The sequence below is a fragment of the Ochotona curzoniae genome, unplaced genomic scaffold, assembly GCF_017591425.1.
Source record: "Ochotona curzoniae isolate NIBS_2020 unplaced genomic scaffold, NIBS_Ocur_1.0 scaffold_1852, whole genome shotgun sequence".
Lineage (NCBI taxonomy): Eukaryota > Metazoa > Chordata > Mammalia > Lagomorpha > Ochotonidae > Ochotona > Ochotona curzoniae.
The window spans coordinates 35,144,704-35,288,882 of record NW_024467087.1 but is presented as its reverse complement, the minus strand read 5'-3'; the positions used below and the strand labels follow the sequence as shown (position 1 = coordinate 35,288,882).

Below are 144,179 nucleotides of genomic sequence, written 5' to 3'. Positions count from 1 at the left end.
CAAGCCTTTGCATTATAGGAGGCAGGCATTGAGCAGCAGCATTCAATGCTGCTTCCCACCGCAAAGGCCATTTAAAGAAGCATTCCATGGTGATTCAGGCAAGCAAACCTATGCTACTGTAGTTACACACTAGGCAAGAACTTAGTAATTAGATCATAGAGTAGTTTGTCTTGGGAAATTCTTATCATCCCATTTTATTTGCCATGCAGAGGAGCTTTTATGACCAGAACACTCTGGTCTCATTATATAGGGGAAATCATTTAAATTTTTTAAAAAGATTCAAAATATTTTTTGGATAATAGGGTGCTGGACTCTCTGTCATTGTGCATACCTGAAATGAGAGGATACTCTTAAATAGCAGAATGATGGACTTATAACTGTTTATGAAGAACTGTCTTATTTTAATTATATAGGGGAAATCATTGGGGTTGGAGGGGGGAATAGGAAGTTCCAGAACCTATGGGATTGTATCACAAAATAATAAAGTAAATTTTTGAAAAACAAAATGAAAATTGCAGTCTTAAAAAAATAAAGGAAAATGGCCCTTATTGGCCCTCAAGCTTGTGAGGCTAGCTGGGCGCACAGACTTGGGGCAGGGGCAGAACAGAGGGGTTTGGTGCTGGGCCAAACGCTTGGGATGCCTGGCACCTGCTATGGAGACTTCGGGGTGCATGCATGTGCAAATCTTAGAGCTCACACCTAGGTGAGGAAGGACTGTTGAGGGAATACCATCGATAAGGCCGCTCTTCTTGATGGTAAGCAAGGAGGCTGAGACTGAGTAGTTTGGAAGAGGAAACAGTTGGAACTTTAAGGGCAGCCCAAAGCACCAGCACACATGGGAGATCTGAACTGGTATAGTTAGTGTCAACCATCACCTAGCACCACCCACTTGCACACACTAAAGCTTGTGCTAGGGGCCTACCTGGCAGGGCTAGGTCACAGTACCCACCCAGTGAGAGTCTCACCGCTGTGGAACCTGAGATCTTCACTGGCAAGGGAAAGAACTGTGACTGAGAACAGGCCTGGTTGGGAAGCTAAGGGGACACCCCAACTGGGTTGGGGTTCCCACTAGTGAGCACAAGAGGTGGAATGGGGACTGTGGGCTAGGCTGGACATGGCTACAATCTCCCTCAGCATAGGTGTGGACTGGGCCTGGGGAGTACCTAACTGGGCTAGACATTAGCACCCACTGGTACTAGGGAGAGCCAGGGTGGGTGTAGAATGGGCTGGGCTAGGTCTCAGCTTCCAGTGAATCATGTGTGAGCTGTGTCTAGGAATGGACCAGGTCTGGCTGGGCTGTAGCATACAATAGTAAGAACCCAAATGAGTGTGAGCCAATTGGGCAAGAACACTGCTCCTATCAGGACAAGGCCTGGATTAAGTCAATTTCAGCCAAGGACCTACTGCTGTGCACGAGAACTGATAGAGGGGCTTGGGGAACTACTTTGTCAGGACAAAGTCCCAGCAGATATGCACAAGTACCAAAGCAAGGAGCAGCCCAGACAAGGCTTGGTTATAGTACCACCAGCACACATATGGGTCAGGTCTGGGGTTAAGCTAGGCTGAACTAGTTCATAACATCCACTGGAAGATCTGAGAATGAGGATGGGGTGCAGGACAGGCTGGATCAGGCCATGGCACCAGGATGTTCACATCAGGGCCACAATCAGCAGGGGGGTGAAAGGGGAACTGGCTGTGCAGGACTAGGCTGTAGCACCCATCAGCAGGAGCTAGAACTGGTAGCAGGCACTGATGGATGCCAAGGTGAGGCAAACTATGCCAGTCTGGAGGCAGTGTATGCTGGGTCTGTGAGCCCTAGGGGTGAGGGATCCAACAAGGCCCTTGTCCTTGGGTCTAATGACAAGGTGGGTGCCAGATTCGTGAAACCCTGGAGCAAGCGTTCTGCCAGGGCCTGATCCCCTGGTCCAGGTACCTGGGCCTACCTGTGAGGTAGGTGCCAGGTCCGTGAGAACTGGGGCAGGGAGTTCCAGGGGAGCCCAGGTCACCTGGCATGCATACTTGGACCCACCTGCACATGGTGGGTGATGTGTCCATAAGCCCTGGGGGCAGAAAGCCCAGCAGGACCCAAGTTTCCTGGCCTGGTCCCTGGTCCTGCTAGCACAGCGGGTGCCAGATCCATGAGCCTTGAGGCTTTCAACAGGGCCTGGCTCACCTGGCCCAGGTCCCTGGGCCCACCTGCATGGTGGATGCTGGGTCTGTGAGCCTCAGGTGCAGGGTACCCTGCAGGGATCTTGTCAGATGGTACAGTGTGCCAATGGCACTGGGTTATTGCACTGGCCACCCAGGGGCATGCTTATTGGGGACTTGGTGCATGGGCTTTCAGGGGTTTGGCGATGGCACAGGTGGGGGTATGTGGGGGCCTGAGATCTCATGTTCAAGATTAGTGGTCTGAATTGTGGAGTTCATGTGTCCTAGCTGGGCCTCCTCAGTGGAAAAGACGGAGCTGTGGACGGCTGGCCCCTATGCATATGAAGGATATCGCAGCCCAGTGGGGCCTGCAGAGGACATCTGGTTCTATAGTAGAGGAAGGAGGACAACTACTCTAGCGGGACAATGACATCAAGTATTTGAGTGACTGAAGACTCTAAGGTCGACTATTTCAGCCAGTGGGCATTGGAAGGTGTTCCTCACCCTTGGATTGGTGAGATGGATAGAATTTCAGAACAATCCAAACAACTTGGGCAGAACACTTGGAACATGAACACACCAGGACCCTGGATTGACATTGAGTTCCCCAACCCTGGGACATTTGGAAAGCCCAGTGTGGCTTCCCTGTTTATCACTCCCCTTACCAGGGAAACAAGAAGAAATACCAAACTTGGAAATAATGATTTCACCCACTTTTCCCTAGTTCTGCATCCTTCCCACCGTGATCAACTATGTAACCATCATCAACAATACAAGAAATATTTAAAAAGGAAAATCTATATGCTGAATAGTGTGATGCCTACAGTGTAGAAATAAATGACTACAGTTTAAAAAAAAGATAATATTTGCACACAACGTGCTTGTTTATTAAAAAAAAAACATGTTGGAATGGTGCATAATGTTACAGAATAAAAAGAAGAAGTGAAGGAGATAGGACACGAACTGGCACCCACATGGGATGCCATTACCACAGGCAAAAGATCAGCTTACTACACCACAGCACTGGCTTCATTAACTTGTAGTTCTGCAAGTTTGTAGTGGCATTGTCTTGTGGGTACCTTCTTGCCAGGTTCCCTTGCTTTGATGAAGCTGATGGTGCAGATGAAATACCAGCTCAAGGTCCTGTAGCAGGCAGTGAGTGAATGGCTTGTGACTTCTGCTGGCTGCCTCTTTACCTGCACTTTATCCTCCTTTGGGACTCAGTGGAGAAAATGCTTTTCCAATATAAGTCTGTGATATCCCATAAGGGGATGCAAAATCTCAAATTAAGGAAATGGTTGCGCAGTTGTCTTTCCAGTTCCCTCCATCGCTCTGCCAACTCATCACACATCACAGGAATGGGCCCAAAGTCCTACTCATTATCTGTGTGAATGTGTTCTGTGTTCACTGCTACATTTGCAGAGGGTCTTGGCTGCAGCCTTGGTGTTTAAGTAACAGGCATCACTTTTCTGGAAGGGAAGAGAAAGATGGGCAAAGGAGAACATGCACTGAAGTTCCATTTCAAGCTGCCCACATGCATTAACCGCATTTCCCACTGGCTCCTTACTGTGATGCAAAGTAGGTAACAGGAGGCCCTTACACAGACCACCAAGGGCAGCCTAGCAGAAGCCAAGTATTCTGCATCCTGGGAAAGAATGAAGTTTAAACTTATCCTCTCATCACCATAGACCATACAATGGCAACAGAAGCAATATCACAGATGAAGAACTGAAAACTGGTTCTTTTAAGTGGGGGCTGTGGTGAGGGGGGAGACTTGACACTGGTTCATGGTCTTCCAAAAGCCTGTGATAGTCAACAGATATACATTACATATGTAGTATGAAAGTTTCATGTTCTGGCCAGAAAGCAATAAATGCAGAAAGATGAATGCATTATAAAGAGACTGTTTGGGGGACTGACATGGTGGTATCATGAGCTGACCCTCTGCCTGCAGGGCCAGCATTCCTATAGGCATCGGTTCATGTTTCAGCTGTTGACCATGCACTCAATGCCTGTAATAGCCCAAGCTGAGCAGATCCAAATCCAGCAGGTTAGAGCATCCTTTGGCCTCCCACCTGGGTGCAGGGGCCCCAGGGTTTGGGCTTTCCTCTGCTGCTTTCCCAGGCCACAATCCTGGAGTTGATCCGAAGCAGAGCAGTGGGGACTAGAACTGGCACCCATATGAGCTGCTGCTGCCACAGGTGGAAGATTAACCTACAAAGCCACCAGTCCAAGTAGCTTACTCTTTCAATCAATTCCCAAGTATTTTCTCTTTTAAATACTTTAGCTACATACTTTTTCGCAAATATAAACATTCAAACAAGACACAACTACATATTTGTGGATTGGAAATTAATCTGTATCTCTCCCTGCCCTGACTCCATCCCTGGATGGGTCCCAGTAGGTGATGGCATACAAGCAAACACACACACACGCACACACTCACTCACAACCTTTTTCAAAAATGTGATTGCCATACTAGTCTTCCTTAACAATTTACCTACTCTGTTTAAAAGTTTTGTAAAACATATGTAAATGGAAAAATGTCTTTTCTATCTAGCGTAAATTCTCAAGCTTTTATACACTTGAATTTCATTACTTTTTATAACTTTAACATATTTAACATGGTTATTCTTTGAGTATATTTATGCTAGTTCTCATTTGAAATCATCTTTTAATTTCTTTATTTTATTATATTTCATAAATCACAGAATTTAGCCAACTATCTGAGGTGTAGTTTTCTAATGTTTTCTCCAAAATTTTCATCGACCTTAGTGTTAGGTTTTAAGTTGGAATTTTTCCTTTTCTTTTTTTTTTTTTTTTTTGGTATTTTGTGTGTAAAAAACCTCAAAGATCATACTTTCTGACCATAGCGTTTTACTTTATTGATACACAGAGAACAGATTTCATGAATTTCAAAGACTTAATGCGAGGAATGCAACGACTCTTCCATTCTCCCCATGCCCGTTCCTCTCACTGTCCCTCCCTCCTCCTTCCTTCCTTCCTATCAATGTGTGTGGTAACATATTTACAGATTATTTTATACTCACAGATCATATTGTAATAACCGAATGTCCCGGGGTGATGGAGGAGCCCCAGGAAGTATAGATCATTAGGAACCCAGCTGGTAGGGATGCCCCTCCTCCATCATCCATCACCCAGAGGGCTGTGCGGGGAAGGGTGGGGCCACGCTAGCAGGGTGAGTCCTCTGAGCACATCTCAAGCCTCTTCTTCTCAAAGGGAGGCTGCTCAGGGGCCTCTGGGGAGGGTGGAGGATGAACCTCATTCCACTCCTGCATCCACCTGCCTGCATGGGAGACCAAGGTGCTGTGAGCCTGAGTCAGGTCATCTGTGAAGTGGAACTGAACTCACAGTCTGACAGAGCTGTTCCAGGCCTAAGGGAGGAACCTGGGCAGAGCACAGGGCATGGAGTGGGGCTTCTCCTGTTCTTTCACATGTGAGGCACAGCAGGAGGGGCTGTCTGAGCCCAGGACAAAGGCAGGCACTGAGGGAGTCCTTTCTCTCCATTTCCCTGATGGGAGCACACGTGTTGGGTGAGGGAGGCAAACACCTCAGTGATGGGCCCTGGGTGCAAAGTTTGAAAGACGGGAAGGTATCCACATTGTTGGATGTTTCCTAATCTCACAATGTCTGTTTACCCTCTCACCTGTAACAAACCCAAATCCAGGGCCCAGAACTGGGATCACAGATGTGTGTGTACGTGTGTGTGTGTTTATATACCTATATCTCTCCTTGTAAGTGTGAACTCACCTGGTGAGCTCTATGATTTCCAGAGAAGCCAGGGCAGTGTCCTCAGGGACAACACCTACATTGTTCAATGCAGTTTTCAGTGCTGGGTCCTTGGTTCATGCACTGTGGCCACATCACACCATTTCAGCAACCTGATGCCAGTGGAAAGGCCAAAATCCAAACATTACAAGCATTCACTGCCACTGAATTAATCATCTTTATGTTTGTCAGTAGCTAAATATTTTTCAGTGTGAATCTTAAACTGTTCCAAAGGAGGTTTCCCCCTTGCTCTAATGTGGAAACAAAAGGGTAATGAGTGTTGTGAATATTTGACCAAGCATACAGCTTAAATTTAAGATGCAAGGTCTTCCGAACATCAACCTTAAAAGTTGTTCAACTTTCAACAGTTTGTAGATTTTTTTTTAATACAAGCCTTGAACTCCTCTCCATAAAGTGCACTCTCTCTCTCTGACTCTATCTAACTATCTGTTTATCTATCTTCTTTCTTTAAAGAAAGATTAGAGGAGCAGCTACAGTGACATACCAGGTTAAGCCTCTGCCTGCTCTGCTGGCATCCCATAAGGGCACAGGTTCAAGTCCTGGCTGCTTCATGTCCAATCCAGGCCCTGCTAATGTGTCTGGGCAAACAGCAGAAGATGGCTCCTGCATCTCCATGGGAGAAACAGATGAGCCCCCTGGCTCCCAGCTTCAATTATTATGGAGAGTGAACCAGTGAGTAAAAAATATCCCTCTGTCTCTCCTTCTCCCACTGTAACTCCGCATTTCAAATAACAATTAGATCTTCTAAAAGGCAAAGAAAAAAAGAGTTTTGTACACCCCTTATTAACAGTCTTTTATTTCTCACTGTTTATCCCAATGATTCTGTCCCTAACACAGCAATGAATGCACTCTCACCCAGGACTAAAATTACATTTTGCCATGAGAACTGCTTATATTTTATAGATACATTAATAAGTAAATCTGAGTTTAAATGGGTTCATTTCCTAACTGGCCGATGAAGGTGCCAACACCTGAACTCAACATTGAGTCTCAGCAGAAACAGTAAGTCACGTTGTAACACCTGTAGCAAAGGAAGTACAGGTCTCTGACACTGGGTGAGCTTATCTGCAGGAGTGCTGGGACACCTCCCCACTCCCTCAATAACTAAAGCCAACCAGACTCCTGACAACAGGACATGCTTTGTCCTCACCACCTGGGCAGAGTTCCTCCAGTGGCCTGCCTCCCAGCCTGCTTTCTCTAATTACTTCCTCAGGTGGCCTAAGAGTGAAGCTGTTTGCTTTCACATAAAGGCCCTGCAGTCATTTCCGCTGTGCAGGACCAGACTGTGCCTCACGGTTGCCATGGAAACCTGACGTTGTGAGAAGCTTGTTGACCAGGATGGCATTTCCTGCCTTTTCTGATGTGGTTTTAAAACATTTCAAATAATACAGGAACATATAAAGGGTTCAATAAGGTCACAGCAATGCGAAATTTTTAACATTTTGACAAGTTCAATTCATAAGTCAAATAATGTATAAACACATACATACTACTATATTTCTTGGAAACAGGAATATTAATGTCACATCACGTGGAATGTGTGACAAGCATCAACATTAGGAATATGCATGTGCTATATAGGAGAGAGGTGTCTCAAGCAGGTTAACCCTGGGAGCCACATCTCCGGCCCAGCCCATTCTTAAGCGAAACATTAACTATCTTCTTGCTGACTAATTTGAGAACACGAGTTGATTCTTCATTTCCATGTCAGAAATGCAGAGACAGGGAGAGAGAGATCTTCCACCTCCTGGTTCACTCCCCATGCGTCTGCTACACGCTAGGCTAGACCCAGCCTAATGCGAGCACCTGGACCACCTTCTGGGTCTCCCTCGTGGGTGACTGGGACCCACACACTGGCACTGACTTCTGCTCTGGCACACGCATTAGCGGGAATGAGGTGGGAAGTGGATTGTCAGGAGTCCACTAACGGCTCCTGTGCGATACTGTTCTCACAGGAAGTGACTTAAAGTACTATGTCACAATGCCAGCCTCTGTGCATGACTTCTGCGAGGTTCTTCTCTTTTGCTGTTCAAAGCATTCCTCTGGGACCTGATGTAAAAGCATTTTCTGCTTCCCAAGGACTGTCTTACCATTCTGCTGACCGTGTTGGGAAGAGCTGAGAAAGTCCCATTTACTCCTTTTTTGCTTTATGGATTCTAGTTTTGGCATCTCCTTTCTGTATCTTGACCCAGCCTGTGATCACAAGGCATTTGTCCTGTCCATGCCATGAGTTGGTGTGCTTCCCAGTTGGTAACCAGCTGTGGGATAGGGCCCTAGGCCATGAGCCTAAGGGATGCGTAGACAAGGTGTTTTCTTTTGCCCAGTGTCATTGGGATGGACGCTGACTTCCACCGCTCTGGCACCTGTGACTGAGTGCAGTTTCTGAGCATGTGCGTGTCCATCTGAGGGACACTGCCCAGCAGGTGACCAAAAGGTGTCTGCCTTCTGTGTGCCTGTAATGAGTGACAATGGCCCTGGCATCTTCCATCTTTTTCATATTGTTCTGCTGGGAGTGCTGGTGTGTCATTGTGGTTTTACTGTGCCTTTCTGGGTTTAGTTCCTCTCACATTGACTTGCTCTCAAGTGCTCAGTCTCTCAATCAACATATGATGCAGTAAGTTTTATAGCTTCCCGGTTGGTTGTTTAAACATTTCTTTTAGAGTCAGTGCTGCTGGGATGCGAGTTATGCTGTTGCTGGCTGTATTGGCATCCCTTGTAAGTGCCAGATCAAATTCTGGCTGCTCCACCTCTGATCCAGCTCCTACCTGATGTGACTGAGAAAATAGATGATGTCTTAAGTGCTTTGGACCCTCCACCCATGCATGACAGAGATAATAAATTCCTTCTATTTGCTGGTTCCTGCTACAGATGCCAAGTGCTGCTTTAGCAGAAAAAGGAGTCATGGTCCCCAGCTGGTGAACCACCCTCAGCTGCTTTCCCAGGGTATTTGAATGCATGGGGCTAGATTGGCAAAAGAGCAGCAGGGCCTGAAACCAGCAACAGTGTGGGATGCTTGCATCTCACCCAGCAGCTTTATCTGTTAAGCCTTGCTTGAGGGATGGTGACAGCTGGGCGCGTGGGTGTGTGCAAGGAATATGTTTACACGCTGAATATTGTTATGCGAATGAACACTGCAGGAAAGGTTACAGGGTTACACAGTGGTCATGTGCCAAATATGCATTTCTCAGCTGGAATCTGCAAATAAACCTCCCTCATCAGGTATGGGCTCACTGAGAGCTGGACTGTATGGAACGGAGGGAGAGTGCTGTGCTTTGTTGCTGGTTTCCACTCCTAAAACCATGAGCTATTGACCCAGGATCCTCCACAGGTGAGCAAAGGTCCAGTTTGGATTGTGTTAGGTTTGAGCAGATTGTCAATGGGTCTCGAAGAGGCTTTTGTGTCTGATGTGATTTAATCCATTGCAGGATTCCATGTTCAAAGTGTAGGGCTTGTCCAGGGGCAATTCCTTGGGTGGGATTCTGAGGCCTTGGACTCTGGTGTGGTAGTCAGATTTGCTGCCACCCGAACCCCAGTCCTGAACCACGTCATTTCTCCCAGGGAGCCTGCCTTCTGCTACTGGAGTGGTTTTGTGGAGTGTCCATTGCTCCTGCACTGGGCACAGTGGTCATTTTCAGTGCATGGGGCCATAAAACATGTAGTGTATATATTAAGCACACACACATCCTTCTCTGTCTTGGGCTGCTCCTGAATCCCCTTATGGGAATTATGTTCATCAATTTATCTGAGATGGAGGGTAACAGAAGGGGCAGGGGAGAGAGAGAGAGCTCTTCCCTCAGGTGTTTCCTCCCCAAGTGCCCACAGCAGCCATGGCTGCACAGGCCAAAGCTGGTAGCTAGAAACTCAGAGGTTTCCCACGTGGGTGGGATGAGCACTTGGACCAGCCTCTGATGCCTCCCAGGGTTCACAACAACAGGAAGCTGGAATGGAGTGCAGAGCCCTGGGACAGGAACCCAGGCCAGGTCCCTGATCTAGGACACAGGCATCTCAAGCAGCCTTTAACTGTGTAACAAATTGACCATGTTTAGTATAGATTGATCTTGTCTTTCCCCTGTTCATAGATCATACAGGTGGAATATGGCACCCCACACTGTCTCAGAGAAATGTGTTCAGACCTTGAGGTGTTCTCTCCCTGCAACCTCTGCCACTGTCTGCCTGGACTGTACAGTACGTGGTACGTGGTGAGACAGAGGGACATGGGAAAACACTGAATGTGGTGTTTTGGTGTTTCGGCACTGTGTGTAGCTGCTGCATGCCATGTGGAACAGCCCCAGCTGACACTCTCCTCTGTGCCTTGTTCCCCACCTCACAGCAGGTTCTGGAGTCACTGCACAGCAGCCCAGGGTGAGTCCTCATGGCCTCTCTTGCCTGCAGAGTGCCCTGCCTTGGAGCCGTCTTAGGTGGCTCCCATAGTGCTGTGCAAGTGTGTCATTTCTGCTGTTACGGGGCTCCTGTGCTTAGGCCTTCTTAACTGTTTGCATTCTTTTGGGGATAGAGTCTTAGAGACTGCTGGTTCCAGATGGCATGCCTTTGTAACTCTGGGGGGGGGGACCTCAAGTCTCCTCCATAGTGGTTTCACTGTGTGACATTCCTTCCATCCAGGCATGAGGAGGGCCTGGGTCAGGAGGAAGGCTGGGATGGGAGACACCACAGGGACCTATGAAAACCATTTCACTGCACCAGGGAAATGAGGTATTTGGCAGAAGTTTTACCCCTGTGCTGCTCCTGGAGAAATCAGTCTACACTCTTTCCCTCTGTCTGGGGCTGGCTCCACAGCTCCCTACCTGGGAAAGCTGGTATCACTTGAGGCAAAATCTGCCCTTTTCTATGGAGAAAACAACCTGTAGATGTAACCTGTATTTTCTAGGGAGAAAACAACCTGTAGACGTGGATAACCCTGCCACCTGGTGCTCAGTGTCAGAACTGCAAGAGTGAGATCTGAACCAGGGGGGCTAAGGCAGGGCTAGGAGACTCCATGGTATAGACCCAAGTTTTCCGTACTCTTTCTGCACTTGTCATGATCCTGTTATATCCATGCCACGCTGGGGCCTCTAATACCTGGGACTGCAAATCCAGTCCATTTGTGAAATGAACAAAAAGTGCTGGATCTGGTGTTTGTGAATAGCTATTGTAGAAAGAAGTGTAGAAAAACATACATACCCTGTAAATTAACTTGTTTTCATCTGCCTATTTTACACAGAAAATAGTAAAGATTTTATTAATTTAAAAGACAGAGTTCTAAACAGAAATCACCCATTCCATGATTCTCTCCCCAAATAGTTGCAACTGCAAGGACTGGGCCAGCAGCCAAACCAAGGAGCTTCGTTGAGGTCTCCCACGTAGGTACGGACTGAAGCCCAGAATTTTTCCCATTCTCTGCTGGTTTTCCCAAGCCATTGCAGGGATCTGGACATGGTGCCTCATCAAGCTATTCCTATACCTGTTGGAAGCATTATCCCTTAAGGGCACCAGTTCATGTCCAGTATGCTCTACTTCCCATGCAGGTTCCTACTTGTGACCTGGGAAAGCAGTAGAGGAAGGTCCAAAGCCTTGGGACCCTGCACTTACATGGGAGACCAGGAAAAATTTCTTGGCTGTAGCTGTTGCAGCCATTTGAGGTCTAAACCAGCAATGCGAATACCTCTCTCTGTCTCTTGTCATCACTATAAACATATCTTTCAAATAAAAATAAATAAATCTTTTTTAAAAATCCAACTAGAGAAGCATCACAATTTATGAAAAAATTTTTGAAGATGTATTCCATTTTGTTAGCTTCAAAAGCAGAGTTACAGAGAAGGAAGGGAGAAAGAGAAAGAATCTTCCAGATGCTGATTGACTTGATTAATGCCTGCAGTGGTGAGAGATGTGCAAGTCCTAGCCAGGAGCTTCTTTCTGCATCTCCTACAAAGGTATGGGTTCTTAAGGATTCATACCCTCCCTCACGGCCTTCCCAGGCCATCAGCAGAGAGCTGATCGGAAGCTGACCAGCCGGGACTTGAATGGGCGCCAAAGGGAATGCTGGCAATTCAGGCACAGGCTTAGTCAACTACACACCATGGTACTTTCTCCCTAATTATAATTCAAAACCAATCCAACCACACATGTATAGAACATGTCCACCTATCACCAGGATACTGCTGGGAGAATGAAAGAAAGCCTCATAGGCTAGTGTGGCAGGATGTTGGATGAAGCTACAGCCTGAGATGCTGGGATCCCATTAAAGGGCACAAGAAGAAACTGCAGATGCTCTGGGTCTGATGTAGCTCCCTTGTATTGTGCCCACAAAATTAACAGAAGATGGTCAAAGTACATGGGACCCGCATGCCCACACAAGAGACCCAGATGGACTTACAGGCTTCTGGCTCTGGTAGGAAACACTGGATGGAAAATCTCTGTATCATTCTCACTCATTCACTCACTCTCCTCCTTTGACATAAACACGTGGGCAGCATTGTGGCACACCAGACTAAGCTGCCACCTGGGACCTGGCATCCCACACAAGTACCAGTTCAAGCTGCAGAATTCTCCAAGTTCTTTTACCAGGGCTACTCCAAGCCCTGGATCTCACACCTGCTGGAGAGTATCACAGCCCTGCTTGGCTTGGTCTGCCCTCAGTCCCAGCCTTTGCATGTACGCCGAGTGTTGCATGCTGGCTCAACCTGGACCTCCACCCAGACCTGGTACCTGCGTCAGCTGAGTTCCTGTCAGGGAATTCCTCAGTGCAGCCTGACTCAACCTATCACCAAACCTGCTCTAGTGCAAACCGGCAGTTCTGAAGTCCCTCAAAGGTGAGCAATCAACTCTGCCCTCAGAACTGGTTCTTCTGAGGACCAATGGGTGCTGAAACCCAGCCTATGTTCACTACTGGCTACTCCAAAGCGCACAGGTTGGGTACTGTGGTCTAGCCCAGGCAAACATGCCAACCAGCCCCTAGCTTCTGAAGATGCTGGTGGATGGTGGGTCATGTTACTAAATTCATCACAGATCTCACACTTAGGAAGGTGCCTTCCTCTGACCTGCACATGACCTTCAATTTCTCCCTCTAAGCTACCCCATCTCAGCTCCCTCATCGACCTTTGAGTGAAGTATCCTAGTCTGTGGAAACACTCAGAAATCATTTGGCCCATGTCAGGCATACTCTTGGCCACTCCCATTCCAAAGCATCTATGGACTCCCTTCCCTGGGAAATCTATAGCACCTGCTTCTAGTGGCCAGCTGGCATGTCCTCACTTGGCATTCACTGTCTTCCCTGCATCTATAAAAACATCAGAATAGACAACTATGCTGGCACATCAGTATATTAACACAAATGGAACGTTAACCAAGCCCAGAATGACTGCCAGCTATTGGCTCCTTTTCTCCCAGCAGTGTGAACTCTTTTCTAGGTACAGGGCAACAGTGGCATTTGCCTATAGCTGAGGATCTCTCCTACAGTTTTTCCAGCATTATCACCACCTCTGTGGCTCACAGGAGGTGAAAGTTGGTCAAACAAAAGTCAACAGACTGAACACAATCCAGACCTTTCATTTCTGGGCAGGGAGCACATTATTTGATACATCACCTGCTGCCTCCCAGTGTGGGCATTAGCAGAAGTCTTGATTGAGGGAAAAAAATGAGTTCCCCCTGTCTATACTCGTCCTCAAGTGTGCCCTCCTCTAGGTGTGTTCCTGGAAGCAGGTTTTAACATCCTGACCAGAGTAACAGATGCTCAGCCTTGAGCTGGATGCCTGAGATTCACAGTGAGTGGGATCCTCAAGTATGAGCTTGTGTAATCCTGGGGAAGGGATGAAGTTGTCTTCTCTCACATGTCATTACAAGGGGCATGCTCCTCATGTTGGTGTCTGTTCAAGTCCTGCATTCTTCACTTCCTTTTTTACATTATTATTTATTATTATACATATCATCATTAATATCATTATTATTACTATTTTATGATATATTTCCATAGTGCTGGGATTTCCCATCACCCTTACTTAACCCCCTACTCTCCACTGATTTCCTGTTTAGTATTATAATAGATAGTTCTTCATAAACAGTCATAAGTACATCATTCCGCTATTGAAGTGTTACCCAACACTGTGGGCATGAATAATAGATTCCAGCATCCCATTGTCAGGATGTATTCAACAGTTTCACCAGGAGTCCATCCTTGATCTGCATGCAAAGATGTGTATTGCACTATATCTCCAGATCTGGACATGTCAGTCTGTGCTACACATCTATTATACAACCCCTTAAATACAGAGTCAGAAAACACAGCCCACAAGAGGGAGAAAACCAGACAATTTACATCAACAGGAAGTTAAACAACATGCAACATAGTGACCACCGCATCGCTAAAGTGATGAAGAAGAAAATCAAAAAATTCTTGAAGGAAATGAAGCTACTGAATGACCCATTTGGCACTGAAGAAATTAATAAAAGAAAAAAACTTGTAAAGAAACAACAACAACAAAAGTTTCAATGCCCATGAGATGTAGCTAAAACAATATTGAAATGGATATTTAAAAGATCTGGTGCTTACAAACAAAATGTTTCATGAATGTTCTATTAACAAATCTCAAGGATTTATTGAAAAAGAAAAAACAGAAAGTGTGAAAAAGCAAAATTCACAGAAAAAAAATTAATTTGAAACCCCAAAAAGCTATACACTGAAACAAGAAAAAGCCATTCCCTATAAAGATGAGCAAAATAACCCCTCAGCCAGATTAACAAAGAGCATCATGAGGGAGCAACCACCTAAAACTAGAGATGAAAGAGAAATGACTCCAACTTTCTGCTCCTTACATGGGTCATGACACTGTTAGCATAGGCAATTGTAGAAATTCTAATTTTTGCTGTCTAGGTGTTTTCAGAAGTTTCATTGGGTGTCTGCCTTCATTCCACAGTAGAGAGGCATTCTGTCAATTCTCTTTGATTTCTGGCACCTGATCTCCATATAATTTCCATCATTTGTAACATTACATGTATGAGGTTATTCACCTTTGTTTTGTTGTGTCATATTTTAAATGGGGGGGGGTGTCTTATATAAGAGCGAACATATGATATTTGTCCTTTGGGGATTGGCCAGTTTCACAAGTATAATGGTCTCCAGTTGGGCCCATTTCGATGCAACCGAAGAATTTAATAGCTGAGTAGAATTCCGTAGAGTTGAAGTACCATAGTTTTTTATTCAGTTCTTTTTGAATGGGCATCTAGATTGTTTCCATGTTTCTGCAATTGTTGATTGTGCTGCAATGAATACAGGGATGTACATTGCTTTCTCATGAGTATGTGTCAGGTCTTTTGGATATATACCCAGGATTGAGATGCTGGGTCATTGTGGTACGTGAATTTTCAGTTGCCTAAGTATTCTCCATACTGATTTCCATAGTAGCTGCACCATCCTGTGATCCCACCACAGTGGAGTTGGAACAGGATAACTTTTTTCCCCTATCTTCGCTAGCAGTGTTGTTGGTATTTTTCTACATGTAGGCCATTCTCACTGTAGTTAAGTGGAGCCTAAGTCTGGTTTTGCTTAATTTTCCTTGTTGCTAGGGAGCTTGAGCATTTTTTCATATGTCTGTGAGCCATCAGGATTTTATTTTAATTTTACTTCTATTATTATTGCTATTATTATTATTATCACCATCATCATTTTATGATAGAGTTCCATAGGCCCTGGGATTTCCCATATTCCCTCCCCAATTCCTTTCCCCCTACCTGAGTTCCCCTATATCATTACTAAAGTGTAGTTATTCATGCACAGTCATATGTCCATCATTGCAGGCATGGACAATAGCAGAGATCCCAGCATCCTATTGTCAAGATACAGTAAACAGTTTCATTTGGAGTCCATCTTTGCCTGGAAGTAGAGATGCATACTGCATTGGATCCTCACATCTGGATATCATAGTCTCCATCACACAGTTACTATACATCCGCTTAAATGAAAAGGCACAAAACAAAATCAACAACAGGAATAAAAAAGAAATTAACAACACCACTAAGTTAAATAACATGCTACTGAATGACTAATGTGTTGCTGAAGAAATGAAAATCAAGAACATTCTTGAAGAAAATGATGCTACTGTATGATCACTGAAGAATTTAATCAGAAGCAAGTGTTTTGAAGAGATGAAACTAAAAAAAAAAAATCCATGAGATATAGTTTCCACTGATCTTAGTTGGTGAAACATGTCTCCTCTAGGCAACCAATAGATGGGGTTTGTTTTTTAATCCAGTCTATTCTATGACGTTTAAGTTCAATTCATTTACATTCAGGGCTAATATGTATGGGTGGTACTTCGGTCCTGTCATTTTAGCAATGGGTTGTTCATGGATTTAGTCTTATGTTGTGTCATTTTACTGGGATGTTCTTTGTGTTTGCCTTTGGGTTTTGGTGGGCGCTATTCCTTTCCTCTATCAGGAGAACATCTTGAAGTATCATTTGTAGGACAGGTTTGGAAGAGGCATTTTTTGACATGCACATTAAGGATCTTTTCTTTATGTTCAACTGAAGAGAGCTTGATTATCATGTGTCATGGTGAAGACCACTTTTGGTCAATCCTTTTGGCAGTTCTGTGCCCCTCCTGGATGTTGTTTCCCAATTCGTTCTCTGGATTAGGGAAATTTTCCCTTATTATTTCATCAAATACATTTGTAAACCCAACTTCTCTTTCTGCACCTTCTGAAACTCCCATAACTCTTTGAATAGTGTGTTTCAGTTCTTGAGTAATTTTTTTTAACTTAATCCAGTTATGCTTCCAGCTTTTTGTTTCCCCTAGTAACAAGAAATATCTTCTAACACTGCATGATCTTGCATGTGCAATCGAAAACTTTCAAACTTGTGAAAACAGCGCTGATGCCTTGACCATAACAAGCTAAGCCTCTACCTGCAGTGCCAGTATCTCCTATGGGCAGCGGTTGTCATTCTTGCTTCTCCATTTCTGATTCAGCTTCCTGTCTATGACCTTGGAAACAGCAGAGGATGGCTCTTACACTTGAGTCCCTACATCCACAGGAGGAAATCTGGAAAAAAAAAACCCTGGCACCCAGCTTTGGACCAGCTCAACTCTGGCCGTTGTGGTCATTGTGGAGGAGTAAACTAGTAGATAGAAACTCTCTTCCCCTCTCTCTTTAAATCTGTCTTAGAACATAAAATAAGTAAGTCTCAACTAAATTCATAGAAACAGAGCAGAGTTTATCCTTGAAAGACAGTATTTCAAGTTAGGAATTCATTGCCACTCCAATTTTGTCCCCTTCAATACCACTATAAATTTAAGGCTTTAAATTTGAACATCTTGGGCCCGGCGCGATGGCACAATGGTTAAGGTCCTCGCCTTGCCTGGGATCCCATATGGGCGCCGGTTCTAATCCCGGCAGCCCCACTTCGCATCCAGCTCCCTGCCTGTGGCCTGGGAAGGCAGTTGAGGACGGCCCAAGACTTTGGGACCCTGCACCCACGTGGGAGACCCGGAAGAGGCTCCTGGCTTCGGAGCGGCATAGCATCAGGGCCATTGCGCTCACTTGGGGAGTGAATCATCAGACGGAAGATCTTCCTCTCTGTATCTCCTCTTTGTATATCTACCTTTCCAATAAAAATAAAATAAATCTTTAAAAAATTTAAAAAAATAAATTTGAACATCTTTTCATTTCGTTATTGTGTGTTGTACTGTCCTGTTTTTCTACCTTTTACTTTGTATCAGTTGAAATACTAATTTGCAAAGCCATTAGGTTTTTTTCAAAATCAAATACGCTATCTCAAAAAATAAGATATTAACTTGAAGATTTAAAAAAACAGTGTAGAATGGTGGATGCCCGGGGATGATGGGTGAGGGGAAGAGGGAAATCTTGATCACAGGAAACAGGTTTCCAGTTATAAGATGAACAAGTTCTGTTGATCTGATATACGTCACAGTGTAAACATGTCAAATCATCATCACACTGTAGAATTTGAACATGTGCAGCCTTCATTTGTGAACTAACTTTGTTGAAAATAAAGCTCAATAATCTTGTGCAAAGATTCTGTCTGATAGCCATGCTAACAAGTTCATGGCAGAAGCACTGGCAACAACAGAATGAAGAAGCAACCCTGGAAACGAGAACTAACATTTGTTGAGGACCTACCCAATGTTACATGTAGGTTGCTGTTTGCAGAAGTAAACTGCACACCATTACTTCTGTTGTACAGACAGGACGCTGTTCAGGCTCAGGGAACAAAGCACAGGCTCAGTGAATTCTGGGAAGATGTCAAATGGACACTGAAGACTATCTGCAGGACCTTCCAGAGGCCAATCCTGGGATTGCTTGAGAATCAAGTAAATCAAATAGCAGGGCCTGGTGCAATGGCTCAGTTAGCTAACCCTCTCCTCATAAGCACCAAGATCGCATATGGGAGCCAGTTCATATCCCATCTCATATCAGTCTGCTCCACTTCCCATCCAGATCCCTGCTTGTGGCCTGGTAAAGTAACACAGGAAGGCCCAACACTTGAGACGCTGCACCCATGTGGGAGATCTAGAAGAAGATCCTGGATCCTGGCTGTGGGTCAGAGAAGGTCCAGTCATTGTGTCAATTTGGGAAGGAACCAGAGGATGGAAGCTCTTTCTCTCTGTCTCTCCTTCTCTCTGTAAATTCGCCTTTCAAATAAAAATAAATGAATAATGTTTTTTTAAATTGTAGTATATAGACACAATGGATAAATCTGAAAAAAAAAACACTTGAGTAGAACAGGGACCTATATGCAACTCTATAGAACAAATATCAACTATCCTGGAAAGGGAGCTGGTGCTGTGGATTACCAAATTAAGCTGCCACTAATAGCAACCATATCCCATAAGGGTGCCAATTTGAAACCCGGCTGTTCCACTTCCTACCCACCTGCCTGCTAATGTGTCTAGGAAAGCAGTGAAAGATGGTCCAGGTGGTTAGGGCCTGTGGCAGTCCCAGCCCCAGCTATTGCATTCATTTGAGGAGTGAGCTTGTAGATAGAACTACCTCTCTCTGTCTCTCCATCACTCTCCCTCTTGCTCTGTAACTCTGCCTTTCACAAAACAAAATAGATCTTTAAAAAAAACTCAAGGAGGAATCACAGAATTATGAAAACAAACTTTAGCAGTAATAAGTAATTCAAGAAATAATAAGTGAATGGCTCTATATGTATCAAATTTCGTAACAGTTACTGAATCATCATGGTAACCATGTTGACCACAGAAGACAAGAATATCAGATTATCCCCATCCAAACTTACTATATAATATGTGTTGTGTCCTGAATATGACTGAAAATGAACAGTAATTAACCTTATTTTTCACAACAAACACTGCTCACTGCTTCAGTTATATATATAAACACACACTTAAATATATATCCAGGCCTTCACACATACATGCTCATTCCCTCTTTCTCACTGTACAAAACCCATGAATTAATGAGGAGGGTTTGTTTTGGAAAAACTGCAAGGTAGTGCTGAGACTCAAGAACTATTAAACTACTTTATTTTAGTAATGAATTATCCTAGACATGAATTTTGGATCTGTCAGGGATTTTGTAAGCAAAATAAGGCTGTGATGGTATTGTAACATAGCAACTTAAGCCTCTGTTTGTAATGTCAATAACCCATAAGAACATCAGTTGTGTCCTGGATATTCCACTTGCAATCCAGCTCCTTGTTATATACCTGAGAAAGCAGCAGAGGACAGCCAAAATTCTTGGGATCCTACACCCACACAAGATACCCAGAAGACATTCCAGACCCCTGGTTTTGCCCTATTCCAGTCCCAGCCATTGTAGCAATTTGGGAAGTGAACCAGCAGGTGTAAAATCTTTCCCCTGCCACTCTCGAACTCTGGAACTCTGAAATGCAAATATATATATATATGTATATATATATATATATATATATATATATTTTACAAAATAGGAAAATAAATTGGGCCAGAGGCATGGCATAATGAATTTAACCTCCACTTCTGGTGCCAGCATCCCATATGGGTGCTGCTGGCAGCCCCACTTCCTATTCAGCTTCCTGCTAATGTGCATGAGAGGTCAGTGGGGGGTTCAATTCTTTTGGTTCCTGGACCCATGTGGGAGATCCAGAAGAAGCTCTAGGTTCCTGATTAGGACCAGTCAATATCTGGCCATTGCAGTCTTTGGGGAGTGACCTAGCAGATCGCAGATACTTCTCTCTCACTCTGCTTTTCTCTCTGTAAATTTGTGTTTCAAATTAAAAAATGAATTTAAAAACAATGCAGTGATAACATTATTCTGGAGGTTCCTGTGAAACTGTTTTTGTGTAAGATTTTCATTTGAGCTGACAGACGTGCTTAGTCTTATTTCCTTCCCAATATTTGCTAGCCTGATCAAAGTTGGAGACATGAGCAGAATGTCAACCAAAGTAGGAGTTCTACTGGTTTACTCTTTACATTTCATCAGCAATACTGGCCCTTCCCAATTTTGGAATCTCTTCTTCAACTCTTTCCTCAATCTGAACTCCCTGGTCACGTCCATTAGATTTTAGACCCACCATACCTCCACAATTTCACAAACCAATTTCTTAAAATGAAATGCTGTCTATATAAATATCTTATTGGTTTAATTACTCTGAAGAATCTTGACTCAGTCATGTTTCTTGTCTATACTTTCAAATGACCTAAACACACACACACAGACTGCTCAGGCTCACTAACCATCAGGGAAATACTCATAAAATCCACAATAAGGTTTCACCTCACCTCAGTTAGAACACTACCATCTAAAAACCCAAAACTAGCAAGTGCTGGCAAGGATATGGAGGAAAACGTAAAATAATTCACCGTTGATGGGAATGTAAACCTGTACAACCATCACAAAGGACAGTTTGGACATTCCTCAGACATCGGAAAGCACATCTGCCACATGATTCAGCCATTGCAGAATACAAAAGATTCAGCATACGAGAGAGATATTTGCATACCCAGGTTCCTTGTGGCTTAGTTCATAATAACTAAGATATGGATCCAACCCAGTGCCTATCAACAGATTACTGCATTAAGAAAATGCAGTATATATATATATGTGTGTGTGTGTGTGTGTATGCACTGTGAAGTACTACCCAGCTATAAAAAGCAATGAAATTCTACATTTTGCAACAAATTGGGTGTAACTGAAAATTATGTCCAGTGAAATAATCAGTCCCCAAAAGACAAATATGGTTTCCCTGATCTGTGGTAACTAATACACAGAATGCAAACATATACAATGTATATGAGTGACATTGGCCTCTTGAGATTTGATTATTCTTACAGATTGTCCATGCTCTTGAAAAATAGTACATTTTTTCTTCTACTTGTCACTAAGCCTATGCTGCAAAGAGAGCTGAATGTGTGCCATTGTAGAAGTTAAAAAGAGAGCCGGACATGCAGGCTCAGTGGGTAAATACTGGCCTTAAATGTGCTGCGATTCCCATATGAGTGCTGTCTCATGTCCCAGTTGCTCCAGCTTCCTGCTTATGGCCTGGGAAAGCAGCAGAAGATGGTCCAGGTCCTTGTTCTGCATCCCTGTGGGAGATATGGAACAAGCTGAAGTCTCCTGGATCGGCTCAGCTCTGGGCATTGCAATAATTTAAGGAGTAAACCAGCACATGGAAGATCATACTCTTGATTCTTTCTCTCCTTCTCTCTTTGTAACGCTGCCATTCAAATCAAATTTTAAATATCATTTAAAATATTTTTAATGGAACCCGGCATGGTAGCTTAGTGCCTGAAGTCATTGCATTGCAAATGCCAGAATCCCATATGGGTGCCGGTTTGTATCCTGGCTGCTCCACTTCCCTTCCAGCTCCCTGATTGTGGCCTGGAAAAGCAGTAGAAGATGACCCAAAGTCTTGAGATGATGCACAAGCATCGGTAACCCAGAAAAAGCCCCTGGCACCTGGTTTCAGATGGACTCGGATCCAGCCATTACAGCCACTTAGAAAATGAATCAGCAGATGGAAGAGCTTCCTCTTTGTCTCTCCTTCTCTCTGTAAATCTGTCTATCCAGTAAAAATAAAATATTTTTATTGCAATACAATAACCAAATAAAATGCTTCGTAGTAATAGCCCACATTTTCAATCAAAAAGATCTCCTATTAGCTACCATTAAACATTTGGCTTCTAACTGTTTAGTAAAATGCAATACATAGAAAGTATAATTTTAATGTCTGGCACGGTGTCTTAGCAAGCTAATCCTATATCCTGTAGCATAGGCATCGCTTTTGGGTGCCAGATATAGATGCAGCTGCTTCACCTCTGATCTTGTTTCCTGCTGATGTACTGGGAAAGCAGTGGAGGATGGCCCAAGTCCTTGGGACCCTGCACTCACATGGGAGACTCAAAACAAGCTCCTGGCTCCTAGCTTCTGAACAGTTCAGCTCTGGCCATTGAAGCCATTTCGGGAGAGAACTAACCAATAAAGGATATTTCTCTCCACCTCTCCCTTTCCTTCTATGTAACTCTGACATTAAAGTAAAATAAACAAATCTTTTAAAAATAATTTTAGGGGACAGTGTGGTGGTTCAACAGGCTAATCCTCCAACTACAGCACCAGAACCCTATATTAGTACAGGTTGTGCCTTGGCTGCGCCAATTCTAATTCAGCTCTCTGCTTATGGCCTGAGAAAGCAACCAAGGATGGCTCAAGTCCTTAGGGCTCTGCACCCATATATGAGACCCAGCAGAAACTCCTGGCTCCTGACTTCAGATCGGCTCACCTTCAGCCATTGCAGCTATTTGCGGAATGAACCAGCAGATGGAAGATCTCTCTTTCCCTGACTCTCTTCTCTATAAATCTGTCTTTGAAATAAAAAAATAAATAAAATATATGATTGATTATGTCATCATTTATAATGGCATCAAAAGTATGACATGAGGCAACCAAGTGTCCATGTGTGTACAAGTCTTATATATTGAGCATGACATCGTAGGGGGAAGTTACAGACCACCTAAATAAAAAGTGACACACCATCATCAACAAGGTGACAACATTCACGGTTGCTAAGATGGTTGTTCAGCTCAAATAGATATACAAATATAGTATAGCCCCAATAAATATTAGCATACTTTTTTATAGATGAAATGGACAAGCCTATTCTAAAATTCATGTGGAAATGCAAAGAGCCCTGAATATAGAAAATAACTTTAAAAAAGAACAAAGTTGGAGGACAAACCCAGTTTCTACATTTTGTATAAACCTAGAGTAATCAGAACAATATGGTACTGGCAGTCAGAGTAGAAAGCAGTATCAAAACAACAGAAACCAAATGTAGCCCCACACAAAGGACAACGGATTTTTTACAAGTACAAACTTCTCTTGGCTTCTCCATACAGCATTTCTTCCACCCCGGTATGAGGCAGGACCCTTTATGAAACAGTGGTCTCCACACACGTTAAGACAAGATAGGTCAAGTAATCTCCATATGGCCAAGTCCAAGAGCAATTCTAGCTTTACAGCCTGCCTTGGGGAAAGTTAGGCGCCAGGAACCATGCAAGAAAATCAAAAGGCATATATATATATATATATATAGGCATATATAAAGGCATATATATATATATATATATATAGTAACACATGACACATGCCAATCATTGCTATTTTCATAGTCACAAAAATACATCAACTTATTACAAATGAAGGTTGAACATCAACTTGCTTCCTTACCTGAACTATTCATCACTTAGATCACTTTGTGACAAAGAAAAGCATCCCCCTAAGCTGGTTGGAAAGGGCCAATACAAAGCATGTAGCTGCTGATGGAACCAACTTCCACCTGCCAAATCTGTTTTCCAAGGAAGAGATCAAAGTAGCATTTCTGCTTTCAGGCAGTTCTGTGACTGTCACAGGCAACACTACACAATTAATATTTTCAGGTGTATAAACTCACTTGAGCCAGGAGTCATATCCTATACAGGACACAAGTGCTGTGGTCTCCTTCAAATCAGTCGCAGCTTCAGTAGCCATGTCCCCCTGCCTCCTTCACATATGAGCTCCATCACCGGCATGAAGAGCTGCCCAGGGAGAAACAGAATGAAGACATCATTATGCAGTAGAGCGTATCTCTGTGCCCAGGGCATGCTAAGCACTAACCAGGTCAGTCACTGGCCCTGACACAAGGGGTAGTGAGCGCAGATTATTTATTTTATACTCACAGATCATATTGTAATAACCGAATGTCCCGGGGTGATGGAGGAGCCCCAGGAAGTATAGATCATTAGGAACCCAGCTGGTAGGGATGCCCCTCCTCCATCATCCATCACCCAGAGGGCTGTGCGGGGAAGGGTGGGGCCACGCTAGCAGGGTGAGTCCTCTGAGCACATCTCAAGCCTCTTCTTCTCAAAGGGAGGCTGCTCAGGGGCCTCTGGGGAGGGTGGAGGATGAACCTCATTCACTCCTGCATCCACCTGCCTGCATGGGAGACCAAGGTGCTGTGAGCCTGAGCCAGGTCATCTGTGAAGTGGAACTGAACTCACAGTCTGACAGAGCTGTTCCAGGCCTAAGGGAGGAACCTGGGCAGAGCACAGGGCATGGAGTGGGGCTTCTCCTGTTCTTTCACATGTGAGGCACAGCAGGAGGGGCTGTCTGAGCCTAGGACAAAGGCAGGCACTGAGGGAGTCCTTTCTCTCCATTTCCCTGATGGGAGCACACGTGTTGGGTGAGGGAGGTAAATGCCTCAGCAATGAGCCTTGAGTGTAAAATTTGAAAAATGGGAAGTTATCCATATTGTTGGATGTTTCCTAATCTCACAGTGTCTGTTTACCCTCTCACCTCTGAGCAAACCCAAATCCAGGGCTCAGGACTGGGATGATAGGTCTGTGTGTACATGTGTGTGTGTGTGTTTATATATCTATATCTCTCTGTGTAAGTGTGAACTCACCTGGTGAGCTCTATGATTCAGAGAAGCCAGGTCAGCGGCCCCAGGGACAACACCTGTACTGTGCAATGAGATTCCCATTGCTGGGTCTTTGGAATGTTATGCCCTGATTTTTAGATCCCCAGAAATCACCAGGATTCTGAAGGTGATGCAAGAGCATAAGGGCAGTTTATTCATGCTCAAGCTAAGACCTCCAACTGTCACCAACACAGTGGTTCTTGGTTGAGAGCAGACAACAGACTGACTGACTGACCGGCCAGCCAACTGGCCAGCACGCACCAACACTCCTTATCCTTATCGGAGTGTGGCTGGAACAGCACATTCATAGGGTTTTTAAGGTCATCCACAATAGCTTGAAAGGGGGCAATCCACAATAGCCTGCAAGGTGAGGGGGAAATATCACACATCCCCAATCTATCTCAGCCTGACAGCCCATGCCAGGCTCTCCTCCAGTCCAGCAATTAAGGTAACCACCCACTTAAGTACTTGGAACCACCTGTGAGATAAGCAGACTTGGGCCTTGATTCATGAGAATTGGAGCCCATCGGTGTTAAAGGTCACATAGGCCGTTTGGCTTGCAAGCTCCCACAGTTTCTTAGTAACAATGAGTCATGAACAAATGGTTGGGATTTTGATTCTGAGGTTCCTCAGGCTCATGCATTGTGGCTACATCACACCATTTCAACAACTTGATGCCCATTGGAAAGGCCAAAACCCAAGTATGACTAGCCTTCATTGACTATTAACCATCTTTACATTTGTCAGTAGCTACAGATTTTTGAGTCTTATACCATTCCGTGGGAGGTGTCTCATTTGCTCTAATGTGGAAACAAAAGGGTAACAAGTATTATGAATATCTGGGAAAGTTGAAGAATTAAATTCATAACATGCTATTGAATGACTAATGTGTCGCTGAAGAAATGAAAAAGAAAATCAAGAACCTTCTTGAAGAAAAAGCTACTGTATCATCTATGAGTCATTGAAGAATTTAATCAGAAGAAACTGCTTTGAAGAGATGAAACTAACAAAAAAAATCAAAATCCATGAGATATAGTTTCTGCTGATTTTTGTTGGTGAAATGTGTCACCTGTAGGCAACAAATAGATGGGTTTTTTAAATCCAGTCTACTAATCTATGTCTGATTGAGCTTAAGCCATTTACATTCAGGGTTAATATATATGGGTAGCATGTTATTTAACTTCATGGTGGTGTTAATTTCTTTCTTCCTGTTGTTGATTTTGTTTTGTGTCTTTTCATTTAAGGGGATGTATAGTAGATGTGTAATGGAGACTGTCATATCTAGTAACATGTTATTTAACTTCATGGCATTGTAAATTTCTATTTTTCTTCTATTGTTGATTTTGTACTGACTTTTCATTTGAGGGGATGTACAGTACCTGTGAAATGGAGACTAACATATCCAGATGTGAGGATACAATGCAGTATGCATCTCTACTTCCAGACAAAGATGGACTTACAATGAAACTGTTTACTATATCTTGACAATAGGATGCTGGACTCTCTGTCCATGCGCACAATGATGGACAAATGACTATGTATGAAGAACTATACTTCAGTAATGACAGGGGAACTAGGTGGCGGGGAACTGGGGAGAGGATAAGGGAAATCCCAGGAGCCTTTTTAACTGTATCATAAAATGATAATAATAAAAATAAATAACGATCTTAAAAAGAATTAAATTCATGATGCAAGGTTTTAATATCAACTTTAAATGTTCTTCAACTTTCAAGAGATTGAAGATTTATATATCTCCACTTACAATTCACTTCCTTATTAATATGTCTGGGCAAGCAACAGAGGACAGCTCAAATGTTTAGAACCTGCACACACACAGGAAACCCAGATGAACCTGCTGGCTCCCGGTTTCAACCGTTATGGGGGGGTGAAACAACAGATGAAAAAGACACCCTCTGTCTATGCTTCTCCATAACTTTGCACTTCAAAGAACAATTAGATCTTCTAAAAGGCAAAAAAAAAAACCCTAGTTTTGTACACCCCTTATTAGCAGTCTTATTTCTCACTGTTTATCCCAATGATTCTGTCCCTAACACAGCAATGAATGCACTCTCACCCAGGACTAAAATTACATTTTGCCATGAGAACTGCTTATATTTTATAGATACGTTAATAAGTAAATCTGAGTTTAAATGGGTTCATTTCCTAACTGGCCGATGAAGGTGCCAACACCTGAACTCAACATTGAGTCTCAGCAGAAACAGTAAGTCACGTTGTAACACCTGTAGCAAAGGAAGTACAGGTCTCTGACACTGGGTGAGCTTATCTGCAGGAGTGCTGGGACACCTTCCCACTCCCTCAATAACTAAAGCCAACCAGACTCCTGACAACAGGACATGCTTTGTCCTCACCACCTGGGCAGAGTTCCTCCAGTGGCCTGCCTCCCAGCCTGCTTTCTCTAATTACTTCCTCAGGTGGCCTAAGAGTGAAGCTGTTTGCTTTCACATAAAGGCCCTGCAGTCATTTCCGCTGTGCAGGACCAGACTGTGCCTCACGGTTGCCATGGAAACCTGACGTTGTGAGAAGCTTGTTGACCAGGATGGCATTTCCTGCCTTTTCTGATGTGGTTTTAAAACATTTCAAATAATACAGGAACGTATAAAGGGTTCAATAAGGTCACAGCAATGCGAAATTTTTAACATTTTGACAAGTTCAATTCATAAGTCAAATAATGTATAAACACATACATACTACTATATTTCTTGGAAACAGGAATATTAATGTCACATCATGTGGAATGTGTGACAAGCATCAACATTAGGAATATGCATGTGCTATATAGGAGAGAGGTGTCTCAAGCAGGTTAACCCTGGGAGCCACATCTCTGGCCCAGCCCATTCTTAAGCGAAACATTAACTATCTTCTTGCTGACTAATTTGAGAACACGAGTTGATTCTTCATTTCCATGTCAGAAATGCAGAGACAGGGAGAGAGAGATCTTCCACCTCCTGGTTCACTCCCCATGCGTCTGCTACACGCTAGGCTGGACCCAGCCTAATGCGAGCACCTGGACCACCTTCTGGGTCTCCCTCGTGGGTGACTGGGACCCACACACTGGCACTGACTTCTGCTCTGGCACACGCATTAGCGGGAATGAGGTGGGAAGTGGATTGTCAGGAGTCCACTAACGGCTCCTGTGCGATACTGTTCTCACAGGAAGTGACTTAAAGTACTATGTCACAATGCCAGCCTCTGTGCATGACTTCTGCGAGGTTCTTCTCTTTTGCTGTTCAAAGCATTCCTCTGGGACCTGATGTAAAAGCATTTTCTGCTTCCCAAGGACTGTCTTACCATTCTGTTGACCGTGTTGGGAAGAGCTGAGAAAGTCCCATTTACTCCTTTTTTGCTTTATGGATTCTAGTTTTGGCATCTCCTTTCTGTATCTTGACCCAGCCTGTGATCACAAGGCATTTGTCCTGTCCATGCCATGAGTTGGTGTGCTTCCCAGTTGGTAACCAGCTGTGGGATAGGGCCCTAGGCCATGAGCCTAAGGGATGTGTAGACAAGGTGTTTTCTTTTGCCCAGTGTCATTGGGATGGATGCTGACTTCCACTGCTCAGGCACCTGTGACTGAGTGCAGTTTCTGAGCATGTGCGTGTCCACCTGAGGGACACTGCCCACCAGGTGACCAAAAGGTGTCTGCCTTCTGTGTGCCTGTAATGAGTGACAATGGCCCTGGCATCTTTCATCTTTTTCATATTGTTCTGCTGGGAGTGCTGGTGTGTCATTGTGGTTTTACTGTGTTTTCTGGGTTTAGTTCCTCTCACATTGACTTGCTCTCAAGTGCTCAGTCTCTCAATCAACATATGATGCAGTAAGTTTTATAGCTTCCCGGTTGGTTGTTTAAACATTTCTTTTAGAGTCAGTGCTGCTGGGAAGCGAGTTGTGCTGTTGCTGGCTGTATTGGCATCCCTTGTAAGTGCCAGATCAAATTCTGGCTGCTCCACCTCTGATCCAGCTCCTACCTGATGTGACTGGGAAAATAGCTGATGTCGTAAGAGCTTTGGACCCTCCACCTGCAAGGGAAACTAGGATGGGAAATCTGTCTCTCATTCTTTATTTCAGTATGCTTTTCAAACTACATATTTATTTGAAATTTATAGATATGAGAGACATGCAGAGAGCATAAAGCCCTTTCATTTACTGGTTCCTACTTCAGATGCCACTAATCTCAGTGCTGCTCCAGGCAGAAAAAGAAGCCAGGTTCTTTGTGGCCTCCCAAATGACCACAGAGGCCTGAGCTGCTGGGCCATCCTCTGCAGCATTCCCAGGGCATTCAAATGCACCCAGCTAGATAGGTAGAGGAGCAGCAGGGCCTGAAACCAGCAGCAGTGTGGGATGCTTGCATCTCATCCAGCAGCTTGATCTGTTAAGCCTTGCTTGAGAGAGGGTGACAGCCAGGCAGGTGGGTGCATGCAAGGAATATGTTCACACTGTGAATATTGCTATGTGAATGAACACTGCAGGAAAGATTACAGGGTTACAAATGGTCATGTGCCAATTATGCACTGAGGAACTCCCTGACAGGAACTCATCTGAAACTTTCAGGTACCAGGTCTGGGAGGAGGTCCAGGTTTGCCAGGATGCAACACTCACAGCATATGCAAAGGCCGGGACTGAGGGCAGATTATGCCAAGCAAGACTGTGGCACTCTCCAACAGGCATGAGAGCCAAGGCTTGGAGTAGCCTTGGGAGGAGAACTTGGAGAATTCTCCTACTAGGCTGTAGATCCTGCTGAGGAATACAGGAGCGAGCTGTGAGGGCAGGAGAGGCCAGGCAAGCCAGTAGTAACTGTCAGGTTTGTGTGTTCCAGGTCTGAGAGAAGACAGAGTTGAGCCAGTCTGCAGCACCTGCTGGCATGCACAAGAGCCAGAACAGGGTGTGGACCACACTCAACTGGGGTAAACTGCAACCCTGACCAGCAAGAGCTGAGACTGCAGGCAGGCCATGCCAGGCAGAGTCACAGCCCCCATCAGCACATGGCAGATCCAGGGATGGGCAAAGGCCTAGTAGGAGAAATGTTTGGACTGCCCTACTAAGCAGCAGGTCCCACCGGTGAGTGTGAGAGGCTGGGCTGTGGTCAGATCACACCAGTAATTTCTAAAGCATCCTTCAGGATACCCGAGGTCTTGGTCAGAGGGCAGGACTGACTGACCAAGGCTTCTCTGCCTGTTGACACTACCGAGAGCCCAAATGAGTTTGGGAAAGACTGTGATAGGCCATGGCATTATGCTGGTCAGTTGAGACCGAGGTTGGAATTGTGCCAGCTGGGCTGGGCCAAAGCACCCACCAATAATATCCGGGATGCAAGCAGGCCAATCAGGCTAGACTGCAGTACCCATTGCTAAGTGCTAGAACTGGGGACTTGACATATCAGGCTGGTGTGCAACATTTGGGAGGCACTTATGAGATCTGGGGCTGGGTGTGGGCCTTATGGCAGAACTTGGAGAACTCTCCTGCTAAGTTTCAGGTTCCACTTGTGAGTGGGAGAGTAGGAGCTGGGTATAGGCCAGGCATGGTCTTGAGAGGGCCACAACACTCATGAGACACATGTTTGCCATTCGGGTTCAGGGTTGAGGGAGGGAGCAAGAATGGGCCAGTACACCAACATCCAATTGCAGGAGCATGGGTAAGGATCAGTTTCGGCCAGACCACATTGGATTGCAAGACCTGCCAGTTCACTTGAGGCCTGGGTTGTGAGTGAGCAGGCTGGGCTACGTTATTGAATCCACTGGACAATGCTGGGAAGGGGCAGGTCAGGCTGAGCCAGGCTGCAACAACTGCAACTGAATCCTACAACATGGTGCAGGCCATCTCTGATTGGGCTACAACACTTACTGGCCTACACATCTCATCCTGGTCCTGCTTGCACATAGCTTGGACTGAAGAAGAAATATAGAGAACACACAACATGCACATGCCATGTCATGCCATCCCACACCATGCTTTTATATTAATTGAAACAGCAATGTTTAGGGAGGGATAAGAAAGACTATTCAACCTATTATAGTGTGGTAATTACCGCATCTACAGGAAATGATGTTTCAGAAGCCCAGGTCTACAAACCCAATAATGAACAACACCTGATATTCGGCAAAAGAGAAAGTCATGGCTAACATGCCGAGCAGAGCTTGAGATTCTTTCAGGTGCTTTTCTTGAACGCCTCCTTTGGAATGACACCCTGGTCCTGGAGGGAAGGAATCAGGACATCAGAAGAGCCAGGGGTCCTGAGTTCAACCCCCAAGCTAACCCCTTCCATAATGCTGAAGGCCCAGACACACCCGTCTTTACCCGCTTGCTTCCCAGGCCTCACCTGGAGCGTGTAGAAGGCCTGCACCGCACTGGTAAAGTTCCACTCATTGTCCTCAAGGCATCTGCATTGGGAGAAGAACACGTGACCTCCACAGAGCACACGCACACCAATCGCTTCAGGCCACCCCATCAATGGTGCCACTCATCCTCTGGTACACGTATGCCAAAATGATTATTGCTCTGACCATGAATGAAAGCTTTTCAACAGCCACAATGTCTTTCCCTAACATTCACACCCTGGATGCCACAGCAGAGAAACAGTGATGCTCAAAAAAAGAGCAGGGGGATCTTGTACATAATACTGCTTTACAAGGGTATGTTGGAGCCTGACAAAAGCAGTGGATAATACCAGCGATTTTGCTGCTGGCGTCTCATATGGGCACCAGTTCCATACCGGGCTTCTACACATGTGACCACATCCCTGCTGAGGGGCTGGGGAAAGCAGCAGGAGATACCCAGTGCTTGAGGCCCTGCTGTTCATGTGGGAGACCTGAGAGAAGTTCAAGATCCTGTCTACAACATGACCCAGAGCAGATCATTGTGGACATCCTGGCAGTGTTCCATCATGTGATGAACTCTCTTCTTTCTCTCTGTGTGTGTGTGTGTCTGTGTGTGTGTGTGTGTGTGTGTGTGTGTGTCCTCTCTGGAACTTTTACTTTGACATTTAAAAAAAGGACTTCATTATGTTAAATCAATAGAACATTGAGAAATTTCACATATAAACTCAAATGACTTCCAAGCATTGTAAAATTGGGGTATCAGCCAAGCAATGCAGAAAATACCCTCACAAGTGTATAATTCATGATTTGCTAGTGTTCTCACAAGGCTGTGCAACTATCCCAACTAAGGCTAAGGTCGTATTCTTGTTTAGAAAAGAAACTCCTTAACGGCTAGTGATGACTTTTCACTCTAGCTCTTTCTCCCAGTCCCAGGCAAGCATGTCTCTGCTCACAGTCTCCATGGATTTCCCAGTCCTAGGTGTCTGTTACAAGCAGAATCACATGGCATGTGATGCTTTGTGACAGCCTATGTCAGAATTATGATGCTTAGGAGAGCAGGATGTGGGTAGCCACACTTAGTGATCCACTTTTCAGCTAAGGGGAAATGGAGTTGCTTCCACTTGAGGCTAGTATGGAAAATGCTGCTACGAATACTCCTGTGCTAGTCTTTCAAACGGCACACATTTTCATTTCTCTTGGTGGTCACCTAGGAAAGGAGTAGCCAGGAATTGAACCAGCACTTGTATGTGCACTGTGTATTGCAGGCAGCAAAATAAATGTGCATCAAATACCACCTGAAAAACAAGTTGAAAAAATCTCTATATGCATCCCTATTAAAGCTTCTCTCTTTCATATGCACAATATTTTCATACAGAAGCAAAGTACTCAGAGACCCTTCTCCACATCACATGCATTTTCATGTGCCACACTCTTGTTGTCCTACTGCCCCCATTCCCATGGTCAACCAGCACTCACTTTTGGCTCCATGAAAGTTTCATCCCAGACTGCAGAGAGAATGCATGCACCATTTCTTCCTGCAGCAGGGAGAGGGTGGGTGGACAGTGGGAGCACGGTATGGCCCCCACGATCGAAAAGCTGTTCCGGACCTTTACAGGGTTGGTGTTGCTCACAAAGAGATGGTCATTCAGGATGCACACACTGTCGGGGAAATGGGTCCTCAGCCAGCTGCACAGAGAACAGTCCCAGCTCCCAACAGGCTCTTCCATAACCACTACCACACACCTACCAGATTCTCACATGTTCCCCCTTCTCTTGCCTCCCAAGGTTCATAACTGTGTCCTCTAACCCTACCTTGAGCTCATGCTGGAGAAGACTGTCTCATATTTTAAGTCAGTCTGTGCACTTCACCTCTGCACTTTTCCTGTGTGACAGTGCAAAGGAGTGGACACAGTTATCCCCACCTTCAGTGAGGGCAGTGAATCATGGTGTCATAAAGTAATGTGACCAACTTCCCATACGTACAAAGTGGTGGGATCAGCAGGAGGAACCACGAACTGGCTCCAGAAACATCTCTTTTAACCTCCAGGACACATTGTCCCTCAGCTCTACCTACGGCTAGTCCCACTGACTGAGCACATCACGAGTGCCACATTATCGCATTCCCTCACCAGTGGTCCTAGGCAGGAATGGCTGTTCCATGAACAGCGCAGCACTTACTTTGAAGTGTCAGTCAGGAACCCAATGAATGTCCGGATAAAACCAAGCAACGAATTTTCAGATCTACTCTCTGTTTCAAGGACAAAACACAGCACCACTTGGAATGTACATTCTTTACCCACTCACACTGCTTTCTCAGTCCGGGTCTAATAGTGGAGAAGATCAGACTGGTCAAATTGTCCACTTGGGTTCAAGACAGCCTGGTGCCAATGAGGATGATAACAATAGGAACAATCCACTATTGGCAAGAGGACTCCAATGTGACAAATCACCTCCTAATTTTAATTCTTAGGGGCCAAGACAAGGATGCTGGTGCTGTACATTGCACTGGTCAGAGGTGAGGAGTGAAAAGATGGGCCTACATCACAAGAAAGCATATATGTGGGCTGCAAGCCAACTGCACAGCCTGTGTCCCAGGTGCTGAAATATATGCAGTAGACAGGCATGGGCCAATAGGGATGAAGAAACAGTTTGGACAGACAAGGAGAAGGAGAACACCAGAGGAATAAGCAGAAGGAAGGAAACAGATTTGGGAGAAGCTGGGAGAGTTCTGAGGGGTATGCCAGGGAGAAGAAGGGTGTAGTGGGGGCTCTGAGGAGGTGACTATGGAGAGCACTCACCTCCCCTGAAAATCCCCTTGACAGTGGCAGTGAAGGACTTCTCCTGAAAGGGAAGAAGAACTCGGGTTCTCAGGATGCCCCTGCACCTCTGGTCTAGCTCTAATTACTTCAAGCCTGCCAGAGGGAGGAAGCAGGTGCTCACTGTGTAGAAGCAGGTGTCTATTGAGAAGGAGCTGAAGTAATGTCGAGTTTTAGGCAACGTGTTGAGGGTGTCCACGATGGCATGGTTTGTGTGCTTCAGCAGTTGCCTCCTCAGGTCTATGTGAGAGAGGAAGAGACCTGTGCTGCCACACCCATCCCTTGGATCTTAAACTGTCTCTTTTCTTCGACCTCACCCGGACTGCCCCATCAAATGCTTACTTGCTTCTGTGATGTTCTTGATATTCCTGCTGATCTTGGCATATTCACACAATTCGGTCCTAGGGGACAACAAAGAACAGTAAGCAGTGTTCCAGGCAGAAGAGCTGATTGCAGGAGCTGACCTGTGTCTGCCTGGGAACTACCTGGCCCCAGATGAGATGTGAATACAGTACTTACGGGACCGGGTCTGTGGAGTTGAAGACAGTGCTCAGAGAGAAATAAGCCTTCTCGTGGTAAACATTAATAAGAGTATGGCGATCTCCATAGTCATAGATGAAGTAATAGCTGTGGGGAAGCAATGAAGATGGGCTATGTCTGTGCCCAGACACAACTGACACTTGAAAACTCCTGTGAGCAGGCCTATGCACATTTGCCTTCCTCATAGTCCCTGGCATACTTACTGGTGAAGGAAATTGAGGATCAAATTTTTTATCATTTCGATTTCTCGAGACCTTTTCTGGAATGAAAAGAGAACCATTTTAGATGTAAATGATGTAGCCCCTGTCCCCACCCCGAGCTGCTACACCATTACTAAAGTCTCCTTAGTTCCTCCTCACCTCACTTGGTTTTGTTGTCTTCTGTCCATGCATTTCTGCAACTGGTGGGGATAAGTCTTTGCCATCCTTGGGAAGAGAGCAGCACAATGAACACGTGGTTTGTGCAAGGTCATGTACAACCACATGTCTGTGTGTGTACTTAAGGATATGTTTTGCACTGGGAATATGCATGGCCTTCATTAGAAGTCATCTCTCTAGTGAAAGATTTTGCGATGCCAACTTGTTACCCAAATCCACCCAAATGCTGTGAGCAGTTATTGACATAGTGTACGTCCAAAGAAGAGAGAGTGATGAGTACAGGTACTCACCAGGCGTGACAAATTGGGGAAGCAATCCAAAATCCCTCTGTTGGATTAAAAAGAGAGAGAGAGTGATAGATAGTAGTGGTTGACATTTGGGATTGCACACCATTTTTTCTCTTTTGCATCTGTTCTTCCTCTAAACTCCTTTCCTGTTTCTTCTGCATCACATGTTCTGTCCTCACTAAATAATCCAGGACCCATAAGAAATCCACTGCCATCCCAGACCTCAGCCAGCTCCCAATCTCCCTCAGTTTTTGTGGTATGATGTTAGGAATCTCCACATGCTACTGGGATGGGGTTGGAGACCAAGCCTGTGCTGCTTCTCAGACTATGAGTTACTCTGCTAGCACCAGCTGGGAAAGACCAACTCAACCCCTTAGCAACGGCCAGGGTGGAAACGGGACAAACAGGAGAGTGATATGTGAATCCAGACACAGGGTAAAGTCAGTATGGCATGATGAGAGAAGGCAACTGGTGGTAGGCCACAGAGAGATGAGGGAGAAAAAAGAGAGCACAAAGAAGGAATAGCAAACAAAAGGAAGGGGAAGAGACTCAACCACTGTGTTGAGATCAAGAAGGAAGGGGGCAGGGAAGTGGGTATTCTGCTGCAACCCTTCTCATCAGGGGCCATTGGCCGGACCAGATGGACCCAGGGCAGTGTGAGAAGAGGCTGGACTTGTGAGAGGCAACGGGAGGCAGGTTGAGCCTTTGTCACCTGTGTGATGTTGGTTGAGTGAGGTTGGGCACTGAGCAGCCCCAGAGATGGGAGCAGTTTCCCTGAAGGAGCAATGGATCAAGGATTCTGGCCCCTGCTATCATCACTGTGTTCTCTTCTCCAGATCCACAGGCAGCAGTGCCTAGTTGTCAGAGCGTTAAGCAAGGAATCAGATGCATCAAGGGCCTTTGGGTCTCCTCTGGAGGATGTAGTTGAGGATGAATGGAGAAGTGGTGCCCATGAGAGGCATGCCCTTGTATCTCGCCCATCTCCTCTACCCTTGACCTTCCAGTCTTGGCTCAAGAATCCCTCTTTCTGACAGTTGCCAGCAGTTAGCCACATGAATCAGGGAACATGGGTTTCTCCTCAGGTAAGTCCCAGCTCCCGGAAATGAAACAAAGGGTTTGATGTCATGTTGGCAGGCATGCAGCTACCAGCTCTACAAAATGGGGCAGGAAAAGAACATTTAAACCTCAGGCAGGTTCTGGGAGCAGTTTGGAGCAGAGGAAGAGCTCCTCTCAGCATTGAGTCAGCCTGAGAAGGTGGGATGCAAGAGCTTGCTAAGTTGAGAGCTACACCATCTGGCTTGGGGCTAAACATTGCTGTCCCTTGTGAAGACACGGAACCTTGCTTCTTGGAGCAAACCTAATGGGAGGTCACCTGGGAGTCCAACACAGTGAGGAGGGATAACACTCTAATCATTTGGAAAGGAGATGATGTCAGAAGGAGGAAAGGAGACCGCAAAGAACAGCTGAAGGACAAAGTGGAGAGGCAGGGTCCAGGTGTTCCTAGAGGACCAGGGTTACATCCTCCTACAGGTGCCACTCAGGGCCAACTTGAGCCCCTGGCAGATGAATGTCCACAGACAGATCACAGGCACTACCACTGACCTTACATAGGCTGCGTGGTCAGGGAAGATCTTGCGCAGCGGGTTCCCTTTCAGCCACAGCTCTTCCAGCTTCAGCTCTTTTACCTTCTCCAGTTCTAGTATAGTCCAAAGCTGAGACAAACAACAAGACAAGAGCAATATGATGTACAAGGAGACATGACCATGGCCCTGCACCCACAGTCCTGACCCTTACCCACAGGTATATCATCTGCATGTTGTCACCTGATATGCACCCACCCACTCATCCTCAACCCCACTTACTTGTGGCTCCCCCTTCTCACCTCGTTATCACACAGGTTCAAGGACCTGACTTTGGGGGCCTTGTCTAAAATGTCAGACAGGCCATCCAGATGGTGCAGTTTGTTGTTGCACAAATTCAGAGCCGAGAGCTTTGGAGAAGGAGGGGTTGGAGTGATAGTTCACATCTGTGGCTTGGGAGATATGCTTGCTCTCCAGGCCACCCTGTGACACTCTGTCCCATATGGGAGTCCCAGTCCTAGGACCATACCTCAGGGAATTCTGTTCCAATGATCTGTAGGGTTGCAGCCATGCATTGTCTTTGATTCAGTATCATGTCAATATGATGGTGCATCAAGTCTACAGGAAACCAGGAGAAGGGAAGCAGAAGGAGATGGGTTGACAAGAGCCAACACCAACACCTTCCAAGTGGTCATCACTTTGTGTACTTCCAGGTTATTCTCACCCCCTACACCCTGCCTTCTCTCTCCATGCAACTGCAGCTCACAGCTATACCTGGGTCAAGGCGTAGACTTTGTAGGTCAAGGCGCTTTGTGTTGGCATCATACCGTTTGTACAAAGTGCGCTGTAAAGACACATATGGAGAGCAGGGCTCTGAGGCTCAGCCAGAGGGGCTGGTGACAGGGACGTGTAGGAGTGCGGGGAGAAGAGGCAGGTGTGTGGAGTGTGCACTGCACAACATTCTTTAACCTCATTACCTTCAGCAGTTGCATTTCTTCTGGTTTCAGTTGATTCTGCACAGAGTAGGGTGCAGCAGAGCGATGGATGAACACAGCTATCTGTGAAAGAAGGGGCAGCCTGAGCACCAGGATCTCTGCTCCCAAGCAGGAACACCACCAGCCCCTGGCCCTGGGAATCGGTTTTGCAGTGTCCTCTGCGCACACCTTTCTGTTGTCATCATCCCGAATCTTTCCACTCACATCCCTCAGGGCGGATGCTGCAATCTCATCTTGAATAAAGAAACAGGCCTGGTTCCTGATGTAATGGAACTATGGGGAAGCAACAGCAACAGTCTGACAGCTTATCTGTCCCTGCTGAGCCAGGCTCCTCTCTCCCCTCTCCCACCCCTCTGCCTTCACCATCCTGTCTTACGTCCACAGCAACGAAAGGAAGCGTGCAGTAACTCTGAATTGATTTCATCAGTTTTGTCTTGTTACACTTTCGTGCATGTGGAATCTAAGTGTAAAGAGGAAAACTCAATGATATGATCAGTAATACAGAATTCAGAGTGACAAACTCAGTGCTCCCCCTCAGACTTTCCAACTGCAATTAGTGTTTCCTGAAGAAAGAGTGCTCACAGAATTTCTTCTGTGCTCAATATTTGAGTTTTCAGAGCCCTGTTTTCTCTATTTTTCGCTCCCCCCGGAATCACCTGGGCTCACGCAGCCTTACTTCTATGAGATTTCAGAGTATTCTATCTCACGCAGATCTTAGCAAGACACTCACTGTGACCTTAAACCAGCATGACGCCGATCCATCCTGTGTTTTTCCCCTCATGTCTTTCCTTGGATATTTGCTATATCGGCACAAAGGCATGTGGATTTGGCCATGATGAGAAGCTTTTACCATCCTCTTCTTGTACTGTGTAGTATAAGAAGTGCTTGGAAAGAAGTAAGAGCAGGTTTCTGTAAGTGGTAGGACAACCTTCCCAACCCAGCTCCTTTTTCTGATGACTGGAGGTAGAAATTCCCAGCCACCCACCATTTCTAGCGCACACACACACACACACACACACACACACACACACACACACAGAAAAGAAGACCCGGAAATGGAAGAGTCCCATGCTTCAAGAGGTTGCTTCGTTTAGACCCAGTAGTCAATTCACTTACCACTCTAACTGTATTTCTTCCTGGGTGTCTACCATTGCCTGGGCTCCATTTGCCTCCTGGTGGTGTGAAGGTGGAGGCTCAGGCACACCATGTTCATACTGAAGGTTTTCCTGGCATAAACGGCGACGGAACAAAGCCCAGTCTTTCTTCATCCGTTCATGGTGGGTGGTACCATCATAGAATTCTGAAATTTAAAGCAAATACATTACGTTGAAGACACACAAGTTTCTGAGGTACTACCTTATGGTCTATAGCCATATTAATGCAAGAAATGTAATAACCTGCCCCCATGAAAACAATCCTAGGAAGCTTAGAAAGAGGACTCCAATCCCTGTCCAGATATCCCACAAATACACCTATACGAAGAAAAATCTTGAATAAGAAGCACTTCAGTCAAATCACTTTTTAAATGGGGATTTGTAGTAAACAGAAATGTGTCTTGTGCACAGAAATCTGTTTCAATCTTGCCTTCTTCTCTCAGATTCTTTCACAATAGCACCGATACCTGGGAGACAACCTCCTCCACACCCTCAAATCCTACCAGCCACCAGACTGATCATATGAAAACTTCCATTTCACAGGTAATTCAAGCTTTAAGGACAGGTGACACTGTGGCAGCACCTACCAAAAATGTCCCAATGCTCCTATCACTGCCCTCAATTATAATTTTCTGGAAATACCCAGAGCAAATATCTTGGCCCAATCTGACATGTTTTCAATACCAGATTCAACATTACATATATTCAACTCTTGTATAATGAATGTCTGAATGGAAAACAGGTATTTTGTTGTAATGTCATGCCCCACTTCTCATCACTCGGATTTTATTTGCCACGGCATGTGATTTAATATCACTGAGAATAAAAGTATAAATATGAGCTCCCTGACAGCCACCTTACAACCCGAATGAAGACAATGAATCAGGACAGCACACAAGTGACTCAGAGCAGCAGGGAGACCAGAGGAACAGACGTTTCTTAAACAGAAGACATACTGGAGCGTTGACTTACTGGACTCTTGCTTCTCAGCACAGTCCCTGTTCTGCATTGGTCCTACAGGAATCAGGGGTGCGAGCAACAGGCTGAGAAAGCAGCCAGTGCTGCTCCTCTAAACTGCCTTAATGCTCCCTCAGGGTCGAGGATGCCTTGTTGATCCTCCCTCCTGGAAACTGTAGTGAGGGAGGATTCTTTATGACATCATCAGTGTGTGACCAGTACTTCCTGGTTCACTCTGGAATTCTGCCTACAGCACGGCCATGATGCTGGGTGTATGGTAGTGAAAGCATGGAAAGAGGAACCAGTCTTTCCCAGTACCATCCAGCATTGGCTCAGGGTTGGGAACACTGCCGGGGATCCTGCAGCCTTCCTCACAGAAATCTCATGGGAACTGACTCCACACAACATTTTCAGATCACAAAGTTTGAGTCCACACAAATCACGTACATCTCCTGGGCTGTTTCATCCAACAATGTAGCAGAACTGAAATTGGATTCTATTTTTTTGAAAGATTTTTTTATTTTTATTACAAAGTCAGATATACAGAGAGGAAGAGAGACAGAGAGGAGGATCTTTCGTCTGTTGATTCACTCCCCAAGTGGCCACAATGTCTGGATCTGCGCTGATCCGTAGCCAGGAGCCTGATGCTTCATCTGGGTCTCCCACACATGGGCAGGGTCCCAAGTCTTCGAACTGTCCTTCGAACTGTCCTTGATTCCCCAGGCCGCAAGCAGGGACCTAGATGGAAAGTGGTGCTGCCTGGTTTAGAACCAGTGCCCATATGGGATCCTGGAGTATTCAAGTAGAGAACCTTAGCCACTAGGCTATTGAGCCAGACCTGAGATTGGTTTATTAAGGTTTTTTTTTTATGATTTACTTATTTATTTAATTTATTGTAAAATCAGATACACAGAGAGGAGGATAGGCCGAGAGGAGGATCTTCCATGTGCTGACTCACTTCCCAAGCGGCCAGAGAGGCCCGAGCTGAGACGATTCAGAGCCTGAAGCCCAGAAACTCCTCTGGGTCTCCTATGTGGGTGCAGGTCCCCAACGTGTTGGGATGTCCTCGACTGCTTTCCCAGGCCACAAGCAAGGACCTGGATGGGAAGCAGGGTAGCTGGGATTCGAACCGGCTCCCATATGGGTTCCCGGTACATGCAAGGAGAGAACTTTTACCACTAGGCAAGTGTGCTGGGCCCTGAAAGTGTTTTTCGAATTTACTTTTAGGCCTTCTTATTTAGTATTATTTTATTTATTAGTTTGTAATGGGTTTTGCTTAGTATTAGTTTCCAGTTGATTCAATTTGCTTCACTGACGTAATTTTAATAATGTTTCGAATACCGTTCCTCCCTCCCTCCTTTTTGTCCCTTTCAACCTTCATCTCTCTTCCTTTCCCCTTTCTCTCCTTCACTGATGAGATCATTTATCTGTTATTCACATGACAATTAACAGCTTTATATTCAGGTAAGTAAAGTGTTCCTTAGGAAAAATGGCTGCCTTTGTCACTTTGTGCAGCCTCGTCCATGATATCTTGGGTAGTAAATGTCTGCTACTGGGAAGGTTGCACTCCTGAAGCTTCCCTGAGCCCATGGAAGCTGAGATCCAGTCCAGACATTGTGCAGGCCTGGACAGAGGTCTAGGTTCCTCTCAGACTCAACTTGCAGTGGCTCCATGCTTCTAAACTGTTCCCACTCCCCTCTTCTTCTGCAAAGATATGCTTCCACATTTCATATACAAGAAGTTTTTAGATTCTTTATTGTAGCGGTTCATTTATCATTACTGAAATGTTATTTATTGCAGAATCATAATTGCAAACTAAAAAGGATGTAAAACGTTTGTATTTTTTTACATAGCTCTCCACTAAGATTACTCAGGAGAGCTACTTAGAAAAGAAATTGCACGTATCAGACTCAGCCAGGGAAAATAGGGAACTTTGAAGAGCACCAGGGAACCACATTTTTCTTCACCTCTTCATGTGAATACTGTCTGCACCCAAGGTTGTAAACCATTTTGATAGAGCCTCTACTTCGGTTTCTGCTTCCTAGAATTCTGCTTCCCAGTCATTGCAATGACTGCCACATTTTTTGCTGACTATTTCAGCTTTATTTGCATGTTTGTACATCGTATTTGTTATAAATGAATATCATTGACAATTTGTAGTTGTTTATTAAATGAAGCAATGCAACCTTAGATAGTGTTCAGATGCCTCCTGATACAGGGAGTTCTCTGATCATCTAGCCGCTTCAGAGATCGCTATAGGTCAAAGCATTATGAGTACTATTCCAACTTTGATGTCCAAGAACATAAGCAGTACTCACTTCAACCATGGAGGTCAAATGCTTCCACTTGCCCTCTAGTTCACGATTCTACAAGTATAATTAAATGAAGGTGACTGTGCCAATGGCAGAATCTCATTGCTCACCTAGGGTCTACAGCAATTGGTTGCTTCAGAACACTTGAGCAAACACAAATGGTTTTCCACTAGCTTTCTCAGTGCTGGGAGGAAAGGAGTGTCCTCAGAGTCCTGAATGGCAGCTGCTTCTTCCATCAGAGTATTCACTTCCAATGGCTTTTTTTTTTTTTTGTGTGGACAATACCCATGATTACTCCTACAACTGTTTCAACCATGCCTACCATGGAATAACAGCATTTTCCATCTGTTGTAACTGGATCCTTGTTGCCTTTGGACCCAGAGAGATCAGACAACTTTTTCAGATCCCATTTTCCACGAGGGCCCTTTTCTTTAAGCCAACACTGATGCCAAGCACTCTATTATGCTTCGTCAAAGCTGCCTATACCAGGATTCACTTTATTTATCTTACGATGATCATACATATGTAATAACACATGCTGTGCAGTTTACACATTTCTGGGGAGGGTGGGGCAGAAAATGTGTCAGGATGCTGCCTTGCCAGGGGAAGCTCACTTAAACTTAGGGACTGACCCAGCTAAAATATCCTTAGAGAATGGGAGCGAACTGACCTGGTCATCAGAGGCAGAATTGTGGAAACCACAATGGCAGTTCTACAAGAATCACAAGTCCTTGCTGAGGTTAACAGACCATGGCTTTACTTTTCATCTTCTCTTGCTTCTCCTGACTCAATTTCTTCTTCTAGTTCAGATATTTGCTAGGCATGTGCCCTGCCTTGAGCACCTATATTGTGCCCGATTCCCTGTTGCCCAGTAGCCTTTCATAGCATTACTTTATATCATGGCTCCTATAAATGCCACCTTCCGTAGTAACAGCCACTTGTCCATTGTTTTGATCTTCTATAGCCATTACAGGATCTATCTGAAGATAAATTGGCTTTCTTTGAACCCTTTGATGGATGCTCACTGTGGAAAGCAGGTATCAGTTGTACTTGCCACCCATCCATATGCTGTTCCTTGTGAGTAGACCACTTCTCTTTCTGCAGGTGTTCATTGAAGTAGACCACGAAAGTGGCCTTTAGGGTGTCACCCAAGGAGTGGTCAGTCCCATGCTGACTTGTGGAACCCAGCTTCCAAATCTGGAGTGGTCTGAGCCACAAATCTATGGTCTTAGGCCTGTTCAGACACTGTTTGTCTTTCTTTGTCATTTAATATAGTGTCCATGAGGATAAAAATGTTCTTCCATGTGAAATTAAACATGCCTGTCACATTACACCATCCATTCTTCCGTTTATGAGAGACCCAGGAAAACTACTTCTATCCCTGCGTTTAATTGTTTCAAGAAGACTTTTGAAGGAAAGGAGGGAATGTGGGAATGGTGATCTCACCCACCTTCCTGTAGCCCTTGACTCTAATTACCCTATTCAACTACATAATACACATCAAACATAAAAATGATTAATAATTTTAAAAAGACTTTCACAGTGGAGCCTGTGGTTTATGGGTGATGGATTCCTGAATTTATTTTTTAATTTGTTCTTTCCATGTAACTCAGGAAATCTGACCTATAGTAGCACTACTTAAACCAAATTTCAGGATTTGGGGCTAATGTAGTGTTAGTGTTAATGACATAGCCTCATCTCAATGATCTCTCTTTGTGAACTGGACTGCCCACTTTTGATCGTTGTTTTGATCTGGCAACGCCTGACCACTCAATATTTAGCTAGCCTGAAGCTTTGTCAGTACAACTATAAAGAACCGTTCCATCCCACTTACTGAGTCTACCATCCTTGGTAGAGCAAAAGCATCCATTTACTCTTGTTCAAAATCACTGCTCTTTACTATTCAAATGTATGTGCCTTGCTGCATCTGTATGGATGCCAAGTAACATCCCATTCACAGAATTAATCTTCTCCCTGAGACAAAGGAGTCCCAATATTTAACTCTTATGTAACAAACAACATTGTTCCTCATTGAGTATTTAGCCCTTACTGTCAGGTTACGCCAAGCACCTCAAAGGAGCAGGGTATGGTAAGCAAGGATGGAAGTGCTGCAGAGTAGTGCAGGCGCTTTCACATTTTCAATGCTAACCTGGCAATATCAGATCACAGAGACCAGGAAGAGACCATTATACCCACACAATCCTCCACCATTGTGCAAACTAACATGAAGGACCAATCATGTTTAGTATACAACCATAGGGGAAGGGTTCTACTCTGAAATTACATCCCACCAGCAGTGATTGATCCATGTACACAATGAAACTTGAGACTTTTATCAGCATAACATAAGTATGGCATTGTTTTGTAATTCATAAATGTATTTTAGATAGTGTAAGGTGAGTTATGGTGGTTCCTGATTGAGTCACATCTTTGAAATTTCCAAACAGAAGTCTCAAACTCAAAATAGTCATCTTTAAATTTTAAATCTAAAGAATTGTTAAGGTGGGGCCCGGGATGATAGCCTAGCGGCTATGTCTTTGCCTTGCACAGGCCAGGAGCCCATATGGGCACTGGTTCTAATCCCAGTGGTCCTGATTCTCATCCAGCTGCCTGCTTGTGGCCTGGGGGAGCAGTCGAGGATGGCCAAGGCCTGGGGATCCTGCACCTGCATGGGAGACCCAGCAGAGGCTCCAAGTTCCTGGTTTTGGATCAGCTCAACTCCGACTGCTGCATCCACCTGGAGAGTGAATCATTATACAGAAGATCTTCCTCTGTCTCTCCTCCTTTCTGTATATCTGACTGTGGAATAAAAATAAATAAATAAATCGTTGATTTTAAATAAAGCATTGTCTGAGGTGAACATCATTTGGTCGGAGCTCTCATTTGGAAAAAGCCCACTTGATAAATACCCATTTAACCTGTGGTTTTGACAGCAGCCTAGGTTGCCTTGCACCTAGGCAAGTGTTACACTGCTGGGAGAAAAGCAGTCAACAGCTGGCGGGCATTCTGTGCCTCATCAATGGCAACTCTGTTTTGGCTGTATCAGCGTGCCAGCATAGATGCTATTTTTTTCCTTAAATTTCTGGGGAGAAGCAGAGTGCCCACCATACAACTGTGGGTGCACACTAGCCTGGGCCATCACACAGCTGTCATGGCCACTACATGTATGGAGGGGACCGTGCATTTCTAGGGGTCAGGGGACTTGGGACAGATCAGTGTGGTGGCCACTGAGGGCTTGCTTGGCATATATGGGGTGGTTTCTGGGGGCTTCCACAGGCTAGGGCACTGCACCCATGCTGCCTATCTGTCGTATTCTCTTCTTGCATTTTCATTTCACAAATTAGGGCTTTCAGAATATATCCCTCCAAAGTAAGCCAATATGCCTTACAGATTGCTTCAAATGAAGATACTTGCCTAAAAGCAGCTTGACTGAACATATCTCACCTAATGACAAACTTTACAGAATAAATGTGATTGTCATAAATAATCTGCCAGGGATTTCATCAACCAGGGAACACTGGCCAGAAGATCACAGAAGAGATTGGAAGCCAAGACAAACTGTAAAGACTGCTCCCGGGTAACATCTGAGAGACATTATCTTCATTACAGGACCACATCAACCAACATTAAATTCTTCTCTTTGCACTCTCATAAGAAGTGTGGCTATTGCTAACTCATAAACACAAAGCTCCGTTTTTCTTCCGAGGTCAGGACACTAGGTAAGCTTCAACCAGCTGATTCTTCCTGGAGTCTCCCATCTGTGGGACTTCTCTGCATAAGTTCAGAATTCAACATGTTTATCAAACCTTCAGAAAGCAGAGTGCAAATTTCCCTCCCAACAGTCACTTTCTCAGAGGACCTTTCCTTGATTGCCCCATCTAATGTGCTGTCTCTACTTGAAACTGAGACCTCAAGGGGTTACCTGATGTAGATGCTATCTAGAATAAGGCCCCATTCTGCTAGTTACCTTCCTTAGCTTAACTCACTGAATTGCGGCAGTGGTGAAACTGGCCCTACAGAATTCCAGTCACTGAAATCATGAGGTCATTTATTTCTCCCATAGATAACATGGTGGCCAGTATCATCTAGAGATTCCATTTAGGAGACTCTAGGTCTGGCAGAAGGAATGCAAGTTTGCATTGGAATGCTTTGGGCTGGACTGCTGGATTCCCATTCATGCATGTCCTAAGGGGCACACTGTCTTGTTCTTTGTCTCATAACCTGGTCAGTCTAAATCTAACCTCATCCCTTGTGAGAACTCAAAAACAAAACAAAAATGCGATCAACGGGCCTCAGTGCCTGGCACAAATAACGTGCAGCTCTTTTGCAGTTTTGCTAGTCCAGCCACCAGCCTGCACTGCAAAAACCAGAAGTGAATCTTTCAATAGACGTAGTACAGCAAAAAACAAAACAAACAAGAAAAGAGAGAGAGCCTGAGTTGCCAAAATCATATCAGTGACTGACCGGCAGACTTCTAAGTAGGTTGAGAGTAAAAACTGTCTTCTCATTTAAGTTATTGCTGTCACAATTTCTTCTGCTTGCAACAGGACATGTTACTAGTTTTCGGTAAAGTGCCCAGCAGTCTGTTGTCATGACTGGTTACTACACACTGAGTGACATGCCAAAGTGAGGATGTTCTCCATTCCCAGTCCTGAAGGTTGGAAAGTTCACCATCAAGTGGCTGTCTGTGCTGAGGTGCTTCTTGCTGCTGGGTAACTGGACAGTCCCAAGGCAGTGCAGGGGATCTCAAGTGGAGACAGTGCAACCTAGCCACAGTATACTGCTTTGACCATCTTCATTATCATTTTATTACATGACTACCACTATTACCATTATTATTACTGTTGCTATTATAATGAGGCACAGATACATAGCGGAGTTCCCACTTATGAATTCATGCCCAAATGCCTGCTGTGCCTGTGGCTGGAGCTGTGAGTCAGCAATGCAGTCCTGGCCTTGTACATGGATGACATGATTCCAGTGACTCCTGTCACTGCTGCTGCCTCTGAGAGTCCACATGAGCAGGAAGCAGGAGCCTGGAACTTACACCAGGAATCAAACTCAAGCACTTCCATGTGGCATACAGGCATCTTGACTAGCACACTAAACCCCGCTGCTGAGGGCTGAATTTATAACGAATTCACTCACTTGACAAACTGTCATGAATCCATGAATGAATTAAGCCATTTATGAAGCCAAATCTGCCCTTAAATCCCCAGTCTGTATTTATTTGAAATACTCTATCAAAACATTGGGGACTAGGGCCAGTACTGTTGCTTAGCAGGTAACGTTGCTACATGCAGTGCTGGCATTACATACAGAAGACAGAGTCTCAGATGCTCCACTTCTGATTAAGCTGCCTGCTGGTGCACTTGGGAAAACAGCAGAGAATGGTCTATGTGTTTGGTTTTAGGTACTCACTGGGAAACCACAAAGAAATTTCTTGCTCACAACTTCAAACCAAACCAGCACTGGCCATTTCAGCCTTTTGATGGGAGATCTTTCTCCCTCTCCATAAATATGCCATTCAAATACATAACTTTTAATAAGAAACAAATTTGGTGACAATTATATTTCATACTGAGCTAGCAAAGCAGTGTGTTGTTTTGCTGCTCATATCCCATTTCTTCTTTACAAACTAGGTTTAAGTTTGAAGTGAATGTTGTGAATTTTAAAAAGGCTAAATTTAAAATTAAAGTAAAATCCCAATCCAATAAATATACTGCAGTAACTACATTTATCTAGCAACATATATGTTCAGTCTGTTAAATAAGGATGTTGATGAAATTATTAGCCATATTTGTGGCAAACATGATTTCATTTCTATACCTGGAACATTAACAGAGTTAATGCATAGTCTCAAGGACCACCACTGGACAGTAAGTTCAAGTTAACTCTTCACTAGGGAAGCTGTTATTTCTAGTTCAGGTAAGCAAACAAAATCTGTCATTCTCCCAAACACTGGAATCTTCAATTGCTATCATGGCAGCTGGCTTGCAAAGGAGAAACCTACTAGCTTCACAGGGCCTGATGCAAACACCTCCCACACCCCAGGGATGAAAATCACCCTAGGAATGCACAATCATGAGCATCTACAAACATCAAAACTGTGCCAGAAGAGGGCCGTGCCACTCTGCAATGAGCTATCAAGGCCTCACTGCTCAAGACAAAAGATTTAAACCAGTTAACATGCACAATATGCTCACACAAGTCACATCAATGTGTATTTACTTAATGTTCCCACTTAGGAAAGAAAACAATTGGAAAAGCAGATCTCATGCCTCATCATCTCCATTTAGTAATGATAGAATAGCAGCTTAAACCTTGCAACATGGCCTTAACACTGCTCCCCAGGGCCAGGTTACGGTGAACTAAGGTATTACTCTTTTTGAAAAATTGTCCATGTGGATTGGCTGACTGCTGCATTGATGATCCAAAAGTGGTGGGTTGAATATGAAAGTGATTGCTAGATGCCATGCTATGCTTCTAGGTAGCCCCTTTGTGTTCAGAAATCTTGTCATTCTCGTCCTTTTTATCTTGCTCTCCTGCAATGGCATAGGCGTGATGTATCTACACCTTGGAAGAAGACGCCAGATGAGGAGTTCTGGGTGGCAGCACAGCCCAATCAAATACATTATCGTACTGAAAATTCAGGTTTCTAAATGCAAGCTGGAAAATTTGCCTGAAATACATATAATTAGGTGTTTCCTCAAAGCCCAACTGGCGACAGATGTTCAGGTAAGTAGCAAATTCTGAAGGAAACCCTCTACAAAGATCATCAACTGGAATGGACATCTTCTTCTCACCAATTTTTTCATGTATTGGTTTCTTATTATCAGCCTTTAGTCCCTCCCAGGGCAAGCTGCCTCTGTTGAAATATATGAGGACATATCCTAATGATTCCATATCATCTCGTCGACTGTACTCGATGCCACGATGTGTGTTGATGCTGGCATATCGAATGGTGCCAACGAGGCCTTTATCCTCTCGGTATGGTATGTGTTGTCTGGTCTTATTATCCCGGTATTTCTTAGCAAGACCAAAGTCAACCAGAAAAACTTTGTTACACTCCCTTCCCATTCCCATCAAAAAATTCTCAGGCTTAATATCTCTGTGTAACACGTTCTGGGAGTGTACATACTCCAGGATACCAATCATTTGATCAGCCAGCATAAGAATGGTTTTCATTGAGAAGTTTCTGGCACAAAACTCGAAGAGGTCTTCCAGGCTAGGTCCCAGAAGGTCAAGGACGATAATATTCTGACCACCATCTTGCCCAAACCATTGCAGGCGCGGGATGCCAATGCCTCCTTGAAGCAGTTTATATACAGCATTCTCGACCCTCAGCCTTGGGCTTCTGCCATATTGAGGCTCTACCTTCATGGCCACTTCTTCTCCACTGATGATATTAATGGCCAGATAAACATTGCCAAAGTAGCCTGACCCGATCTTCCTGAGCATTTTGTATTGACCTCCCACTAGGCGCTCAGTCTTGGTGCCAGTGCTTGTGCCCATGCCAGTATCCATGAACAAACATCTGCGAACAACACACACCTGGGTATTTTGGATCAGGGCTCTGGGCGTGGGTACTGGGCACAGCTGGTGAGAAGGTAGAGGGCTAATAGGTGGATGAAGGACTCTGTTGGTGTTGATAGAATTGGGCTCAGTGGACAGCATGTGATCACTAACCACACTTCCGTGTCCATGCGTGGCCTCGGTCTATGCATGGATGTTCCAGGTTCTGGTGTTGGGCCACTTGCTGGATGTAGGCAAGTTGTGCTGTTGGATGTTGCAGTGTGGAGCCCAGCTGGTTACAGGGTGAGTCAAGCTGGGGACAGCGATGTCATGGCACTGGCTGGCATGGCCAGATAGACCCTTGGTACTCTGCCAAGGCCGCTACTGTTGATGTGTTACCTACAGCCTGGCCCCCTCTGATGTCACAAAGCCATAGTGACAAAACAAGGTTTGTCTGTGCTTGCACTTGGTTGAAGTTAGTGCAGCCTATCAATGTCCAGGCCGTGGTCTTAGGTGCAAGATTTGAAATGTATGTTTGTGTTGTGTGGACAGAGCAGGGAGTGCCCCACAGGTGCACAGTAGGAAGGACTGCTCTCCACTGCTCTCCACCCATAGCGTGGAACAGTCTTCTCTCCATAACACTCAAATGTGGGGATGGGTAGTTGATGATACCTTAAGGACACCAAAGTGGTAAAGAATGATCCAAGGGTGTTAGTGCTGTGGTTTTTACATTCCTGACACATTGTTGGGTTCATTGCAGCAGGGTTGAGAAAATCTGTCCAAGATCTATTGGCTGACCAAGTCCACCTTAGTGCATCCACAGACCCAGACACTTGCTGCAAACTTGGGCAGCAGAGTTTTCCAAATTGTTCTGCTTTGCATCCTCTAATGAGGCACTCCACATCCTTTGCTGGCCTAGGTGAGCTCCCTATCATGTCCCCCAGTGCAGTTGGACATGCTGTCCATTGCAAAGGCATCAGCAACTTAGGAGGGCCAGTCCTGGCACATGCACCCCAAGGTCAGACCACATAGCTTGTGATTTTTCCTGCAGCTGGGGTTTGAGTCCTCTGGTCTAGATGGGGAATCACTAGGAATGCTCTCCTGAGGTGACTCAGACTTTACTCTTATGTGTTCTACATAGTGAAGTGCCGGGATTGGTCTGTCACCTGAAACAGCCAACGCATACACCAGGTGATGCAGATGCCTGTTCAGTCCTGCCCCCAGTGGCATCTCTCATATGAACTAATCAGTGCTGTGGTCTAGCACAGCACAGCCCACCACAGGGTGGGTCTTGATGCATTGCAGTGGGTGCTATGGCCTATTTACAGCAACCTAAAATGACCCACACCAGGCCTGCCTCTGCCTTGAGTTTTGTGTGTATCAGCATGTGCTGCAACCAAAGCCAGTCCATTCTGCATCCTAACCAGCTCTCATGCACACCAACATTTACTGTGACTTCGCTCAGCCTGATCCCTGCCTCCAGACCTGGTTCATATATATGCTGATGGGTGATGCCTCCTTTTCCAACCTGGTCTGCGACCATCCCTGATTCTTGCGCTTAACAGCAGGAGATACAAGCTAGTAGCAGAGTATGCACAATTCCCCTGCCAGGCCCGTTTCCTTGTGCTAGTGAGGGTGTACTTTAGTCCAGCATGTCATGATTAGTACCCAGTCCAGCATTTACCAGTGTATGTCGTGTCGTGGGCTACCTGGCTGGCACATACAGATCTGCATTATTACATGTGCCAGCAGATGAGGCAGCTCAGGCTGCCTCCAATCCCAGCTTGCATGCTCACAAGTGGAAGCAGTGAGCAGCAATGGAGTTACGAAAGTAACTCCACCAGACCCACTTACAGTCTCAGGTTTTACATGTGCTGATGGTACTGCAAGCTAGCTTGGCATGATCTGTTCCCAGGCTCTGCATTCACCCAAAGGTGTTGAACTGTGGTTCAGTTCAGTGCACCCTCACCATCAACCCCAGCCCAGCTCCAGCTCTCATGTGAATCTTCAGGTGTTTTCTGGACTGGCCTGTACCTAACCTGACTCCCTATCATGCAAAGTATGCTGGGAACTGGCTTAGAAGTACTCTCCCCACAGACCCGGCGAACACATATGCCAACAGGTGCCACAGCCTAGCTTTGCCTGTCCTGTCTGCCACCCTACCTCTCACACTCACTGGTGTGAGCTTCAACCAAGCAGGAGAGTTCCCCACGTTCCCATATGAAGCATACTTGCAACTCCGAATCTGTGACATAGCCCACCTCCAGTGCTGATACTCACTGGTGATTACTTCAACCCAGCCTGACTGCCCTGCACCCATTTCAGCTCTTACCAATGGGTGCTACAGCTTAGCCCAGATGAACATGCTCCAAGATCCAAGTTTCTTCTGAGCTACCAGGAAGCGGCAAATGCTACTTACTCCAGCCCAAGTCTCCCATGTATGGGTAGTGTCTTGTCCTGACCCAGACATGCCCTCTGGTTTCCCTTCCTCTAATCCACCCAGCCCCACTTTCCTCATCTTACTGCAAGTGCACTGGTCGGATCTGTGGAAGTCCCCAGAAGCCACTCCTCCCTGTCAAACAAGAGTCTTTCAGTGACCCCACCCCCAAAACATCCCCAGATATCCATCCCTGGGCAATCTATAGGCTGCCCACTACCAGTATCCCAAGTCTTTCCCGCATATCTTTACAAATGATGGACAATAATAGAACAAACAACTATACTGGCACACTGGTGTAGTTAACACAGATAACACAGATTTGTAATTAACCAGGCCCAGAATATCCGCCAGGTATGGGTTATTTTCATGCAGCAGTGTCAGTTGTCTAGATGCAAGGCATCTTGGGCAGTTGGCTACAGCTGGGTGGGGTGGACTTTAAATAGCCCTTTCAGGATTCCATCATTCCTCCCTTACATTGTCGTACTTGTTCTCCTCCCCGAATGCACCACTGTGCAAGGAGTCTCACAACCTTGTTGCCCAGTACTTTTATCTGGATCTGAATCTGGATAATCCATTTTCTGAAGGGATTTTATCAAGTCACATTCACTTCCATAAAAGAACAGTGGTGCAAAATATCACATTCTGGCTAGCTTTATAGAGCCTTACTCAGTGATTGGCTTCTAAAAGTTTGAAACCTCAGGTAAGAGCTGAATGGGGCCTTTGCAGAATTACATGTCCAAGTATCTGTATTGCTTACACTTTAGACAAGCTGGTATATTTTTTTAAACTAAGTTGTACTTCTTGGAAAGGCAGAGAGTAACAGTTATACAGTTATGCAGAGAATATATTACATCCATTTCCCAACCAGCTGCCATGACAGGGGCTACAACTTGAGCTCAAAATTCAGTCCTGCACTCTCACAGCATGGACTTGTGTATATGAGTGGGCTGGGTCTGGCTTGACTGCAGCACCCCTTGGGCAGTATACTGACCAGACAGCTACATCTAACACCATGTGCATTGGCTGGTGTGGTGACAGATCAAACCTGAATCTGTACTAACTAGTACACACAAGAGTCAAGTCTGATGTCACCCCAGCTGATGTTTCTTGGGAGATTCCCCAAGTAGACTAAAGAACTCAAATACAAGCCACAGGGAAAACCGTAAGACATGTGGTCCAAACATGGAGTGCATGCTTGAGACTGGACCTGCTCAGTTTCTAATGCCTGTGCAGCAGACAGCATCCTCAGATGCACATGGGACATGACAGCCAACATGACAAAGAAAGGTAGACTTCTTACAGGGATTTGGTTGACAATCCTATCCACAAAGCTCCAAGCCAAAGATTTTATATGGTAATTTCATGATTCTGCATTCCAAACATATCTTCTTACTCAAGTTGTACAATTCCACACATCAGTTTGTTGAAAATGACTATCCCATAGGAAAAAATAAAAAAAACCCCAAAATACTGAAGTATTAAATATTCAGAAAAGTTTAGGATTGGTTTATTTAGTGTGATTTGTGACATTGTTTTTAAAATGTATCTATTTGCATAAAAAGAACTGACATTTCACACATGTCATTCCACAAAGATGATGATACTTCTTTTTTTAAAGATTTAATTTTATTGCAAAGTCAGACATATACAGAGAGGAGGAGAGACAGAGAGAAATATCTTCTGTCCGATGATTCACTCCCCAAGTGACCGCATCAGCCAGTCCTGCACCTATCCGAAGCCAGGAGTCAGGAGCTCTTCTGAGTCTCCCAAAAGGATGCAGGGATCCAAGGCTTTGGGCCATCCTCGACTGTTTTCCCAGGCCACAAGCAAGGAGCTGGATGGGAAATGGGGCTGTCAGGATTAGAACTGGCGCCCATATGGAATCCCAGCACATTCAAGGCGAGGACTTTAGTCGCTAGGCCACTGTGCCAGGCACAAAAGATAATGATACTTCTCACCCTCCATCACTCCAGAGCTCTGATCCACCCCTTCAGTTTTGATCTGTCTTTTCATTTGGGCGATCATGTGCTTGAAATTTATAATCACAAGCTTAATGCTCCACTAAAACAAGAATTCATAAAGAAGAATGTGGAAGAGCCACATTTTTCTCAGTATAGACAACAGCTATTGATACTAATCCACTCTCAAGATGGTAATTAGTACAACGTGTACTACTCAAACACAGTACTCAACATTTCCCCTTTCTTGACATGGCTTTGTCTTCAGGGATGGAACTTCTTCCATCACTTCATACAGTATATAGTGGACTATGCGAACAGTGCCCTACTCAAGGTACTGTACAACATAACCATTATCTCCATTTGCTTCCATACTGACTTGTTGCCCATTATCCAAACTCCCTCTGAATGCTCTCCTTTAACCATTGCACTGAAGATCTGAAGAATTTACATGCCACCATTTCAGTAACCAGGTCTAACAAGTATGACTGTGAATGTATCTCCAGAAAGTTTTATACTGCCTTACGTTTTCATGATAGTGACAATCGGATCATCCTTTTACTTTCACTTAAATATTCCTTAGTGCATTTCTTGCAAGAATAGTTTAATGTTATAGATTTAATACAACTTTTACTTCTCTTGGGACAATTACAATGCTCCTTTGTTTCCCAAGGAGAAATCTCAATCCAAATGAATGATCTTTTTGATGTGTTCTTGGATTCAACTATCTGGTCTTCTTAGTAAGATTTTTGCATCTGTGTTTGTTCCTCTGGGATCTTCATTTATATTTCTTCTTTGTGGTATCTCTTTTTCTGATGTTGTATTTAGGGTATACTGCCTGTATATGTCAGAATACATTCAGTGGGGTAGCTGGGGCAGCAGAGGCCCATGGGATCCTGTTGAGAAGGAGCTCTGGGGAAGAGGAGGCAGAGGGCCTCTCACTAAGTGCACTCTTGCCCCCAGTGGGTCCTTGGATGTGCTTTTGTGCTTCCCTGGTATATGATAAACATCTGTGTTTCATTAGCCAATTTTCCTAGATCAAAGTAATGTTCCTTACCAATATGTCATGCCAATGGTGCTTTGATCCTGGTGCCTTATTAGCTCTCCTGGAACTCCCTGGTTACACACATGTGACATGAGTTGTATATCAAACCTGATCATTGTAACTGATGTCTGGATTGAACTATGTCTGAAGTGTTGCTTTGCTGAAAAAAACTTTGTCAGTTGCCTAAGAGAGCACTGTCCCACCATTTCTTCAGGTCGCATCTGCTCCCCAGGAACCCACAAGGTAAACTTGTAGGCTGGGAGAATTACATCCCTTTCTACTCTTTGAAAGGTTAGAAGACTTAGGATTAGTTCTTATTTAGAAGGTTAGTAGAGGCCAGCATGATGTCTTAGTTGGCTACCTACAAGTGCCAACATTCCACATGGGTGACTGTTCGTGCCATGGCTGCTCCTCTTTCCAAGCAGCTCCCTGCTTTTGGCGTGGGAAAGCAGCAGAGGATGGCCCAAAGTCTTGGGACCCTGAAGCCATGTGGAGAATTTGGAAGAAGTTCCTGGCTCCTGGCTTTGCTTTATCTCATTTCTGGCCATTGCAGCCATTTGAGGAGTGAACCAGGGGATGGAAGTTCATTCTTCCTCTCTTTCTCTCTGTAAATCTGCCTTTCCAATAAAAAGAAACAGATCTCCCATCCAAGTACTAACCAGGCCCGACCCTGCTTAGCTTCCAAGATCAGATGAGATTGGGTGCGTTCAATAAACTGCTAAATACAACAATGAAAATAGACACGAGACAGCTGAGTAGTATCCTATAGCCATTTTAAGGTGGACAGAAGCCAGCTGTATAGAAACTAAAATTGAAATGTCAATGAAGTAGTCACAGGATGTGGTTAAGAACTTGGTTGGGGAACCCGGCACGGTAGCGCAGTGGTTAAGGTCCTCGCCTTGCACGCCTGGGATCCCATATGGGCGCTGGTTCTAATCCCGGCAGCCCTGCTTCCTGTCCAGCTCCCTGCCTGTGGCCCGGGAAAGCAGTCAAGGACGGGCCAAGGCTTTGGGACCCTGTACCCTTGTGGGAGACCCAGAAGAGGCTCCTGGCTTCGGATTGGCTCAGCTCCAGCCATTGCGTCCGCCTGGGGAGTGAATCATTGGACAGAAGATCTTCCTCTCTATCTCTCCTCTCTGTATATCCGCCTTTCCAATAATAATAAAATAAATCTTAAAAAAAAAAAAAAAGAACTTGGTTGAAACTTGGTAGACCTTGGGCCCGGCGCGGTGGCGCAAGTGGTTATCCTTGCCTTGCACGCCCAGGATCCCATATGGGCACCGGTTCTATCCCGGCAGCCCCGCTTCCCTTCCAGCTCCCTGCCTGTGGCCCAGGAAAGCAGTCAAGGACGGCCCAAAGCTTTGGGACCCTGCACCCACGTGGGAGACCCGGAAGAGGCTCCTGGCTTCAGATCGGCATAGCATCGACCGTTGCGCTCACTTGGGGAGTGAATCATCGGACAGAAGATCTTCCTCTCTGTCTCTCCTCTCTGTACATCCACCTTTCCAATAAAAAAAATAATAATAAAAATAAATCTTTAAAAAAAAAAAGAAACTTGGTAAACCAGAAACAACAGTGTATCTAAAACAAATTAATAGGAAGAAAGAAAAATTATCAATTAGGCAATAAGCAAAATTATCTAACATATCAGTCACTCAATACCATGTCAATTAACTCCATAATGTTGTAAATTGCTGTTGATGTCATGTTTTGGCTTTTAATTGGTCAGGACGATATTCTGCCAGCTCTGCTGTTAGACTAGAGATAGTCTCCCCAAGAAACTGTTGAATTGATCTGAACAATAAGATGCTGGATTCTATGCATGGTACACGCTTGCAATGAAAGAAGCATGACTGGATTTGAACTGTAATACTGCAATAAGGTAGAGGAATCCACCATGGGGGGGGGGGGTGTAAGGGAAGGGGTTGGGGGAACCCCAGAGGCTATGAAACGATGTCATAAAATGAAATGCAATAAAAAAGAAATAGATCTTTTAAACAATGTAGTAGAACTCAGGAGTGGAGCCTTCTACTCCTGGCCTTCATGACTGAAAAATTCTTACTTATTCAATGTTCATCTCAGTGATTGCTCTATGTAGGTATTCTACGTCTTTGTGAGTTCAGTTTGGTTGGCCGTACGTGTCCAGGAATCTATCCACTTCTACCAAACATTGCAATTTGTTGGCATATAGCTGTTTGTAGAGTTTCTGTATGATTTATTTCATTTCTGTGATAACTCCTATAACTTCTTCTTTTTCTCTCTGATTGTATCCATTTGGGGTCTTCTCTTTTGGGGTTAATTAAGATAATGGTATATAATCTATGGTTATATAAACAGCTCCTATTTTCGCAGATCTTTTGCATGTTTCTTGGTCAAAATTTTGCTTACTATCTAATTGATACTTTTTCTTTCTTCCTATTAATTTGTTCTAGATACACTGTTGTTTCTGGTCTATCAAGTTCCAGCTGCACTTCAGAATTTTGCCACAAGGTGGTACAATGTACCTCTACCATGGAACTATAAGACAAGTTTCTGCAGAGCAGAAAATACAATGCCTCCTTAAAGCCTAACCTAGGAACCTAAACCTGCATTATTCTAGGTGCAGACACTCAATAGATGTGAAAGGATACTGTGAAATCATACACTCTGGGCGAGAGACACGACGCAATGAAGCACTAGGGAGCTCACAGTACCTGTCCAGGTAGGCAAGCACAGGACAGCAAGTACAGGGCAGCGGGGAGATAACAAAGAAAGATAGCACCATGAAAAGAATTGAACAGGTGTGTCCAATTTCTCTAGTACGTCTCAGACATGTAAGCATCTTCTCAAAGGGAGGCTGCTCAGGGGCCTCTGGGGAGGGTGGAGGATGAACCTCATTCACTCCTGCATCCACCTGCCTGCATGGGAGACCAAGGTGCTGTGAGCCTGAGTCAGGTCATCTGTGAAGTGGGACTGAACTCACAGTCTGACAGAGCATTCCAAGGCCATGTGAGGAACCTGGAGACACAGCAAGAGGGGCTGTCTGAGCCCAGGACAAAGGCAAGCACCTGAGATGTTGTTTCTTCCTGTTTCTGTGATGGGAGTGCATGGGTTGACTAAGGGGAGAAAATACCATGGTGATGAGGCCTGAGTGCAAAGTGTTGAAAAATCATATTGTGGATGTTTTGAAATCTCACAAGAGCTGTTCATCCCCACACCTCAGATCCAGTACCAACTCTGGGAAGGTAGGTGTGTGTGGCCCCAGGGGCTGCACCTGCACTGCTCAGGTGGTTCTCATATTTACAGAAACATTGCACCTATGCCTCAGTCTGCAGTGCAAGGTCTCCAGGGGCTGCATGGCTGGGGGTGGAAATTAATCTGGCAGCTACATCCATCAGTATGTGCATTGGACGGTGCAGATGTTGGGCTGAACCTGACTCTGTACTGGCTGATGCACGCAAGAGTCAAGTCTGAGGTCACCCCAGCAAGATTTCTTGAAAGACTCCACAGCTAAAGTGCTAGACTCAAACCCTGGTCACATGGAAATTACCATGTGTGACCCAGTGCTGGAGTGCATGTATCAGGACTGGACCTCCTCATTTGCTGATGCCTGTGCAGTGGGCAACATGTCCAGATCCACCCAGGAGACACGACAGTCCAACTCATCTAGGCCAGCAGAGGATTCCAAGTGCATGGTCAGAGGACAGGAAGCAGAATGATTTGGACCACTCTCCTCTCCAAGCTGTGTAACATGTTCCTGAGCCTGTGCATGCACTAAAGTGGACCTGGTAAACCAATAGAACTTGGAAAGATTTTCTTAACACTGGTGCAATGAAGCCGATGATATCTCAGAACTATAAAAACCACTCAGGTAACACCCTCACAACATTGTTCCTCACATGGGGTCTGTAAGGTGTCATCAAATGACCATCCGTCATCCCCGGGTGCTGGTGTAGTTTGACAGCAATAGTGGCCCGTCCCCTTTGCTCTCTGTGGACACAGGAAAAATAATTAAAACATTTGTTCCACCCATCTTCCTTCCTGCCTCAAACCTCCCCACCCTAATCTGACCCACACGTGCGTAAATCCCTCTCAACTATGTAAACAATATGAAAAAAACAAGATAAAATTTAACTTGAAGAATAAAATAAAAGTGTCCAGCATTGTGGTTTCATGTTATGCTACTGCCTGCAGTGGTGACATCCCATTTAGGCGCAGTTCCTGGGCCAAGCTGCTTTATTTCTGTTCAAGTCCCCCCACCATTTAAGATTTATTTATTTTTGTTGGAAAATCAGACACCCAGAGAGGAGAGACCGAGAGGAAGATCCTCTGTCTGTTGATTTACTCCCTAAGTGGCCACAACAGCCAGAGGTGAGCCCATCCTAAGCCAGGAGCTAGGAGCCTCTTCTGGTACAGAGTCCCAAGGCTTTGGGCAGTCCTCGACTGCTTCCCCAGGCCACAAGCAGGAAGCTGGAGGGCAAGTGAGGTAGCTGGGACTGGAACCAGCACTCACATGGGATCCCTGCGCGTGCAAGTCAAGGACCCCGCCACTAGGCCCCCCACACTGGGCCCATTCAAGTCTCCTTCTAATGGCATCCGAGAGCAGCAAGGACAGTGCAAGTGCCTGAGCCCCTGTTCTCATCTTGGAGACTTGGATGAGGTTCTTAGCTCTTGGCTTCAGTTCGGCACAGCTCCAGCCACTGAGACCATCTGGTGAGTGAACTAGGAGATCAAAGATGTCTCCTTCTCTCTCTGTAAGTTTATCTTCAAATTCCTTCAAATTGGTTTTAAACACACACACACACACACACATATATATAGAGAGAGAGCTAAAAACACATACTATTACAATGCAGGTACCACATTATTTTCCAAGTAGGAACAAGAAGGCACTAATACATGGGCAACTTCCATAGTTCAAATCTGATTAAAGTTGGATTCCTCATATTGACTTTTCATCATGCTCAAAATCCATCCTAGGCACTTTGTTACATATTCAGCAACAGAAGATCTCCCTTCTAACCCTCCCTTCAATTTTATCTAAGAATGCATCCTACATTCCCTGCTAACAGTCTCCTTTTACCACTGACTCCTTATCAACCACTACACTACAGCTTATGTCCCCAGCACTGCAACGGACAGGTATACTAAAGGTTATAAATTACCTCTTATTTCTTAAGGGAGGGAGGAAGAGAATGGTAGAGAGGAAGAGGAAGAAACTGAGAGGGAGAAGACAAAGAGAGCTGGAGAGACCTTTCACCTGCTATTTCACTCCTCAAGTGCCTGCAGCTGGAACATCTGGACGAGGTGAAGTCAGGAACCTCAGGCTCCTTCTAGGTCTCCCACACCATTGGGAGGAGCACAGGAGCTGGACCTAACACACGTTAACTCCCGAGTGCATACCTACAGATAGTTGGATAGGAAGTGGAGGCAGGACTTGTTCCCAGGTACTCTGAAATAGGGTGTGGGCATCACAAGCCGAGGCTTAATCCACTACACCACAGTGTCCACCCCTACAAGTCATTTTTTTTTTTGCCACTAGAGCTTTTTTTGTATAAATAATTTAACATACTAAGCATTACTTTAAATGATCTGCCAAGATATACATGACTGAGTAGACTCCTTCATTCCTTTAGTAAATCTTTGATACTGTCTCGCACTCCAGGTCCTAATGAACTGGGTACGAATATAAGCTGTCTCACTCTCTAACTGGGCCATCTTGAGCAAAGTCCTTACTCTCTCCCTCAATTTATCATCGATAAAATTCTGGTTAGTCACAGTATCCACCTGGTAAGACAGTTGAAAGCAGAAGCGACTCAGTATTTACCAAAGCACTTAAAGAATTTTTAAATCTGTTTTCTGTTTCACCATTGATAATATTATACTGTGAGCTACCAAACATGTTTTAAACTGAGGCTTTACAGTTAGTGAAACCCTAAATACACAATGACACTACCTCCAAATCCCAAAATCTATGTGTACAGAACCTATTTTCAAATAAAGTTACAGGTACTTGGGGGCTAAAGGCTTGCACAGAACTTGCTGGAGGATACAATTCAAGTGAGTGCCATGATACAAGCAGGTTAATTAACCAAACTGAGACTTTGTCCATACTCATCCATCCACATGTAAATGTACAAGCTTCTGCACAAGAAAACACGAGGAATTGTATGGGGCCCCACACGGTGGCCTAGGAGCTAAAGTCCTTGCCTTGAATGTGCCGGTATCACATATGGGTGCCGGTTCTAATCCCAGCTGCTCCACTTCCCATCTAGCTCCCTGCTTGTGGCCTGAGAAAGCAGTCAAAGATGACCCAAAGCCTTAGGACCCTGTGTTGTGATGGGAGACTAGGATGAAGCTCCAGGCTCCTGGCTTCAGATGAGCTCAGCATGGGATGCTGCAGTCATTTGAGGAGTGAATCAGGTCCCTTGTAAGCAGAACCCTCGGACCCCCACAACCCCGCAACAATGGCCACTTCCACAATACATGAAGGAATTTCTAAAAATAAAAATCATTCTCTATATACATATGCTATTGGTTTGTTTACTCTGAATATTAATTAAGTCAAATCTCTTTTCTATGAAATTCAAACAGCCTACAAGCACAAGAAAAAACACTCAGGTTCACTAGCCCTCAGGGAATACAAATAAAATCCACAATGAGGCTTTACCTCACCCCAGTTAGATGGCTACCACCCAAAAATCGCAAATTAACAAGTGCTGGCAAAGATATGGGGGAAAAGGTAAACTAATGCACTGTTGATGGGAATGTAAACCCATACAAACATTGCGAAGGACAGCTTGGAGCTTCCTCAGAGATCTGAAAACAGATCTGCCAGATGATCCAGTCATCCCACTCCTGAGAATTTACCCAAGCGAAATAAAATCCGCTTACAAGAGAGGTATTTGCACACCTAGGCTCATTGTGGCATACTTCAAAATAGCTAAGATTTGCAATCAACTCAAATGCCTATCAACAGATAACAGGATTAAAGTGTACACATATATACACACCAGGGAATACTACTCAGCCACAAAAAAGAATGAAATTTTGTCTTTTGCAAAGAAAAAAAATGGGAGCAACTGCAATTTACATTCAGTGAAATAACCATTCCTCAAAAGACAAAAATATGTTTTCCTCGATCTGTGATAATGAGCACACAGAGTACAAAAAAAAAAAATACAATTTGCATGAGTGACACTGGCTTCTTGAGACTTGATTATTCTTACAGACTGTCTACACTCTTGAGGAATAGAAGGGTTTTTTCCCCCACTTTTTGCTTGTTGAAGTCTTTATCCAGTGGAGTGTTAAGCCTACACTGCAAAGTGAACTGTAAGCATGCCACTGCAAAAATTAGAAAGACAAAAGGAAGGAGTACGTGTGGGGAACACGGGCAGGAGGCAGGGCAGGTGGCAAGTATCACTATGCTTCTAATTCCGTACTATTAGATGTGTGAAACTTGATCACTTTATAAAAACGATTTGTTTTTATTAGAAATTCAGATATACAGAGAGGAGGAGAGACAAAGAACAAGATCTTCCATCCACTGATTCATGCCCCCAAGCGGCTACAATGGCCAAAGCAGTGCCAATCTGAAGCCAGGAGCCCAGAGCCTCTTCCGGGTCTCTAGCACAGGTGCAGATTCCCAAGACTTTGAGCCATCCTCTACTGCTTTCTCAAGCCACAAGCAGGGATGGGAAGCAGGGCTGCCGGGATTAGAACCAGTGCCAATTTGGGATCCTGGCATGTTCAAGGCGAGGAATTCAGCTGCTAGGCTACCACACTGGGCCCTAAAAATAAGTCTTTTCTTAAAAGTTATCTGTATCATGTTGATTGCAGCTCAAGTCACAACAGCTAATAAATGGAATCAACCCATATGTTCATCATCCACTAATGACTAGATAAAGAAAAAATCATGTATGGTGCATGTGTGCATGCGCACACACACACACACACACACACACAATGGAAAACTACTCAGCCATAGAAAATACTGAAAATCTGTCTTTTGCAGGATAGTAGATACAACTGAAAAACATTATGCTGGTAAAATAACCAAGCCCCCAAAATACACATATCATGTTTTCCATGATTTATGGTAACTAATATACAATATACAAATAATCTATATGAATAAAACTGACATTGTGAGATTTGGTTATTTTTTATTGCCTTGTCTAAACAGTGGCTTTTCTACTAACTGCTTATTGAATTCTTTATTGAGTTGAATGATAAACTTGTGGTTATTCACTAAACTTAAACTATGTCATTGTAAAAATTTAAAGAAAAGGTAAGAAAAGATTTGTATATACAAGATACATGAAATTAGTTCACCTTATATAAACTAAATTTTTAAATAAAAATTGTATAATTCAGCAGTAAAAATGTCAATAAAATGAATATTATAAAACAAATATGCTTGGATTTAGCCTCATATAATTTTTAAAGTTATTTCAGGAACAGAAATAGTTCAAATTTTTCTGGTGAAAAAATAATTTCAGGGTGCCTGGCGCGGTGGCCTAGCGGCTAAAGTCCTCGCCTGGAACATGGTGGGATCCTATACGGGCGCCGGTTCTAATCCCGGCAGCTCCACTTCCCATCCAGCTCCTTCCTTGTGGTCTGGAAAAGCAGTTGAGGATGGCCCAAAGCCTTGGGACCCTGCACCCATGTGGGATACCCAGAAGTTCCTGGATCCTGGCTTCGGATCAGCATAGCATTGGCCACTGTGCTCACTTGGGGAGTGAATCATTGGATGGAAAATCTTCCTCTCTGTCTCTCCTCCTCTCTGTATATCTGCCTTTCCAATAAAAATAAAGAAATAAACCTTTTTAAAAAAACCAATATAAAAATAATTTCCGGGGCAGCACTGAAGTGGCAAGTTAGGTTAGGCCTCCACATGCAGTGCCAGAATCCCATGTGGACACAAGGTTCATGTCCCAGTTGCTCCACTTCCCATCCAGCTCCAGGTTTATGGTCTGTGAAAGAAGCAAAAGATGGCCCAACGGCTTGGACTCCTGCACCCACGAATGAGGCTGCAGCAAGCTGCTGGTCTCCTGGCTTTGGCCTAGCTCCTTTGCAGCTGTTGCAGTCATTTGGGGAGTAAACCAGTGAATGGCAGATTTCTCTATCCATTTCTCTGTCTCATCATCTCTCCCTAACACTGCCTTTCAAAAAAATATCTTTCAAAAAAGTTTTAATTTCAAAAACAAAATAAGAGTTTTCAAATTACTTAAAACTGAAAGAGAGAGAGAGAGAAGAGTTTTCAATGCAAGATGGCTGACTGTGGAAGGCTGGTGTAGCTGAATGTGAAGAAAGCTTAGGGAAAGGATCCAGATGAGCAGAGAGCAGGAGGCAGAGAAGTGCTGGTCAAAGTGTCTAAAACTCCCTGGAATTCACCGAAGGGAGACAGGTGCCATGATGGCAAGGAGCTGCTGTGCATGCTCAGGATTGCAGCCTGAACAGCCCAGGAGGCGAATACTGATTGCAAACCTGTCCAGGGAGATTACCAGCAGGAATCTCTGTCTCCCCCAGGGCAACAGAGGGAGGCAGAAGAGCCCAGAGTACAGAATACCGGTGAAGGAAAGCAATCTGAGCAGTAGCACACAGGTACCTGATCTGGTGCCCCAGACCAAGGAGACATGATTGGGGAGGGAGCAGCTGGGGAGTGGACCATTTGCGACACAGACATGCAGAGCGAGATCTAAGTCCACTCACACCCGAAGAATCTGTACCCTGAGGTCCCAGGAGAGAGACCTGGAAACTTCAATTGGAAGATACAGGATTCCTAGGGAATAGAGTGTGATAAAGGGGCTGAGTCATGGGGAGGCACAGATATCAGTGGCACAGCTACCACCGTTGACACTCAAAATCCCAAGGCACAAAACCCCCAAGGCCCAGTTGCTGCCTTACTGGATTCACATTGGCCTGTGAATACCATCTGCTGCCTGAGGGTGGCAGGTCAGAGAAACCTCCCCTCCCAAAAGGACTCAGTGGGTGTCCTTGTGAACCACCAGCCTCCCAGACAACAGACAGGTATAACAGAAAATGCCAGCAAACCATTAGAAATAGAAGGCACGCAATTTAACAGCTATAAGAAAACTAGAAAGATCATGGGGAAAAGCAGAAAAACAGGAAGCATCTCAGATGAGGAGGCCAACACTTCCCTTAAAAATGCACAAAAGGTCACATCAGTCCTAGAACTGCAGGACAAAGACATTGAGGAGCTCCTAGACAGGGAATACCAAAAAAATCATTACGAAACTTTTCAGAGACAATGAGAAACATTGGGAAGAACTTAAGGAATTCAAGAATAATATTACACAGATAATACAGGTCCAAACTGAAATGCTAGGGCTAAAGAACACAATATAAAGCTTAAACAACAGAATGAATGCTGCAGAAGAAAGAATATAAGAAGTGAAACACAACCAAGTGGAGAACACACAACTAATTAAGCATTTGGAAGAAAATCTGAATACAACAAAAAATATCTATCCAAGAAATGAATGATAACATCAAACAATTAAATATTAGAATCATAGGAATTAGATATTTTTAAATGTAAAAAAAAAATGGAAAAGATTCTAGTAATAGCCCACAGTCTCAATAAGTTTCCTGGCAGCTAATATTAAACACTTGGCTTCTGACAGCTTAGTAAAATACATTAAGAGCAGGTATAATTTTAGGAGCTGGCATGGTTTCTCAGCAAGCTAATCCTTCACCCTGCAACACAGGTTCCCATATAGATGCTGGGTAGAGACGTGGCTGCTCCACTTCTGATCCAGCTCCCTGTTAATATACTGGGTAAGTAGTGGAGAACAGTCCAAATCCTTGGGTCCTTGTACTCGCATGGGAGAACCAAAACAATCTCCTGGCTCCAAGCTTCAGACCGGCATAACTCTGGTCACTCTAGTCATTTGGGTAGAAAATCAGCCAATAAAAGATATCTCTCTCCATCTCTCAAAGCAGTCAAACGGGGGCCAGTGTTGTGGCATGGTAGACTAATCTTCCACCTGTACTGCCAGCATCCCATATGGGGGCTAATTCCAGTCTCGCCTACTAAATTTCTAATCCAGTTATCTGTTTATAGGCTGGGAAAAGAGCAAATGATGATCCAAGTCCTTCAGTCCCTACACTCTTAAGTGAGACACAGAGCAAATTCCTGGCTTCAGCCTGGCCTAACACAGCTATTCATTCTCATCCATATGCTTCTCTTTCTCCTTCTCTCTCTCTCTCTCTCATTCTGCCTTTCAAATAAAGTCTTTTTTAAAATGCTCAGCAACATAAATTTGTATTTTATAAGTAGTTTGTTTAATTAAATGACAGGCAAAGTTACAGAGGAAAAGAGAGAGACAAAGGGACAAGAGACAGATGAATCTTCCTTCCTGTGGTTCACACCCTAAATGGACATTACAAAAAAGGGTTATCTTGACTGTAAAATTAAATTCAGCAGTGCACAAACACATTAAAATTTATAAAAGCATATGTTTAAATACGTATAATAGCTTGCATGTTAATTATGTTCCAAAATTCATTGAAATACATAATCATATGCCCTTGATACAACTAAAAAAATCAGCTAAACAATTCCTACTATTATGCTCTTGCTACTAACAGATATGCATTATGTCTGACCGAATTGGTCTGTACTACACATATCCACAATCATTATTTGCAGTATCTCAATATTCAGGAAAGTAAGTGTCTGTTTCCATTAGAGATATAGAAACAAAAACACCAAGGATTGTGCCGTGATGTAGTGGGTAAAGACTGCCTCCACCATTGGCATCCCATATGTCCTGATCCACTTCCAAACCAGCTTCCTGCTAGCAGTGTGGGAAAATAAACAGAAGATGGCCCAGACACTTGGACACTTCTCACTTACTTGGGAGACCTGGATGAAGCTCCTGGATGCTTGTTGCTGGCTTTGGCTTGGATCCTGGGCCAGCACTGGCTCAGCCCTAGCCATTAAAAACATCTGCAGAGTGATCAAACAGGTAGAAGATCTCTGTATCTCCTTCTCATTAACTCTTTCAAATGAACAAATAATTCTCTTAACAAAATAAGAACAAGCATTGTTCACCAAGTTATGCCTCCACATGTGGCACCAGTATCCCACAGGGGCACCAGTTTGAATTCTGGCTGCTCCATATTGGATCCATCTCCCCGGTAAGGATCTGAAAAGGCAGTAAAAGAAGGCCCAAGTCCTCAAAGCCCCGCATCCAAATGGGAGATCAGCAAGAATTCTCTGGCTTCAACCTAGCCTAGAACTGACCACTGAAGCCATTTGCAGAGTAAGCCAGAGAATGCAAGACCTCTCCCTCTCTTTCTAAGTCTGTGTTCAAATAAACATTTAAATAAATTGTTATACTCGAGAAAATAATCATAATGACACTTAATACTTTAGTAAAACTGGTTATTTTAGGGAATGTGGCTTAGTAGCATTACAACAGAGCAAACCCTACAGTAACTCATAGTTTTTAAAATACTGATTATTTTTGTCATTGAAATTACAACCAATACATGGAATTTTTCTGGCCTAAAAATCTTCCCAGGAGAGTGAAGGGAAAGTGTCTACCAGGAAAAAAGTTATATTGCAGTCTCCACTTACAAGGAAGAACTAACAACTACTATTTCCACACTCACCTAGGAGACACATGGTCTGTCCATTTAGAAGAACAAATAATCTCAAATTCAGTTCCTTCTGTATTTTCACCCAACAACATGCTTCTCACACCAAGTATGCAGGTGTTCTTCCTCCACCTGCAAAGAAAACAAGGTTGTAAGGGCTGGCATAGATGCACAGCAAGTTAAGGCAATGCCTGCCAAATGGGCATTGCACAAGAACACTGGTTTGAGACACAAAAGTACTCCCCTAAGCTGGTTGGCAAGGGCCAATACAAGGCATGTAGCTGCTGATGGAACCAACTTCCACCTGCCAAATCTGTTTTCCAAGGAAGAGATCAAAGTAGCATTTCTGCTTTCAGGCAGTTCTGTGACTGTCACAGGCAACACTACACAATTAATATTTTCAGGTGTATAAACTCACTTGAGCCAGGAGTCATATCCTATACAGGACACAAGTGCTGTGGTCTCCTTCAAATCAGTCGCAGCTTCAGTAGCCATGTCCCCCTGCCTCCTTCACATATGAGCTCCATCACCGGCATGAAGAGCTGCCCAGGGAGAAACAGAATGAAGACATCATTATGCAGTAGAGCGTATCTCTGTGCCCAGGGCATGCTAAGCACCAACCAGGTCAGTCACTGGCCCTGACGCATGGGGTAGTGAGAGTAACAACCAGAGGATACAATGGGTTATTTGTAGCAGAACCTAATTCATTCCTCACCTGGCATCCAACGACAGATATTTACAGGGTCAAGTAGTAGCCTAGGGGCCACACCTAGGTGCTGGCATCCCATATGGGCACCTGTTCATGTTCTCGCTGCTCCACTTCCCATATAGCTCCCTGCTTATGGCTTGAGAAAGCAACAAAGGAAGGCCCAAGTCTTTGGGACTCTGCACTCATGTGGGAGATCCAGAAGTTCCTGGCTTTGGATTGACCCAGCTCCAGCCACTGTGGCCACTGGGGGAGTGAACCAGAAGATGGAAGAGTTCTCTTTCCCTCTTTCTCTCAGTGTAAATACACCTTCCAAACAAAAATAAATAAACATTTTTCAAAAGAGAGAAAGATTTCCAACCATTAAAATAAATGTGCCCGAACTCACAGGCATGCACAGTCCCACAATAACCACAGGGCACAGACTGGACTCACACAGGTGTCGTCAGTGAAGACGCCAACAACCCTGTGGGTGAGCGTTTTAACCCATTCTACAGAGGGCAAGCTGGGCTCAGAGCTGTTTCCTGACCTGTCCTCCAGCACCCCACACAGCATGGGAAGTAGCTGAGGCACACCCCTGCAGCGGGACACCCCTCCTCTCCTCCGGGACAGGAGGGTCCATCAAGAGAAGGTCTGCACCGAGTCCTAACGCAGACCAAGCCTACTTGGATTTGGTGTCCCTTTGTCTCCCCACATTCCAGAGAGCTTCACCTTCCGCCACGGGGCATCCATACGCGGCTGAGTCCCTGGCGCCTGGAGACGGGATTGTGCTGCTCTGGCCAGGTTACTGTCTATTTAAAAGCCTTCAGGGTTGCCGTCGTCGCACTAATGACGTCACGTCACTATGGCAACAGCGACGTGCCCGCTGAATCTCTAGCCGAAACCCATTGACGCAGCGTTGCCCCACTGGCCAGCATTCCCTGCTCGCACCCTCCCCATCCCTTGTCTTTCTCTGAAAATTAAATGCCTTCAGTATTAGTGGTACCACCGAGCAAGTCAAAGCAATTGTATGAACTAAGCTTGGATGCTGACTCCTGGGAAAACTGCCCAGGTGGTTGGGAAAATGTTCCTGTGTCAGGAATTATGTTTACATTAAGAACCCCTATACGTGAAAAACTGTATCTTGGCCAATAATATATTTTTTAAAGATGACTCTAGAAGAATTCGAGGGCATCTCAGTAAGTTCGTGGAAAATGGAATTGAATGATAAATTTAGGGACCGTTGCTATGGCCTAGCAGACTCCAGCTTCCCATAGGAGAACCTGTTAGTGTCCCACCTTGCACATGCCAGGATGCCATGTGAGCGCTGGCTCATGTCCCTGCGGCCCCACTTTCCACCCAGCTCCCTTCTTGTGTCCTGGGAAAGCAGTAGAGGACAGCCCAAAGCCTTGGGACCCTACACATGCATGGGAGACCTGGAAGAGGCTCCAGACCCCTGGCTTCCTATCGACTCAGCTCTGGCCATTTCAGCAACAGATGTAAGATCTCTCTGTCTCTCTTATTCTCTGCCTTTCAAATAAGTAAAATAAATATTTTTTTTTAAATATTTTGATGCAAAACAAAATTCAATATTGTGCCGGTCCATCTTACCCGTCAATATTGTGCCCGGTCCATCTTACCCGTCACTGGCTGCCATCCAACGCGTTGTCTGCTGCAGCTGCACAAACCATACTTGGGGAGGTTGGTTACCCTGTTTCATGGCTAGGAGTGATTTACCTCAGTAGCAACAAGCAGGCAGCAATTCTTGGGCTTGGGAAAACAAAGCACTACACAGGTGAAACATACAGAGGCATAATGGGAGACAAGAGGCCCTGACCATAGAAACATCTTAGTTTGGTAGCAATGCGCAGACAGCAATTCCCGGGCCTGGAGAAACATTTTGCACTACAGGGGTTACACACAAAGAGGCATATGATGGAATACAGGAGGTCAAACCAAATCTCACAGCATCTGCTGTTCTATGCCAACAAATCAACCCACAATTACAGCATAAGCGTGCCCACCCCTCATGTTCATAGTAAAGTCCTGTTGTTCCAGAACACTGGCAGTCAGATCTACGACCTCGATCACTGTCACGACGATAGCTGGTGGTGGCGGCTGCGGATGTACTGGCTACGATGGTCGCCGTTATGCCAAAGTCTCTTTTGAGCTTATCAGGCCAACAGAGGCCTCTCCGTCAGTCCCAACAGGCACAGGCAGGATTCAGGGCGGCTGCAGGATAACAGCAGAATCACAATAGCCATTCTAGCATGCTGTCAGGGTGCACTGGAACTCGGTGTCATTCACTTTAGAGGCCTTTTCTGTATGTAAGAGAGAAACATAGGGATAATACAGGCAGACACAAGTTCAAAACTCAAGGAGCTGAGGTATATCCACGTGAGCGAGTCCTCAAGTCCAGAGGAGTGATGGAACTGATAAATTCCATAGGAATAATTGCATTCCTAAAGAAGGGAAAACGGGGTGCATGCCAGTGCATGTCCATACCCCAACAAGCTGCCACATAGAAAAGGTGGGTATTTTCCCCGTGGTAATAACAGGGGAATAATAAGAAAAAGCACAGGCAGAAATTGAGCTATTATAAAGGTTGGGCCAGACCCCTAACAGCTGGGGTTGCACACCAGATAGTCTGATAGTCTGGTTAAAGGAGAAACTAGCATGAAATCCGTAAACAAAGAAAATTACTGCCTTCCATGGCACTTTGCCTTGGGACAAAAGGCCACAAAGGTGCCAGACATAGGACATTCCAGGCCTAGGGCAGATGTGTATTACTTCTTCCTGCCCTCCTATCAATGATAAAGAGATCGGCCTGAGGCCCTCCCACAATGGCCAGAGGTAGTGGCCGATACTTCAGGTGGGGAATTGATATGTTAATAGCATCCTTGTCCCATGGAAGAGACTTGCTCTGGTGAATCTAAGACACGGTGGGGGATTTTATATTTGAGAAAATGACTTGGGTACCCAGAATACCCTGACTGCCTACTACCCAATCTAACTCCTCTCTCAGTAAGACAAAGAAAAGATAAAGAGAGGGATGCTTACCAAATACTAATATACTTATATAAAGGTCTAATATACTTGCTTGTCCCGTCGATCTTCCGATTCAAATGCCATCATCTTGGCTAGTACCTGAGCTTTCACAAGACTCAGCAGCAGGAGCTTGCCGGACAAGCCTCTCAGGAATCCACCTTGGAGCATTTTCGTTTTCTGGGAAAACACAAACTGAACCTCGCCCCCACATGAGGGCGGGATCTGGGCCTTGCCACTGCCCAGTCAAGGGATCCTTCCACATCACATAACCCTTTTCTCCTTATGGGATGGATTCCAATGACGATCTGCAGCAGACCGTCCTTCAGCATCCAAAGTTAGGAAATTTAAGATAAATAATACAAGGTTCAAATGATCTCGGGGAGTACTATACTCCCCCTTTTTAGTTTTAGTAAGATAATCCTTGATAGTACGGTTGGCACGTTCTATAATACCTTGTCCTTGAGGATATTAAGCAAGGAAGGCTTTAGGTCTGAAATACCAGGTTGTTTACTCTTATGGGGACAGTATAAAGTGAAAACTGTCAAATAATACTCTTATTCAAAGTAAATGAGTTTGTAGCAAAGTTTTAAAAATCATTTAGATACTTTCACAGTCCTATCAGAAAGCTCTGGGAGTATCTGTAGAATTCAGAGCTCAAGGCAACCTGCATTTACTATTGATATGCAAATTATGTGTCCTGGATTTGCAGCTAAGGATCCAGATAGCTGATGAGACAGAAGTGTAAATTTACCTGCTTTTTAAAATGTTTCCTACAGGAAGTTTAAACTTAATTCACAAAAATCTAGAACATTTTCTGACTAATAAGGAGACAGTAACACATTATTACAATTTTAAACAACTTATACAGAAGACAAACTTAAGACACACATGTGCGCGCACACACACACACATACAGACACTTTTGGAGACTTAAAAAAAATCGTTCTCAATTAAACTTAGTAGTAGTAGTGTTCACCAGAAACCAGTAGCTGAAAAACCATCAAGTAAATAGCTTTGAACCACGACTTTGAGAGAGAAAAGTCACATTTAAGAAATTCTTTTATCATAGTAAGAATGCGAATTTTAGTCTTTTCAGTAAAATAGCTATGCTAAGAATACATAGTGAATAACCAGATACAACTGCAGAGCTAAACCATTAAAAGTGTGTAAACTAGGATTTAAACCTTCACAATTCCATAGGTGTGTACATTATGACACGACAAAATTTTACTCCACTTAGCAATAATCTTAATCCAATCAGCCTGATTAACTGTCTCCACAAAACAGGAGATAAATCCGTTGGCATTCCTGAGGCTTTATACGAGTACCAAGGGAAACCCTAGAATTGGAAACTTGAATTCTTGGATGCCTTTTTAAGGATGACTAAAAATATCTAAAAGGTTTTTGTTGTTGTTAGTATAACGCATTATAGATTAGAATCCATTATTGACATGAATCATCACTCAAATACCTTTAAAACAAATACAAAACCTTTACCAATTTAAAGCAGTGAGAAATTTGATAACCAGCCAAAAACACAAGACTTATTTTAAACTATAAAAATGCTTTGTATACAATACCACATTAATCTAACTTATACCTTGAAATAATTTAGTACTGCGTTAGTTTACTTCTAAAACAAATATTTGAGATAAAATTTCACATTTTTGAAAGTATCACAAATGAAACTTAAGAGATCTGCCTTGTATTACTTGTATTTCTTAGAATTCTAAAACCCTAAAAGTTGCCATGGGCCATGGATATGCAGATGAAGCTAGCTTGCCAAACATTTATCACAACAAAAGACCTACCAAAGTACAATTTGCAAGCCTACAGGACAAGTTCTGTAAAATCTTTTTTCTTGACTTTACCTTTTTTCCTGATCATATTATAAAAATATTTAACAGGTGGACAACCAGGCAACAGAAAACTTAGAGTCAGGTATTGGAGGTCTGGATGAATCAAAAAGCAGACAGCAAAAGCATTCAGCCAAACTTCCAATGGGCGGGGGATCCTCGGAAGACTCACTTCCATCCTCTACCCCTTCCTCGTCCTCAGAAGAGGACTCTGAATCTACTTCGCACAATTGCTCTAGACTTTGTCTGTTCTGCAGTTTCTTTTCCTTGTTTGCCCTGGTTTGGAATTCCTTCTGTCTACTTATTCTGGTTCGATGTTCCTTCTGTCTTGTATTTCTGGCTTGCAGCTCCTTCTTTGTTACCCTGGTTTGGAGTTCCTTCTGTCTACTTACTCTGGTTTGCAGCTCCCTTCCCCTTCTTACAGATAATTTTTGAAGGAAGGGATGCACCACTGCTTGATGGGATGACAAAGCAATATTTGCCAAGTGCCAGAAGAAAAAGGTGGCTACAAGGAGAGCAAACCATGGGGATACGTCACAGATAGTTTCAACGAACTTCTGCGAGGCCTTAAGCTTACTGTCGGTGCCTTGTGAGTGGAGCAGATCTCGGACTCCCTTAATTACCTGCATTTTAGCGAATTATTGCTCCCTGATAAATTTACTTATGTCCCTGCGAAAATTTTTAAACCTGCCTCTACATTTCCGGGATCCCTCAGATTGTCCCTCGTGCCCCTAAACGGGGAGAAGGTCTGGGGATTAAATCAATTATGCCCCTCCAAAGTTAAATCCTAAACTTGCCTCTGCATTTCCGGGGTCCCTCAGATTGTCCCTCGTGCCCCTAAATGGGGAGAAGGTCTGGGGATTAAATCAATAATGCCCCTCCAAAGTTCCAGGGGTCCCTCAGATTGTCCCTCGTGCCCCTAAATGGGGAGAGGGTCTGGGGATTAAACCAATAATGCCCCTCTAAAGTTCCAGGGGTCCCTCAGATTGTCCCTCGTGCCCTAGCGCAGGGAGAGGGTCTGGGGATTAAATCAATAATGCCCCTGCAAAATTCTTAAATTCTAAACTTACCTTCGCAGGTCCAGGGGTGCCTCAGATGTTCATGCCGTGCCGTGCTGTGCCGTGCCGTGCCCCACGTTAGGCGCCACCTGTACCGGCCAGCTTGGCCGGTAGCGTGGACACGGCGAGGGCCAGGGAATCAGACACCGACAGGAGACCAGTAGTGGTGGAAGAGGTCTCTCTCAGCCTCCCTTTATTCAGCCAAATATACCTTTCCCCCAAGCCTCTAGCAGAACAATTGGATGCTAATGAGTCCGACAGACAAGGTGCCACTAGCCTCCAAGCCCATTTCCTGCAGGAGCCAAGCTTAACAAATGCTAATCAACTCCTCAGCCCACAACAATTCCCTCTTATTTACAGATTTTGTGATTTCAGTGTGGGGGCTGGCAGTGGCGTAGCAAGCTAAACCAGCATCACAGATGGGCTCTAGTTCATATTTTAGCTGCTCCATTCATCCAGCTCCCTGCATGTGGCCTGGGAATGCAGCAGAGGATGGCCCAAACCCTTTTAACCATGCACCCGCATGGTAGACCTGGAAAAACCTCCTGGTTCTTGATTTCAGATCTGTCCAGCCCAGGCTGGCCATTGCAATCATCTGGAAAGTGAATCAGTGGATGCAAGAGCTCTCTCTTTCTCTCTCTCTCTCTCTTTCTCTGTGTGTGTGTGTGTCTTTCCTCCCTCTGTTAAACCTGCCTTTCAAATAAAAATAAATGAATATTTTAAAAATTCAGTGTTGTTCTCCATGTTTTTACTCCACCTGAATTTCCATTAAGGAGCCACCTTTTGATGCCCCTTCCTCTTGCTTCAAGAAGGTTCAAAGCATGCTGTGGCACCACTGGCTAAGTTGATGCCTACTAGCACAGGTGTCCCACATGAGACCCAAATGGAATTGTGGGATCCTGGTTTCCACCAAATGGGAGTGAGAGACAAAGTGAATAGGAGAGATTTCCCACAAGCTGAGATGAAACGAGAGGTCTACATTTCCCTCCTAGAGTAGGCTAGACACTGAAGCACAACTCCATAGCAATGCTTAGGGTAGCTGGGTGGAGAATCCTTTGAGACTGAGCATCCAGTCATGGCTAGTTCTAGTTTGGAACAAGAGATGGATGGAGTAGGGACAAGATTTCATAGTTTATCCTAATCACAATATACCAGGCATTCTTAATAGATATGGCATCATATATAAAAAGCTAAAACTGGTCTTGGTGGACAGATTTTCATAGATATTAAAATGGCCTGTGGCCCTCCAAAGGACCAGAATAAATAAGCAGACAAATGCTGCATCTGTGGTACTAAAAATTTCACATGATGCGATAGGGATTTGGCTAAGTGGTTAAAACACTGGTTAGGATGCCCGGGTCTCACATGGGAGCTTCCTGCTAATGTAAACCCTGGGAAGCAGAGATGACATTTCAAATAGCTGGATTCCTGCCATCCACAGGATGGATTGAGATCTCAATTTCCAGCTTCCACCCTTGCCCAGCCAAGGCCATTGTGGGCGTTCACCCGTGGTAGATGGGCTCTCTCTCTCTCCTCAAGTGATTTTTTTTTAATGTTCATATTCTGCCTTTTGGTGAGGGTAGGAGGTGATTTTAAAAATGTCGAACAAGTTTCTGGTGGGCATCAGATAATGAGAAAGGGTTGACAAGAGGCTGGTGTTGCGGCATAGCAACTTAAGCCAGCATTTCATATGGATACTGGCTGCTCCTCTTCCAAACCAGCACCCTACTAATGGCCTAGGAAAAGCAGTGGAGGATGACCCAAGTGTTTTGGGCCCTACTACCTTTGTGGGAGACACTGATGAAGCCCCTGACTCCTGGCTCCGGCCTGTCTCAGGCCTGGCTGTGATAGTCATTTGAAAAGAGAAACAGTGGATGGGAAATTTCTCTGCCTCTCCTCTCTGTAAATCTGAGTTTGAAATGAATCAACAAATCTTTTTTTTTTTTTTTTTTTTTTTTTTTAAAGATTTATTTTTATTATTTTTTCATTGGAAAGGCGGATATACAGAGAGGAGAGACAGAGAGGAAGATCTTCCATCTGATGATTCACTCCCCAAGTGAGCGCAACGGGCCGATACTATGCCGATCCGAAGCCAGGAGCCTCTTCCGGGTCTCCCACGCGGGTGCAGGGTCCCAAAGCTTTGGGCTGTCCTCGACTGCTTTCCCAGGCCACAGGCAGGGAGCTGGAAGGGAAGCGGGGCTGCCGGGATTAGAACCGGCGCCCATATGGGATCCCGGGCGTGCAAGGCGAGGACCTTTAACCACTTGCGCCACCGCGCCGGGCCCAACAAATCTTTTTTAAAAAGAAAAAAAAGGTTAATAAATAATATACACAGTTACCTGTTATGTAGATGATGGGAAACAAATACCTTGAAACCTGCCACTACATATTTCTTCACGGGTGTCAGTCCCCATTCTCTCTTGGTGATGATAAATGGAATATATACAAATGCTAGTTATATATATATATATGTGTGTGTGTCTATACATATATATAAATGAAATCCCTCCCCTGAAGCCAAGAGAGCTGAATACAAGGATTATGCAAACTGACTGTCTGAAACGTGGTATGCACAAAATGCTCAGTAGGAAAAACACACGTTCCCTTGGAGAAAAATTATCTAGAAGATAAGTAACCAATTAACCAATGCTTACAAAGATAATTAAACAAGTGATGTTTAACTTGTACCCCCTTTGATCCTTCAACCTATTCAAATTACATATTTAATCCTATAATTCAAGTCAAAGTATATAAAAAGTTATGGAAAGTGATTTTGTTAAAGATTTATTTTTATTATTTTTTTTATTGGAAAGGCAGATATACAGAGAGGAGAGACAGAGAGGAAGATCTTCCACCAGATGATTCACTCCCCAAGTGAGCGCAACGGGTCGATGCTATGCCGATCCGAAGCCAGGAACCTCTTCCGGGTCTCCCACGCGGGTGCAGGGTCCCAAAGCTTTGGGCCGTCCTTGACTGCTTTCCCGGGCCACAAGCAGGGAGCTGGAAGGGAAGCGGGGCTGCCGGGATAGAACCGGCACCCATATGGGATCTTGGGAGTGCAAGGCGAGGACCTTAACCACTGTGCCAGCGCGCCGGGCCCGGAAAGTGATTTTTAATTTAAGTGAATTTTATTTTGGTGTAACACATGTTGAAATCTACACATAGTCTTTTGGTAATATGCATTTTCCAGGATTATGAAAGATAGCATCAAAAAAGTGTATAATTTCAATGTCATTTTCCATGAACCTTTTTTATCTACCCTTATGTATGGAATGTGCATTCTTTCACATTGCAGAACTTCTCACAGTCCTTTGGTGGATTCTTTCTAAATTTCTATATTCAAGATCATGTCATCTACACAGACAGTTTAATGCACTTTCTTCCAATCTGGATGCCTTTTTACTTCATTTCTCTTGCCTCTTCTGAGATGTGTATGCCTCTCGGAAAATAAAGGTTGGGCCCAGCACGATGGCTCAGAAGTTGAATCTTTGCCTTACACACCGGGATCCCATGTGGGTGCCATTGTGTCCCGGATGCCACACTTCTCATACAGTTCCTGATTGTGGCCTAGGAAAGCAGCAGTGAACGGTCCAAAGCCTTGGGAACCTGCACCTGTGTGGGAGGCCTGGAAGAAGCTCCTGGCTCCTGGATTAGGATCAGCCCAGCTCCAGTTATTGTGGTCATTTGGGAACTGAACCAGCAGATGGAAAATCTTTCTCTCTGTCTCTCCTTTTCTCTGTAAATCTTCTTTACCAATAAAAATAAATAAATCTTATTTTAAAACAGAAAATAAATCTATTTTCCCTCAAAAATTTTAACTAGTTACACAAATATTATTTCTGTAAAACATATTCTCACTACTGGTCAGAAATGTTTCGCACACACTAAGAGCTTGTATATTTCACTATGTTGGTGGGTGCCCTCTCTTATATTTTTATTGCTACACTTATTCCAGTACAACACTATGTTGATTTAAATTTTTAAAAAAAAAAAAAACATGCTTTACTTGAAAATCAGAGCTAAAGTGAGAGAGAATCTTCCTTGCACTGGTTCGCTCAATGACTACATTGTCCAGAGCTGGACCAGTTTGAATCCAAGAGCCAGGAGCTTCTTCAGGGTCTCCAACATGGGTTCAGGGTCCCAAAGACTTGAGCCATCCTCTGCTGCTTTCCCAAATCATAAGCAGAAAGCTGGATCAGAAGTGAAGCAGCCAGAACTTTAACTGGTGCCCATATGAAATATCAGCACTGCAGGTTGAGAAATAGCTTGCTACAAAGTGCCAGCCCCAAGATTTCTTTTTTAATTTATTCTTTTTTTTTTTTTCAGTTGGAAAGGCATATTTACAGAGAGAAAGGCAGACAAAGAGAAAGATCTTCCATCCACTGGTTCACTCCGCAAATGATCACAACAGCCAGAGCTGAGTTAATCCAAAGCCAGGAGCTTCCTCCAGATTTCCCACAAAGGTGCAGGGTCCCAAGCCTTTGGGCCATCCTCTATTGCTTTCCCAGGCCACAGGTAGGGAACTGAAAGGGAAGTAGAGCAGCCAGGACAGGAACCAGCGCCAGTATGAGATCCTGGCACATGCATGACATGGATTTAGCTATTGAGCCATCACGCAGCCCCCTCCAAGATTTCATTTTATGTTATTCTGCCACCTTGGAAGTGTGAGTTCCATCACCAGAGATAAATGAAATGGCATCCCAGATAAGCTGGCCAGCACAACTCCTAACATACAAGTGGTTTCCTCTGGAAGGACAATGCGACTATATACTTTGTGGCTGTTTTTGTATACCCATCACAGTGACACCATTCATGAGGATGGTTGATTGTTAATAAATAACTAATAATAAATACTTAATTTTACCATGTATCAGTAGTCAATATCTGTTGATTGCCACACGCGGTGATGTTGATTGCCACACACGGTGGCCTAAAGATGGCGCCTGGCGGAAATAAACACGTCAGCAGGAGTAGCTCCTGTCACGTATATTGGAGAGTATTGCGCAGGCGCTTGCACATGCGCTGAGGGCTGACGCGTGAACAGCGGCGTGATCAGCGCGTGCACAGGCCTCTTGCCCTATCCAAACTGCAGGATTGGCGCGTGGTCTAGAGGCTCACCAATAAGCCGCCACTTGGGCGGAGCCATCCCCGATAAGAGCGAGAGCACGAGCTGGGTCGGGGCCTTCCTCTTCATCATCTTGGTGTGCACAATAAAGACTACCGCGGAAGACTTCACTCGCGTCTGCCTCTTATTGCGGGTCGATAGGAGCGTGGGCGTGACAAATATCTAAGAGTTAATTCATTTTACAAACCAAGTACTCAAAGATGCTAGAATACAAAGTATTCTATGAGGATTATAAAATCATGACGTTCTATTTTTTTCTATTATAAACTCAGCAATGAGATCACTATTGTAGCCTCAATAATAGGAAAAAACAAATGTTTGAGAAATAAAATTTCTTTGGAGAGTTTTAAAACCAAATATTTTAAAATATAAGGTTCTGTACTAGTATTTTAATTATCTTTATGTATAAATATTAAAAGTGGATTTACTTCTAATATCAAACATTTTATTTTTAAACAATTTATAAAGTTGGTTTTCAAGGGACTGACACTATAGTATAGCAAGCTAATCCTCTACCTGCAGTGTTGGCATCTCCTATGGGCATCAGTTCAAGTCCTAGCTGCTCCACTTCCAATCCAATACAATCCAACTCACAACTGATTGCCTTGGAAAGCAGTGAAGAATTACTCAAGACTTGGTTCCCTGAACTCACATGGAAGACCCAGAAGAAATTCCTGGTTCCTAGCTTCAGATAGGCCCAACTCTAGCTGTGGCAGCCTTATGAGGAATGAGCCAACAAATGGAAGATCTTTCTTGATCTCACTCTCTCTTGATCTCTCCTTCTCTCTCTGTAACTGTCTTACAAATAAAAAATGAGTGAATCATTAAAAAGATCTTTCAAGGGACCAGCACAATAACTCAATTGGTCTAGAAGAGCCAGCATGAGTGTTGGTTCATGTCCCAGCTGCTCTACTTTCCATTCAGCTCCCTGCTGTGGCCTGGGAAAGCAGTAGAGAATGGCCCAAAGGCTTGTGACCCTGCAACCATTTGGGGGACCCAGAAGAAACACCTGGCTCCTGGCTTCTGATTGGTTCACCTCCAGCCATTGTAGTCATTTGGGGAGTGAACCAGCAGATGAAAGATCTTTCTGTTTGTCCTTCTCTCTGTAAATCTTTCTTTCCAACAAAAATAAATCTTTTAAAAATGTTTTCAAAATTTGATTTTCAGCAAAATTCACTAACACACTAAACAAAAACAGGGGAGAGCACCTATGGTCCCAAGCCCTCAAGAAATCTGCTAGAGATGTTCATGTAGTCAAATCTATCAATATTTTCTTTAATCATTCAGACTTTAACTATAGATTAGTATTACAATATTTTATATTACATATGCTTATGCACTACTGTATTATATTATGCCACATTATAGATTATATTTAATACATATAATATGTATGCAATTACATATATTCAATATATTACTATTTTCTGCACCAAAACATTTTGTGCAGATGGACTACTGCCTAATAACAAATGGGTACACAACACATGGGTATGGGAAGGAAGTCAGACAACAATCATCTGTGTTTTGCTGAGATTTCAGGATGTGTAGCGGAATGGGACAGCTTACAACCAGAACATCAAATCTTCAATGTGGTGCCATCATGAAGAAGGTGGAAGCAGGTCAGTTAAAAGCTGGGCACCTTGTTTGATTGTTAGGGTGCATATTTGCTCTTCCTACTTAGTTAAGGGGCAACAGACAAGAAGAATGTTGCAGAGGCTCTATTTTGGCTTCCTGCGTGCTTGCTGCAAAACTTGTGGGATACAGCTCAGTCCTTACACATGGCTATTGTCCCTTGTATAATCCTACTTTTCCACCTAAAATAAATTAATCATTCTCTTCTTTTACTTTGGATTTTTCATTACTATTATTCATTAGAAAACATACCCTTGTGTGTGTAAATAAGTAGGGTCAATTTCATTTGGGGGCATTTTTTACTACATTTTTTTGGAATTTAAGATCAACATTAAGACTCCTTTCCCTGGCTAGCCCAATCCATTCACACACAAACACACACACCCCACCCCTTTGTAGTTTTCACTAAAAATCTTTCTTCGACCAACTTCCCAACAAGAGCAAAAATTAAAGAGCCCAAGAGGTGTGGGCTTACCTACTCCGAGGGAGCTGCTGCGGAGCTGGCAGGCGCGCTCGAGGAGGCGGGGCGCCGAGAGGTCGAACTCTGGTCCTGCGGCGCTCACGTGACCCGCCGGGCAGAAGTGAGCTGCAGTTTGGGTGTCAGCCCTCCTTGCCGACAGTCGGATCTTGTAGCTGTATTCTTCATTACCTCGGCTCCTGATTGTCCTCTGGCTGTTTTCCTGGTCAGTGTGAGTACCTTGCACGCTGCCAGAGGAATCGGTGGGGTGGGGGAGGGGGACGGGTATAGGGTCGGGGCGAAGGGTGGGGGTGGGGCTCGCGTCGAGGGAAGCTCGCTCCGTTGAGGAACGGAGATAACCGTAGGAAACGGGTTATGAGGGTGACCGAGGGTGAGCGAGCTGTCGGTGAGCAAGTGGGTGGGAGGGCAGACTCTCCCAAGTATCCATGCCAGCTTTCTAGGCACTTCTCTGCCCTCCGTCCATTTTGGAGCCTCAGATGGTGGGCTGAGAGGCACCCCAGCAGCTAGAGTTGAAATAAACCCCCTTCTACGTTCGGTGAGTGGAGAAGGTGTTCACCGCCAGGTTGTGGAGGCAAGTTGCCCCCCAGGAGAGGAGGATGCAGCGGGCCAAACACAGCTTGGAAAATATCGGGTCTGGCACCGGAGCTCTGACAAGAAATGGCGGCCGGCCCGCAGGGGTGGGTGTAGGGGAATTGGGGAGGAAAACACAGAGTAAGTAGGACTGTGTTTAGGAAAGGACAAAGTGCGCGAGAGGCCACGGAGCGCGCAGCCCCTGCCCCTGTGCCCTGCCTGCAGGTCTACACGTCATTGGTTCCCAGCACCTCTTGAAGCCTGAGAGCAGGAGCAACCTGTGAGGACCCCCTGCAGGTCAGTGACAGGGGGAGGCCTGGAGGAGACCCAGAAGAGTCTCTGGTGAGCAGGGCCCTGTCTGGGCCAAATGCGGGTCCCGCCACCTGAGCCCCCTCTCCACCATTCAGGAGTCCTGTCCCACTGAGATGGATTGGAGCAGGTGGCAGCGCCTGCCAGGCCCTTGGTGGCTCAGACATGAGGGGCAAGGAGTGGGCAGAGGGCACACCTGGAGCACTCCCCCACCCCAGGAGGTGGGATGCAAGCCAGTCGGCTGTGCACCTGCTGTGTATGTCCCCACCTCCTGAGTCTTCCCTGTGTTTCTTTGTCTCCTCCCCTCTGCCCCTGCCCCCAGGAGAAGGAAGGTCGTCTCACCATGGAAACTCTGCACACTGAGGACGAAGGCATGCCTTCCAACCAAGGAATGACTGAGAGCAGACAGCCACAGGCTTCGGGAAATCCAGAGGCAACTAGTACTCTGGAAGACAAGGACGAACTCGGGAATAAGGGAAAGACAGAAGTTAAGCAAATGCTCCTGGAGAAGGGAAAGCCTGAGAGTGAGGGAAAGGCCAAGGAAGGCGAGCCGGGGAGTGAGGGAACCGCAAAAGAGAAGGGTTCCGCAAAGCTGGAGCCAGAGACCAGGGCTGCAGAAAAGCGCCCGGCCGAGGACGATGTACCCAGGAAAGCCAAAAGAAAAACCAACAAGGGGCTGGCTCAGTATCTCAAGGAGTATAAAGAGTCCATACACAGTATGAATTTCAGCAATGAGGACATGATAAGAGAATTTGACAACATGGCTAGGGTGGAGGATGAAAGGAGAAAATGCAGACAGAAACTGGGGGCTTTTGTGTGGATGCAAAAAAATTTACAGGACCCCTTCCACCCGAGGGCCCCAACGGATTTCAAGGGTGGCTGCAAGGCCCCACGAAGGGACCTTGAAGACATTCCTTATGTGTAGTGCCCCTACAGCCGTTTGTCAAGTCCTGTCCTTTAACCTTATGCTAATTATCGGCTTTAGATGTACTACCTGTTACCAGTACCCTGTTTGACCCAAGTGCAGTGTTATAAAATTCAGTAACAAATTTTCATTGATTGCATGTGGAAAATGTTTATAGTGTGCTGTAAAACAAACAAAAGGTCACACATACATACAACATGTAAAATCATATATAGCATCAGTCCAATTTTGCGAAACTACAAAGATTAATTTGCCTAGTCAGCTGTAGAAAGCAACTCTAAGTTTCACTCACTAGAACATTAACAGTACTTATCTGTGGGTGATGATTTTATCATATCCTTTTATGTTTATCTGTGTAGTTTGTCCTAAAATAATTACTTTTGTGCTAAAATAATAAGAAAGTAGAAAATATATAACCAACCAAAAGTAGTGTCCAGTGACTTTAAGCAAGGAAGTGGAGATACTTAAAATTATTGTTGTCAGAACATAAAATCTCTAGGCAAATGTCGCCTTATTTCTGGGACTTAAAGATGGAGGAATCAGCTCCTTTGCTGCAGGAGCAGACTTGTCGTCTGAGACCTGAGGATGAAACTTGCCTCCTGGGACTGTGGAGGACATCAAATGAGGGACTAAGTGTGTGAGCTGTGATGGGCCAGCTGCTACCGGCTTCCCTGCACTTGCAGAATCAGTCCTCCGTCAGGCACCTGAGCAGGCCTGTGGGAGGTCTCCCCCGTGCTCACCACCGAGTAGTGCAGATCACTGAGAGATGGGTGCCACCCTATCCCAAGCAATGTCACCTCTGGTGGACAAGATGCCTCTGCTTGTGGATCCTGTATGGCCTCCTAAGGTCCCTATTGCTGTCAGTGCACTAGAGTATGATGGACTGAAGCAACAGTGTGTCCCCAAAAAAGGGGTAAAGAATTCTTCTCTGCTTACAGTAGAGTTTTGCTAACCCAGGTGGGTAATGTCCAATTGTCACTGGGGCCCTGACACTTCGTATAAAATTCGTACAAACACTCTTTTCCGTGTTGTTTCTTGATATGCATGTGTGGTTTGGGTTTTTGTGGCTTTTGTTATTGTTCCTTTTTTTTTTTTTTATCTAGATATGACCACTAACCTTAGATATTGGAGACTGAGAAAAGAGGGAAAAAAATGTAAAGCCAGATGATGTGCTATTTGCACTTGTTAATCTCTTGTCTGCTAACATTTTTGTTTTCCTTAGGAGTTGTCTCCCAGGAATTTCCTGTTAAGCCCTGCATTAGTATTTCTCAATATTTCAAAAGATTCTTCCACTTAGATAATTTCCCTCCACCTATCCTTAGCTGCTTTTCCCTAGCTTTTTTTTTTTTTTTTTTTTCGCAAATGAAGTTCTCTTAAATGAACTTTCCTGTTAGGATGATTGTAGATTTACAGAAATGTTGCAAAGATAATCAGTTTCTACGTACTACATAGTCATGACCCCCTACTGTTAATGTCTTACCTTACTGTGGTGCATTGTTTTTGATGAACTGATATGAATAAATTATTATTAACTAAGACACATACTTTGTTCTGATTTACCTTAATGTGCTCTTTCTATTCCAGGATTTTACTCATGTTACCACATGGCATTTAGTCACCATGTCTTTTCTCCATAGGCTCCTGTTAGCTGGGAGAGTTTTGACTCTTCTTGTTTTTGATGATCTTCACACTTTTGAGACGCACTGGTCAGGTATTTTGTATGATGTCCCAAAATTTTGGTTTACTTGATTTTTTTTCTTGTCATTACAAAGATATTATGTGTTTGGGGGAAGATTTTATAAAGGGTATAAACTAAATATTACATATCGCTGTAGATGTTAAGTGTGGTCACCTTACTGAAAAAGTGTTTGGGAGGATTCTTCATGAGAAAGTTACTCCTTTATTTTTTTTTTCTCCATTTCATTGTGAACTCTTTGGAATAAAGTCACTGTTAGCAGCACACATGTTTTGTTTTGTTTTGTTTTTAAAATTTGTTTTACATTTTTGTTGGTGGTGGTGGTGGAAAGGCAAATATACAGAGAGAAATCTTCCATCTAATGGTTTAGTCCCCAAGTGGTCATAATGACCAGAGCTGAGCTAATCTGCAGCCAGGAGCCTGGAACTTCTTCCACGTCTCCACATGGGTGCAGGGTCCCAGGGCTTTGGGTCATTCTCCACTGCTTTCCCAGGCCACAAGCAGGGAGCTGGATGGGAAGTGGAACAGCTGCAATGCGAACCAGTGCCCATTTGAGATCCCTGCCATGCAAGGCAAGGATTTAGCCACTAGGCTATGGCACTGGGCCTGGCAGCACACTTTTTTTGGCCCCACTGTAGTTTTTATTATCTATTTTTAATTTTAGATGATGTTAATATAGTTGATCAGAGTGGGATGGATAAAGGGTTAGGAAAAAGTGGATGTGATCATTGTTTCCAAATTTCCTATTTCTCCTTCTTGTTTTGGGGGGGAAAAGGGGAAGGATAAGGGAAGAAGCCATATCCAGCCTTTCAACTGCTCCAGAACCTGGGGATGGAGAATGGCCACTCGATATCAAGCCAGGGTCCCAATGTGGTGCATACTCCGAGGGTTCTGCCCAGGTGGTTTCGATAATTCTGTAACGTTGCCAATCTTGCCTATTTAAGGCTGAGGGAACCCTTTCAACTTCTATTGGCTAACGTAGTTGGCCTCAGAGTCTCCATTCACCCAGATATTTGCTGGGGTAGTTACCAATTTGTTCTGTCCTCCTTTCTGTGGGATGGTACAGATATCCTCTGCAGCGTTCAAAGGGCTGCCATATCCTCCATGTGGGCCAGCTGTCCAGTACTCTAATCCACTGAGGAGGACCAGTTCTCGCAAGTGGGCCAAGGACCCTAACCAGGTGACCTGGACCCTACTGAACCCACCACCCCCAATGGTCATGGACCTGGCACCCACTGTAAAGGTGTGCTAAGGACCCAGGCCAGGCAACCCAGGACCCACCAGACTCCCAGCCTCTGGAGCTCAGGGACCTAATTTCCACCACACAGGCAGGCCAAGGACCCCGGCTTGGCGATTCGGGTCCTGCTGGACTCCTGTCCCCAGGACTCACAAACCCAGCACCCACCATGCAGGTAGGCAGCACACATGGTAAAAAGGATCATTATATATCATTTTGGCAGAGTACCTACAAAATCTTTTGCACAGGAGATTTGACTTTTCCCACCTAATTTTTTTATTCGATTTATTTTAGCATCATTTTATGACTATTTTATACTTTGGATTAGAAAATAATACTATTTTACATAATTTGTTGCTCAAATTGCTCCAGCTTTGTTCATGAGGGTGCTCTTTCAGTTAGTTTTTGCATTACTTTGATATATTTCCATTGTATTGTAGACTTGTATTTTTATTTGAAAGGTAGCATTACAGAGATAAGACGAGAGAGTGAGAAAGAGAGAAATCTTCCATCCACCAATCCTTGGCCTGCTGGTTTACTCCTCCAGTGGCCACAATGGTCAAAGCTGGGCCAGTCCAAATTTAGGAGCCAGGAGCTTCTGGGTCTACTATGTGGGTACAAAGTCCCAAACACTTTGGGCCATTTTCCACTGCTTTCCCAGATGCATTAGTAGAAAGCTGGATTGGAAGTGGAGCAGTCAGGACTCAAACCAGCACCTATTTGGGATGCTGGGGCTACAGGTAAAGGCTTAGTGTGCTATGCCATGGTTCCAGCTTCATATTATGAATTTTTTATATTACTTTCTTACTTTCTGGCATTACAAGAGGTAGTAGCCCTCTCATATAGATGTTCTGCCCAGAACTTAGCCACTTCTCTAAGGACCTCTGGTATCTGTTGTTGTAGTGTGGCATTACAAAAAGATGAAAGTGGATGGTGTTTAGCTTTATTGTTTTGATGCAATTAGTGGGCCAACATGCTAATCCACACTGTGATGTCAGAATCCCATGTGGGCATCAGTTTGTGTCCTGGCTGTTCCACTTTCCATCCGGCTTCCTGTTTGTGGCCTGAGCAGAGGATGCCCAAAGTCCTTGGGCCTATGCACCCACGTAGAAGAAGTTTCTAGCTCCCAGCTTCAGATCAGCTTGGCTCTGGCAATTGTGGTCATTTGGGTAATGAGCCAGTGGATGGAAGATCTCTATCTCTCCTCTCTGTAAACCTTAAATAAGAATAAATAAATCTTATAAAACGATGCCTGTATCCCATGTTGGCCCAGTGCCTACCTCTGACTCTTTTGGCTTCAGCTTTCAGCTAATTCAGAGCCTGGGATATAGTGGTCATGACTCAAGTAACTGGCTTCTACCACCCACATGAGAAACCTGTATTGAATTCTTGGTTCCTAGCTTACTCCTTGCCATTTGGACATCATTGCTTGTAGGCCCTCTCAGTTGACAGAGAAAACAGATATATGCTTTTTTTCTTGACTATGTGTTTGTGTACATCTATGGGTATAATAAAATATATGTAAAAATAAACTATATAACAATGTGTGTGTGCACATACACACAAACCTAAACATTAGTTTATGAAGGTATGAACAACTTATGTTATCACTTGAATCATTCTAGACTTCTTTTATTTGCAGGGCAGAGTGGAAAAGAGGGAGAGACAGAGAAAGATGTGTTCATGGGGAGGAATGGTGGTGGGGAAAGCTAATCTGATTAAGAAGTGGGGCAGTGCCTCGATAGAGGAAGCTGGCATCTCAGGCAGCAGCTTAACCGGTTGTTTGAAAGTGTGAAATTTCTCTACCCTCCTTGTCTTTAGCCTGTCATTCCAATTACAAGAAATTTGTCACCCACCATCCTGTTCATTGTTTAATTCCTGTTTATCTGTGCAGTGTTTTTAAAATGTGGTTTGAAAGTTTGTTAATTATAGCAAATAAGTGCATTAACTAGACTAGACTGAAATGTATAGTTCATTTTTCTTTTTGTCTTAGAAATTTTCCTCATTTCCAGATTTACCTATGTCAGCACCTTGTTGTTCCCATCCCCTTACATGTTTCATACACTTAAAATCCAGTTAGAGTCTTTTGCTATGTTCTCTATGTTAGGAATGCAATTATAAGCAGTCCTTTAAGATTTCACATGCCGCTTCTTCATTGCTAGTATATGGGAGATCTGTTGACTTCTATATATTATGTTATCTAGAGAATTTGCAGCCAAAAGTTTATCAGTTCTTTGGCATTTCCTACATAGATAATAATTTTCTCTGCTAATGGACAATTTTCTTTCCTTCTCCATATATTTCTGCTTTTTTCCTCTCCTTTTTTGGTATTCATTTTATGTGGAAGGCTGAGACACAGAGAGAGAGACAGACAGAGATCTCCTATCTACTAGTTGGCCTCAAAAACCAGTAATGGCCCAGGCTAGGCCAGTCTGAAGCCAGGATCCTGGAACTTCATATAGATCTGTTGTGTAGATGGGAGGAACTCAAGTGCTTGAGCTGTCAGCTGCTGCCACCCTTGGTATGAATTAGCAAGAACCTTGATCGAAAACAGAGTAGTCATGAATTGAATTCAGCACTCACATCTGAGATACCAGCATCCAAGCAGCATTCTGATGGCTGTGTCAAATGCCATACATACCATTCTTACCATACCAGATAGGAATTCCAGTGTTATAAGTAATGGGAGCAATGCACAAGGACAAACATGCCTGTTCCTAATCTTCTAAGGGGGAAAGTAGGATGGCAGTTAGGTACAGTGGTTAAGATACTACATGGTATGCCTGGGTTTGAGTTTGATTCTTGCCCTTTTGGCTAAGATCAAGTGAGTTCTGCTTCTGCTTCTGTTGGCAGCTTCGTACTAATATGCAGCATGGGAGGCAGCCTGAGATGGCTCAAGTATTTGAGTCCCTGATGCCTATATGGGAGATATAGATGCTACTTACTGGCTTCAGCATGGTCTATTTGGAGAGTGAACCAATGGATGGGAGATTTCTATCTGAATGTCTGTCTCTTTCTCTGCCTTTCAAATAAATGAAAAATATTGTCTTAAATTTAAAGGTTTTGTAAGATTTTTTGACTGTATCTGAAAGACAGAGTAACAAAGAGAGATAGAAAGAGAGGACAAGACAGATATTTCTGTCTGCTCTCCTAAATGGCTACAACAGCCAAGTCTGGGCTAGGTCAAAGCCAGCAGCCAAGAATCCTTTCCTGGGAGCTGATGCTGTGTTATATTGGGTTAATCTACTGCCTGCAGCTTGAGTAACCTATGTGGGCTCCAGTTTGAATTCTGGCTGCTCCATTTCCAATTCAGCTCCCAGGTAGTGAACCTGAGAAAGCAGCGGAAGATGGCACAAATGCTTGGGTCCACGAACCCATGTTGAAGACCCAGAAGAAGCTCCTGGCTTTGCCCTGGCCTGACTTAGGCCTTTGAGGTGATTTGGGGAGTGAATCTCATTGACTCCATCTCCCTCTGTAATTCCTCCCTCTCTATAACTCTGCCTTCTAACTAAATTTTTAAAGAAAAAATAACCCTGTCTAGGTTCTAGCATGGGGCCTAAATATTCAGACCCTCTTTTGCTGCTTTCCCAGGCTTGCTAACAGAGTTGGATGCAAAGTTGAAAAGATTGGATGAACTGGCATTCTCATGAGAGAAGCCAAAACTAGAACCAGCACCCACATGGAATGCCAGCACCACAGGCTGAGGATTAGAATGTTGTGCCACCATGCCAGCTTCTTTCAACTTCTTTGTCAGGGTTGATTGAACAGACAACAAGATGCAGAGAAATTATTTTATTAAATTATTTTAACGGAGAAATTATTTTATTAAACTACACTATGTCCATCATCCATGGTTTTAGGATGATGCACATTGTCTAAGAACATACAGCCTTTTATATTCCAAAAAACCAGGGTGTCAAAGCTCTTGTTAGAAAGGCCAGGATATGCAGGCTTTTGTTAATCACTGTCTTGAAGGAGACTGACAATAGGTAGGGTTGGTTTTTAATGATAATTAAAGAAATTCAAAAGGGAAGAGTAACATAGCCAATCAATAAAAGGAGAGGGAAGGAGATAGCCTTGGGATGAAGGGGGAGCCATCTCCCATAATTTACAACTGGAAGGAGACATGAAGGAAAGTTAGCACTGGGGCTTGATTGCTCCAAGATACCAGATTTTCTTGGTTTATTATAAGCCTCTAGTCCACAGACACTCTCAGATCCTTCCTCCTTCTTTTTCTTCTTCTTCATTTTAAGATAGATTTATTTATTTTGAAACTCAGGGCTACACAGAGAGAGGCATATACAAGAAAAGATATCTTCCATCCATTGGTTCAGTTCCCACATGACTGCAATGGCCTGCGCTGAGCCAGGCTCAAGCCAGGAGCCAGGAGATTTATCTGGATCTCCCACAAGTGTGACAAGTATTTGGGCCATTGTCCACTCTTTCCCAGGCACATTAGCAGGAAGCTGGATTGGAAGTAAAGTAACTGAAACATGAACCATTGTCAATATGGGATGATAGCACTGCACCAGCTGTGAACCTCATTTTCCATTCTTGTGATACCCTTTTCAATGGGACTTAACATGCTCTTTCTGTTGCCATTTTACTGAAGAGATTGTAGAGAATTAGTGTTATTTCTAATTTAAATGGCTGATAGAATTTTCTGCTGAGGTGTTATGATCCTGGGAGGTTATATCTTTGCAAGGTTAGTAATTTCTTTAACATATATTCTTTTGTATTAATTTTGGTGGCCTGTGTCTTTATGGAATTGATCCATTTCATATATGTCCACAAATACGTAGGCACAGCATTACTCAAACTGTTTCCTCATCATCCTCTTAATAGCCAATGGGATGTACTTCCAGTTCTCCCATGCAAGTGCAATGGTTGGGTACAAGGATTTGAACTATCCTCCACTGCCTTCCCAGGCCATTAGCAGGAAGCTGGGTAACAAGTAGAGTGGCTGGGACTTGAACCAGCTCCCATATGGGTCACTGGCCCTTAAGATATAAGTCAATCAGGGCCTGGCACGGTAGGTCTAGCAGCTGGAGTCCTTGCTTGCATGCACTGCAATCACATATGGGGGCCAGTTTTAGTCCCTGTGGCCCTGCTTTCCATCCAGCTCCCTGATGTGGCCTGGGATAGTGATCGAGGACAGCCCAAGGAAGTGGACCCCAGGCCTGGAAGAGGCTCCAGGCTCCTAACTTCAGATGAGCTCATCTCCAGCCATTGCAGCCAGTAGGGGAGTGAATCAATGAACAGAAGATCTTATACGTCTTTCCTCCTCTCAGTATGTCTGATTTTCCAATAAAAATAAACAAAATCTTTAAAAAAATGATATAAGCCAATCAGGCCCAGCACAGTAGCCTAGTGGCTTGATACTTGCCTTTCAACTGCCGGGATCCCATATGGGCGCTGGTTTGTGTTCCAGCTGCTCCACTTCCCATCCAGCTCCCTACTTGTAGCTGTGAACGCAGTGGAGGATGTCCAGGCTCCTGGCTTTGGATCAGCTCAGCTCAGGCTGTTGCTGCTGCTTATAGGGAGTGAAGCAGGGAACAGAAGATCTTTCCCTCCATCTTTTCTTCTTTGTAAATCTGCCTTTTCAATAAAAGGATTTTTTAAAATATTTTCTTAAAAAAGGATATAACCAATCTCCAAAGGACATATTATATGTGCTTTCTGATATAAGGAAACCATCATGCAAAATACCAGATAAATAGACATGTAGGTAAATACATATAAATGTATATGCATTTCAGCAGGCTTTCTGTTTGGTTAAAGATTTGTCTGTTTCTCCTTCATGATCAAAGTATAATTCCACTGTTTATAGAATTTTGGTAAGTTTTGGGTTGTTTTTTTTTGCCTTCAACTCCTTATATGTTTCAATCTAACATTGTTTGCATATTTTCTGGTAAGAATTCTGCTATAGTTCTTTTTTTTTTTTTAAGATTTGTCATTGGAAAAGTGGATTTACAGATTTCACTCCCCTGGTGGCCACAATGACCAGAGCTGAGCTAACCCAAAGCCAGGAGCCAGAAGCTTCTTCCGAGTCTCCCCCATGGGTGCAGAGTCACAGTGTTTTGGGTCATCTTCAATCACTTTTCCAGGCCATAAGCAGACAGCTGAATGGGAAGTAGATCAGTCAGGACACAATCTGGTACCTATATGGGATCTCAAAGCTTGCAAGGGGGAGGATTAGCCAGTTGAGCCATCGTGCCAGGCCCCTCTGCCATAACCTTATACTTATTACCTTATATTGTAGGTGAGCTTTGTTCCTCTGGTTAATTTTGTGATTTTTCTCCTTGATATTTAGTTTCTTAGGTTTTTTAGGTTTATTTTTAGTTGAAAGGCAGAGTTAGAGAGAATCTTCCATCTGTTGCTTAACTCCCTGAATATCTGCAATGGCCAGAGCTGGGTCCATCAAAGGCAGGTGCTTGGGGCTTCTTCCAGGTCTCCCAGATGGATGCAGGGATCCAAGCACTTGGACCATCCTCTGCCACCTTCCCAGGCCATTAGCTGGGAGCTGGATCAGAAGTGGAACAGCTGGGCCTCAAACCGGTGACCATATGGGACACGGGCCCTTCAGATTGAAGCTTTAATGCCATAGTGACGGCACCTGTTTTTTTAGTTTTTTAAATATTTATTTTATTTACTTGAAAGACAGTGCCAGAGAGGGAGAGAAAGAGATCTTTAATCTACTCGTTCACTCCCCAAATGACGACAATGGCTGGGGCCAAGCCAAAGTTAGGGGTCTAGAACTCCAGTCAAGCTGCAGGGTTCAAACTAGCTTCTCCAATTTGGAATGCTAATGTTGCTGGCAGCGGTTTAATCCACTGAGCCACCATACCAGCCCTTCTTTGATTTTATATAGTTGAATTATTATATGCCTAGGTGACATTGTTTCAGTATTCTCCCTAGTGTCCTTTAAACCTCGTGGATCAGTGGTTTTGTTTCTTACTGATTTTGAAAAGTTCTCAGGCATTATTACTTTAATATTTGTTGTTTCTTTTTTTAGAAAATATTTATTTATTCACTATTTATTTATTATTTGACAGGCAGGGGTGCACAGAGAAGAATAGAAACTAAGAGAGAGAGCTTTCATCCACAGGTTTATTCCCCAGATGGCTGCAACGATTGGAGCTGGGCCAAAATTGGGAGCCAAGAGTTTCTTCTGGTTCTCCCACATGGTACAGACCATTCTTTCCCAGGTGTATTAGCAGGGAAAAGGGCTGGATCAGATGTGGAACAGTCAGGACTCAAACTGGTGCCCAAACGGGATGATGGCATCACAGGCAGAGGCTTAGCCACTAAACCGAACACCTGCACCAACCTCATTGATTCCCCATTCTTCCAATCTGCCCCCAGCTATATCCTGTCTATGGATGAACCCATCAAAGGCATTTTTCATTTCTATGATAGCTATTTATTAAATACATTTCTAGCATGGGCCTGGCAATGGCAGCATCCTATATAGGCTCTGATTCAAGTCCTGGCTGCACCACTTCAGTACAGCTCCCTGTTAATGACTTGCAAAAGAAGCGGAAGACGGCCCAAGGCACTGGGCCAAAGCACCCATGTGGGAGACCTGAGAGAAGCTTCTCGCTCCTGGTTTCAGACCAGTCTAGCTCTGGCTGTTGTGGCCATTTGGGGAATGAATCAGAAGATGGAAGAACTCTCTTTGTCTCTCTCTCTTTTCAAATAATAATCATAAAAAGAAACCTTGAAAATATTTTCTAACATATTTGAATTTTTTTTTGCAGTTTCTGTCTCTTGGGCTACATTCCCCATCTATTCTTACTTGCTGTAAATTTGCTGCTATTCTTGGTATCCTTAACATATTGCTCAGTTATTTAAAATTCTCTGATAATTAAAAAAAAGACATCATATTTCACTGTTTCTGATTGTTGCTTTGTGTTTTCAGGTCTTTTTCCCCCCTGCCAATTGGTATGTCTTTTTTTTCTTCCTAAATGCAGGATTTGTTATGTTAGGTGATAAGAACTTCTATAAACTGACCTATAGTATAAGAATTTACATTGATATTATGAGGATTTGGATTTTGATTGATGCTTGCTATTGCTATAGATGCTAACATTGTCAAATTTCTCACTGTTGCTTTTCTTTCCCCTTTTGAGCTTTCCTAAATACTCTCTTATTGTGTTTATTTTCTTTTCCATTAAACAGTTTTGTAGGTATAGGACTTCCTCCTTTCCCTCCCCTTCCTCCCTCTGCCTTCTCCTAAGCACTCTTCAGGGTCTTTTTACAGCTCTGTTAGCTGTAATTTACTATTAATCCAGTTCCTAATGGTATATTAGAGGGAGCAATGTATAATCTTTCTTTTTAATTTTATTTTTATGATGTTTACATAGTTGATTAGGGTGGAAAGTGTGAAGAATTGATGGAAAGTGGGTGAGACTGTTGTTCCCAAATATTCTTTTTCTTCTTCTTGTATCTAGGTGAAGAGGGGAGATAAGAGGAGAAGCTGTACCCAGCCTCCCAACCCCCTCAGTACTTGGGGATGGGGAACAGCTACTCGATTTCATCCAATGGTCCCCGATGTGCTCTAATGGTCCCCGATGTGGAGCATGCGCCAAGGGTTCTACTCAGGTGGTTTCCATAGTTCTGAAATGCTGCTGATTTTATTGCACCAAGGATGAGGAGATCCTTCCAAGATCCAATGGCTGACATAGTCCAACTTAGAGTCTCCATTAGCCCAGATATTTGCTGTTAGGCCTTGGCCGAGGTAGCTGACCAATTTGTTCTGCCCTACTTGCTTAGCTATGGTACCAGATGTCTTCTGCAGGCCTCAATGAGCTGCCATGTCCCCCATGTGCATGTTGGTATGCCATTGACTGCTCCATCTTAGCCACTGAGGCTCAGTTCTCATACATGCATGCCACGGTCAGACCACAGATCCTGCAATTATCCCCATGATTGGAGTTCTGAGTCTACCAGTTCAGTTGGGGACCTCCCCAAACAAACCTTGTCTGAAGTGATCCCAGACCTGACTCTTGTCTATGCTTGCCAATACATCAGCCTATGCACATACTGGTAGGTTCGATTATTGGGCCAATTCTGTCTCCAACCCAGGCTCTTATGTAAACAAATGAATCCTGCAGCCCAGTTCAATACTGCCACCACACACTCAGCACTCATGTACACCAGTGGGATGTGCAGGCTAATCATTGTGATCCCCAATAACCTCCACTAGGCCTGCCCCAAATGCTGGTTCCTGTGCTTGCCAGTATGTGTCTGTCCCAAATCCCATTCAGCTCACCTACATATCAATGGACATTGAACCCTAGCTCAACCCAACTGACTCCACTATCCAACCCACACTTATGCCAGCAGGTGCCACTGCCTGTCCAGCCAGGCTCACCTCCAGCTCTGGTTCTCATGCTCACCAGTGGGAGTTGCAGCCCATCAGAAAGGTGCCTACAGTTTCCCTACTAGGCCCACTCCCAGTCCCAGGTCTTACACTCTGCAGGTGGTTCTGCAGTCTAGCTTGACAGGACTTATCCCCAGTCCCAGTACTTGCCAGCTGATGTGACAAACCTGACAAGCCAGCACTCACTCTGGCTCATACATGCACCAGTGGATATGGTTGTTTAGCCAAGCCTGGCTCTCTCCCTAACCCAGTTCACATGCAGGTCAATGCATGTTGTAGCCTGACCTAGGCTGGTCTGCCCCAGTCCCAGCTCCCACGCTCACCAGTGAGAGCAGTGGCTGAGCAGGAGAGGCCCTGCAGTCTCCCTACTAGACTCACACCATGCCAACTCCCCTGCCCCTCGGCAGGTCTCATATGCATAGCGCAGTCTGGTATGGTCCACATTACCTCAGCATTTGCCAGTGGTGCTTTAACCTGGCCTGGCCCAGTCTGCCCTCAGTTCCAGCTCATGGGGGCAGGTGCTATAGCCTAACCCAGCCCACCCAGGCCCCAATCCCAGCCCTAATGTGAACTGGCTGATGTTTTGGCTTGACCCAGCCTGTCCTGCACCCCATCCTGGTTCTCAAATCTCCCAGAGGGTTTTATGAACTAGTCCAGCCTGGCCTGCCCCCAGATCTGACCAACACATATGCCAGTGGGTACCATAACCTGGTCTGGGCTACTCACAGCCTTAGGTCTTGTGCTCCCTTGCAGAACTGCATCCTGACAGAGGAGCTCCCCAAGCTTCTCTATCAGGTCTATCAGGTCCCCTCCCAGTGGCAGCTCTCATGCACACCGGTGAGTCCTTGGCCCAGACTGACTTAGCCCACCTCCTGTCTTGGAAGGAATAGTGGCCTTGCCCAACCAGTGCACATCCATTCTGGTTCTTACTGTTGGGGGCTACAGTCCAGTCATGCCTGGTCCATACCCAGACACAGTTCTCACATGGTTCAGTGGATACCTAGACCTAACCCAACCTGTCCTACACTCACCCTGAGTCTCATGAGCACCAACAGATACTGGAGTCTAGCACAGTCTGGCACACCCAAGACCCTGTCCATACCCATGCCAAGCAACACTTCAGTTCGTGTCCAGCTCAGATAGCATCCCCGTTTTGGCTCTCATACTCACCAGTGAGAACCACAACCCAGCCAGGGCATCACCTTAGCTCCTCAACCAGATCTGTTCCCAGCCACAGCTTTTCAAAGTGTCAGTGATTGTTCTGACACAGCCATGTATAGCCCATCTTCCATCTTGGCCTTTGCCATCAGATGCTGCAATCTGGCCTGTCCTGGCCCACTCTCAATCCCAGTTCTCACTGGCGGGTGCTGCAGCCTAGCCTTGTCCAGTCTGCTCCCATTCCTGGCTCAAGCAAACCAGCAGATATGATAGCCTAGCTCAGCAAGACCCATACTCCAGCCTGGCTACTGCACATGCCAGTTGCCTAAGGTTTGGCCTGGCCCTATCCAGTCCAACCCTCTCCAGAACCAACCCATACACTTGCCAGCCAGTGGATCTACTTTGCCTGGCCTGACCAACACCCAGGCCTGAATCACATGCTCACCAGTAGGAGTTACAACACACCAGAGGAGTTTCCCAAATTCCCCCACCAGGCCAACTCCCAGATCCAAATCTCCCATGTGCTGGCAGGTGCTAGGCCCTTACCCAGAATAATTTGCCTCTGGCCTTTGTATGACCTGGTGCATGTTGCAGCCTAGCCTGACCACATACTCTTCTTGGGTGTGCCTGCAGGTGTTGCAGCTATGACCAGCCCAGCATGTTCCCAAACCCAGGACTCATGAGTGTCAGAGGGTTCCATGGTCATGTTAGCTGAACCTGTCACTACCCCAGCTCTTAAGCAAACCAGCATAAACTGCAGTTCCACAGGGGTGAGCCCACATATGCCCCACAAAATCTGTCCCCAGACCCAGTTTTCTCGCTTGCTGGTTAGCGTCATGGCCCAGCCTAACATTACTCACTTGTGGGTACTTTGATCTAGCCCTTCCAGGTAGGTCCTCAGACCTAGCTTTAGTGTGCACCAGTGAGTGATGGTTGACGGTGGTCAGTGCTAACTAGCCTAGCTCGGGTCTCCCACATGTGCTGGTGCATCAGTCAGACTCATAAAGGTCTTCCAGCATCCCCCCTCCAAACTGTTCAGACTCAGCTCCCTCACTTACCAGCAAGTACAGTGGCCTTGTCGATGAAAGTCCCTCAGAAGGCATTCTTCACTTGCAATATACTCCCTCAGTGGTACTCCTTCACATCCCCTTGCTCCTTTCCTTGATCAATCCATTGTCCCTGTGCCTGGGAACACATGGGTTTCCATGACTTTTTTTTTTTCTTTTTGGAAAGTCACATTTACAGAAAAAAAGGAGAGACAGAAAGAAAGATCTTCCATCTGCTAGTTCATTCCCCAAGTAGCCGCAATGGCTGGAGCTGGGCTGATCTGAAGCCTAGAGTCAGGAGCTTCTTCGGGTCTCCCATGTCGTGCAGAGACCCATGGCTTTCGGTCCCACTGCTTTCCCAGGCCACAAGCAAGGAGCTGGAAGAGAAGTGGAACAATTAGAATACAAATCAGTGCCCATATGGGATCCTGACGCATGTAAGGTGAAAACTGTAGCCACTGTGCTACCTCCCCAGCCTAGTCTTTCAGTGGGGTGGTGTGCTGGCCTGGAGTTCTACACACCCACTGGGATCACAAGCTCCTGGCACATGTGCTGGCCTGGGACCTTATCCCTTCACACACCCAAGATCCCGGCCCATTCAATGTTCCCTAACCCCGGTCCCACCTGCACACCAGGACAGCCTGTTAATGTAAGACTCTCCCTTCCCCCAACCCTGCCCTGGACCAAGCACATGGAGAAATCCCCAGGCTCACTCCGCCTGCCTGGATGTGAGTCCCCAGGTCCCCACACAGTCCCGCCGATGCCATCCACTAGCCGACCCTGCAATCTTGCACCCCAGGGTCCCATGAGCCCACCGCAGTACAGAAGGTGGCAGCCTCTGCCCAGGCACACTTTCATAGAAGGCCATTCTATAATCATTGAATGAAATCTCTACTTCTTAGTGGTCCTATGTCTCTGGCCTGGGAGCTGCCTAAGTTTTTCTCTGTTTTTTTAAAGATTTATTTTATTTTATTGTAAAGTCAGAAAAACAGATAGGAGGAGAGACAGAAAGATCTTCCATCCTGATTCACTCTCCAAGAAGCCGCAATGGCCGGAGCTGCACCGATCCAAAGCCAGGGGCCAGGAGCCTCTTCTGGGTCTCCCGCATGGGTTCAGGGTCCCAAGGCTTTGGACCATCCTCCACTGCTTTCCCAGGCCATAAGCAGAGAGCTGTATGGGAAGCGGGGCTGCCAGAATTAGATCTGGCACCCATATGGGATCCCAGCAAGAGCAAGGCAAGGCTACCTGCCAGCCGTTAGTCATTCTTGTTAAAAGTTGGTTGTATTGTGTGCTGCATTTATATGAAATTGCCAGCATAGGAAAACCCAGAAAATAGAAAGTATCTGTGGAGTTTAGAGTCTACGGGGAATAGGATTTCACAGCTAAGTGGTAGAGTTTATTCTTTGGTAAGAAAAGTGTTTTAGAATTAGACCGGGGTGATGGCTGCATAAGTTTGAAGATATACTAAAAAGCATTCAACTGCACTTTTGAAAAGGATGAATTTTATGAAATGTGAATTGTCTCAATAAAGCAGTTTATCCAAAGTGAAAGATGTAACTGGGTTCAGTGTTGTGGCACAATGGTTAAAACCTCCACTTGCAATGCCAGCATGCCATGCAGATGCTGGCTCCAGTCCCAGCTGTTCCACTTCTGATCCAGCGTCCTCTCTCTCTCTCTCTCTCTCTCTCTCTCTCTCTCATCTGTGTATGTGTGTTCCTCTCTTTCCATAATTCTGACTTTGAAATAGATAAATAAATCTTGGAAACAAAAACAACAGATGCAATTGAATTTTGCATGTCTTTGTACACAGAACACTGGATGAATTCACTTATTCATTCTATAATTTATTTATGGGATCTTATAGACTTCTTAAATTACAAAGCATGATGTCTCTGCAGGACATTTTGATTTCTTCCCTTCCAATTTTGTATCATTTCTTGCTTTTTTTTCCTCCTGCCCTCCATTCCTTCCTTTCACCTTCCTACTCTCATTTCTCCTTCCTTTATTTGGGTGAGACCTATAGTAAAACTTTGAAAAGCTTTGGGGCTTCTTTACCTTCCTCCTAATTACAGAGAGCTTTCAATTTTAGTCATTATGCCTGGAAAGAGATGTTTGTATTTTATTAATATGTTTTAGAAGACTTCAGTTATGAATACATGATGAATATTAGTAAATACTGTGTCTTCATTTGTTGAGATAATCATATGATTGCTAAACTTTATTCACTTAAATTACCAAATTATGTTTATTGATTTTTTCAAATGTTATAGCAATCTTTCAATTTTGGAACACCTTAAATGTCCATATACATGTTTTATATATATTCAGATTCTTTTTTTTTTTAAAGAGGATTTTTCTCAGCTGTTAAACCAAAGTTTTCCTATTTTTTCCTCACTCCCACAATGACCTTGCCAGGATTTGACATCACATTTTACTGAATTTTTAAAGCCACATGGAGCACATTCTTTCATTTGTAAGTTGTGGAAGACACTGTTGGATATGTATTTTACATTTATATTATTTAATGAATGTGTAGTAGTATTCATTGGCCAAGTTGGTTGGGCCTGAAATTTTCTTGATGGTAAAAATATTTTTTCTTTTAAGATTTATTTTTATTGGAAAGGAAGATTTACAGAATGAAGCAGAGATGAAGAGAAAAATCTTCTACCCACTGATTCACTACCCAAATGGCCACAAGAGCCAGAACTGAGTTGACCCGAACCCAGGAGTCAGGGGCTTCCTTGGGGTCTCCCACGCAGTTTCAGGGCCCCAAGGCTTTGGGTTGTCCTCTACTGCTTTTCCAGGCTACAAGCAGGGAGCTGGATGAGAAGTGGAGCAGCCGAGCCACAAGTTGGAGCCAGTATGGAATCTAGGCACTTGAAGGTAGAGGATTAGCCAATTGAGCCACCATGCTGAGCTTCAATAGAAAACATATTAAAAGGTTTTGAATTGTGGGTTCATTTTTTTCACATTAAAAATTGAATTATTTGTATTTCAGTGAATTATTTGTGTTTAAAATTATTGCTATAAAGGTTTACTCTAAAGGTGATAACCGCTTTTTACTTCTAACCATTATTAGTACACGCTCACATTTTTCCCTAGGCCAGTCTACGGATTTGCTAATTTTACTACTGTTTACCAAATAGTCAGTTTCAAGTCTTCTTGATACATTTTATTGTGTATCTGTTTTCTATTTCATTCATTTTTGCTATTAAATTGATATTGCTTTGCTTCTAATTTCATCAGATTTATTTTGTTTTCTTTTTTTGTAAGATTTATGTATTTTTAATTGAGAGAAAGATTTACAGGAAAGAAGGAGAGACAAAAGATAGATCTTCCATCAGCTGGTTCACTTCCCAAATGATCATACTGTAGCTCATCCGAAGCCAGGAGCCTCACCTGAATTTCCCACATGGGTCCAGATTCCCAAGGACCTATACCATTCTCCACTGCCTTCTCTGGCCATAAGGAATCTGAGTCAGAATTGGAGCAGCTGGAACACAAATTGTCACCAATAAGGGATAGTGCTGCAGGTAGAGGATTAGCTTGCTGCAGGTAGAGGATTAGCTTGCTAAGCCACCATTCCAACCCCATATCTGCATTCATATTATCAAGCTGAATAGTTGGGTCATTGATTTTTCAATATTTATTTTCTAACAATATATATTTCCAGTTGTTAATCTCTACGTATGATTCAGCAATGGCCCATAAGTTTTCTATAGTTTTTTCTATGATACTCCATATTTTTCCAGGCATTTGAAACTTTTTTTAAAGTATTTATTTATAATGGTAAGTCAAATACAGAGAGGAGGAGAGACAGAGAGGAAGATCTGCCCACTGATTCACTCCCCAGCTGGCCACAATGGTCGGAGCTGAGCCCGGAGCTTCTTCTGGGTCTCCCATGTTCCCACAAGGGTACAGGGTCCCAAGGCCTTGGGCCATCCTCAACTGCTTTCCCAGGCCACAAGCAGGGAGCTGGATGGGAATTGAGGCCGCAGGGACACAAACCGATGCTCATATGGGATCCGAGCATGTGCAAGGCAAGGACTTTAGCCACGAAGCTAATGCACCAGGTCCTGTTTAAAACTTTGTAAGACTTGTTGTATGACCTAGAAACTAGTGCAGTATCATAAATGATTTACATGCATTTGAAAGCAATGTGAAGCTCACAGTTGCTGTATAGTTTAAATGTGCTCTCTTGGGCTAAATTCCTGATGGTTCTGTTCATCTAGCTTATACTCTCACAGATTTCTTTTTTCAGTTACATAAAGGATGATATTTCTGTGTCTCTGTGTGTGTGTGTGTGTGTGTGTGTGTGTTTGAGATTTATTTATTTATTTGAAAAGTAAAGTTACCAAAAGAAGTAGACATCTTCCATCTGCTTCGCTATCGAACCATCGCTACCAAAGTTGAGCCAAAGGAGCCAGGAACCAGCAATTCTGTTACGTCTACCACCTGGGTGTAAAGTGCTTGGGCACTTTTCTGCTGATTTCCCAGATGCATTAGCAGGGAGCTGGATCAGAAATGGAAGAGCCAGAACTTAAAATGGGATGCTGGCATCACAAAAGATCTGTGTCTTAATAACACAAGAACTTTCACCTCATCATTTAAAGAAGCAGTGTATGGCCTCTCTCTCTCTCTCTCAAAGATTTATTAATTTTTTTCTTGTAAAGGTAGATCAGATTTAAGGAGAGAATGAGAGACAGAAAGATCTTCCATCATCCTCTACTTCCCAAGTGGTCTCAAAGGCTGATTTGAAGCCTGGAGCCAGGAACAACTTCTGGATTTTCCACATGGGTGCAAGATCCCAAGAGCTCTAAAGATGCATATTGTTACAGAACTCATGGGTTCCTTTACTTTTTGCACCAAAATAAATGTGCCTTTTCATTCCATTTTTCCACGAAATTATTTTTTCCCTTTGTCTACTTTCAGAAGTTTGAAAGACAGAGCTACAGAACAAAAGAGAGACACAGAGAGATCTTCCATCTGCTAGTTCATGCCCACAATAAGCCACGATGGCTGGACTTGAACCAGTCCAAAGCCAGGAGCGAGGAGCTTCTACTGGGTCTTCCACGTGGTACAGGTACCCAAGCACTTTGCTGCTTTCCCAGGCCATAAGCAGGGAGCTGGATCAGAAGTGGAGCAGCCAGAACACAAACCGGTGCCCATATGTGATGCTGGCATTGCAGGTAGAGGGTTAACTTACTACACCACAGCACCAGCCCCTCTGTGAAATTCTTAAAACTCTCCATATATCTTCTTGGTTTTGGTATCTGCTAAAATTTTGGGTTTTATGTGTCAGTGTCTTTCATCAATTCTGAAAAATCTTCAACCATTAATATTTCAGAGTTCATTATTGAACAATTTCATGTCTCCCTTTCTTTGAAATTCCAACTACGTGTGTGTTAATCCTTATACTTTTTCAACCATATCTGCTCTATATACTTTGTGTTTTTGACTTATTGTGCTGTTTTATGGATAGTGTCCTCCGAATAAAATCTGATTCTTTTGTTCTCTCAAGCAACTAATTTCCTGCAAAAGCTGTCCTCTAAACTTGGAATTGTAGCTAGCTAAGTTATTTTCAGTTTTTTCACTAAAACAATGGCCATTTGTTGATTTTTACATGTTTTTCTGGTTTCCAGTTCCGTGCTGAAATCTTCAAGTTTAGACTTTACTGGAATGCAGGAAGCACTGTGGTCTGTGTCTGTTCCTTCGAATGATTCAAATCTTGCATATCTGTGTTTGTTGTCTGCATTCCGTTTCACTTACTTTTTTTCCATGTCTGTCCAGTCTGGTTATCTTTGTGTATGAATGCTGTGTTGAGCAATTATTTATTGGAATGCTTAATGGACTTCAGCTATGGATAGCATTTTCATTAGAGCAGTCATGGTCATCAATGTGCTTCCTGAGTCACCGTAATTTTTGTTCAGAGTTTAAATCTACTAGCCCACTTAGATGGCACAAAGCCATGCCGCAGGACCTTGTAGGACTGAGTTTCTTTTCTTGTCTTTCTTTTTTGGTAAAATGTATTTTTATTTTTATTTGAAAGGCAGACTTACAGAGAGAGAAGAAGAGGGGGTGGGGAGATAATGAGAGAGAGAGATCTTCCATCTGCTGATTTACTCGTCAAATGGCTGCAAAGGCCACAGCAGGGCCAGTTTGAAGCCACGAGCCAGGAGCTCTTTCTAGGTCTCCCACATGGATGCACTATCATGATCTGGTGCCCCATTATCCTCACTTTTCATCCATGAGGCAAATCTGAATTTAACTTTAATCTCTTATGATAACAGCTTTTAGATAATCAATGTTTTATTTTAGCAGTTGTATACAACAAAACTATAAAACAATACTGGCAAAATTTTTGGTTAGATGTATTTTCTACTAGGTTTGCATAGTGTATGTATTTGATATGAGAAGTGTTCATGCGTTTAAGAAAGAATTTTTGGGAAAAGTGCTTGTTCATTGAAGGTTTACCAATACAGACTTGTGACAGATCCTCTTCTGTAGCTGGCTGCTTTTGAATTAACAAGGGCTGCATTCCATTTACTTTGTTCAGACTTTTCTTCCAACTCATTAATATCTCCCCTGGTTGTATAAAAAAAAAAAAAAAAAAGAGAGAGTAGAATGCTGTCACCTAGAGTTTCTAAATAGGCCAGAAATGGTAGCTTGGCAATTCCATTGACAGTAACTGAACTGTCCCAATAAAGGAAAGTAGAATGAAATGAGACCAAGAATATGAACAAATACAAAATTATTAGGAACAAAAGGTGAAGTCTGGAAGTATTAATTAAAAATGAATTGTCCGTTTCAGATCAGTTTCCTATGTATGTATGTACACATGGACCCTTGCAGGTGTGTACATGTGTTCAGAAAATAAATTGGTACATTGCCTTTTTATTCTTAAAAAAAAATGTGCTTTCCCAAGTACATTAACAGGGAGCTGGAACAGAAATGGAGCAGCCAGGGCTAGAACTGGCGCCAGCATCATGGGTGGAGATTGCCGTGCTATGCCACAATGTGGGCCCCAACTATTTTATTTTCAGTTACAATCGCCTTGTAAGTTTATACATTTGAGGTCCCCAGCAAATTGTGGATGATGGCTTATTTTGAAGTTCCCTATCCCCCCCTTTTTTTAAAAGGATTTATTGCTGTTTGAAAGGTACAGTTACATAGAAGAGAGGCAGATATCTTCCATCCACCGGTTTACTCCTTAAATGGCTACAATGATTGGAGCTGCTCTAGTCAGGAGTCCCTGGGTCTCACACATGAGTGCACGGGCCCAAGCACTTGGAATACCTTCTTCTGCTTTCCCAGGCTATAAACAGGGAGCTGGAGCAGGAAATGGAGCAGCCTGGACACGAACCAGCACCCATATGGGATACCAGTGCTGTAAGGCAGAGATTAGCTAGTTGAACCACCACGCTGGCCACTATCATACTGCTTTTTAAAGTATTTATTTATTTATTTATTTATTTATTTATTTATTTATTTATTTATTCACTCATTCATTCATCCATTTGAAAGTCAGTTATAGGGCCCGGCGCGGTGGCGCAAGTGGTTAAGTCCTCGCCTTGCACGCCCGGGATCCCATATGGGCCGCCGGTTCTAGTCCCGGCAGCCCCGCTTCCCTTCCAGCTCCCTGCTTGTGGCCTGGGAAGGCAGTCGAGGACGGCCCAAAGCTTTGGGACCCTGCACCCGCGTGGGAGACCCGGAAGAGGCTCCTGGCTTCGGATCGGCATAGCATCGACCGTTGCGCTCACTTGGGGAGTGAATCATCGGACGGAAGATCTTCCTCTCTGTCTCTCCTCTCTGTATATCCGCCTTTCCAACGGAAAAATAATAAAAATAAATCTTTAAAAAAAAAAAAAAGAAAGTCAGTTATACAGAAAGGAAGAGAGACAGAAAAACATCTTCCATCCACTGATTCACTCCACAAGTAAATGTAATGTCTGGAGCTGAGCTGATCCAAAAGCCAGGAGCTAGGAACCTCCTCTGGGTCTCCCATGCGGGTGCGGCATCTGAAGGCTTTGGGCCATCCTCAACTGCTTTCCCAGCCCACAAGCAGAGAGTCGGATGGGAAGTGGAGCAGCTGGGATTAAAACCAGCGCCCATAGAGATTCCTTGCGTGTGCAAGGTGAGGACTTCAGCAATTAGGCTACCGCACCGGGCCCTAACCACATTATAATGATTATTTAGTTTTGGTAAGCACTTGATCTTATATATAGTAAATATTTTACTTTTTAAAGATGTATTATATTCATTTGAAAAGCAGTGTTCCCGAGGGAGACAGAGATGGAGAGAGGTCTTTCATCAGTTCACTTCCCAAATGAGCACAACAGCCAGGGCTGGTCCTGGCTGAACCAAGAGCTTGGAACTCCACCGGGTTCTCCTGCATGAATGACAGGGGTCCAAGTACTTGGGCCACTTTCTGCTGCTTTGCCAAGCACAAGCGCAGGGAGTTGGGTCAGAAGCCTGAACTCAAACCTGTGCACCTGCATGAGCTGCTGGTGTTGCAGCAAATCCCACCACACCCCAGTGCTGCCCCTCTTATACTCCGTATAAGATTCCAAAAAGTTTGGCAAACTGCCGTAGATTCAAAAAAGTTTGGCAAACTCATTCCTTAACCGTAGACACCTCCGAGAAAAGAGTAGTTCTAAATCATCAGCTTACTTCTGAATGCTTGTGTTCTGTTGTAGTACTACTTAGTAATTCCTCATAATTGTAAGTTTGGATACTTTCAGAAGCTTGAGTTTTCTCATTCATTGCAATGCAGGTTACATAGTTGCTCTAAGTCACCAGTTAACCATTACCAGATCAGAGCATGTGGGTGTGTCTGTAATTTCAAATAGCATTAAACTCTCCATAGTGTCCTGCCACTTGATATTTTATTTTATGTTTTTTTAAATTTTTTTTATTGGAAAGGCAGAAATACAGAGAGGAGAGACAGAGAGGAAGATCTTCCGTCCGATGATTCACTCCCTAAGTGAGCGCAACGGCCGATGCTATGCCAATCCGAAGCCAGGAGCCACTTCCGGGTCTCCCACGCGGGTGCAGGGTCCCAAAGCTTTGGGCCGTCCTCGACTGCTTTCCCAGGCCACAGGCAGGGAGCTGGAAGGGAAGCGGGGCTGCCGGGATTAGAACCGGCGGCCCATATGGGACCCCGGGCGTGCAAGGCAAGGACCTTAACCACTGCGCCATCATGCCGGGCCCCTGACACTTGATATTTTAGCTAACAACATATATTTAACATAATTTTTGTCAATACAAATTGAACATTTTTAATCTAACAACACCAACTGGAGACATGTTGTTTTTTGCTTTTTAAAGATTCATTTGTTTTGCTTGAAAGAGACACAGAGAGAGGAAGAGACACAGAGATCTTTGATCATCTACTGCTTCACTCTCCAAGTGATGGCAATGGCCAGAGCTGGGCCAGTTCGAAGCCAGGAGCTTCTTCTGGGTTTCCCACATGAGTAATAGGGGCCCAAGTGCTTAAGCCATCCTCTGCTGCTTTCTCAGGCCATTAGCAGGGTACTAGATCAGAAATGGAGCAGATGGCACTCAAACCAGCACCCATAGACACACGACTGGCAAAGGTCTAACTTCTATGGCATGGCACTAGCCACGGGGCAGGGCCGGGCATTTATCAGCCTCCTACTCTGCAATAACTGTTAACTTATCAATGAACAGGGGGAAGAAAGTTGAGTGAGGAAAATGGGAGATAACTTGGGACACATTGAGACAGGCTTCATTCTAAGACATAGGTTGGTTCCTACGTAAAGAACTACCCAGCTTGTACCATTCTGCACACTCTGCTTGGAGTTCTTTGAGCTTCAGGCTCCTCATTCATTTCTTGTGCCAAAGAATCCATATCTCACATACTAGTGAGAAGATACTTGGTATATCCCGTTGTTCTATATAGGCCTTCTGCCCCCGTGGGGCACCTGGTGGCCACTAAATAATGCAAAGTTCTCTAGAAGACCAGTACTGTTTCTCTGTGGTTAGCTTTTTCCCAATGTATGTACAAGAGCATTAGGATGGCCTTGTATTGCGTGTCAGCTGGGAGGACCTATCATCCTTTCATCGTATTTCAGAGAGAAAGCCAGCATGTGGGAAGTGATTGATCAAAGATACAGCAATGATGGCTCAGTCTATGGAGACTCAGAGAGGTCCCTAACTAGTATTTTGACTATTAAGAAGCAACACCCACAATGCCTTGTGTTTCTGTATTTCCATACCTGTGATTCCCAGATGATCATCTAGATGGAAAAATAACAGAGCAAAAAGAGCCACTGAGAAGGCACTGTATTTTTCTCCTCATATCCCAATAAGCATTTGCTGTTATTGGAATTCATTTGTATTATATCTAGTACAACTTATCTGATTTCATTTCCAAATGACACTTCTGATACTATGTAACTGTTATTACAGAGTTACGTCTTTAACAGAGGATTAAGGTGAGGTTGGAAGGCATGAACATTTGTTAATGATGATAAGCTCCATGTGGTATAAAACCACCTTTTAGAATTCATAATAATCATCTCACACTAATAATATTGTTGCCATTTCCCAAGGAGGGAAACTAAAACTTACAGGGTTTTATGAACTTTTCCAAATTTACATACTTACAAGTGGAAATGCTTGGATTTTAGCTCTTGATTGCCACAGCAAATAATGAAATGTGTATATGTTAAAATAGTGTATATTTTATGGTAACCATGTAATGTTACAAACATAAAAATTCATCAATTCTAATGATAAGAATGGTCATGAAGATGAAGTATCTCTCCTTGTTTCAAGGCCTTGGTTGTGGTGCTTACATGAATTTAGTCAGAGCAGAAACTACTACATTGAGTAGGCAGATTTTTTGGCACTAGGTTGAAATGCTACCTTGTTCATATATTAAATATTCATTAAGACCTGGGAATGTAGATCATTCTGTTTTTCCACTGTATTTCTATTTTTGGACCAGTCCTACACTGCTTTGCCTGTTCAATATTATAAGCTCTCTTAAGAGGACACCATTGGTTGACTATTTATTCTCCTGAATATATACAGCAATTTGATCCCCAAGGTATTACATGAATGGCACATAAGTGAGTGGAAACTCATTCTAATTACAGCATTTAGAGGTGTGGCCCTTGGGAAGTGACTAGATTGAATTAATCCATTAGGGTGAAACTCCTTGCACTGAATCCTGCAAGTTTTTCACAAGAAGATGATGACACAGAGAAACGAACACATTTCTTGTTTGCTTGTGAAGCACTATGCCACTTTGGGACTCTGCCAGCAAGAAGGCCATTAGCAGAGGCCAGACTGACAAGCTCTGTTTGATCTTGGAGTGTGACGCTCCATCTCTGTAAGCCAAAATAAAACTGTTTTATATGTAGTTAGTCATTGCCTCAGGGATTCTGTTACTGTAATGGAGAGTAGGCTAATGCAGAGAGGTAAATACAATCAATAACTGTGTTAAGATCAAATCATCCCAGAGGCCAGTGTTGGCACGTAGCAAGTAAAGCTGCCACCTACAATGTCGATTTCTATATGAGAGCTGGTAGCATCTCAGCTGCTTTACTTCCCTTCCTGCTAATAGCCTGGAAAAACAGAAAATGGCTCAAGTGCTTGTGCCCCTGCCATCTATGTGCAAGACCTGGACAGAGCTCCTGAATCCTGCCCTTGGCCTGACCCAGTCCAGGCCATTGTGGTTATCTGAGGAGAGAACCATCCGATGAAAGAGTGATCTCTAACTCTGACCTTCAATTAAAATAAAATCTGTCTTTAAAAAAGTCTAAATATCAACCAATTCTCAACTACGTCAAAATCCAAACTTTACCTTAAATTTTCAATAAGTGCTAAAAGTTAATTTGAAATAATAGGGTAAGGACAAGGTTCTTTTGAAGCTGTTGTGTACAGTGATTTCTGTGCAAGAGATAAATTGTCAATGACACACCTACTTCAAGGGTTATAATGAAGATGAAGCAGAAAAAGGCAAGGTGATATAGAATATTTCATATTTTAAAAGATTTATTTATTTTTACTTGAAAGATAGATTTTCAGAAAGAGAGCGACACATTCTGTCTTCTGGTTCACTCCCCAAATGGCTGTAATGGTCAGAGCAGGCTTAGAAGCAGATCAACCAGGACTCAAACTGGTATCCATATGGGAGGCCGGCACTGCAGGTGGAGGCTTAACCTACTACATATATTTCAAAAGATGATTAAATTAAAGAAGAACAAGACCTGAGGTAATGAAATGAGAAAGAGACCTGCTCCTACCAAGCAGAAGAGGGGAGCTGATTGTCTGAAGATATGTAACAAGAGTGGAAACAGGAGAGAAGTGAAAAGATCCAGAGATGCTTAGAAGAGGTCAGAAGTCCTTAGTGACAGGGAGGAAGAAGGGATCAGGAAGGTTTCCCAGATTCTCACTTGGGCACCTGTATGTTTTTTGCGAGTGTTCATTAACTCAAGAAAAACAAAGAAGGAGCAATTTTGTGCAGGGAAAAGAGAGGGGAGGGATGATAAAATCACTTGGGAACATCCTGAATTTGAGATCTTCCAGGAATATCCAAGTGCACATGTGTAACAGATAAACAGAGATCTGATTCAAACTGATACTGAAATTTAGATGGAAAAATTATCACGTAGCATATAGAAGAAAATTGAAAACAAACTATGGTTAGGCCCAGCCCCGTGGCACTGACATCCTATATGGGCATCAGTTCATGTACCTGCTATTCCACTTCTGATCCAGCTCCTTGCTAATGGCTTCGAAAAGCAGCACATGATGATCCAAGTCAGTGCTCCTGCCCCCACATGGGAGACCTGGAAGAAGCTCCTGGCTCCTGGCTTTGGATTGGCTAAGCTCTGGCCATTGTGGCCATCTGGGAAGTGAAGTATCAGATGGAACTCTCTCTCTCTCTCTCTCTCTCTCTCATTCTGTCTCTCGAGCTGTATCTGCCCTTCAAAGAAAATAAACCTTAACAAAAAAAAAAAAAAAAAAAAAAGAACCGGCCCTGGCTCAGTAGCCTAGTGGCTAAAGTTCTTGGTTTACATGCGCCAGGATCCCATATGGGACCTGGTTAGTATCCCAGCTACCCCACTTCCCTTCCAGCTCCCTGCTTGTGGCCTGGGAAAGCAGTCAGGGAAGGCCCAAAGCCTTGGGACCCTGCACCTGTGTGGGAGACCCTGAAGAGGCTCTGGGTTCCTGGCTTCGGATCGGCTCAGCTCTGGCCATTGTGGTCACTTGGGGAATGAATCAGTGGATGGAAGATGTTTCTCTCTGTCTCTCCTTCTCTCTGTAAATCTTTAAATAAAAAATAAATACTTTTTACACATTATGGAGGTAGATGGACGCGCTCTACCAGCCAGATAAACTCAGGGTAAAATCCTCCAGAATTCAAATTGGTATACAAATAGTTTCCTCGGTAACACCATGCCAGGGCTCCAGAGTAGGGCAGAGCTGGGTGAGAAAGTAACCTGTGCAGTTCAGGAGTTGAGGGCACTAGACAAAGTCGGGTACTGTCTTGGTTCAGTTGTGATGTGTGGCAACAATGGGCGTCTAAGATTCTGGGAGATGGGCTAGGTTAAGCACCTGGGATCAGAAAGCCTCCCCTTGAGTTCTAGGTGACGCCCCTTACCCTTACAACACGCTGCCACCGTCCGCATCCACTTCCTGTGAGGTGGGGACTATGAAGAGGGTCAAGCGGGGCGGAGATGGGGGGCGAGCTAGGGTGACGCGACGCTCACGTGACGGGCTGGGCGCCGACGTGGGCACCAGCCCCCGCAACTGCCTGCCCTGCGGTCCAGTGCCCGGCGCCCGCGCAGAATCTGCTAGCGGAGCTGCTCTGGCTGTGGGGCGAGTGGCGCAAGCCCCCGAGGAGGTGCAGGCCTGTCCCGCGTGCCCGCAGGTCAGTGTGGAGGCCAGCACTGGCGCGGACCCGGGACACGGTGCAGGTGGCAGCAGCGGGATCCCTGACCAAGGAAGGATCGGGACGTCGGGAGGAGGGGGCGACAGAGCAAGTGGCACGGGGGGGAGGGGGAGCGGGGGCCCTTAACGCCAGGGAAGCAGCCTTCTGGTCCCCGCCCCCCCGCCCCTGGCGGCAGGCTGGGGGGAGGGGGGAGCCCCGCAGTGCGACAGTGAAACGCAGGCATCCTGCGGACGAGACCCCGCAGCCTCTGCGCCTCTGAAGACGCACCCGACCTGGGCGAAAAGTGAGCGGTGGCGCAGGCGCTGCCTGCAGAGGAGGCACCGGCGCCACCCGGAGCTGGGCCAGCATCCCTGTTTGTCTCCTGCGGCTTGGACAGAAATGGCGGCTGGGGTGCGGGGAGGCAGAGGAGGGAGGCATAGGGTGAGGAGGCTCGGATTCTGCCCAGGACCGAGGCCTCACGGGACCACGGAGCGCGCAGCCCCTGCCCCTGTGCCCTGCCTGCAGGTCTGCACGTCATTGGTTCCCAGCACCTCTTGAAGCCCGGAGAGCAGGAGCAACCTGTGAGGACCCCCTGCAGGTCAGTGACAGGGGGAGGCCTGGAGGAGACCCAGAAGAGTCTCTGGTGAGCAGGGCCCTGTCTGGGCCAAATGCGGGTCCCGCCACCTGAGCCCCCTCTCCACCATTCAGGAGTCCTGTCCCACTGAGATGGATTGGAGCAGGTGGCAGCGCCTGCCAGGCCCTTGGTGGCTCAGACATGAGGGGCAAGGAGTGGGCAGAGGGCACACCTGAATTAAGCCCCCCCCCCATACACACACTCCTCCAGGGAGCGGGATACAAGTTGGATGTGCACCTGCCGTGTGTCCCCACCTCCTGAGTCTTCCCTGTGTTTCTTTGTCTCCTCCCCTCTGCCCCTGCCTCCAGCCCAGGAGAAGGGGGCATCTGGACATGGAAACAGCCCGCCATAAAAACGAGGGACCACTGGAAAACGAGGGACAGCCAGCAGATGAAGTGGAGCCAGAAGATGAAGACAAGTCAGACGAGGAAGCCAAGTGGGAGGAGGAGGGCAAGGGGAAGAGCGAGGGACAGCTAGGGGACCAGGGCGCGCCGGGCGCTGAGAGCCGAGCAGTCAAGGAGGGCCAGCCTGAGAAGCAGGGTCGGGCGTCCGGGGCGGGCCAGCCCCCTACCCAGGGCCAGCCCGCAGCCCCCGCGGCGCCGCCCGAGAGCGAGCGGCGCGCCGCTGAGAAGCGCCCGGCCGAAGACTACGTGCCCCGCAAAGCCAAACGGAAAACGGACCGGGGCACGGACGACTCCCCCAGGGAGTGCCAGGAGGACTTCCAGGACCGGCATGCCAGCAGCGAGGAGATGCTGAGCGAGTGCGCCGACGTGTCCAGGGCGCAGGAGGAGCTGCGGAAAAAGCAGAAAATGGGCGGTTTCCACTGGGTGCCTAGAGAGGTTCAGGATCCCTTCACCCCTCGGGGCCAACGGGGCGTGCGGGGCGTGCGGGGAGGAGGGAGGGGCCAGAGGGGCTTGCACGACGTCCCCTACCTGTAGCGCCAGAGGCCTGGCGTTCTGCTCTGCGCTCTCCACTGAGAATGCTACCAGCCCCACTTTCCCTGGGCTTCAACCTTAAGCAGATGCTTCGCTTTAGGTGTCGCACTTCCGATCAGCAAAGCCTTTCATCCAACTGCAGCGCCTGCCTCTTGGTAGAGGATCTGCACCCTCGCGCATGTACCTTGTAACATAATAATAAAAACGTTGGCAGAATCGCTGATGTGCTGACAGCCAGTCTTTATAGTGCAATTTATGTCTGAAGGTGGACACACTGCAATTTTGCATTGAGAAAACCCTCAACGTTTGCACCATGAAAAGTAGCACACCTTGTGAATGGTGACTGAGAGGCGTTCTCCAGTACTTAGAAAAGAGTTCCACCAACTGCCGGTTGGGCCCCTGCCTGTCACTGATATGCCAGGGGTGGGAAGAAGGGCATTGCCATATGTTGGCAGGTGTAACCAGGTTAGTGAGCAGGGCTGCCTACTTATCCTGCAGCCTCCCCAGTCCTCATCCTCTGGCTCTTCCATTTGATTCCCTTTTTTTCCTTTGCTTATTCTTCTCCACCTTTTCTTAAAAGATGTGGATTATGTTTGTCGTGATAATTAAAGCAAACCTAAAACCAGAGAATAATACATGATAAGCAATTAAACTGGTCAGTGAGCTTGTGAGTTCAATGAAGGCACTTAAGAAGCTAGAGGATCAGTCAGGCTTCTAACAGATCTGTTGTTCAAAAGCTCAGTCTTGTCATCTTTGAGAGGCCGACTATATTTGCGCACGGAACTTTCCAAGGGATCAGATAAGGTAGTGAGCATGTAGGGTTTATCAAGTAGTAGCATGATGATCCCTGCCAGACACCCAGGGCAAGGCTGGAGGCGGTGTCAACTGTGCCCAGGAACATCCACAAGCAGTTGAACAAAAGGGTCCTATCCACCTCTTGGTACAACCACAGGTACTCCTGCCGAGCCCTGTAACAACTCTTTGGTGACAGCCACTGAAACAAGGGGGTTCTTATGGTGACAAAGTCCTTTTGCAGGTCCCAAAGGACAAAAGCTCCTATTCAACACTTACAGGGATATATAAGGAAATAATAACTCCCAACCACAGATGGTGGTGCTCCAAAGTTGCTTGGACCCCCTATACCACATAGTTCTTAGCAAAGTAAGTACTAACATTGTTAGCTTATTTGGTATTTGCTTATAGTATCTTGGGTCTCCTGGGAGCTATGACTTGAGAATATTGCATTGACTATGCAATAAATCGTGTTTGGAAATGAATATGCTATCCAGTGCCCCAGGGAAACCATATCTAAATGCTAGCACTTTTGTTCATGTGAGTTTTAAGAAAAACATTCTGGGGCCAGGCACGATGGCTCAATGTCTAAATCCTCACCTTGCAAGCACTGGGATCCCATGTGGATGCCAGTTCATGTCCCGGATGCTCCACATCCCATCCAGCTCCCTGCTTGTGGCCTGGGAAAGCAGTAGAGGACAGTCACAAGCCCTGGGACCCTGCACCTGCATGGGAGGCCTAGAGAGAATTCCTGACTCCTAATCTGCCTCAACTGACCTGACTCCTGACACAGCTCTGGCCATTGCAGCCATTTGGGGAGTGAACCAGCTGATGGAAGATCTTTTTCTGTCTCTCCTCTCTGTAAATATGATCTGCCTTTTTAATTAAAATAAATAAATATTTTAAAAGAAAAAAAGAAAAACGTAAAAGTTCCATTATGTAGAACCAAGATATTCTCCATAATTTCAGAGGGTTACAAGATTTTCAGGCTGAAAAATCCCTTTCTACTTCAAACTGAAAAAGGTAAAAATACTAAAATACTCAGTAGTGGGCACTTTCATTTAGTCCCAGTATGTTCCTTTTCAAAATCAAGTATATTCCTTATTTACCTTGATATCCTTCACAGGATACCTGATATATACACTTAGCATTATGATTGAGTCTGGAGCCATGAGATTTTGGTCCAGTATATCATTAGATTTCACTTACAGCAAATAAAACTTGATGTTCAAAATAAATATGGAAGAGCTCCCAGGCAGCAGGGCTCCAGCCGGGAGGTCAAGGCCCCTCGGCCAGCCACAGGCTTGGAGCCGGGTGGGTCCAGTTGTCCCTGGATATGACTTGGGCCTGGAGGGAGGCCTGAGCCAATCAGCCTGAAGGCTGCTCAGAGCCAGAGTGCGCAGGCCAGCCCTGCCTCTCAGCTTCCAGGTGGCGGGGCTCAGGCCGGGTGGTATCTTGAAGGGGGAACACATGGACTGTTAGGGTTCAGACTGACACAGCTGCCCCAGAGGGATAGCAGAACTGGGGTAGTTAGTAATGGCCAATGCTGAATACCACTCACTGTGGCACACTAAAGCTAAGGCTGGGGGCCTACCTGGCAGGGCTAGATCACAGTACTTGTCAACGAGAGTCAAAACAGGAGACCGATAATGCTAGGCTGGGCCATGGCACTAACCAGCACACAAAAGAACTGAGTCTGGGGGCAGATTCTGTGGGGGATGTGTGGGCCCACCCCTTTGATCTACAATCTCACTTGGTTCGCTTGGAGTTGAGGGTGGTAACAGGCTGAGCTAGGTATGACCATGGAACTACCAACAGTCATGGGTACTGGGGTTTGGTACAGGTAGGGTTGGGTACAGGCTGGATTAATCCAGGCTACAGCACCCGCATACACACCCAAGAATATGGTGGTGAGGCAGCCGGGCCACAACACCCACCACTCATACATATGCAGGACAGAGGGGGGTAGTCTATGAACCGGTAAGGGTCTAGTACCCACTGGCATAGGTGAGCTGTGGATCTGAGAGTGGGTCTAGTGGGGGAACTAAGGAAACTCGCCTGATGGGTTATTGATCCTGCTCATGAGCATGGAACTCAAGCCTAGGTGTTGGTCATACCAGGAGGGTAGATCCAACTGTCCACATGCATGTAGGGTGATTTTGGAAGGGGATGGACTGGGCAGGACCAGGCCAACCTTAGCTCAGTGGTAAGTGCAGGAGCTAGGCTAGAATGTGGGGCACACATGGCTAGGCTATCACACCTGCTGGTTTGCATGTGTCATGGATGGGAGCAGACTGAGCATGGCTAGGCTGTAGCACTCACCAGTGAGAGTTGGGACTAGATACGGGCCAGGGCAAACCAGGCTACGGCATCCAATGGCAAAGGTCAAGATAGGGAAAGGTCTATGCAGAGCTAGGTCGGAGCAACCACTGACGTGCACAAGATCTGGGGCTGGGAACAGGCCTGATTGGGGACATTAAGGGCCACCCCAGCTAGGTTGTGGTTCCCACTGGTGAGCATGAGAGCAAGAATGGGGGTGGTCTGGACTGAACATGGCTGCAGTGTCCCTCAGCATGGGCATGGACAGTCTCTGGGGCATACCAGATTGGACTAGACTCCAGCATCCACTGGTGTTTGTGAGAGCCAGAGGTTGTGTGAGGATTCTGCTCCCCCTGGTCCACATAAGAGCTGTGTCAGGGCATGAACTATGTGTGGTTGGGCTGTAGCACCCAATAGTAAGAACCAGATTAGATATGGGCCAGTTTGTGGATCCTGGCTAGCTCAATCAGATATGGGCCAGTTGGGCAAGGCTACTGCTCCTGCCAGGAGAGGAGGTAGACTAGCAGGACCAAGGACCCACAGGTGTGCATGAGATCTGCCACTAAGAGGAGACCCCATAGAGGAGCTTGGGGAACTCCTTTGTCAGGATGTAGTCCCTGCTGGTAAGCATAAGAATCAATGCAAAGAGCAGCCCAGAGTAGACCAGGTTACAATACCTGCGAGCAAAGGTGTGGCTCAGGTATGGGGGTGGGCCAGGCTGGGCCAGTTCCTAACACCCACCGGCAGATGTGAGAACCCAGACAGGGTGCAGGATGGGCTGGGTCTGGCCACATCACTAGCCAGTTCACATTAGGATTGGGACTGGGGGGTTGACTGCACCGGGTTGTGTGGCAGCTCCAACAAGCATGAGTTGATATGGGAGCAGACTGAGCCAGGCCAGGTTACAGCACCCACTGGCAAATACAGAGGTGACATGGGCTATGCTAGACTGAGCTGTAGCACCTACTAGCACACGCATGACTGGAACAAGGGGTTGAGCCTAGTAGGGGAGTAGTGGGGACTCTGATGTTGGGCCACCATTCATGCTGGTGAGCGTGAGAGCATGGAACTGGGGGCAGACCAGGGCTATAACACCTATTGGCCTACATGTGAACTGGGTTGGGGTAGAGCCAGGCTGGTGTAGCCAACTGTATCCACTGGTATAGGCATGAACCAGAATAAGGGCAGGTAGGTTGGGCTTTGCTGCAGTATCAGCTGGCAAGTGTTGTCATGCTAGACCATAAAACCACATGGATACTGTGAGATTCAGGGCGAGGAGTAGGTCCAGTGGGGAAGTTGTGGGCTCCTCTCTGATGGGTTGCAACTCCCACTGGTGAGCATGAGAACCAGGACTGGGGGCAGGCGGTGGTACCCACTGGCATGAGTGTGGGCTGGAGGGTGAACTCAGTTGGGTTGTGTTAGGCTTCAATGCCCAATAATGCATACAAGATCTCAGTAGGATGTGGGGCAAACTGGGTCAGTCCACAGCACATGCTGGCAGGCACAGCAACGAGAGCTGGGAGGGCTGGTCCAATGGGGGTTACTGGGGGTCGAGAGCCGAGTGTGTGTTAGGCAAGGCTGAACTGGGCCGCAGCACCCACTGGCTTGCTGAGGATGGAGGGCAGAACAAATTGATCAACTATCCCAGTGAAGCTTGACAGCAAATTTCTGGGCCAGTGGAGACTCAGATGCGGACTATGGCAGCCAGTTGACCTCAAAAAGATTTCTTCATCCGTGGAGCAGTAATATCAGCAGCATTTCAGAACCATCAAAAACACATGAACAGAACCTTCAGAAAATGCTCCACAATGGGGAACTTGGGATGACATCAGGTGGCAGTTCCTCAATCCCAAGGGTAATGCGGTGGTTGGGAAGCTGGGTATGGTTTCTTCTCTTGTATTCCCCTCACCCCTCATATATGGGAAGAAGAAGAAAATGTGTAAACAAGGGTCTTACCCACTATCCCCTGATCCTCAACCTTTTCAACCCTGATCAACTATGTAAAGATCATCACTAATAAAATTAAAATAAATAAATAAATAAGAAGCAATAGCTCCTAAATTCAGCTCATGAGACCAATTTGGGCCCAGTACGATAGCGTAATGGTTAAGGTCCTCCCCTTGAACGCGCCAGGATCCCATATGGGCGCCGGTTCTAATCCCGGCAACTCCACTTCCCACACAGCTTCCTGCTTGTGGCCTGGGAAAGCAGTCAAGGATGGCCCAATGCTTTGGGTTCCTGCACCCATGTAGGAGATCTGGAGGAAGTTCCTGGCTCCTGGCTTCGGATTGACACAGCACTGGCCATTGCGGCCACTTTGGGAGTGAACCATCAGACAGAAGATTTCCTCTCTGTCTCTCCTCCTCTCTACATCTGCCTTTCCAATAAAATAAAATAAATTTTTTTAAAAAGACAATTTAACTTTGTATTAAAGAGTTCTTTTCAAAATATATTAGAAGACCACCTGGGAAGCTTGCAAATGAAATGCAGTATTCCAGTACCCACAGAGACAGAATTTGTTTAGCTAGTGAATGCGCTCAACTGATATCCATTACAGGAAATTTTTAATAATTGGTAGGAAAAACTAATTCTCTGTAGATAACATCCCTCCCTATTCCACTAACCCAATGTCAGCTCTCAATGGGTCCATTTTTCTAAAGATCTGTTTATTTTTGCTGGAAAGGCAGATTTACAGAGAGGAGAGACATTCCCTGGTTCACTCCCCAAGTGGCTACAACAGCTAGAGCTGAGACGATCCTAAGCCAGGAGGAGCCTCTTTGGGGTTTTCCACATGAGTACAGGGTCCCAAGAACTTTGGCCATTCTCCTCTGCTTTCCCAAATCATAAAAAGGAAACTGGGTCAGAAATGGAGCAGCCAGAATATGAACCAGTACCCCCCATATGGAATGCTCACACTTCAAGTTGGAGGATTGGCTAGTTGAGTCTCAATGGATCCATTTACAAAGGAACTATAGAAGAAGGAATCATATACGACCTTGACAATACTGACTTTCCTTACCCATTATGATTTGATAATGTGACAGGTGAGTTTAGAATGGCCAGAAACAGAGGCCAATATCAAATCCCTAATTTAGCTTTTCCAGAGGGAAAGTTGATAACAGCAAAACTCTTCCACCATGGAGAGGCAATACTTTATCCTTAGACAAAAACAATTGAATATATATATTTGTTGGAAAGGCAAGTTTACAATGAGCAGGAGTGACAGACAAAGAGAGAAACTTCCACCTGCTGATTCACACCTTAAATGGCTGCAAAGGCTGGAGTTGAGCCTAAGAAAGTAGTAGAGGATGATTCAAAGCCTTGGGACCCTGCACCTGTATGGGAGACCCTGAAGAAGCTCCAGGCTCCTGGCTTCAGATTGGCTCAGCTCTGGCTGTTGTGACCACTTGGGGAGTGAACCAGCGGTTGGAAGATCTTTCTCTCCATCTCTCCTTCACTCCATAAATCCAATAAAAATAAATACACTTAAAAATAACTATTCTTTTCCTATTGAACTGTGAAACATTTATTGGAAATTAATTAACCATAAATATAAGGGCTTAGTTCCAGGTTGGTAATTGTTTATTCATCTAAAGGCCATCCTTATGCTAGTATCCCATTGCCTTGATAACTTACTCTTTAGTAAGTTTGGAAAGAGATAATGAGGCATTGAGATTTCTTCTTCAAGATCATTTGGTGATAGCCCAATAGCTTAAACCCTCACCTGGCACATGCCAAGATGCGATACGGGCACAGTGGTTTAGTGGCTAAAGTCCTCACCTTGAACGTGCTTGGATCCCAGATGGGCGCCGGTTCTAATCCCGGCAGCCCCGCTTCCCATCCAGCTGCCTGCTTGTGCCCTGAGAAAGCAGTCGAGGACGGCATGGGAAAGCCTTGGGACTCTGCACCCTTTTGGGAGACCTGGAGAAAGTTCCTGGCCCTGGCTTCAAATCGGCACAGCACTGGCCATTGCGGTCACTTGGGGAGTGAATTATAGGATGGAAGATCACCCTCTCTGTCTCTCCTCCTCTCTGTATATCTGACTTTGCAAAATAAATAAATAAATCTTAGGGAAAAAAAAGAGTTGGGGTGGTGATGGGCTGAGCTAGGAGTGACCATGGAACCAGCTGACACACACGGGTGCTGGGGCTGGAAACAAGATGGGCATGTCCAGGCTGCAGCACCACATGTGCATCCTACCACAGGGTGTGAGACAGGCAGGGCCGCAACATCCTCCATCTCATACAAAGGCCAAGATGGAGTGGCAGGCTATGCCAGGCAAGGACCTAGCACCTGCTGGAGCATGTGAGCTCTAGGTCAGGGAGTGGGCCGAGTGGTGGAACCTGGGAACTTGGGGAATCTATTAGGGGAGTCACAGCTCCCACTGGTAAGCACGTGTTTCAGGCCTGGGTTTTGGGCTGCCTAAGCAGGGTAATTCCAACTGTTGGCTAATGTGTGGGTTAGTTTTGGAGGGGGACGGACAGGGCAGGGCCAAGCCAAACTTACCTCATCAGCAAAAGCAGAAGCCAGGCTGGAGCATAGGTCAAGCTTATCTAGGCTGTCTCACCTACCAGTTTGCATGAGCCTGTGATGGGAGCAGACTGAGCAGGGCCAGGTTCCAGCACCCGCCAGCAAGTGGTGGGACTTGGGGTAGGCTGGGTCAGGCCAGGCTACCACATCCAAAGGCAAAGTTCCTGACAGGTGAGGGGACTAGGCCAAGCTGGGTTCAGAGCAACCACTGCCACGTGCAAGATTTATAGCTGGGAACAGACCTAGTTGGGGAGCTAAGGGAATGCCTTGGCTGGGTTGGGGTTCCCTCTGGTAAGCATGGGGCTGGAATGGAAGCCATGTTCTAGTCTGAATATGGCTGCAATGTACCTAGGCACAAGTGTGGACTGGGGCTGAGTGTGCCAGGCTGAGCTAGACTCCAGCACCTACTGATGCTCATGAAGACCATGGTAGGTGCATGACAGGCTAGGTTAGGTTTTTGCCCCTGCTGAGCCAGGTGTGAGCTGTGTCTGCGTGTGGACTAGGCTAGACTGGGCTGTAACACCCAACAATAACCTGAATGGGTTGAAGGCCGGTCAGGAAAGGTTATTGTTCCTGCTAGGACAGAAGGTGGACTGAGTAGGGCTGGCCCATGGACCCACCCATGTGCACAAGATCTGGCACTGGGAGAGGTTCTGATGGAGAAACCTGGGAAACTTGTCTGTCAGGACACAGTCCATGAAGATGAGCACAAGAGCCACAATAGGGAGCAGCCCAGATCAGGCCAGGGAATGGTACCCAGTGGCATACATATGGCATAGGGCAGGGGCAAACCAGGCAGCGACAGTTCACATCACCCACCAGCAAATCCGAGCACCAGAATGGAGTGTGGGTCAGGTTGGGTTTGGTCGCAACACACACCAGTACACACAAGGGCTTAGACTGGGTGCCAGCTGGGCTGGGCTAGGCTGTAGCCCCCACCAACCTGAGCTGGAATTGGGGGTGGGTCGGACCAGGCCAGGCTACAGCACCCACTGGCAAAAGCTGAGATGAGGCAGGCCATGCCAGACCAGGCCGTGGCACCAAACCAGCACACGCAAGACCCGGGGTGGAGGGGAAGGGGAAAAGATGGTAGGGGGAATGTGGAGGGCTCCCCTGCTGGATTACCATTCCCACTGGAGATCGTGAATTGGGATGGGGGCAGAGCAGACAGGGCAGAGCTACAACATACACACACAGAGAGAGAGAGAGAGAGAGAGAGAGAAAATCCAGGCACAGATCAATGGTTTATTCTACCAAACTTTGTTTTAAATAACTAATTGATTTGAAAATTGGAGTTACAGTGAGGGAGAGACAAAAAGAGAGAGATCTTTCACCTGCTGATTCATTCCCCAAATGGCCCAAAGGTTGGGGTTGGGCCAGGTAAAAGCCAGGAGCCTGAAACTCCATCTGGCAGATAACTAGATCAGAAGTAAGGCAGCCAGGACTCAAAATGGAGCTCATATAGGATGCTGGCTTTGTGGAGCTCATATAGGATGCTGGGCCTTGTGGCCCAGTGTTTAACTCACTGGGCCACAAGGCTATCCCTTCTACCAAAACTTTAAAGAAAAAGTCTACCCTTCAAAAATAGATGAAAAAATGAACACTACCCTAATACTAACCCAAATAAAAAATATCTCAAATATATATCTCTATAAATATGAATATTTATTTGTATAAATATATATTTGTTTATAGATATAGATAGATATACACACACACACACACACACATATATATATATAAGCTTCAGGAGAGTGTGTTATGACACTATGGGTTAAGCCACCTGTTTCCTTTAGGGCTCCCGTATTAAGCCACCTGTTGCATTTTAGTCTCCTGACTTTGGCCTGATGCTGCCCCAGCTGTTGCAAGCATCTGAACTGTGAATCAGTGGATGAAAGATTCCCTTTCACTCTCTCTCCTCTCTCTACAAATAAATGAAAAATACTTAAATATTTTAGAAACAGAAATAATGTTAGGATGAGAATAGAAACTTGTCCTAGGTAACATTTTCACTGAATTAAAGTGGAATAAAACTTTCAGTTAATGAGAACCAAAACTGTTCCGCCCAGATAGCTGAAGACAAGAGCAGAGATGCTGATGAAATTCTAACCTGGTGGGGATCAAGATTTTGAAACATTTCCTAGAGGAATTTCAACAGGAAGTAAACGACTTTAATGTATGATCTTGAAGATATAGTACAATGCAAACAACTGTTTCCTTTTTTTAAGATTTATTTCTTTTTATTGGAAAGGTAGATTTACAGAAAGGAGAGAAAGAGATCTTCCATCTATTTGTTCACTCCCCAAGTGGTCGCAACAGCCAGAGCTGAGCCAATCCGAAGCCAGGAGCCTGGAGCTTCTTCCTGGTCTCCACATAGGTGCAGGGTCCCAAGGCTTTGAGCCGTCCTCCATGACTTTCTTAGGCCAGAGGCAAGGAGCTGGAAGGGAAGTGAAGTGAAACAACCAGGACAAAAACTGGTGCCCATATGGGAACCCAGCAATTACAAGGCAAGAATTTAGCTACTAGGCTATGTGCCAGGCCCCAAAATTGTTTTATAAAATAATATTACTTTTTAAAGATTTTTTGGGGTAGGGGAAGTCAGATTTACAGAGAGAAGGAGAGACAAAGATCTCCCATCCACTGGTTCACTCCCCAAGTGGCTGCAATGGCCAGAGCTGAGCTGATCTGGAATCAGGAACCAGGACCCAGAAACTTCTGGGTTTCCTGTGTGGGTGCAAGTTCCAAAGGTTTGGGGCTACCCTCTACTGCTTTCCCAGGCCAAAGAGAGCTGTATGGGAAGTGGAGCTGCCAGATATGAACTAGGTGGCATTTGAGATCCTGGTGTATGCAAGGCCCCAGGACTTTATCCATTAGGCTATCACCCCAGGCCCAATGCAAATGATTGTTACCAAGAGGTAGAAATGGCTCAGTCAAAGCAAAAACAGCCGGATCAGGAACAAAGTTCACAGCAACTGCTTTTTTGGGATGAGCAAATCATTTCGCCTGTTGACTTGCTAGAGGGCCAACACACGATAACAACCATTACCATTTTTATGACTCTTGCACAAAAATGCCTAGAAGACATTCATCAAAGTCCTTCTTCAGCATGACAAGGTTCCTGCTCATTTCTCTCACTGAAGGCAATTTTCTAACAGTCTTGATGAGAAAACATTAGGCATCCTTAAAGTCCTTGTTTTGCTCCTTCTGACTTCATGTATCCTAATTAAAAAAAAAAACTTTAAGGGGCAGGCAGTTTTGTGGCAGAGCAATGTCAGCATTCCTTATGGGCACCATCTTGACTTCTGGCTGTTTTGCTTCTGATCCAACTTCCTGCTTCTATGCCTGGGAGAGCAGCAGAGGAGGGCTCCTGTGCTTGGGCCCCTGCACCCAGGTAGTAGGCCGGGATGAAGCTCTTGACTCCTGCCTTCTACCTGGCCAAGCCCTGGTCCCTGCAGCCATTTGTGAAGTACACCAACCAATGGAAAATCTCTTCCTCTCTGCCACTGAAACTCTGTCTTTTAAATAAATAAAATAATTTTTTTTTAACTTAAATGCCATCTACTTTTCTTCAGTTAATACTGTAAAAAAAAAATGGGTTGACATGATTAAGGGCCCTCAGTTATTCAGGGTTAGACTGGCTTGATATCATAACTTATAAAAGCATCTTGAGGGCCTGGCCTAATACCGTAGTAGCTAAATCCTCACCTTACCTGTGCCAGGATTCTATATGGGTGCTGGCTCCTGTCCTGGTTGCTCCACTTCCCTTCCAGCTCACTGCTTGTGGCCTGGGAAAGCAGTCAAGGATGACCCAAAGCCTTGGGACCGTGCACTCACATGAGAGACCCAGAGGAAGCTCCTGGCTTCTGGCTTCAGATTGGCTCAACTCTGGTCATTGCAGCCACTTGGAGAGTGAACTAGCAGATGGATGATCTTTCTGTATCTCCTTCTCTCTGTAGATCTGCCTTTGCAATAAAAATAAATAAAATCCTTATAAAAAGCATCTTGAACTTGATGTAACTTATGTTAAGAAATAATATTTACATCTTTGTATTTTAATGCCATTTTTTCTGTACTTTTTGAAGTCCACTTGCATATTTGTTTTCATAAGCTGAACTGCACGTTATCTGAATGATATCCAATAAAGCTCTTATAAAAGAATAAAAAGGTCATCATTATGGATTCTCCAAACAGCTAAAGGACAGCATAGGAATATTGTGAACATCTTTACCCCAACACACTTGATAACACAGTGTTCAAAATTCTTTAAAGACACAAATTATAGAGCTCACTTAAGAAATAAATAAAAAACTTAGAGTGGTGTTTAACCACTAAGTTTCTGGAAGAAAATAAAGATGTTGAGCCATAAAAGGAGCCCTGATTCATAGGGTATCTAATTTCTATTGTGTAAATCACAGCTCATTTTGATCTATTGATGCGTCATCACTAAATGTGGATTTGGTTAAGAGATGGTAACAATCCAACCCACTAGTTAGAACAAGCTAGACCCAGCATGCCACTGCCCATATCAGTAAAAAGCAAAAAAAAAAAAAAAAAAAATTTTTTTTCTTTGGTATTAAAACCTTCCACGAAAACTCCAGGCTCAGATGTTTCCACTAGTGAATTCTAACAAATACTTAGTCATAGAAAATTTTATCCTCTTAGAAAGTAGAGGAAATTCTCTGCATAAAATGGGTCCAAAATTGCCTTGATTCCACTAAAAAAATCTATATGCTTGGACTGGACATTGTGACAAAACAAGTTACGCCACTACTTCTGACACCTGCATTCCACATAGGCATGCTGGGCGCCAGATCAAGTCCTGGCTGCTCTGCTTCTGATTCTGCTCTGTGATAATGATCCTGGGAAACAGCAGATGCTGGCTCAAGTATTTGTGTTCCTGCCACCCCTGTGGGAAACTTGGAAGGAGTTCCTGGCTCCTGGCTTTGGCCTGGCTCAGGATCACTTTAGGAGTGAACCAAAGCATGGAAAATTTTCTCTCTCTTCATCTCTCTCTATCACTCTGTCAATCAAATAAATAAATAAATCATTAAGATAAGAAATCTATATACCTCATGAGTATAGCAGAAAAATTCTTTTTTCTTTTTTTAATTTACTTTACTCGAAATTTAGTTTTACAGAGAGAGAGAGAGAGAGAGAGAGATCTTTCCATCCACAGTGGGTTACTCTGCAAATGGCTTCAACATTCAGACCTGGGTTGATCAAAGGCTAGGAGCCAGTAACTTCCTCCAGGTCTCCCACGTGAGTGCAAGGGCCCAAGAAATTGGGCTATCGCTTGCTTTTCCAGGAAAGCTGGGTCAAAAGTGGAGCAGCAGCAACACAAACACCCGTATAGGATGCTGGTGCCATAGGCTGAGGATTAGCTTTATGCCACTGTGCTGGCACCTTGGCAAAAATTCTTTACAAACCTGAATCCAATAATACATAACAACTATTATTTACTGCAACCAAGATTTATTTAATAAGTGCAAAACCAGCTGAGCATTTGAATGCTAACATAATTCAATATATTAATATCATAAAGGAGACAAATATAACCACCTGAAAACATACAAAATAATCATTTAATAAAAAAGACAATACTCATTATGACCAAACCTCAGGAAATTATGACTATCAAGGAAATTTCAGCTGTGGAAAAACTACAGCTGACATTGTACTTGGGAATGTCAGACTGAATGCTTTCCTGCTGTCATCAGAGGCTATGCAGGTTGTCTGCTCACAGCTGTTCTACATCAAGGTACTAGAAATCCTGGTTAGTGTAAAAAAGGCATGTAGATGAGACTGGAAGAAATAAAACTGTTCTTACATGGTGTAGGAAATTAAGTTGCTGTGTGCAACAAGGGCATCCCACTCAAGTCACAGTGCTCCATTTCCCAGAAGCTCCCTGGTTAATGACCTGGGAAAGCAGTGGAAGATGGTCCAAGTTCTTGGGTCCCTTTACCCATGGTGGAGGCCAGGGAAAGCTACTGGGTGCTGGCTTTGACCTGGCCCAATCCTGGATGTTATGACCATTTGCAGAATGATTCTTTTTTTTTTTTTAAGATTTATTTATTTATTACAAAGTCAGATATACAGAGAGGAGGAGAGACAGAGAGGAAGATCTTCTGTCCAATGATTCACTCCCCAAGAGAGCGCAACGGTCGATGCTATGCCGATCTGAAGCCAGGATCCAGGAACTTCTTCCGGGTATCCCACACAGGTGCAGGGTCTCAAAGCTTTGGGCCGTCCTTGACTGCTTTCCCAGACCACAAGCAAGGAGCTGGATAGGAAGTGGAGCTGCCAGGATTAGAACCAGTGCCCATATGGGATCCCGGGGCATTCAAGGCGAGGACTTTAGCTGCTAGGCCACGCTGCCGGGCCCCAGAATGATTCTGATGGTGGAAGATATGTCTCTCTGTTTCTCCCTTTCCCTGTAACTCTTCATTTCAAAAAATAAATCTTAAAAAATCAAGTATATATCTTCTATTTAAATAAACTTCTAGATGACAAAAATTGTAAGTACTATTTGCAATGGTATCAACAAGTATGAAATAATTCAGGGAAAAAAATTTAAGGAATATGTGAATACTCGTTTACTCAATTCACTGGCAGTAATTATGAAAGACCTACATAAATGAAGAATGATACCAAGGTCACATGTAAAAGGATTTAATGTTGTCAAAGTGGCATTTTCTCCCTAGGTTGATCAGAATATTCAGTATAATTCCAATTAAGATATCAGTAGGTAGCGCCAGCAATGTGGCAAGTTAAGCCACTACCTGCACATCAGCATCTCATATGAGCACTGTGTATGCCAGCTGCTCTGTTTGTGATCCAGCTCCCTGTTAATGATTCTGAGAAGGCAGTAGAAGATGGTCCAAGTACTTGGGTTCCCCTGACACCCACACAGGAGACACAGATGAAGCTCCTGGCTCTTGGCTTCAGCCTGGAAGAGTCCAGCTATCATGGTCATCTGGGGATTGAACCAGCAGATAGAAAGCCTCTTTTCCTTCTCTGTGTAGCCCTCTCTGTGTAACTCTGTCTTTCAAACAAACAAATATACCTTTAAAAACAATGCAAAGATCCCAGAAGTGTGTGAGTGTGCATATGTGTAGCCAGAAGAGTCTCATAACCTATACTGAATGAGAAACAGAGCACCCAGGACACAAACCAGTTCCATGTAGGAAGCTAGTGTTGTGCCTAAATTGCTGTACTACAACACTGGCACCTCTAGTCTTTGAAAAAAAACAATATCATATAATTGATGAAATTCATATCTAATTTTGAGACTTCTTAGAAAACCTCAGTAATGAAGACACTGTAAGCAAAGGATGAAAAGTTAGACAATACATGTGTCTCCAATTTTTTTAATCTTCTTTTTTTTTTTTTTAAAGATTTACCTTTTTTTTGGAAAGGCAGATTTACAGAGAGAAGAGACAGAGAGATCTTCCATCTATCTATTTGCTTGCTCTCCAAATGGCTGCAACCAAAGCCAGGAGCCAGGAACTTCTGAATCTCCCACATGTGTGCAGGGACTCAAGCACTTGGGATGTCCTTTGCTATTTTCCCAGGCCATTAGCAAGCAGCTAGATAAGAAGTGGAGCACCTGGATTCAAACCAGCACCCACATGAAATGCCAGCACTGCAAGCCAAGGATTAGCCTATTATAACACCGTGCCTTCCCCATGTCTCCCATTTTTGCTGCCCCAGTTAAATGTAGTGTTTCTTATTCCCCATAATCAAAGAATTACAGCGGGCTTATGGTGCTTAGGAATTTGGCAAGGTTTGGTCACTGCACGATGGTTCAGTGGCTAAATCCTCACCTTGCAAGGACCAGGATTCCATGTCTGCATCAGTTCATGTGCCAGAAGCTCCACTTCGCAACCAGGTCCCTGATGGTGGCCTGGGAAAGTAATCGAGGATGGCCCAAAGCCTTGGGATACTGCACCCATGTGGGAGATCTGGAAGAATCTCCTGGCTCCTGGCTTCAGATTGGCTCAGCTCCAACTGTTGCAGTCACCTGCAAAGTTAAGCAGCGGACAGTTCTTTCTCTGTCTCTCCTTTTCTCTGTAAATCTGCCTTTCCAAGAAAAAAAAATTCTGAATGATTAAAACCATCTGATATTTTGACAGGATGTCTTAGAATACTGAGTTTTCCATCACAGGTTATTAGGGTAAAAGTAAAGAAATAGACAAAATTGGATTTCTCTATGAAAGATGCCATATGAAAAAGAAACCAATGCTTAGAGAATTTTTTAAAGTGAAACATGTTATTTAATGATACACTTCACAGAAAAGCTGAAAAATATAATAAAAAGTTATGGGGAAAACAGTTAAAGTAGTATTTGTCTACCTACTATCTCAACATGTAAGTAAATGAGATGCCAGAGAAAAGTAACAAAAAATTTCTTAACATGAGAATTTTCACATATGAATTTCTGCTTGGGATCTTATTTAAACACCGTGGACTTACAAAACAAAAACCAACAACTAAGGCAAGTGCTGTGACATAACACTCCACCTGTAATGCTGGATCCCATATGGATACTGGTTCAAGTTCCAGTGGCTCCACTTTCAATCCAGCTCCCTATTTATGGCCTGGAAAAGCAGCAGAAGATGGTATAAAGCCTTGGGACCCTGTGCCCACATGGCAGACCCAGAAGAAGCTCCTGGACCCTACCTGTAGGCAACTGTCTAGGTTGATTGTATCAAGGCAAGTGTTACATTGCTGGGAAAAAGGTAGCTAATAGCTGGCAGGCATCCTGGGCCTGGTTAATGCCAAATTTGTGTTAACTATACCAGTGTGCCAGTAGAGTTACTTTTTTTCTTTTTAAAGATATGTGGGGGACAGATGTGGGCACACCAGCAGACAGAGTCTAAACTACTGGATTCAAAACTCCATCTACAGGGAAAATTATAAGATCTGTGATATGACAGTGGCATGTGTCAGAACTAAGTCTCCCCAGTTATTCAAGATGATACAGTGGACAGCATGCCGAGATGCATATGGGGGACATGACAACTAGTTCACTCAGGCCTGCAGAGGATGTCTAATACCATGGAGGGCAGAATAAATTGGAGAGCTCTCCTAGACAAGTTTTAACAGCAAGTATCTGGGCAAATTGAAACTCTGAGGTGGACTGTCAGCCAATGGACCTTGGAAGGATTTCCTCATCCTTGGAGCCATGACATCAACAGCATCTCAGAACTATGAGAACCACTTTAGCAGTACCCTCGGAACATGCTCCACATTGAGGACCCTGACATGATATGAGGTGGCTGTCGCTCATCCCAGGCTAGTAATGCAGTTTGGCTGCTGGGAGCAGCCCTCTCCTCTTCTCTCCCCATTTTCCCCCACATACATGAAAAATAAAAGATTGGAAACAGCTGCCTCATCCACTTTCCCCCATTCGTTGATTCTCCCCACCCTAATCAGTGATCCATATGGGCATAAATCCTTAACTATGTAAACATCATTAAAAATAAACTTATTATAACAATTATAAACATACAGAAAGAAGCTCCAGGCTTCGGACAGGCCCAGGTCTGGACAAGCAGCCATTTAGGGAGTGAATCAGCAGGTGGAAGTCTGTCTATGCTTCTTCTTTAACTCTGCCTGTCAAATAAAAATAAATAAATCTCTTTAAAACAAGAACAATTCCAGGATGCTCATAGAATTTGATGGCCATTTTTCCTGAAAATATAAAGCACACAGAGAAAAGAGGTGATTTCTGTGGAAGAAACAAAATCCTGCATGAGAAAATAGCATCTAGGCTGAGGAAAGTAGATAAGCTACAGGCATGAAGTTGAAGATCATAAAACACGGTTAGCTACCCAAATATACAGTATTTGCAATAATATGTGAATGTTACTATGATTTTAATTCTGCTACTCAGTGTGTGATTAAAATTGTGATTAGCACAATTTTAATACTGAATGCTCACTTGACTGCAACCATTTTTGAGGACCAGTAACTGTGATTTCATGAATTCATGATTTCATGAATTAATATAAATTTTCTTACCCAGAAGCACCAAGAGGTGATGGGACAAGGATTTAGAAGCCCAATAAAATGTTTTTTTCTTTGAGTATGAATAGCTATCAAATGATTGTATATATGAACTAGTTGGCACATATATATAAATTTATTTACATGTACACACACATATATATACATACATATATGACTCTAGCAACATGGCAAGAATGAGCAAGACACAGTGAGTCAGCAAGAAAAAGAGAAATGTCATGCTTTGTTTCCCTCAGGGAGTTTCTCATTGTGTATAATATACAAGATTTCTTGCCGGTTCTTTGGCATAATAAATAAAGCTGCTTCCTGCAGTATTGACATCGCATATGGGCACCTACTAAAGTCCCAGCTGCTCCACCTCTGATAGGGCCCCCTGCTATTGTGCCTGGAAAAACAAGGAGACCTGGAATAGGCTCTTCCCTCCCCAGGCTGAACTGTGGCTCTTGTGGCCATCAGGGGAGTGAATAAGTCAATAGAAAAATCTCTGTCTCTTGTCTCTCTCTCCTTCAAATAAATAAATAAATCTTTTTAAAAGATTTCTGGATAATTTATGCATGAATGACTATAGTTTTGGTTTATGAATATTAATATTTTCTCATTTGTAAACTTTATAAACTTGGCTTTATAAACTTCTTCTACAAATCTATAACTGAATGACTAGTAATTCAGACAGGAGTTTCCATTTGTAACATAGATCTGAGGGTTCAAAAACAAACAACCAAAATATTATGTCAAGGAATGATTGTCTCCTAATGAAAAGTGACAAAATCTGAGAACATATCAATTGATCCTAGGTGGAAATGATGGAGTTAAAGATTTGGATTAAAACTGAGAGTACTGGGATGTGAGAATATAATTTTGATTTGGGAAAGCAACAAAAGTCAAATTTCAGTGCCAGACTGGAACTGCAGGGGCAATCTGGAGTTTTCAATGGCTGGGGACAGGAGGGAGGGGGGAAACGTGGCATGGGGGAAGAGGCGGAGAGGAAGATGCAGTAAGTCTTAGATGCTGACGTCCCTGGCAAGCAGAAAAAGCAAATACAAAGAGGTGTGTTGAGGGTCAGATTCAAGCAGGTTGCTGCGCACAGTCGCCACCGGTCAAAGTGCTAAGAGGGGATCCGAGCTCGGCAGTGACGCGCAGCCCTCACGTGACCAGGCGCCTGTGCCTGCCCAAGTCCCTCTCGTCCTGGTCCTCTCTGCCTGTCCAGACACCGTCTTATTACCCTTTGCTCGAGAGCAGAAGGAAGTAAGTTCTATCGATCCTCTCAAATCGGCTTTCGTGTACTGCCTTGCATTTCCCGGAATCAGATAGGGATGGCAGCGTTCAGGCCTCTCCCTCTGCTCCAGCCCCGCCCCCGAGTTTGGGTGCAGAAAATGGTGGTCTTCGGGGGAGGGGGAAGAGGGTGGTAGCTGGGAAATGAGAGGAACCCCGCCTGGGAGGAAGGTGTAGACCCTTGGAAATAGTTTCTAAGTAACCGTTCGCTTCCATTTCTCGCCTGAGTAAAAGTGACCAGCTTGGTGGGGTGGAGAGGTGGGGGTGCGGAGGACGAACCTTGCTACGGGGGTCTCTCGGAGGAGAGTGTAGTCTGGTGGGGGTGGCGGCAACACCCAGAACCCGGGGTGGGTGTGTGTGTATGTGTGTGTGTGGCGGGGGTTGGGGGACTTGTGTCGCTCAGGCCCGCCTCCCCGCCCCCAACCTCCTGTGGCGTCTTGTGTGCGGGACATCTTGAGGAGGGGGTATCTGTGAACACACCGCGTCTGGAAAGGGCTGGTCTGCGGGCCTGGACCCAGCTGCCAGGGAGGAAAGCCAAACGCGCGGCCTGCTCCGGCCGCTGCCCCGCCCCCTCGGGCTGCGGGAGCGGCCTGCCGCAAGGCGTGCCGGGAAAAATGGTGGGCTTGCGGGAAAGGAGGGGCGGTCGGGAAGCGAGCGTCGGCCGATCGCGGCGCCCAGTCAGGGCGGCTCTACCCCTAGCCACCCTGGCTGAGCTGGTTATGTGGCTCCAGTTACCGTGACACTGCTTCTGCGTTTTTCGTTTCCTCAGAATAACCACCGGAGAAGAAAATTCTCAGCATGGAAAAACCATGCCAAGGGAAGGAAGAACTGGCGCCGAGCGTGCCGCGGCCCCAAGTGGAGGAGCCTCCTGTGGAGCCCCCTCCCGAGAGGACGGATCTCGAGGAGGAGCAGTCTTCTGAGGAGCAGTCCTCTGAGGAGGAGTTCTTCCCCGAGGAGCTGCTGCCCGAGCTGCTGCCCGAGCTGCTGCTGTGTGCTGAGCGCCCTCGGCAAGAGCGCCTATCTGCCAAGGACCTGTTGGCGGAGCGCCCTCCCATGGAGCAGCCTCCCTGTGGAGTGGGCAAACACAAGCTCGAAGAAGGAAGTTTCAAAGAAAGGCTGGCTCGTTCTCGCCCACAGTTTAGAGGGGACATACACGGCCGAAATCTAAGCAACGAGGAGATGATCCAAGCGGCCGACGACATGGAAGAGATGAAAAGAGTGAGGAACAAATTGATGATTATGCATTGGAAGGCGAAACGCAGCCGCCCCTACCCCATTTAATGTGTTCAACCTACACTTCTCTTAATGCCTGAGAGAACAGTGTTGCCCCTCTACCCAACCCCGCCTCCCCTGCCAACCCCCCGGAACATTCTGGTTGTGTTTTCTTACATGTCTTTCCCAACCTTCCTAATTGTAATTTTCATCACTTTTTTTTTTTTTTTTGCGCATTTGTATTTAGGCATCCAGCAACTTAAACTGGCATAAAATTGTTTTTCTTTTCTCCCTGAAATCCAAGCTCCACTCATTTGCATGAAAGATGTGCATGACATGCTGTGAAGTGAGAAAAAGGAATTTTCCAGAGTTATATATAGTACCCATTTTTTTTAAAAAAAAAGTTTATTTATATATTAATATGCAGAGAAAAAGCAAAAAGTATGTACTTCAAAGACTTAACAGTGGCAACGTGTGCAGTGGCATAGGTCATTCTAATTCTTAAAATTGCTCTATATGAATTTTTTATTTTGTTCAAAGTGAACATATTCTGTTTATTCAAGATGAACAGTATAATGAAAACAAACAATTTTGAAAATTATTTAATCAGCTTATAATAACTGTGGCACTTAATAAATACTTGTCAGAACTTTAAAAAGCAAAAAGTGAATCCTGTGTTTCCTCTGCCTCTCTTAGAAATGCAAACAAAAATTAATACACATTTTTCCCATTTAATACCTTCCTTAGCATACTGCTGTGAAAATGTGTAAATTGTGTCTTCTACTCCCCCACCTTCACATGACGGACCCCAATCCACAAACTATGGGATGCTTTCTGAAGTGGTCTCAAGTGGGTTCATCAAGTTTCTCTGGTGACATTCCAAACCAGTGCTACCTTCTATTCCTGGCTTACTGTATTCTCAGTACTAGCCATACCTGGTATGCCCAGTTGCTTTTACTGGATCCTGCTTCTTTCCCTGGTTCTGGTTGCGGAAAATGTGCTGCGGTATTCAAGGTGCGAGGCTCACTATTCTGCACTCTGGTCGGCCACAGCTGAACTGAGTCTCTACGGACAGACACATGGAGGATGCGTTCCTTCCATCTCTAATGCTACCTTAGAGATGTTTCCAGGTGGATACCAAGCCACTGCTCAACCCTCTATGGCTTTCAAGAATGCTTAGAAACAATCGTTTCTGTGCCTTTCCCTTAAACCCTCCCTTTTCTAACCCTCCCTTTTGCTCACGGAACTTAGTTCAATGTTACCAAGGCTAGCAATTTGTGACTCTGATACTATGTTATATACTTAGAATTGAAAACCACATACCCCAAACCCAAAGAAAATTGATTTTAATTGCCTAACTTGGCTAGGTAAGTTTTCTTTCCAGAGCTCCCACTAGCTTGCATTGCAATGCAAATGACTTGTATAAATTAAGGAGGAAAGTAAAGTTTAGGAGCCATCACGATGGCTCTAGTGGTTGATCCTCCACCTGCAAGCGCTAGCATCACATATTGGTGCCAGTTTGTGTTCCGGCTGCTCTACTTCCCATCCATCTCCCTGCTTATGGCCTGGGAAAGCAGTGTACAATGGCTCAAGTCCTTGGGCCTCTGCACCCACGAGGGAGACCTGAAAGAATCTCCTGACTCCTGCCTTCCAATCAGCACAGTTCTGGCCATTGTGATCATTTGGGCGTGAACCAGAGGCTGTAAGATTTTTCTGCATCTTTCCTTCTCTCTGTAAATCTGTCTTTCCAGTAAAAATAAATCTTAAAAAAAAAAGATTAGAAAGGAAAGTTGATGCCCAAACTAGGAATGCCCCATGAATACTTAGATATTAAAATACTACATAGAGAGATGCATATACATATATATGAGAATGATTTCTCTATCAAACTATCGTTCAAATTTTTGAGATTTTGTCTTATAGATCCTGTTCATGCTAGAAATATAGACATTATTTAGGTTTTTAAAATTATTTTTATTCTGTAAAGATTTATTTTTATTCCAAAGACAGATTTATAGAAAGAAGGAGGGACAGTGGTCCAAATGACTACAACAGCCAAAGTTGACTGGATCTGAAGCCAGGAGCCTCTTCTGGGACTCCCATGGGGGTGCAGAGACCCAGGGACTTGAGCCATTTTCCACTGTTTTCCCAGGTAACACACAGGGCACTAGATTGAAAGTGGAGCAGCTGGATCACAAACCAGTGCCCATATGGGATACCGGCACTTGCAAGTGGAGGGTTAGACTGTTGTGCACTGTGCTTGCCCCAGTACTTAAATGTTTTCTAAATTCTGACCTGTCATGAATTCTTGAGTTTCTGTTTGACTGTGTAAGTTTCAGTAAACATTTGCTTCTGTTGAACCGTGATTTGCAATTCCAAAGGAGACACAGGGAGATATTATGCCCTCAAATTAAGTATTAAAATTAAATGTTTTATATGTCAGATTTTTGCCAAAAGTGTGGAAACCTGTGATCTACCCCACACCCATTTAATCTGCTTTTCTGTAAATTAGCACACCAAACTTGGAGAGCTGATAGTAGTCATGGTAATAAGTATGACGTAAGTAGAAAAAAATACAGTTAACTCAGAATAAAAAATTGACAGGCTTGTTCAGGCATATTTTAAAATGGCAAATTTAAGACCATCTCACCATGTTTAAGACATAAAATGTGCAAGTTTCTTGCTTCAAAGAAAACTTAGGCACAAAATGAAAAACAAAGAGCTGACGTAGAAGAAAGATATTTTTGCCAGGGCTGACATTATGTAATACCTTGCATTTTTTTTCCTCCCAAAATGAGTTCCAAAGTGGTATCAGAAATAAATTTGAAGTTTTCATTTTGCAATCAATCATCTTACAAGGCAGTTAGGTAAGCCTATGCCCTGGGGCTTTGTTGCTATTTTTATTTTCCACTGGATGATGCCATTTGAGAGTATCTTAATGGCTGCAGATCATTCTTCAAAGTTATGGCATCCTGGGATTCCAGCTGGTGTGAGACAAGGTTCTAGGGATTAATGTGCCAGTTTCCCAAGACAGGGTAAATTGATTCCCCTGGCAAGTGGAAGAACTCATGCAAGCCACACACTCTCCAGGGTATAACTGCCTTTTCTCTGCCTCAGCCTACAACAGGCGCCAGACCCTGCTCAGCTGCCAGCTGGGCTTCCCTGGACACACACACCTGGTGGGCAGCAGGGGGCATGATGAGTGTCTACCCCAGATGGGGCACAGCGCTTTGCTTTTCCCTCTCTTTCCACTTCTCTTCTGGAGACCACTGTGCACGGGAGGAGGGGATGAACCCCCAAGCTTCCTAGACACATTGGTTGGGCACGTCTTGGGCACGTCATGAATGTCCTGACTGGGTCAGACCAGGCAACGTGGAATCAAAGTAAAAGAGGTAGGCCCTTCTGTGAGTCCAGTGAAGCAGCTCCCAAAACAGCTGCACCCAAAATGACATTATGCAGCAGATAGGACTCACCCCGCCTTCTGTCTCTCCTGCTCTTTTGCCACCTGAAGGTTTGGAGTTCCTCTCTCTTGCCCTTCCACCTTCTGCCATGAGAACACCCAGACAAAGGTCCACACCAAATAAATCAGCTAGTCCATGGCAGTCTCCTTTAGTAGCATAAAACTCACTAAGACACCCCCCTCTCTACCTCCCGGCCCATGTGGAACGCTGGTCAGCAGCTTACCTGAACAACTCCAGAGAAGCAATCATTGAGGTGCTAGGACTGTGAAGAGAAAGCCCTGTGCTAACTGGGATTCTCCTGCTGTTAGGAAATAGTGACTTGCAGTGGGAGCACCCCACTTGTTAGGCCTTGAATTTTGATCAAATGACCAGATTCCATCTTCCCCTATTCAGATATACTAAAATAAGCAAACTTAATTATTTTTATGATGAAAAAGATGATACAAATAATTAAGTGGCAGATCCTAAGATCTAACAGATTTGTTGGCATAAAATTCCATGTGCTTGCTGCTCCATCACACTGCTCCCATGTAAATGGCAACTTATAAGGTTTAGGTAATAACTGATTAAGATTGCCAGTGCGATATCCTTGTTTGTGGATTTGGAGGAGCTTTCACATTTTTTTTTTTTTATCTAAGTACACGTATCCAATAGACGGAAGTAAATGTCTAGAATTTGGAAAGTAGATTGAATGGAAATATGGATTGTGGCCAGTGGTACCTGGCACAGGTACCACTCTATTGATTTCTGTTTAAATAAATGAAAGAAGAATATAATTGTAGACCAGACTAAGCAAGGCTACAACACCTGTTAGCTTCATGTGGACTAGATCAGGGACAAGCCAGGCTGGGCTAATTATTCCTACTGGTACAAGCATAAATTAGAGTGGGTGAGGGTTGTTTCGGCTTAGCCGCAGCATCAGCTGGCACTGAGGGCTAATTCTGTCAAGTCAAACCACAGAACCACCTGAAGAGTAATCCGGGAGTGAGAGAAACTGGGAGGGAAATAGTGGGTTCCTCCCTCTTGGGTTACCACTCCCATGGGAGGGCACAAAAACTAGGATGGGGCTGGGGTGGCTAGACAGAGAGGCACTCAACAACATCCGTGAGGGCTGGATAATTGAGCCTGGTTGGATGGAACTAAGCTTCAATACCCATCAACATGTACGAGAGCCAAATGGGATGTGGGACAGACTGGACTAGTGCTACACATACTGGCAAACCAGGGTAGGGGGCGGGCCTTGTGGGGGTTATTGTGGGTCGCTCTCACTAGGCTGCAGCTCCCACTGGTTTATGTGAGGGCCGAATATGTGCTGGGCAGATCCAGGCTGGACTGCAACACCCATTGGTTCCAGTGGAAGTTGGGGCTGAAAACAGAACCAACGCAGTAATTGCACCACCAGCTGATTGGGGCGATGGACTGTGTTGGGCCCTATGTTTGCTAGAACAAACAAGAATCTGGTCTGGGAATACCTCAAAGTTTCTTTGGGGATCTCCCCAATCGAAATGCCGGACTCAGAACCCTAACCAAGAAAAGACAGAAGACAGAACAAGTCAATCAACCACCTCAGCTGTATGTTGGCAGCGAAATACCGGGCAAACGGAGACTCTATGATGGACTGTGTCAACGGAGACTCTGTGAGGGACTATGTCAATCAGTGGATTCTTCAATGACCTCATTGTGCTTGGAGTGGTGAGATTGGCAGCGATTCATAACTAGTGAATTATCAAAACCACGTGAGCAAGTAGCTCAGAGCATACCCCACAGTCGGGACTTTGGGTGGGTGGGAAACCAGGTGGGGCTTCTCCCTCAATATCCCCCTTTACCTCAGATACATGAAGGAAATAATATGGAAATAATAGTCTTACCCACTTCCCTATAGCCCTTGAACCCTTTTCATCCTAATTAACTATGTAAAGATTGTCAAAAATATAATTAAAAATGAAAAAAAGAATATAATTGTATATCTATCCTTTTCTATGCATAAGTATCTTTCAAATAGAGGTGAGACTCTACTCAATGAAAGGAGTTATAACCTGGACATAAAAGTGAACTTTTTGGGGGACCAGCATGGTACTGCAGCAACTGCATTGGCCCCTACCTGTGGCACCTCTGTGGTACTGGAATCCTGCATGGGCACCGGTTCCTGTTTCAGCTGCTGCACTTCCAATCCAGCTCTCTGCATGTGGTCTGGGAAAACAGCAGAGGATCTCTCAAGTCCTTGTAACACTGTATCCACATAGAAGACCAGTAAGATGCACCTGGCTTCAGGTTGCCTTGGCTCTGGCTGTTGAGAGGCCATTTGAGGAGTGAACCAGTGGGTGGAAAACCTTTCTGTCTTTCCTCTCTGTATATCTGCCTTTCAAATGAAAACTATATAAATCTTTTTAAAAAGTCAACTGTTGGGCCCGGTGCGGTGGCCTAGCATTTAAGTCCTCACCTTGAACATACCAGGATCCCATTTGGGCGCCGCTTCTAATCCCGGCAGCTCCACTTCCCATCCAGCTCCCTGCCTGTGGCCTGAGAAAGCAGTCAAGGACAGCCCAAAGCCGTGGGACCCTGCACCCACGTGGGAGACCTGGAGGAAGTTTCTGGTTACTGGCTTCTGATTGGTTTAACTCTGGCTGTTGTCAGTTGGAGAGTGAATCATTGGATGGAAGATCTTCCTTTCTGTCTCTCCTCCTCTCCGTATATCTGACTTTGTAATAATAAATAAATAAATAAATAAATCTTTTTTAAAAAGTGAACTGTTTCAGGTATGGTGTTGTGATACGGTGAGTTAAGCTGCTGTGTATGATGCTGGCATACCTCAGGAGCACTGATTTGAGTCCCATTTGTCCAGTTCCAATCCTGCTCCCTGCTAATGCACCCTGGAAGGCAGGGAAAGATGGAACAAGTACTTCTCTTTTCCCACGCATGTAGGAGATCCTGATAAAAGGACTTGGCTCTGGACTATAGTCTGGCCCACCCCTGGCCATTTTAGCCATTTGGGAAGTGAACCTGTGGATGGAAAATGGAACTCTCCCTCTGTTTCCCCCTCTCCCTTTCTAGCTGCACCATTCAAATAAATATTTTTTGAAAAGTGAAAAATTTTCAAAGATATGCTTATTTTATTGGAAATGCAGATTTATGCAGAGGAAGAGAAACGAAGAGAGAGATCATTTTATCAGCTGATTCACTCCCCAAGTGGACATAATAGCCAGAGCTGAGCTGATTGAAAGCCAAGAGCCAGGAGTTTCTGGCAGGACTCCTGCATGGGTGCAGGGTCCCAAGGTTTTGAGCCATTTTCCACTGCTTTCCGAGGCCATAAGCAGAGAGCTGGATCAGAATTGGAGCACCTGGTACACAAACCAGTGCATGAATGGATGTTGAAGTTTGCAGTCGCAGAATTAGCCAATTGCGCCATTGTGACAGCCCTGAAAAGTGATTTTTTAATTTTTTATTTAATAAATATATTTTTGATGTTTCCATACTTGAGAAGGATGGATGCATGCCAATGTAGACCACTGATCAGGGTGGGAAGGGTTGAACAATGAGGCAAAGTGGATGAGACGATTGCTTCTAATTTTTTTTTCTTCCTGAATCTGGAGGAAAAGGAGAGAGAAGAGGAGAGGGCCTCTCCCAGCAACCACACTAATACCTGGGGATGGGGTGCAGGAATTCAAGGTTCTCTCAGGGTCCCTGATATCCTGAGAGTAATCCTGAAGTGGTTTTGGTAGTCCTGAAATGCTGTTGGTTTCATTGCTTCAAAGTTGAAGAAATCCATCCAAGATCCATTGGCTGATAGTTCAATTTAGAATCTCCACTAACCCAGATAATTGCTGTCAAAGTTTGGCCAAGAGGGAGAGTTGTACAATTTGTTCTCCCCTCCAGCATCTGCCATGGTACTAGATGTCTTCTGTAGGGCACAATGAGTTGCCAGTCCCCATGCGCATCTGGGCATGCCATCCACTACAGAAACCTGACTCCTGTATATGCCAGCCAGTGTGGGGTCCTGCTCAATCCATCACCCACATCAGCTTACAGACACTTGTGATTGCAGTCATCTGATCAGGCCTGTCCCCAGCCCCATCTCATATGCAAACCAATGGATGCTGTGGCCCAGCCGAACCCTGCCCACCACACTTGACCGTTACACACACCAGTGGGAACTAGCCCGCCCCCAGTCCCAACTCTTGCTCATGGATGCCATAGCCTAGCCCTGCCCATCCTGCCCCCATTCCCTCCTGACTTTCATGCAAATAGATAGGTGTGATAACCTAGTTTGGCATGACCCGCATCCCAGCCTGGTTCCTGTGTTTGCCAGTATGCTGCAGTTTGGCCTGGCCCTGCCTGATACACTGCCCTGAGCCAGGCCACATACCTGCCAACAAGTGCAACAGCCTTGTCCAACTTGACCAACACCCAGCCCTGACTCACATGGTTACCAGCGGGAGCTACAATTCACCAAGGATGTTCCCCAAGTTCTCCCATTAGGCCCACTCCCAAACCCAGGTCTTACACATGCCAGCAGGTACTAGATCCTTTCCCAGCATAATCTGCCTCCCAGTCTCAACCCTTGTGTATGCTGTTGGATGTTGTAGCCTGGTCTGTCCTACACCTATTTCTTGGGTATACCTGTGGGTTCTGCAGCCTGAATCAGCATAGTCTGTTCCCAACACCAGTTCCTGTGAGTGTCAGTGAGTTCTGTGGTCATGCCTAGCTCAGCCTGTCACTACCCCTCACTCTTAAGTAAACCAGTGGGCATTACAGTCCTATAAGCGTGAGCCCATATATCCCTTGCAGAATCTGCCCCCAAACCCAGTTCACTTGTGTGCTGGTTAGTGTCATAGCCCAACCGAACATGACTTCATTCACTGTTCTGACACTTACTGGCTGGTACTGTGTTCTAGCCCTACTGGGCAGGCTCTACAACTCTAGCTTTTGTATGCATTGATGGGCAGCGGTTAATACCAACAAGCCCTGCCTGGGTCTTCCATGTGGGTAGGTGTATTGGTTTGAACTCAAAAGGTCTTCTGATTTCCTTCCAAATCACTGGGTCTCAGGCCCCTTGTTTACTGGCGAGCGCAGTAGTCTAGCTGGTCAAAGTCCCCCAGAAGGCATTCCACATCTATACCATTCACCCTCAGTGGTCCTCCTTCCCACACATCGCCAAACTCCTTTCCTGGAGCAATCCATAGTCCCCCATGTCCTCTGTGGTGTGCTGGCCTGGGGCCCTGCCACTTGCTTGGCTCGCTTACGCATTCACAAACAGGTCCCCAGAACTTGTCTACTGGCATGCCAGTATCTGTCCCGATATGTCTTAAAAAAAAAAAATAGAATAGGCAATTGTGCTGGCATACTGGTATAGTTAACACAAATTTGGCATTGACCAGGCCAAGAATGCCCACCAGCTATTGGCTGCTTTTCTCCCAGCAGTGTTAACACTTGTCTAGGTACAAGGCAACCTAGGCATTTGCCTGCAGTTGGGGGAAAGTTAATTCTTCTTTTACCTTCTCTTTACCAGGACATTTGTTTGAGCTATTCACAATACTTGTAAAAATTTAGACTATTTGAACTGCATGCACAATTTTTATAACACACATATCCACAATTTTTAATACATCTTTTACTCACAGATTTAAAAATTTATACCACGGTAAACTTGTCCATTCTCCATGAACTTGTTGAAATCCCCTCACGGAGATAGGTGCCATCTGGTGACCAGAGCTAGAATCACAAGTTGAACACAGCTAACAAAGAAGGGAATGGAGACGAACTATGATAAAGGGATAGTAAAGACTTAATGTTCTACGGGGATATTCTCCTTAATCCTGACTCACAGTGAACTGACAACATGATTAGATTATTTCTGGGGTAAGGTGTCATAGGAAGTAGCAAAAATATAATTTGGTGTCTTTTCCTTTTCTCAAGTCAAGATAAGTGTGTGTATGTGCTGGGGGGTAGGGTGCAGCACCATGGGGCAGAAAGTTAACCCTCTGCTTGTGTAGCTTCAGCATCACATATAGGTATTGGTTCGTGACCTGGCTGCTACACTTTTGATCGAGCTCTCTGCTCGTGAAAAAAGCAGCAGACAATCACCAAAGTCCTTGGACCCCTGCACCCACAAGGGAGACACAGAGGAAGCTCCTGGCTCCTGGCTTTGGATCATCTCAGCTTCTGCCATTGTGGCAATTTGGGGAAAGAACCAAGAGATGGAAGATCTCTCTCTGTGTCCTTCTCTCTGTGATTCTGCCTTTCAATAAATATGTTACTTTACATATTTATATATTATGCATTATAATATATTTGTGTATTAAGTTATGTATTTGTATATTTCTCTTTTGGAGCATGTACTTTATTTCATTATCTTCTTGAAAAATATTTGTTTATTTATTTATTTATTTGGGAGCTGGCATGCTGGTACATCAAGTGATTTCTTCAACTGATGGCAATAAGAGCATTGGTTCAAATTCTTGCTGCTTTGCTTCCAACCCAGCTCCCTGCTAATGCATCTGGGAAAGCAGCAGCGGACGGCTCAAGGTCTTGAGCCTCTGTGGAAGACCTAGAAGAAGCTCCTGGCTCCCAATTTAAGACCAAGCCACCTCTGGCTGTTGTGGCCAGCTGGGTACTGCACCAGCAGGTGGAAGATCTCCCTCTTTGTCTTTTCTTCTCTCTGTGACTCAGATTTTAAAATATAATAAATGCAAAAAAAGCTACCTTTCAAGTACAAAAAAATTAAATATTTATTCATTTGAGGTCCCGGCACTATTGCCTAGTGCCTAAAGTTCTTACTTTGTAACTACCATGGTCCCATACAGGCACTGGTTTGTGTCCCAGTGGCCCCACTTCCCATCCAACTCCCTGCTTGTGACCTGGAAAAGCAGTCAAGGACCCTGCACCCACGTGGGAGATCCAGAAGAGGCTCCTGACTCCTGGCTCTGGCTTCAGATTAGCGCAACTCTTAAAAAAAAAGAGAGAGAGAGATTTATTTATTTGAAAGGCAGAGTTAAAAAGAAAATAAAGAAATAAAGAGAAACCATCTTCTACTTGCTGACCCACCCCCCCAAATGGCTATAATGGCTATGGCTAGTCTAAAACTGTGTTGCGGTCTCCATCAAGA

General features: G+C 44.9%; 5 protein-coding genes across 10 annotated transcripts; 3 read left to right on the top strand and 2 right to left on the bottom strand.

Moving 5' to 3' along the window:
• Positions 1-30,924: 30,924 nt before the first annotated feature.
• LOC121169072 (nuclear RNA export factor 2-like) lies at positions 30,925-38,567 on the bottom strand. The gene is made up of 15 exons (XM_040999540.1): positions 38,517-38,567; positions 38,163-38,246; positions 37,955-38,059; positions 37,769-37,849; positions 37,566-37,635; positions 37,321-37,409; positions 37,094-37,201; positions 36,819-36,923; positions 34,907-34,972; positions 34,751-34,806; positions 34,527-34,634; positions 34,350-34,408; positions 34,097-34,247; positions 31,172-31,254; positions 30,925-31,067 (listed from the first exon to the last, which is right to left on the bottom strand). The coding sequence occupies exons 1-15, from the start codon at positions 38,565-38,567 to the stop codon at positions 30,925-30,927; spliced, it is 1,359 nt and encodes a 452-aa protein (XP_040855474.1).
• Positions 38,568-48,779: 10,212 nt separating this feature from the next.
• LOC121169071 (casein kinase I-like) lies at positions 48,780-49,736 on the bottom strand. Its single transcript, XM_040999539.1, has one exon. The coding sequence runs from the start codon at positions 49,734-49,736 to the stop codon at positions 48,780-48,782; it is 957 nt and encodes a 318-aa protein (XP_040855473.1).
• A 32,028-nt stretch (positions 49,737-81,764) lies between these two features.
• TCEAL4 (transcription elongation factor A like 4) lies at positions 81,765-112,478 on the top strand. 6 transcript variants are annotated; one of them, XM_040999853.1, is made up of 3 exons: positions 81,765-81,866; positions 82,457-82,528; positions 82,863-85,005. In XM_040999853.1, the coding sequence occupies exon 3, from the start codon at positions 82,884-82,886 to the stop codon at positions 83,463-83,465; it is 582 nt and encodes a 193-aa protein (XP_040855787.1). In that variant the 5' UTR covers positions 81,765-81,866; positions 82,457-82,528; positions 82,863-82,883; the 3' UTR covers positions 83,466-85,005. The 6 variants fall into 6 exon arrangements, 5 of the variants coding, with proteins under 5 accessions (XP_040855787.1, XP_040855784.1, XP_040855786.1 ...); XM_040999850.1 differs by having other exon boundaries at positions 82,393-82,528; XM_040999852.1 differs by having other exon boundaries at positions 81,765-81,872.
• A 360-nt stretch (positions 112,479-112,838) lies between these two features.
• On the top strand, positions 112,839-113,637 carry TCEAL3 (transcription elongation factor A like 3). The gene has a single exon (XM_040999990.1). It carries the CDS (start codon positions 112,860-112,862, stop codon positions 113,463-113,465), a length of 606 nt encoding a protein of 201 aa, XP_040855924.1. The 5' UTR covers positions 112,839-112,859; the 3' UTR covers positions 113,466-113,637.
• An 18,666-nt stretch (positions 113,638-132,303) lies between these two features.
• TCEAL1 (transcription elongation factor A like 1) lies at positions 132,304-134,274 on the top strand. Its single transcript, XM_040999673.1, has 2 exons — positions 132,304-132,377; positions 133,174-134,274. The coding sequence occupies exon 2, from the start codon at positions 133,203-133,205 to the stop codon at positions 133,683-133,685; it is 483 nt and encodes a 160-aa protein (XP_040855607.1). The 5' UTR covers positions 132,304-132,377; positions 133,174-133,202; the 3' UTR covers positions 133,686-134,274.
• Positions 134,275-144,179: the final 9,905 nt, after the last annotated feature.

Bases quoted from the DNA above. Each gene is read 5' to 3' on its own strand.
- LOC121169072 (XM_040999540.1), bottom strand. From the start codon at position 38,567: ATGAGGGGAAAAACACAGGATGGATCGGCGTCATGCTGGTTTAAGGTC. The intron at 37,850-37,954 runs GTGTGCGCAGAG...CTTCTTTCACAG, and splicing joins GGGATGATGACAACAGAAAG to ATAGCTGTGTTCATCCATCG. The intron at 34,635-34,750 runs GTAAGTATGCCA...GCTTCCCCACAG, and splicing joins ATCCTCAATTTCCTTCACCA to CTATTACTTCATCTATGACT.
- LOC121169071 (XM_040999539.1), bottom strand. From the start codon at position 49,736: ATGGATACTGGCATGGGCACAAGCACTGGCACCAAGACTGAGCGCCTA.
- TCEAL4 (XM_040999854.1), top strand. From the start codon at position 82,884: ATGGAAACTCTGCACACTGAGGACGAAGGCATGCCTTCCAACCAAGGA.
- TCEAL3 (XM_040999990.1), top strand. From the start codon at position 112,860: ATGGAAACAGCCCGCCATAAAAACGAGGGACCACTGGAAAACGAGGGA.
- TCEAL1 (XM_040999673.1), top strand. From the start codon at position 133,203: ATGGAAAAACCATGCCAAGGGAAGGAAGAACTGGCGCCGAGCGTGCCG.